This window comes from Erythrolamprus reginae, chromosome 2 (assembly GCF_031021105.1).
Source record: "Erythrolamprus reginae isolate rEryReg1 chromosome 2, rEryReg1.hap1, whole genome shotgun sequence".
NCBI lineage: Eukaryota > Metazoa > Chordata > Lepidosauria > Squamata > Dipsadidae > Erythrolamprus > Erythrolamprus reginae.
This window is the reverse complement of record NC_091951.1, coordinates 285,771,934-285,916,112: the sequence shown is the minus strand read 5'-3', so window position 1 is coordinate 285,916,112 and position 144,179 is coordinate 285,771,934. Positions and strand designations below refer to the sequence as shown.

At 42.0% G+C, this 144,179-nt stretch overlaps 1 long non-coding RNA gene across 4 annotated transcripts; it reads right to left on the bottom strand.

Moving 5' to 3' along the window:
• Window positions 1–48,839: 48,839 nt before the first annotated feature.
• LOC139158959 (uncharacterized) lies at window positions 48,840–125,206 on the bottom strand. 4 transcript variants are annotated; one of them, XR_011557776.1, is made up of 5 exons: window positions 98,408–98,468; window positions 83,376–83,431; window positions 65,625–65,730; window positions 62,630–62,735; window positions 48,840–49,075 (listed from the first exon to the last, which is right to left on the bottom strand). It is a non-coding gene; the product is annotated as an uncharacterized lncRNA (long non-coding RNA). The 4 variants fall into 4 exon arrangements; XR_011557778.1 differs by lacking the exons at window positions 83,376–83,431; window positions 98,408–98,468 and adding an exon at window positions 125,083–125,206; XR_011557777.1 differs by lacking the exons at window positions 83,376–83,431; window positions 98,408–98,468 and adding an exon at window positions 125,129–125,206.
• Window positions 125,207–144,179: the final 18,973 nt, after the last annotated feature.

The window sequence follows — 144,179 nt, the reverse complement described above, 5'->3', positions numbered from 1 at the left end:
AATAAAAATATTCTGTTTTCTTTCAAAAGCAGAAAATCCATCTTGAATCATAAGTATAAATGTTCGTTTAACTAAATCTCATGGCTGCAGACTTGTTTATTAATGGTTATTATTGTAGATGTGCAGAACAGAAAATAGAAATCAAATTGTACTTTACTGGCAGTGAGTGCCACTTATAAAATCCGTTTCAAACCTTGTTTTTCACACAAGCTTCACTAGGTAACCCAGTGGCACACCAGATGCCACTGTCTCCTCTCTGCCCTTCTGTGATTTGGTCAAAGCCAAGAAATTATATCTCTAACCTAACCAAATGGTAACTGTAAGGCTTCCTGGTTTGAATTGTTGTGTGCTTAGGTGACCATACAGATCATGTAGACTAGCACATACATCACTCTCCTCAAGGGTAAGATTAGCTCCTGGTCCTCCATATTCAATGTCTGAGAGAGTTTACTCATTGCCTCATGGAAAATAATTCATCACAACTGGTAAATCATTCTACTTCTCTCAATCTATATCTTCTGAATGGACATAAAGAATAATGTATTTTTAGAGTATAAGACACACCTTTTTTCTCCCTAAAAGAGGCTGAAAATTCAGGTGTGTCTTATACTCTGAATGTATCTTTTTCAAAAAAAAGAATTCAGCCCTAACTAGGTGCTAACTATCTTCCCAACTCCTACCTTGCAGGTTCTTCCATTGTTACTCTTTCCGAAGAATGTTTTCCAAGCCCCAAGTCTTTGCAGGGTTTTTTTTTTCATTTTTCTAACTTGCCCCAATTGTTTCTTTCCAGCCCTAACCAAGTGCTAAGGATGTTCCCACCTCTTACCAGCTTGCAAGCTCTTCCAATGTTACTCTTTGCAAAGAATGTTTCCAAACCCTTTCTTTGTAGGGTTTTTTATTGCTCTACTTGTTCTGAATGTTTCTTTTCCAGCTCTAACCAGGTGCTAATGATCTTCCAAGCTCTTACCTTGCAGGTTCTTCCGAAGAATGTTTTCCAAGCCCTAAGTCTTTGCAGGGTTTTTTCCATTGGTCTAACTTGCTCCAAATGTTTCTTTCCAGCCCTAAGCAGGTGCTAACAATGTTCCCAGCTGTTACCCGCTTGCAAGTTCTTTCATTGTTACTCTCTGCGAAGAATGTTTTCCAAGCCCTAAGTCTTTGTAGGGTTTTTTTTCATTGCTCCATTTGCTCCGAATGTTTCTTTCCAGTCCTAACCAGGCGCTAACAATGTTCCCAGCTCTTACCAGCTTGCAAACACTTTCATTGTTACTCTCATAGAAACATAGAAACATAGAAACATAGAAGTCTGACGGCAGAAAAAGACCTCATGGTCCATCTAGTCTGCCCTTATACTATTTTCTGTATTTTATCTTAGGATGGATTTATGTTTATCCCAGGCATGTTTAAATTCAGTTACTGTGGATTTATCTACCACGTCTGCTGGAAGTTTGTTCCAAGGATCTACTATTCTTTCAGTAAAATAATATTTTCTCATGTTGCTTTTGATCTTACCCCCAACTAACTTCAGATTGTGTCCCCTTGTTCTTGTGTTCACTTTCCTATTAAAAACACTTCCCTCCTGGACCTTATTTAACCCTTTAATATATTTAAATGTTTCGATCATGTCCCCCCCTTTTCCTTCTGTCCTCCAGACTATACAGATTGAGTTCATTAAGTCTTTCCTGATACGTTTTATGCTTAAGACCTTCCACCATTCTTGCAGCCCGTCTTTGGACCCGTTCAATTTTGTCAATATCTTTTTGTAGGTGAGGTCTCCAGAACTGAACACAGTATTCCAAATGTGGTCTCACCAGCATTCTATATAGCGGGATCATAATCTCCCTCTTCCTGCTTGTTATACCTCTAGCTATGCAGCCAAGCATCCTACTTGCTTTCCCTACTGCCTGACTGCACTGTTCACCCATTTTGAGACTGTCAGAAATCACTACCCCTAAATCCTTTTCTTTTGAAGTATTTGCTAACACAGAACTGGCAATACAATACTCAGATTGAGGATTCCTTTTCCCAAAGTGCATTATTTTACATTTGGAAACATTAAACTGCAGTTTCCATTGCTTTGACCATTTATCTAGTAACGCTAAATCATTTACCATATTACAGACCCCTCCAGGAATATCAACCCTATTGCACACTTTAGAGTCATCGGCAAATAGGCAAACCTTCCCTACCAAACCTTCCCCTGTGTCACTCACAAACATATTAAAAAGAATAGGACCCAGAACAGACCCTTGTGGCACACCGCTTGTAACCTGACTCTGTTCAGAATACTCGCCATTAACAATAACTCTCTGATGTCTACGCTTCAGCCAGCTGCAAGTCCATTGAACTATCCAGGGATTAAGTCCAATCTTCACTAATTTATCTATCAGCTCTTTATGTGGAACTGTATCAAAGGCTTTGCTGAAGTCCAGGTAGGCAATATCCACGGCACCACCTTCATCCAACACCTTTGTGACATAGTCAAAGAAATCAATGAGATTAGTCTGACATGATTTGCCTTCAGTAAAGCCATGCTGATTTGGGTCCAATAAGTTATTGTTTTTTAGGTGCTGATTTATCCTCTTTTTGAGTAGAGTCTCCAACATTTTAACTACAACTGATGTCAAACTAACTGGCCTGCAGTTACCAGCTTCTTCTCTACTGCCCTTCTTGTGGATAGGCACAACACTGGCCATTCTCCAATCCTCAGGAACATCTCCTGTTAACAAGGATTGGTTAAACAAATCAGTCAGGGGGGTAGCAATGACAGATCTGAGTTCTTTAAGAACTCTGGGGTGGATGCCATCTGGACCCATTGCCTTATTTATCTTTAATCGTTCAAGTTATTCTAAGACATCGGCTTCTAAGATCACTAGAGCTGAATCCGTACAGCTGGAAGCAATGCTATATCCCTCTATAGTATTATTTTGTATCTCTGTGTATAAGGTTTTTTTAAAGCCCCAACCAGGGGATAAAATAATGTGCTGAAGCTGACCAGAATAAGGATGCTATCCAGATGAATATCTGGTAAGCAGATTCTTTTCCCTATTTCCGTCCCCCAAAACTAAGGTGCATCTTATACTCCGGTGCGTCTTATACTCCGAAAAATACAGTAATTCATTTTCAAATAATTTGCAATGATTTTTTTTCCTCTTGGTTTAACAGTATTTTGACTTCCAATGTCTTTAATGTACTGCAATTACTTAGACACACACACACACACAAAGACTTGCCATATTGCTGTAAAATATAGAGAACAATATCCAAGCATAACATCTTACCTCTAAAAATGAGAATCTTCACCCTTTTGTGTCCCGTCCCCCCCGAAAATATAGTTGATAAATCTTACTTTATTTTCCACTATTTTTAAGTAACAGTGTCATTACTGCTAGGTCTGCCAAAGGGCAAGGAGATTCTTAATATTGTGTACTCAGCTCTTTCTACAGAATGATGAAGTCTCTAGTAGTATTGTGTGTTCTTGGTTGACTTTCCAAATGTTGCAACAGAAAGAATATCAACTAAACCAAGAATATATTAAATTTTTAGTAGCCGAAGCCCCAAGGTACAGACTGATGACTCTAAGTGAACTATGTTAACATCCCTTTTTTCCCCTCCAGGTTTTGGGAAAGACTTCTGGAGTCTTTCTTTATATTTAAAACCATGTTGAGACTGTTTTAATCTGTGCTAAGTCTTTGGTTCTCAGAAACTGAAACACAAATGTGGCTCCTGCTTGGAAAAAAAAACCATTTAATTTGGACTACTGTATATATTTAAATATAATTCACTTTTCCTGAAGTCAAATAAAATAATAAAATAAAATCATAGCAGCTAAATTAATGGACAATTGCTTGTATCATTTACTATTTAACTTAAGTACTAACTTTTCTCTCTTTTCCCATACTAGATTTTATCTCTGAGCTGGCATGTTACTGTTCTCTAGATATGTTTACCTGCAGTAATATTTTACTGAAAGAGTAGTAGATCCTTGGAACAAACGTCCAGCAGACGTGGTTGATAAATCCACAGTAACTGAATTTAAACATGCCTGGGATAAACATATATCCATCCTAAGATAAAATACAGAAAATAGTATAAGGGCAGACTAGATGGACCATGAGGTCTTTTTCTGCTGTCAATCTTCTTTGTTTCTTTGTTTCTAGTTTTCATTAACACCCATGTACTTTCAGTCATCTTAAATCTTGATGCTCTCTGTCTTCCTTGAATATATATTTGTATCTGGTGGGTTGGTTTTTCCTGTTGTTGTTTTGGTGATATTTTTTCCTATTGCCTGTTCTGTCTGGGTTCCCCCAGACCTCAACACCAACTGGAAAAAACAGCCAGACACTCTGGTAAAAGCCAAAAGTATTTTATAGCTGGAAAAAATAAGCACAGAGGAAAACCTGTTCTTCCCAACAGACAGGCTATAATACGTTACAGCAGGGTCCTGATGTCCAGACAATACAGCAAGCTTCTTGCTGGCACCCCCCCCCCCCAAGGTTTCAATAGTCAAAGGCACAAACCAGGATTCCAAGACGCCAAAGTACACAGCCAGGTCCCACGACTCTCAAAGATAAAACTCCACAAGCCAGGAAGGGTGGGTCTGCCTTTTAGCCTTTCCCAAGAGCACCACACCCAAACCCAGCTGTTGCCTCTTTAATGCTGAAAGTACTTAGCCAATTGATTTCTTCTCTGAGTAGCTCTTCTTTGTCGCAGATCAATTATGGCTTGTGCATTTTCCTCTAAGGAATCCAGGCTGCTTGCTGGGGAGAGCTCCCCCTGGTGGGACTCTGGCTGTCCTCCCTCTTCTTCAGCCTGGGATTCCTCCTCCTCGTCTGTCTGCACCTCCTGTTCCTCAGCCTCTCCCTCTGAGCTGGAAAGCGACAGAAGGTCAGCCGTTCCCTGAGGGGCCTCAGACGGAACCACAACATTGCCTCTGTGTTCTTATCCAACTATTCTTTTTAGTTTAAAAAAAAAATGTTTTCCAAATTGCTGCTTCCTTTGGATATACTGTAAATAAAAGAAGCCAACATGCATATTGTCAATATAACATTTTAAACATTTCTAGTGTGCATGTATCCATGGTTTATAACAGAGTTGGGCATCACATACTCTAACAAGCGGTTCGGCCAAAATCCAAAATGTAAACTCATGTGGCATTGAAAAAACAGTGATTATATAGGATGGGATAGCGCCAGTCACTGGTTAGAATTACCACTACTGGCCATATTGACCTTGATAGTTCACTATTATGTGGAAGGCCACAGGCATCCTAAAAATGACAATCTAAAAGCCAAGTGGATTCCATATAATTTCATGAGGCCGGTTCCCAAGCAATGCATATATGAAATGATTTCTAATCATAAACACAAAATACAGTAAGGTTATTCTTCAACACCAATAATATAATATTATATGTGTGTGTGTGTGTGTGTGTCACATGTTTTTTTGCTGAATTTGAAAATTAAGGGAGACTAGGATAGATCTATTTTGGCCTTATCAGCTAGCCATACCCACTGGGCCTTGAACCTGCAACCTTTGCCTTGCAAGGCAGAGAATTATCCTCTAGGCTACAGTATCCAATCCCTTCAGCTCTGCACCAGGGAAGGGTTACATATTTTTGTGTCGAATCACCCTGGTGTATTGAAGGAACATCACAGCTCCTTATTTGCCTCTCAGCCCAACCCAGGGCCATTTCCAACGCAGTTAATTTTATTGATAGCCGACAATTCTATCTGTATGTGTCACATGTTTTTTTGATGAATTTGAAAATTAAGGGAGACTAGGATAGATCTATTTTGGCCTTATTTTGGCCTCATCAGCTAGCCATACCCACTGGGACTTGAATATATATATAAATTCCAGATACATGAAAAGTCTATCCTTCTTTCTCAGTTTCAAACTTCAGAGAATGCTTGTTATATCAACTAAAGAGCATCACCATTCCGTAAGAACATTTAGATTCAAAGAATTATCTTGATTTCTTTTACATCATAGGGTTGGTTTTTAAAAAAATAAACAGAATGAAAATAAACCAGGGCATTCAATGGAATAATCATACTCATTCTTCCCTCTGTTGACTTCCTACTCCTTCCATTATGTTGCCGCATTAAAAAATTAATGTGTAACTCAAATCAAATATAGAATATTTAAAAGAGAGATATTTACCGGGCCATGAGCTCCTAAGCTGTACCACAAGGAGATATAAAATATGTCAGGCACTGAAGACAAGAGGAGCACAAGCAATTACATTTGCATGGCACGTGAACAGTTACAAAAACAGCATATTGTAAACTGAACGCACCTTGGAGATCACATATTTGTTCCTTCCTCAGAAAACTGTCTACAAGTTGGAATTATATTGTTACATAAAGAGGAGAGAAGAATGAATTCAAATGCGGCATTTTGCATTTTTCTTTTAAAAAAGAATGACAAATGTGATGTCATGCCTATTAATAATCTCAAAATATTTCCAGCAATACAATAATTATTATTATTAGTGTATGGCATTGTTATATTTGCCAGAAAACTACAATGCTATTGCAGAGTAGTGGTTTGGCTGCCAAGGTACATGCTCGCACCACAAGAGGGTGAGCTACCTTCACACCAGAAAGACAAGCTTTTCTCCTGCAGTCTCCATCCAAGGCCCCCTCCCTTCATTGAAGCGACCTGGCAAATGGGCATTGCAATCAGGAAGGTTCAGAGCCAGCAGGAATCTGACTCACTCCATGGAGCATCAACTCGTCTCCCCACCAAAGGGTTGCCTATTTATCTAGTCACATAGACATGCCTTTGATCTTCTAGGTGGACAGAAGCTGAGGCAATTGATGGGCACTCACCCTGCCATGCAGTGCTAGAACTTGAACTTCTGAAGCAGAAACTATCTCCAGCATCACTAAGCCCTTGAGTCACTTTGTCTCTCAGCCAGTAAAGGGCTGCAAATTATTACCACACTGTGGGTGTGGCTTGCTGACCATGTGACCAGGTGGGAGTGGCTTGATGATCATGTGACTGGCTTAAAAGTGGCCAACTTGACATCACTCACGTCAAGGGTTTGGGTTAGGGTTAGGGTGCCTGGCCTCTCCTCGCCTCAAAGAGATACAATTTCCCTAACTATTACTGAACATCCAAAATATACTATTTAATTCTATGTATATATGCCATATACTGTATGTACATACATATTACACACAGACACACAAAAATATACATTATCTACTGTATGTGTATGTACACACACACACGCACACACAGCTCTTTTAAAATTATACACATTCAACCTCATTTACTGTGATAGGAAAAACATAACCAGAGCCCAGAAGAGAAAAAAAGGGGAAAAAAATCAAAAATTTTCTACCGGTTCTGCATACCTGACCAAAATTTTCTATGGGTTCTGTGTACCTGACCATACCCGTAGGAGCCCATCACTGCTATCAGCCATAAAACTAATGAAGATAGCAAATACAATCAGTGTTGACTGAATTCAGATAGATTTGAAAAAGCAAACTGATTCAATCTATACTTTTAATGAGGCTGAAAAATTGATCCAATTTGGACTTTTCAATCATTTGCATAATCAAACCCAAACATTCAAATTAGTCTGCAAAAACTGCAAAAACACTGAATTGGGTCTATACCGATTTGGAGGCATCCAACTTAATGCTTCAAAACTTCAAAGACACACAAAGCCCTAGAATTAACTCACATAATTAACCTGGCTATTTCAACTCTATGATAATGTAGAATTCACATTTCCCATTCAAGGATTAGTCTCAGCATAAACATATTAAAGAATACTCTTTTAAATATGATATGCAAGCCAGTAATTAGGCTTTTAGTCAATTTTACAAAGGGTAGGCCTCTGCCTGAGACCTTTGGTTAGGAAAACAGTGGGAAAGTTGCATCTCCTACGTCATTTTTTTAAGGCCTCGGGGATCTTTCTGACTGCAAGAGTCAAAAAATGATGGTAAACTTCCCATAATTTTGAAATAGGATCCCCTCAAAATGGTGGCCCTTTAGGGCATATAAAAGTTTAATAACAAAAAATCCCCCTATATTTCCACTTGAAACTCACCCCTTCTTATACGTACGTTGCAATTCAGTAGTAGTGGGTTCCACTTACCTTTGCTACAGTTCAGGAACAAGAATTCACACACACGCAATGTTTCTGCACAGAGCGTTTTTTAAGACATCCGGGCAGTGGGCAGAACCTACCACCACTACCACCAGTTCACTGAACCGTTGAGAACTGGTAGCAACCCACCACTGTTACAGTTCCATGTGCTCTAAGACCCCTAGTTGACTCCCCAAAATGTGAATGTAGCAGTAATCTTTGGTATCAACTCCCTCCAGAGGTTCACACTGCCCCCACCCTCCTGGCCTTCCACAAGACCTTAAAAACTCATCTATATGGGCAGGCCAGGGGCTGTTGAGCACTGATACTTTGCTCCGGCCATACATACATGAGTGTAAATGGAATGAATGTGGATGATATTTTTAAAAAAATAATTGGGGGTTTAGATAAAGTTTAGATTAGTTTTAGTTAATTTGGGTTTCTTACCGAGAAGGGTGGCATAGAAATCCAAATGAATGAATGAATGAATGAATGAATGAATGAATGAATGAATCTCAGTTACCAAAGGACCACTCTTCCATAAATTAGCAGGATGCCTAGATAGCATCCATAAACTGATAAAACTGATGCAGATTTTGCAGATTAATCTTTCCCATTACAGGAAATGGGAAAGATTACATTTAATTTCCATTTGAAATTTAAATAATGGTAATTGTTTGCTAACTGTATTTATATAATGTGATGTGTAAATATTTATCCATTTTACATTCTTTGGGGGCATCATTTAAGTGTTGCTTCTTTTTGGTGATGTATAAATGGCCCCTCCAATTGAGATGAAGCTGCTCTCTGTACTTAAAGTACAAATACCTTTGGTTAGTCCTCTTTTCCACATTTTCTGTGTTGTACAAACCTTTCCAATAGTATATCACCCATACAGGGCTGGATTCCACTGTCAGTTCGTTTCCTCCCATGCTGTGTTTGCAGTACAGCCCCCCCCCCCCCATTTTTTAAAAAACAAATAGCTGAAAACAAAATGGTGACACACACGCAGTACCGAAAACTAAAAAAAAAATTAAAAATTGAATAAAATTCAAAAGAAAGATGGCAGCGGCCACAGATTGGCAGTAACCAATCCGGTTTGGTGATATCATCATGACATCACCAGCAGATCGCTACCGTGTTTCCCCGAAAGTAAGACAGTGTCTTACTTTCTTTTTACCCCCAAAAGCCCCACTACGTCTTACTTTCGGGGTATGTCTTACATTGGAAAAAAATTGAAAGGGTTGCGTTCCCGAAGGCATCTCCCCAGAGTCCAGAAGGGCAGCCGCGGGACAGGAGCCTCGTGAGCCCTTTTCCAAGTTCAACCTCAGGGCTCCAAGCGGCGTGCACGCATTGAGCCACAGACGCGTGTCGGGGAAGCGTGTGTCTGGAGGGGAGGAGCCGCTCTGCGCAGTTGGGCAGCCCCACCTGCCTGCCGGAAAGGAGGCGGGCGAAGGAGGGCGCAGCTCCGGCCGCTCGCCTCGGAGCTGGTCGGCCTCGCTGGCCGCTTGCAGCCGAGCCTCAGCAGGACTTGGTTGCTGGGACGATTGCCTTCGCTGCAAGCCGCGCCCGCTCGGCTCACTTCGGACCAGCGCCGTCCTTCGCTTTGCCAAGCCGGGGAAGAGGCGGTGGCGCCGCGGCGAGGCGAAGGCGAGGGGCGCGCGGGGAGCTTGGAAGCGACGTCATCGGGCTCCCCCCCGGCAATACCACCGTGTTTCCCTGAAAGTAAGACATATGTCTTACTTTCAGGGTACGGCTTATATTAGCCGACCCCCCTGAAACCCCCAATACGTCTTACAATCGGGGGTGTCTTACTATCGGGGAAACAGGGTACCAGTTCAGGCGAACCAGTCCGAATCGGGAGGAACCCACCTGTGTACCCTTACAGTTATATGAAGGAAGGTTAGGCTCACTTTTTGTAAAATCAAACTTGTAAATATTTTAGGACAATACAAGCAATGAACCATCCCCGGAAGCAAGGAAAACAGGATAAACAACAGCAATAACTGAATTGAGGCTTAGCTAGAAACTGGACGATTATGAATTCTAGTCCCTCCTTAAAGCTGAAAGCACCAGTCACTCTCTCTTAGTCCAACTCACTCACAGGATTATTGTTTGGAGGAAAATAGAAGGCGGGAGGAGATGTGTTCACTGCCTCGAGTAATTTATTAAAAAATAATAAACGTATGATCTTGAATAAATAAATAACATAGCCTTGTCCTAATGACTTTAATGTGCACAATTCTTTTCTCCTAGTTCCAGTACTGCAGAATTCAAAAACTCAATTCCAACATCCCAAACTTCTTTTTTGTAGTAACTCTGGTTTTATTTTATTTCATTATTTTATTTATTTTATTTATTGGATTTGTATGCCGCCCCTCTCCGGAGACTCGGGGCGGCTAACAGCAACAATAAAACAGTGTACAATAGTAATCTAATACTAAAAACGATTACAAACCCATTAATATAGAAACCAAACATACATACATACACACCATGCATAGAATTGTAAAGGCCTAGGGGGAAAGAGGATCTCAATTCCCCCATGCCTGATGGCAGAGGTGGGTTTTAAGTAGCTTACAAAAGGCAAGGAGGGTGGGGGCAATTCTAATCTCTGGGGGGAGTTGGTTCCAGAGGGCCGGGGCCACCACAGAGAAGGCTCTTCCCCTGGGTCCCGCCAAGCGACATTGTTTAGTTGATGGGACCCGGAGAAGATCCACTCTGTGGGACCTAACTGGTCGCTGGGATTTGTGCAGCAGAAGGCAGTCCCTGAGATGCAGGTTTGAGCCCCATTACAAATTCTCTTGAACAGAGTCACAAATGTTTTTTTTAAAAATCCATAAAGGATTGGTAGTGCATTATTAGGAACCCAAAAGGTAAGTGTTCTGATATGCTTTGGTTAATTTGCTTTTCTTCATGATTGTTAAGACATGCTTGCAGTGTTCCCTCTAATTTTTTGGGGGGGTGGGCGGAAAAGTATAGTGTCTGAGCGGCAGTCCCTTCGGGACTGGGCGGCACAGAAATAATAAATAAATAAATAAATAAATAAATAAATAAATAAATACTGTGTGTCTATAACAGTGAGATCATAATAGGGCAACTCTATCAATATCAAAATGCCACTTAAATAGTTGAGCTAGTTTCAAACTAGACTTTGATTTTCTTTCTCTCTTCCTTACTCCCATTCTTTCTCTTTCTCTTTTCCTTCCTCTCTTTTTTCTATCTGTTTCTCTCTCTTCCTCTCTTCCTCTCTCTCTCCTTCCCTCTCACTCTTTCCCTCTCGGATTCTGGGCAGGTTTGGAAAACTCTGAGTTGATGATGATTTTTAAGTGAGCAATTGCTCACTGCTCAGCTTAGAGGGAACTATGGCTAAAATGTGTCTCGTTGCCAATGCTTTAGGTCATTGTCCCTCAAATCACCAGATGGGGTGGTGCAGCCTCCTCACTTTCACCAGCCAAAGCCTCTTTCTCACTTCAGCCTGCTACATCCTTCAATTTGTTGCCAGTCAGTTGACAAAACCAGAGACACTCCCCACCCCAGACCTACTTCCCTACATTCATGCTTAGTCAGCAATCAGGTGCTTCTGCTGCCAGAGTTTCTGACTACTTTCATATGCCCCAAAGCTGGTTAGATCAGACACTTTGGCAACTCGGCTCATACCTTCCCACATTCCCTGCCAGCCAGGCAGCTGGGCAGAGGCTGCTCACTGTCTCAGCTCCTGCCTGGCTCCATTCTCTGGCAGTAGCTGAACTGCCAAGATGAATGGGCATTAAAAAAAAAATCTCACACAGAGGATAACAACTTGAAATCAAGTCATAACAAGAGAGCTAAGCCTCCAATTCGAAAGAAAGAACTGTTGGTATAGTTTGGGGGGCAGGGGGCAGATAATAAACATATGAACTTTGATTTTACTCTAAATAGCACTCTTTTTTTAAGGTTTTATTGGATTATTATTTTTAAATATATACTGCTCAAAAAAATAAAGGGACCACTCAAAAAACACATCCTAGATGTGAATGAATGAAATATCGTCATTGAATATTTCATTTGCACAACTATTCCATTTGCACAACAGCATGTGAAATTGACTGTCAATCAGTGTTGCTTCCTAAGTGGGCAGTTTTATTTCACAGAAGTTTGATTTACTTAAGGTTATACAGTGGTACGTCATCTTACGAACACCTCTTCTAACAAACTTTTCAAGATACGAACCCGGTGTTTAAGATTTTTTTGCCTCTTCTTCCGAACTATTTTCACCTTACGAACCCAAGCAGCTGCTGCTGGGATGAAGGGGTTTCTTTTTTCCCCCTTTTTTGAAGAAAGAAAAGGGAGGGGCTGCTTGGAGTAGGAAACATTTTGCAGAGAACAACGTGCTTGCAAAGGAACTGAAAGGGTGTCTTTTGAAGAAAGAAAAGGGAGGGGCGCCCCCCTTGCCTTTCTTCCTTCCCACTCACCCTTTAGCCTAGCCTTGCTTCTTCCACCCGCCCCCTTTAGCTGCTCCTCCCTGCCCTCTGTTCGCCTCCCTTCTAAAGTTTGGATTTTCCTGAAGGATTTGCACGCATTATTTGCTTTTACATTGATTCCTATGGGAAACATTGTTTCATCTTACAAACTTTTCACCTTACGAACCTCCTCCTGGAACCAATTAAGTTCGTATTATGAGGTACCACTGTATTCTGTTTTTTAAGTGTTCCCTTTACTGTTTTAAGCAGTGTACACCAATATCAATACACAAACAGTGTAGCCTCTGGGTATAATTCATTTTGATACAAACAATAACAATAGCCACAACAGCAACAACAACAACAACAATAATAATAATAATAATAATAATAATAATAATTGTGACATTAACCAATTTTATATCATCCCAGTACATAACAGATTAACAGAGTTGGAAGGGACCTAGCCAGTCCTCTATTCCAACCCTCTACCCAAGCAGGAGACCCAACATCTGCCACTCCCTAGGATTGACCTCACGACCTCCTGATTGTGAGAGAAGAGCTCCACCTCTATTGATATACATGTGTGTTTCAGAAGAGTTATTCAATATTTCAGTGTTCCATTTTAATGCCAATGATATTATTGAACGTACATACCATCTTTCAGCCTCTAATCTTTCCATCTAAATAGCATTCATTCTTGATACGCAGCAATTGCAGGAATTCCTTTGTCGTAACGCCTTAGTTCTACTACAAAAATGTATTGTTCTGAAGTTCCTGGCTTCTTATGTGTCCATTGTTTCAAGCCCAGCCTGCTTCTTGAGGGGGGGGAACTAGTTCATTGAACAGCATGAGTGATAATTATGAAAAGCAACATTACTAAAATTCAGAAAACTGACCATAGTGAACATGTCTTGAATGCAGTTACTGATGGCATTCCAAAAACGCTGTGAATAAGAGACCTCTGGTTTTGCACAAGCCATGTCAAAATTAAAGGCAAAAATGAATTTCAGCAATATACATTTAAGCATTGCAATTTTTTTAACTTAGGCTCAAAAATCACACACAAATACAGATACCCTTCGTATTCTGGGTATTATTCTGTGATTGTACTAAGAGTGATTGTGATTATGACATGGATTACATAAGAAAAACCAAGCGGTATAAAAAAATTAATTTTATCATTATTAACTACAAAATGAATGTTAAAAATGGAGGGAGTGCAGAGATGTATACAAATGCATCTACAGTGTTCCCTCAATTTTCAGGGGTTCGAACTTCGCAGAAAGTCTATACCACGGTTTTTCAAAAATATTAATTAAAAAATACTTTGCGGGTTTTTTCCCTATACCACATTTTTCCCCACTCGATGACGTCATATGTCATCACCAAACTTTCGTCTGCCTTTAATAAATATTTTTTTTAATAAACTTTAATAAATAAACATGATGAGTAATAATCTGAATGGTTGCTAAGGGAATGGAAAATTGCAATTTAGGGGTTTAAAGTGTTAAGGGAAGGTTTGTGACACTGTTCATAGCCAAAAATAGTGTATTTACTTCCGCATCTCTACTTCGCGGAAATTCGACTTTCGCAGGCGGTCTTGGAACGCATCTCCTGCGAAAAGCGAGGGAACACTGTATAACATTACTCTGTTAAACTATTTCCATTCTTAATGGGGTAGCACTTAATCACTCCTCCCATTTTCCAAAAGTGGTCCATGATTGCAGAAAGCTGGAGAAACACTGCTCCATGTAATCCTGATATATAGCAATTGAAATGAGCCAAACCTGCCTTTGTTAAAAGCCAGAACTAATATTTCTACATGACTTATTAACAGGGGCATTTCTATTTGCATTAACTAAGTGTGCTTAATCATGACCGTTAAATATCACTGGCTTCCATCTACAATCAACAAAACAGAGGTACACAGTATTCTTGCAGGGAAGTGCCAGCTGGACAATTATATAGCTGATGTCAAAGTGACAAAAAATTCCAGTTAGGACTCAGCATACCAAAATGTGACAAGATGTACGTATGTTCTGAAGGCATTTTGTTTTTCACCACGTATAGTCGCTGCCATTCAAATACTTCATTTTCTTTTCTTCAACCACAGCTTTGTTATCTGATCTGTTCTGTATGAAGTAGGGCCTCCCATCTAACAGCTTCTAAGGAGCAATGCCCTCCAATCTATAAAACAGATCTACACAAACTGGGATACCTCCTTATTTTTCATTGATAAACTGCCTGTGAGATGTGCTATCGGTTTTAATTCTAGGTTTCTCACCAATGCCCTCAAGAAATTTTAATCATTTCAGTTCCTGCTTGTGTTTCTGAGAGATGAACCATTCCAGCATTTATTTATTTATTTATTTTCAAGATCTATATGATTGCCTACCTTAAGCAACTCTTAAGTTGCTTAAACAACCAAAGAAACAATAAATAAACAATCATAAAAACAAACAAAAAACCTTTGCTATAATTTTCCCCCTGGGAATGCTCCTTTACCCCACCCCCTTTCCATGTCTTCCAGTCATAGAGTAACTGCAAGAGATAAAGATACGCAGAGGCAGAGTAAATAGTCTTAGTAATTAGTAAATAATAGGTAAATTAAATTTTGCTCTTTGTTGTTTTATCCATATCTTTAATGTTTTTGGCTTAACTCTTCTTACTCTTTTTCTATGCTTTGCATAACAGAGAAACCAATAATGTTTGTGACAAGACCCTTAAAATTATTCTTCAGTATTCAAATTGCAGGGGAAATAGATGATGCAAATAAAAAGTGATGTGCATTTTATGAGAAGCACATATACAGTACAAGTAGTAATAATAAGCTTTGCATATGATGTTGCTGTTCTTATAGGTTTTAATAGACATAGCATCCCGTTCCCTCAATGTATCTTCTGCCTTCAAAACAGCTTGAAAATTCAGTATTTTCCCTGAGCATTCAAGCTTTTATTAATTAATTGATTCTGTTTTAGATAATAAGCTGACTTATAAAGAATTGACACATACAGCCCCTTTGCTCCTTCTTTTGCTATAATTGGTGCTTACATTTCAGCATGTAATAAATAATTGCTTTTTATTATGTCTAAATAAGGAATATATGACTAGTCCTGAAGTGTTTACAATCCAGAAAGAATAAGTAACTAGAGTAAGACAGATCCATATAACCAGGCGTGGGTTGCTGGGGGTTTGCAGGAGTTCACAAGAACCTCTAGCTAAGATTCTGTGCATGTTGGAGAACCCCCAAATCCCACTCCTGGCTCACCCCATCCCTCCCTCTCCTCCCCAGAGTACCCACCCACTATGGGTGTGGCTTATTTTGTGGGTGTGGCTTAATGGTCATGTGACTGTGTAGGAGTGGCTTGCCGGCCATGTAACCAGGTGGTAGTGGCTTGGATGATCATCATTGTTCAAGTAAACTGTTAAGTCCTTGACTTACAACCTTACCAATGTCTCTCGCTGGGGTGACAATTTGCTTCGCGTTTCCCATGCTCTCCTTCCTGGGTGCCTCCCCCACCTCAGGCTGGGTAGCCAGGCGAATGGGTGCTGCCAGAAGCATTAATGCTGCCAGTGCCGCTTCCACCCACGCCTTCTGCTTGCACCCCAGATGAGAGGTGGCCGCGTGAGGCTGGAGGGGAGCCAGGCAGGAGAGAGGGAAGCTCGTCTGAGGCCAGGAAGGAGGAAAGAGGAAAAAAGCAAGGAGCGCAGATGTAGCAGCAGCAGCAGGGGAAAAAAAGGAGAGCTGACCTGAGACAAGTAATCTAGGAAGTGACAGCCACCGATCAGCTGGAGCTGCGCACACATCTTCATTTCCAACAGTGGAACTGCGTTCCACCCCATCCTGCCTGCTGTCCATCCCTGCCAGTGGCCCATTTTGAATGCAGGTAAGTGCAGGGCACGCACGGTGGCTCAGCGTGGGTGAAAAATGGGCCTACTGGAAGTTCAGGAAGGCCAAAAATGGGCTCATTTCTGGCCTCTGGGGGGCCTCTGGAGCCCAGGGAGGGCAAAAATGTTCCCCCGACCACCATGGTGCAGGAGGTCTAGGCCACACCCACCATTGCCCACCAGCAAGCAGGCAGAGAACCCCTAAAATTTTGAAGCCCACCCCTGCACGTAACTGTTCACTCTGGCAATTCACATACCTATCTTTTACTAATTATTTGAAATAAAATTAATCAGATCAGTATGTATGCATTATGTTCGTCCCTCACTTTCGATGAGGACCTTGACATCTTGGAGGGGATGAAGTAACTGGGGATACTAAAGAAGAAATTAAATGCAATTCCTTCCTCTTTCTTTTTCAAAGAAGGGTGAATGCCCTCTATTCTCAGAAAAATACCCGTAATCATGTCAGCCAGCACTTGTGCAGATATTTTTTTTTTAATGCTAATTTTATCTGAACTTGATTAGAAGCTCCCCGTTAAGCTATGGCTCATGAAGGGGGAATAATAATAATAATAATAATAATAATAATAATAATAATAATAATAATAATAATAATAATCTTCCACCACCACCCAGCAAAGCATGAGCAAATGAATGATGAAGATGCACTATCGTGACAATGAGTGCCTTATCCTCATTAGATGCAACTAGGCTGCTCAGAGAATAAGTGTAATGCAGTTTTGTCATTTCAGCATGCCCTGGAACCACACCTCCTACACCATCTGTCAACAGATATTTTGTTAGAGAATTCAGTATCTAAAATGCACAGCATTGTGTCATATTGTCCAACAGGTTCTTATTTCTTCTCGGCTCTGCCCACACTCTCGGAACACTATGTGATCTATTTTTTATATAACAAGAAAATGGCTCAGACCAATGCTTATCTAAGGAAGCCTCCGCTTCCTACTATGACCAAAGAGAGGTTTGATAGAAGCTCATAAAGATGCTAGGAAGGTATTCATAGCTAATCTACTTTCTGCATTTTTGGAAGTATTGATGCTGCTGTCATGATTTATCACCAGAGAGGGGCAGGGTTTTTTTTCGGGTGTGCGTGTATCTATGTTAAAAATTCAAGATGGCGGCCCCAATCATGTGCTCAATGCCCAACAGTGTCACTGGTTTTAAATCACATTCTGATGGTCACATGATTAATATTTGGATGGTTGACACTAGGCAGGCATTTATGATGTTTGCAGTGTTCCAGAATCATGTGATCAACTTTTGCAACCTTCTGACAGACAAAGTCAATGAGGAAACCAAATTTGCTTAGCAACCATGTTACTAACTTAGCAATGGCTATATTCATTTAACGACTGTGGCAAGAAAGTGCATAAAATGGGGAAAAAACAGCTGTCTTGCTTAGTAATGGAAATTTTGGGTTCAATTGTGCTTGTAAATGGAGGACTGCCTATATTATTCTCGTACGACTGTAACTCCTTCACTTACAACCATTCATTTAACAACTGTTTCAAATTACAACAACACTGAATAAAATGATTTATAATCAGTCCTCTTGTGCACAGCCCTCGAAACCTCTGCACAATCATGTGATCAAAAATCAGGTGTTTGGCCTGGCATGTTTTTACAATGATTAGAGCAGGGGTCTGTAATCTTGGCAGCTTTAAGACCTGTGGACTTCAACTCCCAGAATTCCTCAGCTAGCAAAGCTGAGTTGAAGTCCACAAGTCTTAAAGTTGCCAAGGTTGAAGACCCCTGGATTAGTGTGTCCTGGAGTCATGTGATCACCTTTTGCAACCCTCCCAGTTGGCTCCCAACAAGCAAAGTCAATAGGGAATCTGGATTCGCTTAATGACTTTGTGATTCGCTTAAGAACTACAATGATAGGCTTAACAACCATGGCCCACAAAAAATGGTTGTAAAATCAGGTGTGACTTGATTAACAATTGTTTTGCTCAGCAGTTGAAATTCTAGCCCCAATTGTGGTCATAATTCAAGGATTATCTTTATTGGGATTCAATGTGCCAGATCAAAGAATACTGGTCCATAGAGAAAAAGGGAGAGAGTGAGAGAGGAAGTATAGGGAAGGAAGAGAAAGATTTAGATGAGAGGTGGAGAATCAGAAAACTTTTAGGCTCACCGCAAGTGACCCTAAAAGGGGAAGACAACAGCAGCAATAACAAAAGGCATTAAAATTTTGAAACATCAGAAAGAAATACCTAGTGAGGAGCCTGGTGCACCAGTTGCGGCCCTATTTGGACCGGGAGTCACTGCTCACAGTCACTCATGCCCTCATCACCTCAAGGCTCGACTACTGTAATGCTCTCTACATGGGGCTACCTTTGAAAAGTGTTCAGAAACTTCAGGTCGTGCAGAATGCAGCTGCGAGAGCAATCATGGGCTTTTCCAAATATGCCCATGTTACACCAACACTCCGCAGTCTGCATTGGTTGCCGATCAGTTTCCGGTCACAATTCAAAGTTTTGGTTATGACCTATAAAGCCCTTCATGGCACCGGACCAGATTATCTCTGGGACAGCCTTCTGCCGCACGAATCCCAGCGACCAGTTAGGTCCCACAGAGTGGGTCTTCTCCTAGTCCCATCAACTAAACAATGTCGCTTAGCGGGACCCAGGGGAAGAGCCTTCTCTGTGGCAGCCCCGGCCCTCTGGAACCAACTCCCCCCAGGGATTAGAATTGCCCCCACCCTCCTTGCCTTTCGTAAGCTTCTTAAAACCCACCTCTGCCACCAGGTATGGGGGAACTGAGATACTCTTTCCCCCTAGGCCTTTATAATTTTATGCATGGTATGTCTGTATGTATGTTTGGTTTTATAATAAGGGTTTTTAACTGTTTTAATATTGGATTGTTATATGCTGTTTTTATTACTGTTGTTAGCCGCCCCGAGTCTACGGAGAGGGGCGGCATACAAATCAAATCAAATCAAATCAAATCAAATCAAATCAAAAACAAACAAACAAACAGAAGTTGGACATAGGATTTGTGATGGGTGTAAGAGGTAATCCAGTACCAGCCAGGGGTGAAATTCAGCAGGTTCGGGCAGGTTCTATAGAACCGACGGTGGCAATTATGCGCAGTTCAGACAACTGGTAAATCGCACCACTGACTGGCCCCTTCCCGCCCCTCCCACTCACTCCTGTCCTCCTTCTCAAGCTCATACACACAGAGCAAACATGAGAAGGAAGCAAGAAGCAGCCAGGTTGAAGGCCAGAAGACTTGGCCCAACTTTTTTGTCAGTTCTGCGGGTGTGGCTTCGGTGGGTGGTGCCACCCTACTTGCCATTAATGATGTCAACTTCAAGTTCAATTCAATTCATTAGATTTGTATGCCGCCCCTCTCCAAAGACTCGGGGAATGGCCACGCCCATTCAATCACATGACACGCCCCCCCCAGCCACGCCCACCAAGCCACATCCACAGCCTAAGCTACATCAGAGTCATGTAAAATTAACTCTGGTGATTTAAATTCAGGAAATTAAATCAGATGACTATCTCTCCCATCAAAGGAAAAACCAAGTTAAGAGACATGGAACAATCACCTGCAAATTAAGAGAAATGGAACTATCACCTGACCAGCACTTGCAAGCAATATTGAAATTTACCTTTTTCCTTCTTCCACTAAATCAGATGTATAACATGTTGCTCGAGCAGGAAATGTTGAATCTGAGAATATGTGATCGTAAATATGTATGGATGCATGGGATGAACCTGCTTTAAGGAGACCTAAAGACAGAATATGGGCAGACACAATGCTAGGTAAACTTAACATTTTGCAAGGTGAGATCTCTTCAGATTTTAAAACAATTGGTGTTTATTTATTCAGCCATCTCAAACAGTCACTTCCTGACGTCACATCTTTATTTAAGCTTTCTTCTTGTTCTGATATGGAACAGGAAAAGAAACAGACCTGAACCAATCCTGTACTCTCATTTCTTTCATTGGCTTTCATCTTGTTATTAATAGAATGGTTTCTCACGCTAGCTATATAAAAGCAAAATCGTAACACTGAACAGCTTGGTTTGTTTTAGCTCTGAAAATAACATAAAAACAATTAAAGTACTTTCTCTGTTAATTCTGGATCCATTTTAAACTACACATTTTTTAAAAAGTAACACCCTCGCCATTTCTTCTCCTTCCATTTTATATGAAGCAAATATATTCAGCTTACATTGTGTACATTTTAAAACAAATATCTGAATGTAAGCTATTATTCCATAAACATTCAAAAACAAAATAAAAAAAAATCTTTAAAAAAGGTTGCAGCATCCACAAAATGGCACCGGCAAACTGGTTCCATGATATCATTGTGATGTCACCAGTGAGTTGCTACTGGTTTGGGAGGACTGGTCCGAACCGGGAGGAACCCACCTCTGCCCATCATCCAGAGTTTCAGCATCCTGTTGTTTAGAACAGTGTTTCCCAACCTTGGCAACTTGAAGATATCTGGACTTCAACTCCCAGAATTCCCCAGCCAGCGAATGCTGCCTGGGGAATTCTGGGAATTGAAGTCCAAATATCTTCAAGTTGCCAAGGTTGGGAAACACTGGTTTAGAAGGTGTCTCACCCTCCTCTCTTACCTTCTTCAGCAAGACCGCCGGCGACCTTACCAGCCGGCGCGGAGTTGCGGCGTGGTCGGGGGAAGGAGGCCGCCATGTTGGAGGCGGAGCCGGCGGCCCCACGTCATCCCCGGGGGCCGCTGTGACGTCATTTGGCCGGGCGAGAGTGAGGCAGCCCTATAAAAGGGGCTGCCTTGTGGCGTCGTTCTCTTGCCCGGCATTGTGTGACACCCGCCCACCCTCCCTCTGTTACAGGGTGCATATGATGGGTCGCCCAAGGTGGGTCCGAGTAGGAATTTTTTGCAGCCACAGTAAATTGGCCGAGCTGTGGCTGTTTTTTCGCCTGCTCCACTCTGTGCGTGGGAGTTGTGGTTAGGGGGTGGTCTCACCGACTAGTGCCCCCCCTCAAGGTCACTGGGGGGGGGATGGCCGATAGGGGGCGGAAATGGGCGTAAGCAACTGTGTGATCTCCTTTAGGGGCACCTCTACTGAGGTGTGGGGGGATCTCCTTCTCGGATTACAGGGCTCGACCGGCCTGGGTTCGGTGAGGGAGGTCCCTCCTGTGGCTCGCTGCATGGAGATTATCAGAGACCAGTGGCGAGCCATCCCACACGCCGTGGGGGCGTGGCAAGGGGCAGGGGGCAGTTGTAATTTTACCATGACCCTGCACCCAGGTTTGGAGCTTTCGCCCTAGAAGTTGCTCAGTTGAGTTTGGTTGGAAAGTTAACTCCGCCCCCATTTGATTTATGCACCACTGCAGGTCACGTGGGCTTATTTGGTTAAATAGTTAATTCAAGTTGGTTTTAATAAAAGTGACCCTATTTATACCCATTCCTTGTGTCCGACTGTTACTCCGACTGCGCCGCAACATGCAGCCATGGTTAGTGTTGTTAAGAAAAATTCTGGTGCAAAGATGCCAACTTGCGATGTCCTTTCTGCATCATAGCTCACCATGGCTGATAAACATAATGGAGGAACTGTGGTCTGAAGTTTTGTATATCTCCATATTAACCAGTTTGTTTGTTTATTTAGCGTATGGCCAGACAAATGCATAGAACTTGAACTGAAAGCACAGCTGTAGTTGGGTGTATGGAAAAAGCATGTTTTCTTCCCATTTTGCGTAGGGTGAAGATCACAATCAAATGTGTGAGTTTGGTTCCCATGATGTGTCATGTGATTGCAGTCAAACCATACCCTTTGTATTCTGCCCTTAGATAAATGTTGGGGAATTGGGAAATGAAAATGATGACAGTATGAAAGCAAGAAAATGGAAGAAAAAAACAAACGTTTTATTTATAGAAGAGGGACTAAAATATCTTTCAAGAAATCAGAGGCCAAATTTAGACGGAAACATTTGTCATGACCAACTTGCTGCACTCCATGACTTATTCAATTCTTATTCATCCTGGTATCATACCAGAATTATCTCCGGGACCGCCTTCTGCCACATGAATCCCAGCGACCGGTAAGGTCCCACAGAGTTGGCCTTCTCCGGGTACCGTTGAAGAAACAGTCGTCTGGCGGGACCCAGGGGAAGAGCCTTCTCTGTGGTGGCCCCGACCCTCTGGAATCAAATCCCCTGGAGATTAGGATTGCCCCCACCCTCCTTGCCTTTTGCAAACGCCTTAAAACCCACCTCTGTCGCCAGGCATGGGGGAATCGATTCCCCTGGACCGTTTCCATTTTATGTATGGTTTGTATGAGATGTACAATTGTTTTTATATTAAGGGTTTTAAATTGTTTTAATAATTGGATTTGTACTGTTTTGTTGTTGTGAGCCGCTCTGAGTCTGCGGAGAGGTGCGGCATACAAATCTAATGAATAATAATAATAGTAATAATAATAATAATAATAATAATAATAATAATAATAATAATAATAATAATTCCTGCTTGTACATTTTGAGACTTGATTTTTTTTAATCCATACCTTCATTAACGATTTTCTAGATCAGTGTTTCCCAACCTTGGTCACTTGAAGATATCTGGACTTCAACTCCCAGAATTCCCTAGCCAGCGCTGGCTGGGGAATTCTGGGAGTTGAAGTCCAAATATCTTCAAGTGGCCAAGGTTGGGAAACACTGCTCTAAATCAGTGATGGTGAACCATTTTTTCCTTGGGTGCTGAAAGTGTGCATACACAAGCAATAACACAGAGATGCATGCCCATGCCCAATTCAATGCCCCCATGTGCCCGCCCCTGCCCCGTGCATGCACTTGTAACTTCCCGTCCTGCTTTGCTCCCATGCATGCACGCACCCCATGCTCCCTGCGCATGTTTGCACAAACCCCCCCCAGACACACACACAAGCTCTGTTTTGGGCCTAGCAGGCCTCCTGGAATCCTTCAGAGGCTGGAAATGGACTGTTTCCAGACTTCCGGTAGGCTATTATTATTATTATTATTATTATTATTATTATTATTATTATTATTATTATTAATTAGATTTGTATGCCGCCCCTCTCCGCAGACTCAGGGCGGCTAACAACAATAAAACAGCATATGACAAATCTAATATTTAAAATAATTAAAAAACCCTTATTAAAAACCAAACATACACACAAACATACCATGCATAAATTGTATAGGCCTAGGGGGAAAGGAATATCTCAATTCCCCCATGCCTGATGGCAGAGGTGGGTTTTAAGGAGCTTACGAAAGGCGAGGAGGGTGGGGGCAATTCTGATCTCTGGGGGGAGCTGGTTCCAGAGGGTCGGGGCCACCACAGAGAAGGCTCTTCCCCTGGGTCCTGCCAAACGACATTGTTTAGTTGACGGGACCCGGAGAAGGCCAAGTCTGTGGAACCTAACTGGTCGCTGGGATTCGTGCGGCAGAAGGCGGTCCCGGTCCAAATAATAATAATAATAATAATAATAATAATAATAATAATAATAATAATAATTTATTGGATTTGTATGCCTCCCCTCTCCATAGACTCGGGGCGGCTAACAACAATAATAAACACAACATGTACAATCCAATAATAAAAACAACTACAAACCCCTATTATAAAACCAAACATACACACAAACATACCATGCATAACTTGTAATGGCCTAGGGGGAAGAGCTATCTCAACTCCTCCATGCCTGGTGGTATAAATGAGTCTTGAGTAGTTTACGAAAGACAGGGAGGGTGGGGGCAGTTCTAATCTCTGGTGGGAGTTGGTTCCAGAGGGCCGGGGCCACCACAGAGAAGGCTCTTCCCCTGGGCCCCGCCAAACTACATTGTTTAGTCGATGGGACCCGGAGAAGGCCAACTCTGTGGGACCTTATTGGTCGCTGGGATTCGTGCAGTAGCAGGCGGTTCCGGAGGTAATCTGGTCCAAAGCCATGTAGGGCTTTAAAGGTCATGACCAACACTTTGAATTGATCGGCAGCCAATGCAAGCCACGGAGTGTTGAAGAAACATGGGCGAATCTTGGAAGCCCCACGATGGCTCTCGCGGCTGTGGAGGATGAAAATGGCCTCCTCAGCCCACCCTGGAGAGAAGAAAACAGCCTCCCAGAGCCTCCACACAAGCCTTGTACTTATCTGGCATCCAAAATGGGCCTCATGGAGACTCCTGGGAGAAGAGAAGAGGGGCCAGTCGAAAATCAGCTGATTGGGGCTCAAGCGTGCTGGACCTGAGCTAAGACAACTGCTCACATGCCCGCAGATATGGCCCCATGTGCAACATGAATCAAAAACATTTGAACTGACATCTTTTCATTCTAAATATGGAATCATCCCAGCATTTGCTAACTTTCCAATTCTCTTGCAAATAGGCAACTTTATCCATTGTCCATATGCCAGACATCAGTTTACAGCAGCTGCTAGAAAAGGGTTTAATCTCCTTCAAAAGCTTTACACTTCAGAGCGTCAGAATATATGAAGGCGAAGCCTTGAAAGATGTCACAAAATATTATAAAAGATGTCAGGCCAAGTGGGATATCAGATGTCTCGAAAAAGGACTCGGGTTTCCCGTCAGCCTTAAAGAAAGATCACGCTTTGCCTGATGCTCCTTGGAGCCCAGAGGTTTATTGGCAACTAAGGTGATATTTGAAATATGAGCCGTTTCCAGTGTTTTTCTTTCAAGTAGCAGCAAAACCGCTCTCCTGCCAGAGATGATCTGTGGGCCATAAATCATGCCTTATATTTAAAACAAATCAATTATGTCTGTGGGAATAGAGCTCTTAGCCGAAAGAACACACACTTAGCAATGGCCTATTCGGCCTGATTAACTTATCATGTTTCCCACCTGTTTCGATACTACAAACCCCAGTTGGGAGCCACAATTTCCATTGCTAAGCAAGATGGTTCTTAAATGAGGCGGGCCCACTTTTATGACCTATTTTACCATGGCTGTTAAGTGAATCACTGCAGTTCCATGATGTTTGGATACAGTATATATGCAGAGTAATGCAGGAGGACAAGATAAGATACCAGAACATATTGTGGCAATTAAGGAACCAGATAAATGACACAGACTCGTTTGTAGAAAACAATAGTTTTACTCTTCAGTGCAAAGTATCTCCTGCTTCAGTCTTCAGTCTGGTGACACCTGATGAAGTGGACAAGGCCATTGGAGCTGTGAGTTCCGCCACCTGTTTACTGGATCCGTGTCCCTCCTGGCTGGTCTCAGCCAGCAGGGAGATGACACAGAGCTGGGTCCAGGAGATTGTCAATGCTTCTTTGGGGAGGGGGTCCTTTCTAGCTCCGTACAAGGAGGCACTTGTGCGCCCCCTCCTCAAGAAGCCTTCCCTGGACCCAGCAGTACTTAATAACTATTGTCCAGTCTCCAACCTTCCCTTTATGGGGAAGGTTGTTGAAAAGGTGGTGGCGCTCCAACTCCAGCGGTCCTTGGAAGAAGCCGATTATCTAGGCCCTCAATAGTCGGGTTTCAGGCCCGGTTACAGCACGGAAACTGCTTTGGTCGCGTTGATGGATGATCTCTGGCAGGCCCGGGACAGGGGTTTATCCTCTGTCCTGGTGCTTCTTGACCTCTCAGCGGCTTTCGATACCATCAACCATGGTATCCTTCTGTGCCGGCTGGAGAGGTTTGGAGTGGGAGGCACTGTTCTTCAGTGGTTCTCCTCCTACCTCTCCGGTCGGTCGCAGTCAGTGTTAGTGGGGGGTCAGAGGTCGACCTCTAGGTCTCTCCCTTGTGGGGTGCCTCAGGGGTTGGTCCTCTCCCCGCTGCTATTTAATATCTACATGAAACCACTGGGTGAGATCATCCAAGGGCATGGGGTGAGGTATCATCAGTATGCCGATGATACCCAGCTGTACATCTCCACCCCATGTCCAGTCAACGAAGCAGTGGAAATGATGTGCCGGTGTCTGGAGGCTGTTGGGGTCTGGATGGGTGTCAAACTCAACCCTGATAAGACGGAGTGGCTGTAGGTTTTGCCTCCCAAGGACAATTCTACCTGTCCATCCATCACCCTGGGAGGGGAATTACTGACCCCCTCAGAGAGGGCCGCAACTTGGGCATCCTCCTCGATCCACAGCTCACATTAGAGAAACATCTTTCAGCTGTGGCGAGGGGGGCATTTGCCCAGGTTTGCCTGGTGCACCAGTTGCGGCTTATCTGGACCAGGAGTCACTGCTCACAGTCACTCATGCCCTCATCACCTCGAGGTTCGATTACTGTAATGGGGCTACCTTTGAAGAGTGTTCGGAAACTTCAGATCGTGCAGAATGCAGCTGCGAGAGCAATCATGGGCTTCCCTAGGTATGCCCATGTTGCTCCAACACTCCACAGTCTGCATTGGTTGCCGATCAGTTTCCAGTTACAATTCAAAGTGTTGGTTATGACCTATAGAGCCCTTCACGGCACCGGACCAGGATATCTGCAAGACCACCTTCTGCCGCACAAATCCCAGCGGCTGGTTAGGTCCCACAGAGTTGACCTTCTCCGGGTCCCGTCGACTAAACAATGACATCTGGCAGGACCCAGGGGAAGAGCCTTCTCTGTGGTGGCTCCGACCCTCTGGAACCAGCTCCCCCCAGAGATCAGGACTGCCCCCACCCTCCTTGCCTTTCGTAAACTTCTTAAAACCCACTTCTGCCATCAGGCATGGCGGAACTGAGACCCCCCCCCCCCTCTTGCCTATGTAGCAGTATGTATGATATGTTTGTGCGTATGCTTTTTTATATACTGGGGTTTTTAGACTTTTTAATGTAAAATTGTTATTTTAAACTAATATTAGAGTCTGCGGAGAGGGGCGGCATACAAATCTAATTAATAATAATAATAATTATTATTATTATTATTATTATTATTATTATTATTATTTAGATATCATTATATCTAGATATTTAGATATCTTGTCAATAATATGGAAATAGCTTGCTGCTGCCTTTTTCAGGATTGCTTTTTTTTTTCCCCAGGCCTGCTGGCAAAGCCATGTTTTTAAGGCTTTCCGGAAGGCCAGGAAGGTGGGGCAGTGCGGATCTCCGGGGCAGTTGGTTCCAGAGTGATGGGGCTGCCACATAGAAGGTCCTCCCCTGCGGTCCCGCCAGTTGGCACTGTTTGGCTAACGGGACCTGGAGAAGGCCAACCCTGTGAGCTCTAATTGGCCTCTGGGAAGTATGAGGCAGAAGACGGTCCCGTAAATAATCTAATCCTAAGCCATGTAGGTCTTTATAAGAGCAGAGCAGAGCAGAATCAGAGCAGAGCAGAATAGAATAGAATTATTTTATTGGCCAAGTGTGATTGGACACACAAGGAATTTGTCTTTGGTGCATATGCTCTCAGTGTACATTAAAAAATATATAGATTTGTCAAGAATCATGAAGTACAACACAATGATTGTCATAGGAGTCAAATAAGCAATAAAGAAATAATCAATATTAATTTTAAAAACTTAAGGATATAAGCAACAAGTTACAGTCATATGTATCTCAGCTTAGTAGAGAAAGTTGACACTGTGAACTTATGCATTTGCTAATGCCCATGTTCAGGTGGGAAGTCTTGATGGTGACCAATTTATTAAATGGGAATTAATTATGATTGCTCATTACGTGGTTCACATCTTGCAACAGAGGGCACCCTCTCCCCTGGCCCTTCCAATCGTGAATTCTACTCAAAAAAGAACTCATAGTGCTAGTTCCCCTTGTACTGCCAAAGGCATTTATTACTGAAAAATTACATATAGGTATAGCCGTCTTGACCTTTATCCCAAATAGAGAAGATTGGTGATAAACACAGTTCAACTTACTTGCATGATTACCTGGGGTTCAAATGAGTTCTTGGAGAAGGATAAACTTTAATAGTTTCCCAGAGGAAATCTCTTGCTGGTTTAATTAATTCTTTCTCAATCTGCCACAGATTTAATTAGAACAATGACAGAGGAATAATAAACCTCAGAGATAATAAGCATCAGATAGAGGAAGCCGAGGAAGGCATTATTGCAGATGGATTGTCATGGTCTAAACCACTAGCAAAGAAGGTGGCAAGACAAACAAAGGAATAATTTTGAGTCTTTCTTTAGATCCATTCAATGATTCTTTGGTGCAGAAAATATACTATACAGTGTTCCCTCGATTTTCGCGGGTTCGAACTTCGCGGAAAGTCTATACCACGGTTTTTCAAAAATATTAATTAAAAAATACTTTGCGGGTTTTTTCCCTATACCACGTTTTTCCCCACCCGATGACGTCATATGTCATCGCCAAACTTTCGTCTGCCTTTAATAAATATTTTTTTAAATAAACTTTAATAAATAAACATGGTGAGTAATAATCTGAATGGTTGCTAAGGGAATGGGAAATTGCAATTTAGGGGTTTAAAGTGTTAAGGGAAGGCTTGTGATACTGTTCATAGCCAAAAATAGTGTATTTACTTCCGCATCTCTACTTCGTGGAAATTCAAATTTCGCGGGCGGTCTCGGAACCCATCCCCCGTGAAAAGCGAGGGAACACTGTATTTCATCCCGTGCCAGATTTACATTGCAGAAATCTTCCTTTTCAGAGAATTTTTATCAGACCACTCCTAGGTAAACAAATATTCCTCAATGTACCAGCAGCCGATCCAAAATCTATTTGCCTTTCTCATGTGATTAGCACAAGAAAAATACAAATACACACGGTCACACACCTGATTAACATGAAGAAATATGCTCACAAAATCTTCTCAAATAAGTAATTATATCTCTGTATCTCTTCAAACTAAATATTTGCACTGCTGCCCGAGTCAAACAAAGTCTATACGATTACATAACAGCCACTAATTGAATTACACGTTCAAGGTATAATACAAAATTTTGAACATAACGAACCGAGGAGGAATATAATTTGCTCTCCTATACAGACATTGCTGATATAACAAAGTGTCAGGTGCTACTGGGGAATTCTATGATGTCACATATGATGTAACTAGAATTATATCAGTATCATGAGACTGACATCTGACTGTACTCTTAACCTCAGAGTCAATCGAGAGGGAATATTAACAGCTCAAAAAGACTGAGATTTAATTCAGTGCCTATAGTCAATGTAAGTTATATAAAAATGTATAAAACTAATAAATAAATAAGGTCATGGCTGGAAATTTCTTTTCTGTAACCCACTACATGGCTACTTGGATCAGGAGGCTCTTTCCATGGTCACTCATGCCCTTATCATCTCACAGTTAGATTACTGCAACATGGTCTACATGGGGCCACCCCTGAAGAGCGTCCAGACACTACAGCTGGTACAGAATGCATCACGCGAGGTGTTGTGGGTACACCTAGGTACACCCACATTATACCAACCCTCCACGAGCTGCACTGGCTCCCAATTGGTTTCCAAACACAATTCAAGATGTTGGTCATTACCTATAAAGCCCTAAAGGGCTTAGTACCAGACTATCTTTGAGACCGCCTTCTACCACATAGCTCCCAGAGACTGATAAGAGCCCACAGAGTTGGTCTTCTCTGGGTCCCGTCAGCTAAAAAGTGTCAGCTAGCAGGGCCATGGGGGAGAGCCTTCTCTGTGGTGGCTCCGACTCTCTGGAACCAGCTGCCTCCTGATATCCAGAGTGCCCCCACCCTACTGGCCTTTTGGAAATCTGTATAGACCTGACTTTTCCGGCAGGCCTGGGGCCGTTGATTGGATGGGGTACCATCGAGATCCAGCCATAAATGGCATGTATGGCTTTCTTTGCTGTTGCTTTTAAATTGCTTTTAAATTGCTTTTTTAGATGCCTTAATATTATACTGTATGTTTTATTTTTTGGTTGGGAGTCCCTAGGGAGTTGGGAAGCATACAAATTGAATTAAATAAATAAATAAATTGAATGAAATGGAATTAAATAAATTAATGTAATTTCTTCATTTTGAAGAGGCAAACTCTGGGTACTCTGTGGAGATAGCAAAATCACGCATGGAGCCACAGGTGCGCCCAGGTTTTGGCATGTGCGGAAGCAAAACAACTTCACCGAAACATGGGCACACCTGTGGCTGTGCGCAATTTTACTATCTCCACAGGTGCAGAAGCAAAATCATGCTAGCGCTCACGCGCCGCAGCGGCAAGCCCAATTTAATGTTCAGGCTAGCAGCCCACCCCTACTCATGGCTGATGGTTAAGATAAAAGGTTTCCTCTGCTAACAAGGACTTTTTAAAATTACAGATGGATAGGGGAAATAATTTTTCAGCAAATCAGGGCTACAAAGGCTCAACGCTTCCCTCCCAGTGTTCAACAATCTTGATGAAAATCGCTTCCCACACCTGTTTATGGCTTCTGGTATGTTCTCTCATGTCATGTGTCATCTTGACCTTTCCAAACCATTTCCCATGTGTTTGCTGATATAAACTATTGCATTCACTCACCTATCTCCTTTTCATTCCCAGTAAACATATAATTCAAGATACAAACAAATATCATCAGCAAAAATGTCAGAGAAAGAGAGGGAAAAAAATAAGAAAACAACAGCAATACGTTACAAAGGAATTAAGTCATATCCTGTTTTTCATTAAGTACCTGCCTACCAAAATAACAAGCTTCATTCAGCCACTCATAAATCACAACTGGAATAGTAGGTTCCAGCGCCTAATTTACTAAAGCTTTGTAACGCCATACTGCTTGTGAATTAGATTATGTCAATAGCATTGCTTACAATGCAGGCATAAAAGTGCATGAGTACATTTAAAGATGGCTTTCATTTTCCATCATGCAAAATGCTGGTCCAGAATTGAACCCTACAAAGCAACTCCATTTGTTGTCAATTTCAAATTCTTCCCCAAATGTTTTCAGCATCCACCAATCTGTTGAAATGGCAGGAAAGGAACTATGGCTGCCAATTGCCTTAAAATTATCCTAGAAGCTAGCTAGCTAGGTAGCTAGCTAGCTAGCTTGCTTGCTTGCTTGCTTGCTTGCTTGCTTGCTTGCTTGCCTGCCTGCCTGCCTGCCTGCCTGCCTGCCTGCCTGCCTGCCTGCCTGCCTGCCTGCCTGCCTGCCTGCCTTCTTTCTTTCTTTCTTTCTTTCTTTCTTTCTTTCTTTCTTTCTTTCTTTCTTTCTTTCTTATTGCATTGCATTGCATTTGTAGATTTGTAGATTTCCCCTAGGTGGAAAGTTCTGATTGAACAATGGCATTAACCACAGTTTTTTAGGACATTTGGATCAAATAACCCCGTTCTGGTCTAATCTTTTAGTCCAGCATCTTCAGTAGAATTTTGAAAATTCTATATTTCATATATGAGGTAATCAGGTTTCAGAGATATAATGAAGGTACAGTATATTAGCATCTGGAATGGTGGTATTTTCAAAAGAACATGTCCTTTCCTCTCTGATTACTAAAAATAGAAAATTGTCAGCAGATAGTCTACAAGGCTCCAAGCAGTTTAAGATAATCAGATAATTTAGAAAAACAGTTTCTTTTACACACTTTCTTCTATCTTATCTTTACTTTCAATAGGGAAGTCCTGCTGGATATATCAAATCTTACTCACTCAACTGTGATGAGAAGAAAGCAGATATCCACTCTACTGACACTCACATTGTAGAATAAGCTTCCAGGGGAGTGCTTAAAACAGCCTTACCATCACTTTATCTGTGGCCCCAGCAGTGGGTTGCACTTACCTGCAAACTGGTGCTGGTGTGTGCATCCCTTAATGCAATTTTGCATATGCAGAAGCAAAACATCACCAAGAGAGCCCCCTCGCAAGATTTTGCTTCTACGCATATGCAGGAAGTAAAAAAAGGCAAAAAAATCCAGGAAAAAAAGATGGCACTGCCCGACAGACTGGCACCGGAGTGGTTGTGTGTGAATTGCACAATTTGACAACTGCTACCGGAATGGAGTCACCTACCGCACCGGTAGGAACCCACCACTGAGCTTCCCTAAACATTATTCATGTACAGTAGTCCTTGACTTAATGTCCACAATTAAGCCTAAATTTTCTGTTACTAAGCAAGACAGTTGTTAATTGAATTTTGCCCTGTTTTATGATCTTTCTTGAAACTATTGTTAAGTGAACCACTGCAGTTGTTAAGTTAGTAACACGGTTGTTAAGTGACTCTGGCCTCCCCATTGATTTTGCTTGTCAAAGGGGTGCAAAAGGTGATCACATGATCCTGGGACACTGCAATTGTCATGAGTCAGTTGCCAAGCATCTGAATTTTGATCATCTATATTCCTTTCCTGACCATTAGTTTATTTGTAGCTACTATAAAAAAGATTGGAAGTCGCTTCTTTCAATATCGCTTACTTTCAGCTATTTTCTTCTCTGCATTTTTTCTTCTCTCTTTCTCTTTTTAAAATTCCCTTTTCATTTATTTATTTCATGTTTATCATTTATTTATGTAAAACGCACACAGCACAGAGCACAGAACTGGCACTGTACTTCTATGTTCCCATCATGATACTGGTCTTTACTGCTGGTTTAACTGGTGCTACGGACTCCATAACTATTTTTCTGGTATTCCGGAATTATGAAGACAATTTCTGATTGATTAGAACTAGTGATGGGCGAACCGAACCCGCACAATTCGGATCCGTACCGAATTTTGCGGTGTTCGGTATGCCGAACACGAATTTTTTTCAAACTTCGGGCAAAGTTCGGGGTCGTGTTCGGTGTTTGGAGATTTGACGTCACCGGCAGGTTGCTAAGGACGCCACGGTGATCACTTCCTGGATTCCATGGAATCCAGGAAGTGATCACCTTGGCGGCCTTAGAAACCTGCCGGTGATGTCAAAGCTCCGCCCCCGGAATCTCTTTGTGGGAGGGATTCCCCATTCGGGTTCGAGTTCGGTTCAGGTTCGTCCGAATTTTGCGTAAAGTTCGTCTGAACTTGCCGAACCTGAACACCATTGGGTTCACCCATCACTAATTAGAACCTCATCCATCCAATCCATACTCTGTGTTACCAGGGTGAATGTCCTCCCTGCAGTCATGGTATGACAGTTTTAGGGTTCCAAGTAACACCCCCGATGAAAGAAAACTCTGAGGCTTGAGTTTCTCCAAAGTTCCATTTATTACAGATGTCATATCGGCACATCTGGGAAAATCCAAATCCGAAACCTTCCAGTCTCCACACCCAAAATAACCATCACACCCACATGTCCATCACATTGTCCAATCAAAGCACCATCCCAACTGGAGATGCCTCCCAGACACACTCATCCAGGTGCAGGATAGAATGATCTTGACTCTCGGAGAAAGGAATGTTATTTTGACTACATATTTTGACCTCCCAGTTTCCCACAGCACTAAATATGCCAGGCCTGAAGATCCATGATGGCACAGTAGTTACAGTGTAGTATTGCAAGCTGCTTCTGCTCACTGTAGTTCACCAGTTCAAATCTCACCAGGCTCAAAGTTGACTCAACCTTCCATCCTTCCGAGGTGGGAACCCAGAATAAACAGTATACAATCATCACTCATTCATACTACTGGCTGGGGTGCAAAACTATCGCTCAAGGGCTCCCAGGCCTGCCGGCATAAGTGCGTTTTCAAAGCATTTCAGGACATCCTGCAACGAGATGTCAAAAATGTCAAAAGATATGCTGTAGATGAGGGGTCCCCAACCCCTGGTCTGTAGATTGGCACGGGTGTCCGCGTAATACTAGAAATTGGACCATGTAAACAAGTGAAGCCCCATTCATGAAATGCAGGCAGCACATGAAACCATATTCCCTCTCCCCACAGAACCGGTGCCTGGTGCCCAAAAGCTCCTAGGGGCCACTACTTGTTTCTTGTTTTAGACAGCCAAAAACTAAATCTCGGAAACCATGTTAATATTGTACGTCTAATCTGGGTACCCTCAAAATAGATGGGCAGCAATCCTTATAATTCCGTAGCTGGCATGCCGTTGTTGCAAGAGCCCACAGATTTGGAAGGTATTAATAGCAAAAAGGCTTCTGCCCAGCTTTAAGAACAGGCTGCTGCTTTCCACTACCTGCTATTGCGCCTTTGGCCATTATAGCCTGTTTGTTTTTGCTAAGGCGTTTTCTCTGCTCTGCAGCCAACTAGGTGAGGCTAATCCTGAATCATGTCGGTGTGACCCACTCTTATGTTTGTTTGTTTGTTTATTAAGTAGTTTAATGGATAGTGCCCATCAATTTCAAATTAATTCGGTGAGGATTAATTGATCTCCCGCTCAGCTTAGATTGTTTCCAACACTCCGGAGTTATCAATTAGAAATATGGGCAGTGTGTTTGTGTATCCCTCTTGTGCTGAGCTTTTTAGCAGTTTGGCACCAGATGGAAAACTGAAATGGGGGGGGAGAGAAGGAGCATTTCTTGAGGCCTGTACCTGAACATATTTGCAGGTATCATCTTGCCTGCTATTTCAAGGCCTCTTTCTCACTTCCACTTTTCTCAGCACCTCAAAGACTTCTATTTTATGTTTCACAAGTTCACTTTGACAGAGCAGGTGAATTTACCTGAAGCTTTCCCTTCATCATATTTTCATTTTTTGGGTCTCCTCTCGATCAATGACTTGCTGTCTTCCTTTCCTCCTTCCTACACCACCCTGAAGAGTGAGTTTCCTAGTTATAAGCCTTTTTCACTTTCTGTCTTACTAAACACACTCTGTACCCTTTAAAACAGCAACCTGGTGCCACATACTGTATTGGTTAATGACTGGTCACATCAAGACAGCAACAGGAGTCCCTGGGTTCGTGCTGAGACTTTTACAGCATGGAAGCAGGGAAGGTTTTAATTTGCCTCCTATTTAACATGACCTTCTTCCTTGCTAGAATCAATATCAGAAGGAAGTCACTTTCCGCACTGTGGAAAAATGCATTCATTCATCCCCTGAGCAAAACCAAGCTCTAAAGCCCATTCTGTACGTTTGTTTGTTTGTTTGTTTGTTTGTTTGTTTGTTTGTTTGTTTAGTTAGTTAGTTAGTTAGTTAGTTAGTTAGTTAGTTAGTTAGTTAGTTAGTCCAATACACAATGAGGGTTTTAGTGTACAGTGTTCCCTCGATTTCTGCAGGGGATGCGTTCCGAGACCGCCCGCGAAAGTCGAATTTCCGTGAAGTAGAGATGCGGAAGTAAATACACTATTTTTGGCTATGAAAAGTATCCCAAGCCTTCCCTTAACACTTTAAACCCCTAAATTACAATTTCCCATTCCCCTAGCAACCATTTAGATGATTACTCACCATGTTTATTTATTAAAGTTTATTTGAAAAAATGTTTTTTAAAGACAGACGAAAGTTTGGCAATGACATATGACGTCATAGGGCGGGAAAAACCGTGGTATAGGGGGGAAAACCACAAAGTATTTTTTAATTAATATTTTTGAAAAACCGTGGTATAGACATTCCGCGAAGTTTGAACCCGCGAAAATCGAGGGAACACTGTATAGTATATATATATATATACACCCTCTGGAACCCTCTGGAACCAACTCCCCCCAGAGATTAGAATAGCCCCCACCCTCCTTGCCTTTCGTAAGCTCCTCAAAACCCACCTCTGCCATCAGGCATGGGGGAACTAAGATAATCTTTCCCCCTAGGCTTCTACAATTTATGCATGGTATGTTTGTATGTATGATTGGTTTTATAACAAGGGTTTTTAGCTGTTTTAGTATTGGATTTTTACATTCTGTTTTTGTCACTGTTGTTAGCCGCCCCGAGTCCACGGAGAGGGGCGGCATACAAATCCAATAAATAAATAAATAAAATAAATAAATAGTAAAATACATGATGAAGGTTATAGAGGAGATACTCATAGTAAAATATATCCAAGAAAGAATAGAAAAGAAGATATAGTAATAGAAGAAAGGTATAGGAGATATAGGAAAGCAATAGGACAGGGGATGGAAGGCACTCTAGTGCACTTGTACTTGCCCTTTACTGACCTCTTAGGAATCTGGATAGGTCAACCGCAGATAATCTAAGGGTAAAGTGTTGGGGGTTTGGGGATGACACTACGGAGTCCGGTAATGAGTTCCACGCTTCGACAACTCGGTTATTGAAGTCATATTTTTTACAGTCAAGTTTGGAGCAGTTAATATTAAGTTTAAATCTGTTGTGTGCTCTTGTGTTGTTGTGGTTGAAGCTGAAGTAGTCGCCGACAGGCAGGACGTTGCAGCACATGATCTTGTGGGCAATACTTAGATCTTGTTTAAGGCGTCTTAGTTCTAAGTTTTCTAGGCCCAGGATTGTAAGTCTAGTCTTGTAGGGTATTCTATTTCGAGTGGAGGAGTGAAGGGCTCTTCTGGTGAAGTATCTTTGGACATTTTCAAGGGTGTTAATATCTGAGATGCGATATGGGTTCCAAACAGATGAGCTGTATTCGAGGATGGGTCTGGCAAAAGTTTTGTAAACTCTGGTAAGTACTGTGAGATTGCCAGAGCAGAAGCTACATAGGATTAGGTTTACAACTCTTGAAGCCTTCTTGGCTATGTTGTTGCAGTGGGCTTTGGCACTTAAATCTTTTGTTATTTCATTTGGAAACAAACTAAATGACCTGTTTAGTTTTCCAATTTGGGGGCAAGCAGAAACAAACTATTCTACTTCATATAGAAAATAATATGGACAATAGCCTGTGCTTCTGGCTTGGCTTCAGCTTCATAGGTTCTTTAAACATCTGTTGACAGTACAATCAAAACCACAAATTTAGAATGCCAAACAGTTGAACTGACCTCTTGTATGACTTCTCCATCAAGAGTCCCACTTATTCTTCTCATTAATCCAAAACCAAAAAATACTGCTTTTCAGATGCAGAATTATTTGTCTTTCTGGTTCTATATTTTTCAGTACCATGCTTACACAATAGAATTATTCAGTTTACCCAAAAATAAATGTTTACACCACCCAAAATGTCAAATAATAAGTCAGCCCATATATCTACCTAGCCCAGTGTTATTGATTCTTCCTAAAAAGGACTGATCAGAACTTCAAAAATAAATTTATTACCATTCCACACATAGAGCATATGTTCTATCAGTGAGCCATGACCACCATATAATCATATTTCCAAACACTTGTTTTATGTTGTACAACCTTTGTATATTTAGTACTCTGAAGGAAAACATAATTTCACTCTAAAATATCTACTTGAGTAACAGTTTCTATTCCAACTGTATTTTTAACATACATTCATTCTCATTTCATTCTAGAACAATAGCACATAATCCAATTTGGACATCACAAAGGAAAAGACTCACCAATGATTGGCCAGTTATAGATAAGTGTATATTCCTAAACTTAAAAACAAATTGATTGTATTTAAGGAAAATTTAAATTGGATATATTCAATAATTTTCCATAACTCCTGAGGTATTAAGGAGAGATGGATAGCATTATAATATCTAAAAGATTACTGATTTGTACTGAATGACTTAGCAAAAGATATCATCCAGTTTGAACATTAGCCTGTGATACTATACTATACTGGGTTCTGTAGCAGTCTCAACTCTGATGGGGGTTTATGGGTAGCTGGATGTTTTAGGCAGAAAGAGGCTTATTTTAGGGGATCGTAACATGGACAGTTACCTTTAGTCTTGGAAATAATTCTAAGAAAGATGTTCCTGCTGCCTTATCATGGTTTGGGGAAAAAAGCAGGCAAGGGCATAATTTCAGTAACAATGATATACAACTAGAGGATCTGTTAGCACACTAGTGGTTTATGGCCTTATCTAGCCATTAATGTAGGATATAAAACTGTATTCAATAGTAACGTATTGGCACAACATTGTAAGGGCAGTGCTTTTATTTATTCATTCATTCATTCATTCATTCATTCAATTTTTATGCCACCCTTCTCCTTAGACTCAGGGCAGCTTACAACATGTTAGCAATAGCACTATTTTTAACAGAGCTAGGCTATTGCCCCCACAATCCGAGTCCTCATTTTACCCACCTCGGAAGGATGGAAGGCTGAATCAACCTTGAGCCGGTGATGAGATTTGAACCGCTGACCTTCAGATCTACAAGTCAGCTTCAGTGGCCTGCAGTACAGCACTCTACCTGCTGCGCCATCCCGGCTCGTTAATTACTTTTAATTACTTTTGAGGAGAAATATCCACAGGCAGGTTAAAAAGGGCCAGGACTGTACACCAAGAGTGCACAATTAAAGGCACTATCTTAAATATTTTGACATCTACTCCTCTCCCACCCATAGATGCCGGATTATGAAAATGCCAAAACAATATTTTTGAAGCCTGCAACTTCTGTAGAATTGCCTGGCTTCAGACAGACCTGACACACACACAAGATGGACCACTATGACCAAACTTGAAGTCAGTCCTAATGAGGTAGGGATGGTCTGTTTTAGCAGGTGGATAAGACAAAAACATAGTGGTGATGGGGAAGAGATGTGTCCTTTTTATGGGGGTAGATAATCATAAGAAATTGGAATGATATTTGAGAAGGAGAAATGAAAAACTGAATGCATTTTTAGTGTAGAGTAGGCTGTTAGGCTCCATATCAAACAGACCATAAAGTCTCAAGCCACCGTACATTTAATCCCTTATATATGAGACAGGTACAGGTAGTCCCTGACTTACAACAGTTTGTTTAGTGACTATTTGAATTTACAATGGCACTGAAAAAGTGACTTATGACCATTTTTTACACTTACAACTGTTGTAGCATCCTCATGGACACATGACCAAAATTCAGATGCTTAGCAAATAACTCATATTTATGATGGTTGCAGTGTCTCCCAGGTCATCTGACCACCTTTTGTAACTTTTTCAGAAGCAAAATCAATGGGGAAGCCAGATTCACTTAATAACTGGGTCACTAGCTTGACAAATAGAATAGAATAGAATTTTTTATTAGCCAAGTGTGATTGGACACACACAGAATTTGTCTTGGTGCACATGCTCTCAGTGTACATAAAAGAAAAGATACATTCGTCAAGAATCATAAGGTACAACACTTAATGATCGTCCGGGTACATATAAGCAATCAAATCATATTAGGAACCAGTCAATATAAATTGTAAGGCTACAAGCCACAAAGTTACAGTCATACAGTCATTAGTGGGAGGAGATGGGTGATCGGAACAATGAGAAGATTAATAGTAGAGCAGACTTAGGAAATAGTTTGACATTGTCGAGGGAATTATTTGTTTAGCAGAGTGATGACGTTTGGGAAAAAACTGTTCTTGTGTCCAGTTGTTCTGGTGTGCAGTGCTCTATAGCATCGTTTTTAGGGCAGGAGTTGAAACAGTTTGTGTCCCAGATGTGAGGGGTCTGTAAATATCTTCACAGCCCTCTTTTTGACTCAGGCAGTATACAGGTCCTCAATAGAAGGCAGGTTGGCAGCAATTGCTTTTTCTGCAGTTCTGATTATCCTCTGAAGTCTTTTGGGTTACAGCACCAAACCAGACAGTTATAGAAGGGCAGATGACAGACTCAATGATTCCTCTGTAGAACTGTATCAGCAGCTCTTAGGGCAGTTGGAGCTTCCTGAGTTGGTGCAGAAAGAACATTCTGCAGTGATATTGAATCACAACTGTAGTGATCCACTTAACTGTGGCAAAATTCACTTAACAAATGTCTCATTTAGCAACAGAAATTTTGGGCTCAATTGTGGTGGTAAGTCAAGGACCACCTCCTGTATACAACACAATATTGCAAGCACATTACATGGATATGTTAGCTGCTTTGCTGCAGTCAGGACTCTCAGAAGATCTGACTACTATAGTTCATCTATGGTAGTGATGGCAAACCTATGGCACGGGTGCCACAGGTGGCATGCAGAGCCATATCTTCTAGCATGCAAGCTGTTGCCCTAGCTCAGTTCCAATGTGCGTGCCAACCAGCTGATTTTCAGCTTGCTTGGAGGCTCCGGGAGGGCATTTTTGCAGGGGGATGGGGGAGGGCATATTTGCCCTCCCTGGACTCCAGAAAAGCCTCTGGAGCCTGGGGAGGGCAAAAAACAGACCTACTAGGCCCACCAGAGGTTGGGAAATGGACTGTTTCAGGCATCCAGAGGGCTTCCAGGGGGGAGGCCATTTTCGCTATCTCCAGGCATTGAATTATGAGTGATAGCATACGCACATGGGCTTTCAGCACCCAAGGAAAAAAAGGTTCGCCATCACTGATCTATGGAGTCCACTAGCACTTAATACTAAGCCTTTTCCTCCTGACATTGTAAGTCAACAGCTGTCTAGCCATCCTCATCAGAGTTTTGAGGTTTGAAGGCATTTGCTCAGTGATGATATAGCTGTTTCTGCCAGTCTGTCTAACCTGCCAATAAAGAAAAAAATTGTAGCTCAGGGTTGAAATGAGAGGTCCTTGGTGTTCTCTGAACTTGCTTTCTTGCAAGAAAACAGCCACGTCCATAGAGCATCAAGCACCCTTTATTCCTTACCTGCTTCGTTTTTTTTATAAGGCTTACAATTCGCCCCATAGACAAATTGCAACCACTTTCATCCTGATCCCACTCATTTTAAAGTATGCAGTTTGCTCATTGAATCCTTGGCACGGATGTTCAGTTTAGTGTTTGATCTATCCTTGGCTAAATAGTTTAATATTCCGGTTTTGTTAGTTATAATACCAGAGGTTGTTCTATATAAAAGTTGGGAAATTATATGCCTGGAGAGAAAGACATGCAGTCAGGGGATGTAAAATATTTTACAGTTCTCACGGATTTTATCTACAAATGCTTTAAGAAGAAAAACTACAACACATTCCTCAGTGTGAATTCTTTTAATGTGGTTTGCAAGGGCAATTCGTTCAGTAGAAGTCCCCAAATTGTGCTTAAAAGATTAAGTGTAATCCCCTATTGCTGAAGTCTTAAAGCCTTAATTTCTACTTCAGCAAGGTATGGACAGTGGCGTCAACCAAAAGGGAAGGAGGAAAACAGCAAGGGAATACCAAAGAACTATTTCCTGATTCAGAGTTTCTGTGAATGAACTGGGGGTGAGCTGCGATGTTCGTCCATCGTGTTCGAAGAGGACCTTGACATCTAATGGATTGTGGGCTGTACATGATGTGTACATGATGTGTACATGTTTTGCCACATGTGTTGCAGCATTTGCAGCTCTGGCTTTGCGAAATGCTTGCTTCTCTTCTGCTATGGCCTCAGATGCCTGGCAGCCTCAATGGATCAGCACACGCCATGTTGGTCAATCTTGTGCCAGAGTTTCCCAAGAGGTGGTGTCAATATCGAGGGATTGAAGAAGGCTTTCAACGTGTCTTTGTATCACTTCCTTTGTCCCCCGTGCAATCACTTTCCTTTGGACAGATCACCATAGAGGACCTGTTTAGGGATGTGACGGTCTGGAATCATTTATTTATTTATATTTTATTTTATTTTATTTTATTTATTATTTTATTTTATTTATTATTTTATTTATTATTTTATTTTATTTTATTTTATTTATTTTATTTTATTTATTTATTTATTTAATTTTATTTAATTTTATTATTTTATTTTATTTTTTATTTTATTTTATTTTTTATTTTATTTTATTTTATATTTTTATTTACTTACTTACTTACTTACTTACTTACTTACTTACTTACTTACTTACTTACTTACTTACTTATTAGATTTGTATGCCACCCCTCTCTGTAGTCGCGGGGCGGCTAACAACAGTAAAAAGACAATATGATCAAATCTAATATTTAAAAAAACCCAATTTAAGAAACCAATACAGACATACCATGCATAAATTTTATAAGCCTAGGGGGAAGGGAATATCTCAATTCCCCCATGCCTGACGACAGAGGTGGGTTTTAAGGAGCTTACGAAAGGCTAGGAGGGTGGGGGCAACTCTGATATCTGGCGGGAGTTGGTTCCAGACGGTCGGGGCCGCCACAGAGAAGGCTCTTCCCTTGGGTCCCGCCAAACGACATCATAGCAACATGGCCTGCCCAGCCTGTCTGGGCTTTCATTATCAGAATGAGAATTGATGGCAGGCCTGCTCTGGAGAGGACCTCAGTGTCAGGCACCTTATCCTGCCACCGGATCAGTAGCGGGTTGCTACTGATATGATAAAGGACAGCGCAGCAGTTGAGATTGCTGTTTTTGCGCAGCTTCAGTTACCTTGTGTGTGTGTGTCCCAGTGTGTTTTTGCTACTGTGCATGCACAGGAAACAAAATTGTGCGAGGGGACCCGGCACGAGAGATTTCAGAGACTTTTTGCTTCTGCGCATGCACGAAAGAAAAAAAAATCACCAAAATCATATGTCCGCACATGTCCCCTTATGAGATTTTGCTTCCTGTGCATGCATGTGCATACAAGCTAACAAGCTGCGCATGCAGCGCACCAGTAGTGGTGGTAATAGGAATCTTCCCCTGCAATGGATCCTCAGAATTCTACGGAAGCAAGTTATGTGGAAGTGGTTCAATTGCCTAGCATGTCTCCTGTATACAGTCCAAGTCTCACTGGCAGGCAACAGGGTTTTACCACTACTGCTCGGTAGACTTTTGTAGCAAGACTTATTTCATGCTGGTTCCACATGTTGGTCATTAGTCTGCCAAATGCAGAGCTTGCCTTGGTGATTCTGCAGTTGACCTCAATGCAGTGATAATAATAATAATAATAAATAATTATTAATAAATAAATAATTATTAATAAATATTAATAATAAATAATAATAATAATAATAATAATTATTATTATTATTATTATTATTATTATTTATTGGATTTGTATGCCGCCCCTCTCCGAAGACCCGGGGCGTCTCACAACAACGATAAAAACAATATTATAATGGCACAAATCTAATATTAAAAAACTAAAAAACCCATCATAATTAAAAACCAAACAGCACATACATACCAAACATAAATTATAATAAGCCTGGGGGAAAGATGTCTCAAATCCCCCATGCCTTGTGGTATAGGTGGGTCTTAAGTAGTTTACGGAAGACAAGGAGGGTGGGAGCAGTTCTACTCTCCGGGGGGAGTTGATTCCAGAGGGCTGGGGCCGCCACAGAGAAGGCTCTTCCCCTGGGCCCCGCCAGACGACATTGTTTAGTTGATGGGACCCGGAGAAGGCCAACTCTGTGGGACCTTATCGGCTGCTGGGATTCGTGCGGTAGCAGGCGGTTCCGGAGGTTGGAGTGATGGGCTCCAACGGATATGGTCAGGTACACAGTACTGGTAGCAAAAGTTTGGTCAGGTACACGGTACCGGTAGCAAAAGTTTGAGGGTTTCTTTTCCTTTTTTGGGGAAAAGGGGAAAAGGAATCTTGGGGAAAAGGAATCCTCAATCTGAGTATTGTATTGGCAGTTCTGTGTTAGCAAAAACTTTAAAAGAGAAGGATTTAGGGGAAGTGATTTCTGACAGTCTCAAAATGGGTGAGCAGTGTGGTCGGGTGGTAGGAAAAGCAAGTAGGATGCTTGGCTGCATAGCTAGAGGTATAACAAGCAAGAAGAGGGAGATTGTGATCCCGCTATATAGAGCGCTGGTGAGACCACATTTAGAATACTGTGTTCAGTTCTGGAGACCTCACCTACAAAAAGATATGGACAAAATTGAACGGGTCCAAAGACGGGCTACAAGAATGGTGGAAGGTCTTAAGCATAAAACGTATCAGGAAAGACTTAATGAACCCAATCTGTATAGTCTGGAAGACAGAAGGAAAAGGGGGGACATGATTGAAACATTTAAATATGTTAAAGGATTAAATAAGGTTCAGGAGGGAAGTGTTTTTAATAGGAAAGTGAACATAAGAATAAAGGGACACAATCTGAAGTTAGTTGGGGGAAAGATCAAAAGCAACATGAGAAAATATTATTTTACTGAAAGAGTAGTAGATCCTTGGAAGAAACTTCCAGCAGACGTGGTTGGTAAATCCACAGTAACTGAATTTAAACACGCCTGGGATAAACATATATCCATCCTAAGATAAAATACAGGAAATAGTATAAGGGCAGACTAGAAGGACCATGAGATCTTTTTCTGCCGTCAGTCTTCTATGTTTCTATTTTTTTCTTGCTGGGCTCTGGTTATGTTTTTCCTATTACAGTAAATGAGGTTGAATGTGTATAATTTAAGAAGAGCTGTGCGTATGTGTGTGTGTGTATACATACACATAGAGTTTATACAGTAGATAATGTATATTTTTGAGTGCCTGTGTGTAATATGTATTTACATATATGGCATATATACATAGAATTAAATAGTATATTTTGGATGTTCAGTAATAGTAAATAGATAGGGAAATTGTATCTCTTTGGAGAGGGAAGGCACCCTAACCCAAACCCTTGACGTGAGTGACGTCAAATTGGCCATCTTTAAGCTAGTCACATGACCTTTAAGTCACCCCCCTAGTCACATGATTGTCAAGCCACTCCCACCTGGTCACATGGCCGGCGAGCCACACCCTCAAAATAAGCCACACCCACAGTGTGGTAGTAAGAAATTTTGTAGTCCTTCACTGCCTCAATGTCAATGGTCACTGGCTGGAAGAGGGGGCTGCCAAGGTATATAAATTGATCCACTGCTTGTAGCTTTTGTTCCTTTACTGTAATGGTGGGCTCTTGGTATTTGGCTTTTGGAGCTGGCTAATGCATCACTTTGGTCCTGTTTATGTTGATAAGGAGACCAAAGTTGTCACATATTGCTGCAAAATTATCCACACTGGTTTGCATTTCCTGCTCTGATCCAGCATTCAGGGCACAGTTGTCAGCAAAGAGGAGGTCACGGCGAGCTGTAAAGGAAAAACACTAAGAGCTGTCTGACAGTTTACTGCCTATTCAGAGCTAATGAATTTGCTGGCACCTGGGAAGCTGCCAATTGCTTATTAAAACAGGGCCAAAGAAATTTCAGCCTCTTGCAAAATCAAGTACTGTAACTGGATAAAGGTAGGGAGGTGGAAAAAGACATGTGATACCATTTAATGTGATGCATCCATTTCTTTAGCAAAATAAGGTTCAGAAATGCCAATCAAAGTCAAGGCAGATATTCTCTAATTGTCTTCATTTACTTAATGATAAATAATAAAATATATGATAATTTAAGCGCTTGAGAAATGTTATTGCATAAATTGACTTTACTTCACTTCACTTCTCTTCTCTCCATACACTAATGACTGCATCTCAAACGATCCATCTGTTAAACTACTGAAGTTTGCAGATGATACAACAGTGATTGGACTCATTCAAGACAATGATGAATCCACATACAGACGGGAAGTTGAACAACTATTCTTGTGGAGTGACCAGAACAATCTAGAACTGAACACACTCAAAACCGTAGAAATGGTGGTAGACTTTAAGAGAAACCCTTCCACCCTTCCACCTCTCACAATACTAGACAACACAGTATCAACAGTAGAGACCTTCAAATTTCTAGCTTCTATCATATCACAAGACCTAAAATGGTCACCTAACATCAAAAACATCATCAAAAAAGCACAACAAAGAATGTTCTTACTGCACCAGCTCAGGAAACTCAAAATGCCCAAGGAGCTGCTGATACAGTTCTACAGAGGAATCATTGAGTCTGTCATCTGCACCTCTATAACTGTCTGGTTTGGTGCTGCAACTCAACAGGACCGACACAGACTTCAGAGGATAATCAGAACTGCAGAAAAAAAATTGCTGCCAACCTGCCTTCCATTGAGGACCTGTATACTACACAAGTCAAAAAGAGGGCGTGGAAAATATTTACTGACCCCTCACATCCTGGACACAAACTGTTTCAACTCCGATCCTCAAAACGTCGCTACAGAGCACTGTACATAAGACAACTAGACACAATAACAGTTTTTTCCCGAACGCCATCACTCTACTAAACAAATAATTCCCTCAACACTGTCAGACTTTTTACTAAATCTGCACTTCTATTCTACTAGTTTTTCTCATCATTCCTATCATCTTTTTCCTCCCACTTTGGACTGTATGACTGTAACTTGTTGCTTGTAATCTAAGATTTTTTATTAATATTGATTGTTTCTTCATTGCTTATTTGACCCCTATGACAATCATTAAGTGTTGTATCACATGATTCTTGACAAATGTATCTTTTTCTTTTATGTATGTTGAGAGCATATGCACCAAGACAAATTCCTTGTGTGTCCAATCACACTTGGCCAATAAAAACTCTATTCTTTTAAAAAATAGATCCTCATCTATTTGGGTGATTTTGGCCCATTGTGCATTTCCTCTCTAAACTAAGTCCAGCAAGCTAGAACTGAAGATAAATTTCCTAACGGAGAGAGCAATCAATTAATAGCTTAGCTTGCCTTCAGAGATTGTAGGTGCTCCGTCATTGAAGGCTTTCAAAAAGAGATTGGACAGCGCATCAGATTTTGTTAGAATTTGAGTTCTCTCTGTCCCAATAAGCACAACTGAATACAGTGAATGTTTAATATAAATTTAGGTATAAATTCTGTATCTTTCTTCAGTCAATCTGTGCTAAGCAGAAGGAATGGTCTTGAGGGAATGTGAGAAAGAACTGTTATACCAAAAGAATAGTCAGATAAGGAAAATAAGACATCAAGGCAGAGTGTAATTTGAGAAAATGTTTTAAGTAAGATCTCAAAATGTACCGTGTTCTGCAGAGTGGTTCTAGGAGCTGGGGAAAGGCAAAAATGCTAGTTTTGGCAAAAAAAACCACCCCATTTTGTAAAAAATAGAGGGTTGGGCAGAGGGCCTGGGAGGCCTGCAGAGTGCTTCTGGGAAAGGCAAATTTTTGCAAAAAAAAAATGCTCCCCTTTTTCCTGTTTTTTACAAAAACTGGGTAGGTGGTGAGTTTCAAAGGCCTGCAGAATGCTTCTGGGGGCTGGAGGAAGGCAAGAACACCCCCATTTTGAGAAAAACAACTCATTTTTTGCAAAAACAGGGGTGCTTTTACCTGCCCTGACTGCCGTGCTCGCCTTGTGCCATGGGGGAGGGGGTGCGTGCAAGCCCCTTGCCTCCACTGTCTCCTCTTCCACCGCCCTGCTGCCTGAGCCCGTTTACAAGGGGCTGGTGGAAGATCCAATGTTGCTTTTGCTAAAGGTAGGGGGGGGAAAGAGTAAAAGCGACATCGGATCTTCCACCAACCCCTTGTAAACGGGACAGGGCATTGGGGCCGGAGGCAGCAGGGCGGTGGAAGAGGAGGCGGTGAAGGCAAGGGGCTTGCACGTGCCCCCCCCCCCCGTGGCACAGGGGCCCGCTGACGTCAAGGCCGCCCGGGGAAGTGGTACGCAGCAACAGAGCCGGAGAAGCCGGGCAGGGCTAAGAGCCCACGGGGCACTGGCTCCATCGCACTGGCATGGAAAACTCTGGGCTGAGCTTGGTTTTTCCCTGGGCCCCAGCACGCTGCGCACGTTATTGGAAACATTGGCTGGGATTCCCCTGCTGGGATTCCCCTGCAGCATCGCAAAAACACAGCAGTCCGGAGGTGGGGTTTCCCATGGAGGGGAACCTCAGGGGAATCCCAGCAGGGCAAAAACAAGCACTTCGCCTGGCAAAAGGGGTGAATTTTGGGCTTGCACGCATTAATCGATTTTCCATTGATTCCTTGTTCAACATTGTTTCGTCTTATGAACTTTTCACCTTATGAACCTCATTCTGGAACCAATTAAGTTCGTAAGACAAGGGATCACTGTATATTTTTCCAAGCATCAATGTTCTGTTCCATTTCTGAATTTGGCTTCTGCCATCTTGATTTCTGATACAGGATCTATGCAAAACCCTAACAGATATACTTTTTTCAGAAATTAATCTTCAATTCAATTCAATCTGAATGAAAATATTTATAACATTTAATAGAAAGCACATGAAATTAAATCTTTAAAGTCATTGATTGATCGATAACCCATCCTCCCAACTCAAAATGATTGCCATTTTCTCCTTTTCAGAGCAAACACTTTCTCAATGAACAAAACTCATACTGAGACAGTGAAATCTGTTTTCCGGATTTGATAAATTGAATCAGTGATGTGTTTTGTCACATCTAAACAAACTGACTCAGAAGCATGATACCTACAGACAAAAAAGAGAACTCCAAATGAAAATAAAAACTAAACATATTAAAGTAGGCAATGGAAATGCAGCAATTATTTAGTACTGATTCACTTGGAATTGTATTTTTTAAACATACTTGATTTTTTTTTTAAAGCAAAGTTAAAATTGAACACAGAGCCTCCTGGGTTCATTGACACACGAATATGGTTTCCCTGGCAGCAGTAAAGAAGTGTTTGGCCAATGCTTTTATGTTTCAGTTATAGGTTATTTTTATCTGTACATCTTATTGTTCATTACTTTGATCACCATGTTTGGCAGACAGCAAGGACACAGTTAAATAACTGAATAAGTATATAAGATCTTTGCAGTGGTTCATGAGAGCAACTTAGATTTGATGCAAATATTCTAATATAAAGCTATAGGTGGCCATTTATTTTAGACCATAATAAAGAATAATCTCTTCCTTAACCAAAAAAAAAATTACAATGATAGATCATGTTTATTTTTTAGTTTACTTGTTATGGAATATCCAGTCACGTCTTCTGTTAACATTTACAGTGATATAAGACTGAGGTGCCAATTCATTATTTTTTTTATAATGCAAAATGATCAGCTACTTTCAAGGTCTCCATATAAATCTCAGTTCCTCCTCACAATCATACAACTTATTTTGCAACAATAAAGTCATTTACTACTGACCTCTTACAGATATTTTTTAATCTTCAGGTGTTATATAACATCATGCAGATCAATTGGGGGGTGCCTGAAAAGTAGCAAGAATACCAATGAAACTGTGTTGTTGTTGTTGTTGTTGTTGTTGTTTACAATATTTATCTCCTAAAGTGTTAGTTCTGCCAAATCATTTATATATTTGTGTTATGTCCTGACGTATGGAGCATATGGAGCACGAATCTTAAATTCTTAAAATTTATTATTACAGCCATAGACCAAAACAAATAAAAACACTCAGGGAATACACAATCAAAAGTTGTAGGATAAAATGATAAATAACAGATTAAATCCATATTAAAATCCAGTCTACCAATTAGGCATTGTCAATACTACTAAAATTACAATTATTAGGGAAAGGAATAAACAAGGTTGCCACATTTGCGTATAAATTAGCTAAGGTGCATTAGGCACATAAAAGCTGGCCACAAATGGTATACATACATACATACATACATACATACATACATACATACATACATGCGCAGTATACATAGAAACATAAACATAGAAGACTGACGGCAGAAAAAGACCTCATGATCCATCTAGTCTGCCCTTATACTATTTTCTGTATTTTATCTTAGGATGGATATATGTTTATCCCAGGCATGTTTAAATTCAGTTACTGTGGATTTATCAACCACGTCTGCTGGAAGTTTGTTCCAAGGATCTACTACTCTTTCAGTAAAATAATATTTTCTCATGTTGCTTTTGATCTTTCCCCCAACTAACTTCAGATTGTGTCCCCTTGTTCTTGTGTTCACTTTCCTATTAAAAACACTTCCCTCCTGGACCTTATTTAACCCTTTAACATATTTAAATGTTTCGATCATATTCCCCTTTTTCCTTCTGTCCTCCACACTATACAGATTGAGTTCATTAAGTCTTTCCTGATACGTTTTATGCTAAAGACCTTCCACCATTCTTGTAGCCCATCTTTGGACCCGTTCAATTTTATCAATATCTTTTTGTAGGTGAAGTCTCCAGAACTGAACACAGTATTCCAAATGTGGTCTCACCAGCACTCTATATAGAAAGATCATAATCTCCCTCTTCCTGCTTGTTATACCTCTAGCTATGCAGCCAAGCATCCCATTTGCTTTCCCTACCGCCTGACTGCACTGTTCACCCATTTTGAGACTGTCAGAAATCACTACCCCTAAATCCTTCTCTTCTGAAGTTTTTGCTAACACAGAACTGCCAATACAATACTCAGATTGAGGATTCCTTTTCCCCAAGTGCATTATTTTACATTTGGAAACATTAAACTGCAGTTTCCATTGCTTTGACCATTTATCTAGTAAAGCTAAATCATTTACCATATTACAGACGCCTCCAGGAATATCAACCCTATTGCACACTTTAGAGTCATCGGCAAATATACACATACATATACACACATATACACATACATACATACATATATATATACATACATACATACATGTATACACACATATACACACATGTTCATAACCTGTATATTTGCTGTCAGGAACGGATTCCCATTACCGCCCATACTGGTGTGCTGCACATGTAGCTTCTGTTCTCCTGCGTGCGCCTGCACATGTCCCAGCATGTTTTTGCTTCTACACATGTGCAGGAATGCAAAATCTTGCTAGGGGACATATGCACACATAAGATTTCAGCAATTTCTTTTTGCTTCCGTGTATGCGCAGAAGCAGAAAATCACCAAAATCTCACATATGTGCAGAAGCAAAACCACACTGGGACGTGTATGTGTGCAGACAGGAGAACAGAAGCTGTGTGCGCAGCGCAACTTTCATTACTGATGCGCCCTCGTCAGTACTTGTCGCTGCTGATTGGCTAATCCAGTGGTGGGAGAAATAAACTACTGTCCGTGTCCAACAGGTTTCAGGGAAGCCCTTAAAAGCAGCTTCCCTGCGATCTGCCGGCAGTCCGTATTAGTTCTATCTAGCTGAGAATAAAGATGCTCAACGATTCCTGTCACTCGCTCCTTCATTTACGCCCCAATCCAACAATTTTGTCCTCTGCAGCCTGCAGCTTCTTTTTCCAAAGTCAAATTTCATATTTTATCTCCTTTTTTAAAAAAAAGCATAACCACTTATCTCTGTATTAAAAAAAAACAGGTTGTTGTTTTTCATTCATTCTTTAACTGAGCAAAGGCAAAACAGTTTGCCCCACTTAAACATTTCTTCCTTATTCCCAGTGATTTAAAATGATTTGCATTTATTTTCCACAAAGGATGGATGATACTTGGAAACTATCAGAACTCCAGCCCTGCATCTCAGATATTTTTAATTGTGACCAATTTTAGGTAATATACTATTTGCCTGCCATCGCTGAGTTTCACAGAATTCTAAGCTACCTCATTAAATGTGATACAAAGAAAAGGTTTTCTCTGAAATGCCTAGTTGATGAATGTATTGGAGGTTAGAGGGATACTGATTGCTTATATGCTGTATAATTAGTATAAGCAAAATAGTGCCATTTTCTTCAGTATTGTTACTCTGTCGTCTAGATTTTCACAACAACAAGCACTTCCAGCTGATAGTCTCCAAGTGACAGTAATCAAAAAGATGTGCCACTATTTTAGCTTTTCCTCTTTCTGGTATTTGTTCTGTAATAAAAATAGATGGAGGAAATAGAAGGAAGAAACTGGGAGGTTCACGCAGAGGGCAATATCAAATGGACCATTTATAAAATTAGATAACGAGCGATTGCCCAATAAAAAGCTTATTCTGAAACACTAGACCTTCCACTTGGGTACTACTTGTTATAATGATGGAAACAAAGCATTCACCCTATTGTCAGCCAAATTTTACATTAATCTCAATGACTTCCTTATAGTATACACAAGTACTATAACTTGGATTTAATTGGACAGGGATTAAAAATATAAATAAATAAATAAATAAATAAATAAATAAATAAACAAACAAACAAACAAATAAATAAATAGAAAATCAACGTAGTGTGTCATAGTGGTTAATATATTGAAGTAAGATTAGAGATCCTGTTGTGGTTAACTCTGGCCCAGCTCCTGCCCCAAGGACTGTGGATGTGGGGGAGACATCCACATGCTGCAGGCCTGTTTTGCCCCCGGTGGAATCTGCTGATGAAGGCTCCTCTGACCAAGAAGACATGAGTGACAGGGAGGAGGAGAGTGTGGCAGACAGCTCAGAAGGAGATCAATTATCTCTCTCCTCCTTGGATTCAGAACTCGAGTTAATGATACAGCCATGCATGAGGAGAGCGATGTATAGGCAACAACAACTGAGAGATTATTATCAAAGAAAATGAGGCCACCTGTAGTTGGGTGGGGCTGTGGTAATTAGTGAGGCTGCTATAAAGAGCAGCCTGTGGGTTTGGCCATTGTGGAGGATTATCTGATCGTTGTGTTTCGTGACTGCTTTACTGACTTGGACCATTTGTGTGCTGATTTTTCCCTGCTTTGAAACTAAACCAGAACAAAGTGTGTTTCACTTTGTGAAAGAAGAAGGACTGTGAATTGCCTCACAGCTGCAAGCTAAGTATCACAGAACTGATAAGGGACTTGTACAAATTACCAGTTTGTTTGGAGACGAGTGCTCTTTGCTATACCAAAAGATAGCTTAGTTTAAGTGAGTTTTCATTATAAAGAACATTGTTTTGAATTTTCAAACGTGTGTGTGTCTGAAATTTGTACCTGTGAAATTGTGAGAGGAGTATACCAGAGAGCCCGACAGAACAGATCCAATTTCAGATCCAATCCTGTTTCAAAGGCTTTGATCTCATGCAGCCTTTAAAATCTCTCCAACCACCTCCTTCATACAAAAAAACAGGACACAAACCTTTGAGCCTACCCATCCATGTCTAAGGAGACATACACAAAGTTTTTATAGGTTGCATGTGGCATGCACATTTTTTCACTTCAAACATGTGACAGTAGGTTTTTCAAACAGGACAGGAAATGTTGAATTGCTGTCTATCAGGCATGTCTCCTCCATAGCCTGTGGCACAATCTTCTTTTTTATACTGAAGCAGAAAGGACAGTGGGTCTATCCATCCTTTCATTGTGGTGCAAATTACCTGGTGTACCACCCGTTGTGCACAGCAAAGGATGTGGGTCATGTGCTTGGAGCTACACACTGATACCTCTCCAAATGTTCATAGGATTAGTCAAATTGATCAGCAGCCAACTACAGTCTCTTATGAAAGGCAATATGTAAGATGTTCTGCAGTAGTAAAAACCCTTCTGTGAGTCATCATTTCAAGTAGGCTAACAATATTTATTTATTTTTATAAATAAAAGAAGAAGAGAAAAGACAAAGTCCCCGTGTGGCAGATTTAGAATAAACCCTAGACAATGGCTTCATTACAGTAGAGCTAAGGATGCTGGCAGTGTTGCTAATTAGTGAAGAGGATTGAAAATGCTTCTGATAAGCTTGTATAATAACAAGGGTACATCACTCTATCTAACACAGTACAGGACACTAGACCCGGCTTGATGTAACGTTGGTAAGCCTGGCTGTCACATGTCCAGTCATTATCTCCAAGCGGAGTATTTCCTTCAATCTATTAGAAAATATTGTGTGTGCATTTGTCCCTTTGTCTTTCATAGCCTAACACTGAGGAGCAATTGATTAAAAATTCAGTGCTAATTTAACTCTCTGAGATTGTTGTAACACTAATGTTATGTACTTTTTGGTCTTAACAACAATACCTTTTATTTTCTAATAGTGTTTGTTGCTTCTGAAATGCAATCCCCCCCCCCTCCTTTTGTGTCTCTTGCACTGACAAGTTCCAGGAATCTGTCACTAAAGCTCTAATTGAATTATGTTTGTTTGTGGGGTATTTGGGTTTGTTTTTTTTTACAAAATGTCTCCAACTGAGTCATTTGAACTTCTTGTGATAACCAACTTATGAAAATCTATTGTGAAGGTGTGTTGAAGGACAGGAAAAGGATCAGAAAGCATTCAAAGCTAAAACAGGCTTAATAACATGAGGAAATGTAATATATAGTAAAGAAAGATATAGCAGGTCATGCTTACATGTAAATGAGTTTTAATTGTGTGGCCAAAATTATGGAAATCTTTTGGGAAAAGTGTATTTTTGAGGTTTAACTGCTAATAACACCACTTTATTTGGAGTAGCACCATAAAATTATATATCAATGGAAAGATAATTTAATCAAGAATGTAATGCAATAAGGTTTGTTCCATTATATGTATTCCATGACAGGTTATAGCCAAATAACCAGAAAAAGGAAGCACAATGAGGTGTCATCTCGTTTTGGCAATGAGCCAATCAGATCACAGAAGGATTCAGTTATTGTCATCATCTATTAAAGCTGAGAGGAGGACATTTGTCAGTGTGTTATCGCTATCAAGTTGGTTGAGGGGGTTTTGTGGGTTTTTTCATTTAGTGAGCTTGGGAAAAGTAATAAAATTAAAGTAATGGTGAAGAGTTGTTGCTCAGAAAGTGATGTGAAATAGTATTATTAAGTGAACAAGGCTACAGTTATAAAGAAATTAGAAGAAAAAATGGTGGAAACTTAATCAAAGGTGGCATTTCTAATTTTTTGAAGAGCTATAAGGAGACTCGGTCACTACAAATCTACACTGGTAAAGGAAGGCAGGAAAAGGTGCACAACAGCAAGTAATAGTAGAAGAATTAAGAAACTGTGCCTAGGTGACAGAAGAAAATCATCTGGGTGTATACAAGATGAAATGGCGCAATGCAATGGGAAGTTGAGAGCAAGGACTGCTTGGCGCAGACTGCAGGAATTTGGCCTAAAAGAATTCCTCAAAATTTTCAAAATTAAGTAAAAATATTGAAAAATACTCGGAGAGTTAACTGGTAAAATTAGCAGTTGTTTATTCGGCTAGAGCTGACAGGGTTAACGCAAACGGTTTACAGTTAAAATCACTCTAAAGAAAGTACCCCCGCTTTTATATTTATAGGGTTTACAATGTAACAAACTCTATCTGACATGGTAACAAGTCTCCCGCCAAACGAAGCAACCAATCAGGATGGCTCAGGAGGCTCCATGCAGATTCTGAACTCTGGAACCTTCTTCATGAATATTTAACAAATATATTTTCAAGAAATGTTTGGATCTCACCTTAACTTCTTTTTATCTCTAAAAATATTAGAATGAAAATGTTTTTTAAATTACACAAATAATTGAGTATTATTAACGCAATAATGTGAAGTCATAGTTCTTTAGCTGATGTTAGCCTTCACACACATCAAGTTCTTCCCAAGAAACTAGGATATACTGATTTCACTTATTTATTATTTAGTAAATTTATATGTTGCCCAACTCCAAAGGACTCCAGGCGGATCTTTTTGGAACTTGATATATTTTATCTTCTCCAACTGTTTGTTTTCTGTTCTATAATCTCCTGATATTATCACTTTATTTATCCATGTTTTCATCTTTTTAACCACACTGAATATGATGTGTAATGACCTAAGACTTTATCAGTTTGTATTCAGAATGTCAAAGTATCATAACCTGCTCATTTTAACTACTTTTTCAGCTATATGTTTCCATCATTTTTAAAATACTGGCACATGACATTTTGGAAGTTCTAGTGAATCATTTTGGTGATTATGTTATGTTGTTTATAATTAATTTGTGCAATCTTCTTGCACGAGCTGAGTATATGATTTATTGCTTCTTCTGTCTCTTTGCACAATGTGCTTTGAATCATTTGACATTTTTTACATTCTGATCTTGATAACATTCGTTCAAATAGCTTCTCATGAGCAACCAAAATCAAGCCTTCAGTTTCTTTTTTAAATGTTCCAGTTTTAAGTCATTGCCAGTTTTTTATTTCATACTCTTTCTTCAATCTTTTGTAGAAATTTACCATGATTTTCCTTGCCTGTATTCTGTTTGTTTTTATTACATTATTTTGATAGTCATCAAAGTACTATATGTTGTTTCCTGTACACTAATTTATAATTTTTAACTTGCATAATACTTGTTCTTGGCTGCCTTGCACATATCAGTAGTGCTATAGGAATGTAATATATAGTGAATAATCATGAGCTTTTTAAAAAAATCCAAATTGTCCAGTTCAGCTTGTGTCCAGTTAATCATTTCAATTTTGTTTTATTTTGTTTGGTTTTTTATTTTCAGAATTTCTATTGCCATTTCTACTTTGATAGAATCAGTCTCTGGCCTGATTAAAATAGTTGATTTTGCTTAAAATGGATGTTGTGTGTCTCATAGTATTCCATTTTTCCTCCAATTGCTGTTATTTGTTGCTTTATGATGTCCAAAGCTTCTTCGGTTTTTCTGGTGCTAAGCCAATTATTTTTTTTATTAGGCTTGTCTTGATCCTTATATTCTTCAAGTTTTGCTGTTTCGTGTTCTTTAAATTACTCACATGTGGTTTTTAATTTCTTTATCTTGGCCTCCAGTCTGATCTTGGGATTTTAAATGATTTTGCTTTTGGCTTTCTAATTTCAATATCCAGTTGTTTTATAACCACCGTTCTGTTCTGTAGGCAAGCAGTATACCATTTGTTTTTCTAATCATTCAAATATTTTGCTTCACATACACATGTACTGTAGAGTATCTGATTTGCATGTAATTTATACAAATTGCTCCACATGCAGTTTTTGTTTCTCTTGAAAATATATTTCAAGGTTGCATAAACAGGCTGCACAAACAGAGGGATGGAATCAAGATTAGTGAAGTGTTAATACCACTTTATAATGTCTTGGTAAGTAGTGATGGGTGAACCCAACGGTGTTCGGGTTCGGCAAGTTCGGACGAACTTTACGCAAAATTCGGCCGAACCCGAACCCAAAGGGGGAATCCCACCAAGAGATTCCGGGGGCGGAGCTTTGACGTCACATATACCGGCTGTTTATTTTTACGTGAAAGGACTGCCCTTTGCTTGCAGCGCTGCTGCGGTGTCCTTTTTCGTAAAAATAACAATGTTTATTTTTACGTGAAGACCTCCCTTTGAAGGAGCTGGGGAATCCCTCCCACGAAAAGATTCCGGGGGCGGAGCCTTGACGTCATCGGCAGATTGCTAAGGACGCCAAGGTGATCACTTCCTGGATTCTATGGAATCCAGGAAGTGATCACCTTGGCGTCCTTAGCAACCTGCCAGTGACGTCAAAGCTCCGAACGCCGAACGTGACCCCGAACTTTGCCCGAAGTTTCAAAAAATGTCGGGTTCATGTTTGGCATACCGAACACCGCAAAATTCGGTACAGACCCGAATTGTGCGGGTTCGGTTCACCCATCACTATTGGTAAGGCCACAATTTTAATACTGAACCCAGTTTTGGTCACCACAATATAAAAAAGATGTGGACATTCTAGAAATAGTACAGAAAAGAGGAAAAAAGAGGATTAGGGGACTGGAGGCTAAAACATATAAAGAACAGTTGTTGGAATTGGGTATGTCTAGTTTAAAGAAAAGAAGGAATAGGAGGTGATATAGGGCTGGGTTCTGGTTTTCTTTGCTGCTGGTTTGCTCAGTGGGGTGCATATGTTGCACCTCGTATGCATGCACAGTACTGGGTGACAAGATAACAGTGTTCCAATATCTCAGGGACTGCCACAAGAAAGAGGGAGTTACGCTACTCTTCAAAGCACCTGAAGGCAGGACAAGAAGCAATGGGTGGAAACTAATCAAGCAGAGACGAACCTAGAACAATGATGGCAAACCTTTTTTCCCTCGGGTGCTGAAAGCGCCTGCACTGTTTCTGGCCTCTAGAGGGGCAGGGGAGGCAACTAGTCTACACCCATAATTCAATCCCTTGGAAGAGCAAAAATTGCCTCCCCTTCCCCTCTAGAGGCCAGAAATAGCCCGTTTCCCATGTTCTGGTGGTCCCAGTAGGTCCATTGTTCACCCTCCCTAGGCTCCAGAGGTTTCTCTGGAGCCCGGGGAGGGCAAAAACACCCTCCCCCATCCCCCCAGAGGCCCTCTAGAAGCCAAAAATGCCCTCCCAGAGCCTCCTTCCAAGCCGAAAATCAACTGGCCATTGCGCACATGCGTGCTGGAGCTGACCCAGGGCAATGGCTCACGTGCTGGCAGATAAAGCTCCACGTGCCACCTGTGGCCCCCATGCCATAGGTTTGCCATCACTGACCTAGAACAAAGGAGAAATTTCCTGACAGAACATTTCATCAGTTTAACAACTTACCTCCAGAAGTTGTGAATGCTTCAACACAGGAAGTTTTTAAGAAGAGATTGGACAACCATTTGTCTGAAACGATATAGGGTTGCCTGCCTAAGCAGGGTGTCACATCTATCAGGAACATGTGACCCTGGAGATGCCTGCTGATTGGGTTAATGCCGCACTCCTTGAAAGCGGGAGATTTGCCGGGCAGGGATTGGTTAAGGCATGACAGCTGGAAGTATAAAAGAGCTGTCACCCCAAAAGTTGTTTGCTCACTCTCTTGGATGTTAGCCAGGAGTGAATCATTCTGTTAGCTGGAGCTGAAGCCTCAAAATAAACTGTTCCCGAGCCTCGTGTCACTTGTTGGCACACGTATCACAGGGGATTGGACTAGAAGACCTCAAGGTCCCTTCCAGCTACCTTATTCTATATTCTATTTTCAAAAGGAGCCCCATAGTTGTCATGTGTTCATACTCTGTGCCTACATCAGAAGTGTCTCTCCCACTTATTTTGAAGCAATAAAACTGCATGTGTGTGCTTTATTTACAAAGTATAATATTAAAAAAAACAAAAGACGCAAAACATCCCCGAAAACCAATAGATGTGTACATGATGTTTTCAAACATAAACAAGACTAGATTAAATTTGCCCACAGGCTTTTCAACCAAGGACATCATCAACATGTTTCACCATGATGTTGTTATCAGGTCAAACATACATTTGAACCAGAGGTTTCACCCACTGTTGTGCTTGAAGTAAAGAGTGATTCACTGTGAGTAAGAGTGATACAACCAGGCCATTCTGTAAGGACAATAAACATTTAACCTATGCATTTCAGTCTCCTTCTTTACATTTTGAGGATAAGGAACCAGCTCTGTTTTTTGTAAACATTCTAACACAGGGCTCGACGGCATTGATTTCATACCAGATATTCATAAAAGGACCAAAGAGAGAGAAAGTTAACCCAGACCATCTGAACTGAGTTCATGGTTGCATCTGCAAACACATATTGCCCTTAGGCAGCTGCCTTTAAGTCACGCTTCGTTTCTTTTTTTTCAGTACAGCGAAACTGGTTTTTCTTTTTGTTTTTTTTTTTAAAAAGCTGGTTACAGACCAAGCCATTTTTAGTGATGTGTAAAACCTCCAAATTCCACTATGTTTCCCCCTTGAAGAGCGAATCCAAGTAGCCGAGTTGAATTGGTTGTCTCTGGAAGGGTGCCAGAATGCCATTTAAGGTCTGCCAGATTATGGAGCTGCTGGACAGGAATGTTGAAAAAAATGCCTTTTCCACAAAGTAGCTGGAAAATGACATTCTTCTAATATTTGAACACTTTCCAGCATCTACTTTGCCCGGCAGCTACTTTCCACTCTAGGCATGGTATTGTGTGTTTCCCAGCAGCTCCCTGATCAAACTTAACATCCAGGAAAGCCATCCCCCCCCCCCCCCGCTGGCTTGTTTTTCCCCTTATAAGTAAGCATGATGCATAGCTTCCTGTTTAAGATCTGCACTGAGAGATCACAGAATGGTATCACTCTCAATGTGAAGGAGACACACCTATTTTTGCAATTCAAATACATGTAATAAAACTGCTTAGGGGAGGAGTTTGGGGGAGGAGAGCACAGCTGCTAAATATAGCAACTGAAAAGAGTATAAAGCAGAGCCAAAGCAGTGTCAGCAGGCAATGACGAAACTTCATGTTCATCCCAGGCTTTAAATAACCCTATTGTGTATAGCCCTGCAGTGTGCAATTCTGTTGGACAAGCCTCTCCCGCACAGCAGCTTTCTGTGAATGATGGATGCAAATCAATATTACTATAAATCAATATTACTAGGACAGAAGGGAAAGGGGGGACATGATCGAAACATTTAAATATGTTAAAGGGTTAAATAAGGTTCAGGAGGGAAGTGTTTTTAATAGGAAAATGAACACAAGAACAAGAGGGCACAATCTGAGGTTAATTGGGGAAAAGATCAGAAGCAACATGAGAAAATATTATTTTACTGAAACTTCCAGCAGACGTAGTTGGTAAATTATTTTATTTATTTATTTATTTATTTATTTATTTATTTAGATTTGTATGCCGCCCCTCTCCGCGGACTCGGGGCGGCTCACAGCAAAATATAACAAATCGTAACAAATCCAAATAAATTTAAAATATTTTAAAAAGTTTAAAAAGAACCTCATTTACTAACAAGCATACACACAAACATACCATGCATAAATTGTACATGCCCGGGGCAGGTGTTTCAGTTCCCCCATGCCTGACGGCAAAGGTGGGTTTTAAGGAGTTTACGGAAGGCAAGGAGAGTAGGGGCAGTTCTAATCTCTGGGGGGAGTTGGTTCCAGAGAGTCGGGGCCGCCACAGAGAAGGCTCTTCCCCTGGGGCCCGCCAACCGACATTGTTTAGTTGACGGGACCCGGAGAAGGCCCACTCTGTGGGACCTAATCGGTTGCTGGGATTCGTGCGGCAGAAGGCGGTCTCGGAGATATTCTGGTCCAGTGCCATGAAGGGCTTTAAAGGTCATAACCAACACTTTGAATTGTGACCGGAAATTGATCGGCAGCCAATGCAGACTGCGGAGTGATGGCAAAACATGGGCATACCTAGGTAAGCCCATGACTGCTCTCGCAGCTGCATTCTGCACGATCTGAAGTAACTGAATTTAAACATGCCTGGGATAAACATATATCCCTGCTAAGATAAAATACAGGAAATAGTATAAGGGCAGACTAGATGGACCATGAAGTCTTTTTCTGCCATCAATCTTCTACTTCATCCATTCTTTTGAGATATTGTGCATGTTTTAATTTGAACTTTGTCTCTGCAGGATACAATATAATCCAAGGCAGGGGCAAATAGCTCCTACCACCTTTACCGTGTGCGCAGCTTTGGGTTTCTTGCATGCACGCATGCACATCCCAGTGTGTTTTGCTTCTGCGCATGTTCAGGAATCAAAATCTTGCAAGTGGATGCGAGAAAGAGAGATTTTGGCAATTTTTTTGCTTTTGCATATGTAGAAAAGCAAAAAATCGCCAATATCTCATGCGCACGTGAGACAAGATTTTGCCTCCTGCGCATGTGCAGAGGCAAAAACATGCTGGGATGAGTGCACGCACATGCCTGCAAGACACCTGAAGCTATGCATGCAGCTTTTGCTACCGGTGCAGCGCCCTTTACTGTTCCAGTAGGAACCCACTACTGATCCTAGAGCAGTGTTTCTCAACCTTCTCAAGCTGGCTGGGGAATTCTGGGAGTTGAAGTCCACACATCTTCCAGCGGCCAAGGTTGAGAAACACTGTCCTAGAGTCCTAAACCCTCAGGCCACAAAAATAAGCCAAGCCCTATTCGCGGGATGAAGGCAGCAGGCAAAACCACACTGCCTCCGAGCACAGAAAAACCTTAGTATATGGAACCAGTCCCTGTTGCCCAAAAGATTGGGGGGCGTTAACATAGTCTATTCTTCCATAGGACAAAAAGCAATGGATGGAAAGTAATTAAGGAGAGAACCAATCTAGAATTAAGGAGACATTTCCTGACAGTTACAACGATTAATCAGTGGGATGACTTATCTCTAGAAATTGTGGGTGCTTTAGCACTAGACGTTTTTAAGAAGAAATTGAAGAACCTTTTGCCTGAAATGGTATAGAGCCGTGATGATAAACCTATGGCATGTGGGCCACAGGTGGTACACGGAGCCATATTTACTGGCATGGGAGCTATTTCCCCAGCTCAGCTCCAGCACAGATATGCGTGGTAGCCAGCTGGTTTTTATTACAATTAAAATCCCAATACAAAAACATTCATCCCATTCTAGGCCTGAGCAGAATATTATAGCTCAATGGCCTCAGGCCTATCGGCAAAACCATGTTTTTAAGGCCTTCCGGAAGGCTAGGAGGATGGGGGCAGTGCGGATCTCCACAGAGCCAGAGCTACCACAGAGAAGACCCTCACCCACGGTCCTGCCAGTCGACACTGTTTGGTCAGTGCGACCTGGAGACGGACAACCCTGTGGGCTCTGATTGGTCACTAGGAAGTGTAATTTTGCAGAACCTTCTCCTGGAGTGGGAAGGGAATGGAGATTTTACAGTATCCTTCCCCTCCCCATACCACACCCACAGAACCGGTAGTAAAAAAATTTGAATCCCACCACTCTCCCTCTCCCCACCCCACTCCATCCCTTCATCCCAAAATCACAGGATCCAGGCAAGGATTAAAGGCCCTACCATAATTAACAAGCACATTTCTTCGCTGGGCCATTTTATCAAATGGATTTTTTACTGGCTAATGACAGCAGCAAAGACACTGCATAGAGAGAGGTCAGAGGGCCAAAGAGAAGGAAAAGCAGATGCTTCCTTCAAGTGCACAAAGGCTTTCACAGAGGCCCCAGGGACATCCCCACATCTGGCACTACTTCCAGTGACAGATCTTTCGAAAAAGAGTTAATCTCCGCTCACGTTCTGGCTTCATACCTTAAGAGGGAATCAGAGAAACTGGAACAAGGCTACACATGCAAAGTTGGGAAACTATCCAAGCTCAGTCTCACTTTGCTTCCTCTTTTGCCTGGACTTGTTAAATCTGCGGCAAAGAGGGGAACAAATCTTAGGCTGACTTTTGACAGCAGAAAAAGAGAAACGACATTCAAAGAAACACACACACATAGACACACACCCTCTGTGTGAAAGAGGGGAGAGCAAAGCCCCAGCAAGTTTTGACAGATGGCTAAATATATATGCCTAGCCATCTGTCAAAACTATCAGCCAACCATAAAACTGTCATTGATGGTCAATTATGCATTAGTTTTATGCATGTCAGAGATGTCACAGACATTATTTTATCACTTTCGTGGATTATGATATCAGAAAACCTGATAAGACCTGGGTAACATTCTTAGCCAAAAATCCAGGAAAATGCAAACATTTCAGGATCGCAAAATTATGGCTCTTACCTAAAATTAGGCAGCTTCCCCCAAATGCTGAGAATTTACTTTATCAATTAAAAAAAAGAATAAATTATGGTCCTCTATCCCAGTGTTTCCCAACCTTGGCAACTTGAAGATATGTGGACTTCAACTCCCAGAATTCCCCAGCCAGCATTCGCTGGCTGGGGAATTCTGGGAGTTGAAGTCCACATATCTTCAAGTTGCCAAGGTTGGGAAACACTGCTCTATCCTACAGAAGCAAACTTGAATGTGACTGGAATGACTAGCATACAAAACAGATATATTCACTCTGGTCCCTTTTTAAATGTTTTTCTTTTCATCCATACCCACCCACATATACACACCTCCCCTGTGTTAACTCATTCAATATAGGGTGTTTTAAAGAAAAAATGAAAGCAATAAAAATGCAATTAAGTCCCAAAATTTATGCTGCAAAATGTGACATTTGTTAAGTGAAGTTTTGCCCCATTTTACAACTTTTCTTGCCACAGGTGAATCACTGCAGTTGTTAAGTTAATAATATAGTTGTTAAGCCACTCCAGCTTTTACATTGACTTTGCTTCTCAGATAATCCCAAAAGGTGATCACATGACCCTGGGAGATAAATATGAGTCAGTTGACAAGCATGGGCGGGGGTGCTATAAGGGTTATAAGCAGGGGTGAAATGCTCCCAGTTTGCTTGTGCCTATCAGTTGTCGGAGAGCCGGTGACAAACGAAGCATGAGGCTCCACCCACCCACCCACCCAGACACCGGCATTTGGGTTCTTTTATGAGGGTTGCCCAGAAAGTAATGCACCACATTTTTTTTCTCAGCCTACAGTAATGGTATGAATGCGAAATTTTAGATATACACTATTTGAATTGTCAGGAGTGCGTGTCTAAATTTTGTGTTTCTTCAGACAGAGAGCATAGCTGCAGCAGTGTCTGTGAGTGATATAGATTATCTTAGATTATCTACGGTTGACCTTTCCAGATTCCTAAGAGGTCAGTAAGGGGCGAGTACAAGTGCACCTTCCGTCCCCTATCCTATTGCTCTCCTCTATCTCCTATACCTTTCTTCTATTCCTATATCTCTTCTTCTATTCTTTCAATGATATGTTCTATTACTATATCTTCTTTTCTATTCTTTCTTAGATATATTTTACTATGAGTATCTCCTCTATAACCTTCATCATGTATTTTACTATGTGTATATAGATGTATACCCACTAAAACCCTCATTGTGTATTGGACAAAATAAATAAATGAATAAATAAAAATAAATAAATAAATATACCAGCTCCCCCCAGGGATCAGGATTGCCACCACCCTCCTTGCCTTTCGTAAACTTCTTAAAACCCACCTCTGCCGTTAGGCATGGGTGAACTGAGACATCCCCCCCTTGCCTATGTAGCTGTATGTATGATATGTTTGTGTGTATGCTTTTTTATATACTGGAGTTTTTAGGCTTTTTAATGTAAAATTGTTATTTTAAACCTTAATATTAGATTTGTTAATGTATATTGTTTTTATCATTGCTGCGAGCCGCCCTGAGTCTGTGGAGAGAGGCAGCATACAAATCCAATAAATAATAATAATAATAATAATAATAATAATAATAATAATAATATGTTACAAGCAGCCTGTCATTATTGAATTTCTCAGTGGAGAAAGAAACTGTTGGGAACATTCACAAACGTTTGTGTACAGTTTATGGCGAATCTGCAGTCAACAGAAGTACGGTTAGTTGCGGAAGACCTTTGGAGGATGACGAAGAGGTGATTCACACAGCGCAGAAATGGCTTTGTGGCCAGAATAAGGAGTGATACCGACAGGGCATATATGCCCTTGTGTCTCGCTGGAGGAAGGCCATAGAATGGGATGGAGATTACATGGAAAAATAGGGAGTGTAGAAGAAACATCATTCTTTCTTGTGTGTGAGTTTCATTGTGTTCAATAAATAATTGTTGAAGAAAAAAATGTGGTGTATTACTTTCTGGGCGATCCTCATACCTTCTGCACGTGCACAGAATGCTTTGCGCATGTTCAGAGGGTAAAAGAACCCAAATGGCAGCATCTGGGCGGGTAGGCATAACCTCTCGCTCCCATTGCAACTGGCTCTCCAACAACCGATAGGCATTAGCAAACTGGGAGCATTTCACCCCTGGTTATAAATGTGTAAAATGGTCATGTTACTTTTTTCAGTGTCATCGTAACTTCGAACGGTCACTAAATGAACTGTTGTAGGTCGAGCAGTAGCTGTAAGTCTACAGTTAAAATTAGTTAATGCAACAATTAACAGGGTGGTAATAAATAGGAAAGTAATAGAATAGATACCATATCTCCCTACAACTTTATCAAAAATTGCAAAAGTGAAATATTCATGTTGGTTATAATGTAGAAATGAAAGTTTAGAAATTAGTGTAATTTAAAGTGAAATGAAACCACGTTCAGCATAACAAGGGAAACCCTAAGCAGGGATTCTAGTACACATTTACTCAATTGCTACCGATGAGTAATTTCAAATGGAATGTAGAGACTGTACCTCCTGCATCTGAAGATCTTCCTGAAAAATTGCTGCATGCTTCACGAGAACATCACTTCTTTCTTCCATTAAAACAGTTCTTCTTTTCTCCTGCTTTCAAACCAGCCTGGAACAACATGTGAAAGTTTAGGGAGCCAGTTCAAAGTTAATATATATTTTAAATTTTATTTATTTATTGGCCACTTATGTAAATACATAACCCTGACTGGCTAACAATAATTAGATACAAGATTTTTAAAAAACCATTCTAAACAAACCAATAAATGACATAAACAACAGCTGAAACCAAAGACCAAGTGATACAATCACCATAAGGCTGTGATGGCGAACCTAGGGCACGCATGCCAGAGGTGGCATGTAGAGGCCTCTCGGTGTGCACATGCGCCATCCCCAGCTGCTCTTCTGATTTCCAGCACGCACATACAGGCTGGTCAGCTCGTCTTTTTCGGACCATTTTAAGAGCATTTTTGGGCTGTTTTTGATCCCAAAACAGCCTGAAAATGGCTCAAAAATGACCTGAAAATAGCCCAGAAAACAGGTTGCATGCACCATCCAGCTGGTTTGGGGGTTTCTAGCACTCCGGCGCATGCACACACACACACTTTTCATTGGTGCAACACTTCCTTAAAAAACCCATCTTTTCCAGGAGTGGGCCATGTAGAATGGTAAAAAGTGGATTCCCAATTAAGTAACTAACTTCAAAGAGATTACAGCAGATACTTTAATTGTTAGCTTATGGTGGTGAGTTTTTAGCTAATAGCACTGGAAAGAACATGTTACAAAGCTTTGCATCAAATCAATTCAAAGACAGAGAAGGAATTCTGCCTTGAGTGGATTACAAATGGGAAAATATATTGGTGGGAGAATCTTTGCCTTGATTCAGTCAAGGACAGAAAGATACCAATGGAATTTTTTTCCTTTGGGACCAGTGTTTTTAGTCTGGTTAGAGAAGGAATGAAATGAGAAAAAGAATGGTTTATTAACATTTTTATTATCCTCTGCAGCCAAAATCTCTACATTATTTGTACTTGGATTAATATGTGGCTCGGAACACCCTCATGGCTCAGTCAGTAGGCGACCTTATCAAAAGTTTGTGTTGACAATTTTCAGGTTGAACAACTGTGAACAAATCTTTCTTAAGAAAAAAGGCACACAACATGTATAGTTTGGAATGCATAGGAATTTGTGTGCATTTTTAAAGGGCAGAGAGAGATGGACAACTCCTGAAAAGAAATACCATTCGCCCTTACCGAAACCAAGAAGAGATTAACCCTACTTTGTTTTTAAGTACTGTCATGATTCAACTTATGCTGCCTGACTCAGGCCACATAACAATTATGGGCGTGTCTATGTAAGATATACCCATTATCCACAAGCTTTCTATTATGGGAGAATCTCTTTTCTGTGCCCTTTGGGAGAAACTCCAACCAGCCTCTGACATCTCCAGTATTAAAAAGGAAAATGAAACCCGAGAGAAGGGAGCACTAAAGGGCAGCCATTTGCAGCCCTATTGTACGCATGCTTAGAGTTATGGGCTGAAGCCGTCATGCCCCGGAGCCACCAGTGGGAAGAAATCCTGCAGGAAGGAAAGGATTTCTTCCTGCTGGCAGCTCCCGGCTGGGATGGACCGCCACCGTCGTGCAGGACCCACCAATCCTGTGGCTGCCGACTGGCTGCATCAGCAGAGGCACCCAGTTAGTCCCATATTCCTTCCTTTTGGTGGCCCGGTAGTGGGACTAACCAGGGCACCTCTGCCGATGCAGCAAGCCAGCAGCCAAGGGGCTGGGTCCTGCGTGGCTGTGGCAGTGGTAGTTCATCCCACCTGGGAGCCACCAGAAGGAAGAAATTCTGCAGGAAGGAAAGGATTTCTTCCTGCTGGCAGCTCCCGGCTGGGATGGACCGCCACCGTCGTGCAGGACCCAGTCCCGTGGCTGCCAGCTGGCTGCATCGGCAGAGGCACCACAGTTAGTCCCATATTTCTTCCTGTTGGTGACCCAGTAGTGGGACTACCCGGGCCACCTCTGCTGATGCAGCCAGCCGGCAGCCACAGAGCTGGGTCCTGCACAGTGGCGGCAGTAACTAGGGTGCCTCTGCTGATGCAGCCAGCCAGCAGCCATAGGGCTGGGTCCTGCGTGGCGGCGGTGGTCCTTCCCAGCCGGAAGGTGCAAGTGGGAAGAAATCCTTTCCTTCCTGCAGGATTTCTTCCTTCTGGTGGCTCCCGGGTGGGATGAACCACCACTGTTGCAGCCACGCAGGACCCAGCCCCGTGGCTGTTGGCTGGCTGCATCGGCAGAGGTGCCCTGGTTAGTCCCACTACCAGGCCACCAAAAGGAAGGAATATGGGACTAACTGGGGTGCCTCTGCCGATGCAGCCAGCCGGCAGCCACGGGACTGGGTCCTGTGTGGCGGTGGCGGTCCAACCTGGCCGGGAGCTGCCAGCAGGAAGAAATCCTTTCCTGGTTCTTGCGCAGTGGAGACAGTTCAGCCCGCTCGGGATCCACCAGAAGGAAGAAATCCTGCAAGAAGGAAAGGATTTCTTCCCATTGGCAGCTTCCGGCTGGGATGGACCACCGCCGCCATGCAGGACCCAGCCCCGTGGCTGCTGGCTGGCTGCATCGGCAGAGGCAGCCCAGTTAGTACCAGATTTCTTCCTTTTGGTCACCCGGTAGTGGGACTAACTGGGGCACCTCTGCCGATGCAGCTAGCCGGCAGCCACAGAGCTGGGTCCTGTGCAGTGGCGGCAGTTCAGCTCGCTCAGGATCCACCAGAAGGAAGAAATCCTGCAGGAAGGAAAGGATTTCTTCCTGCTGGCTGCTCCCGGCCAGGATGGACCGCCGCACAGGACCCAGCCCCGTGGCTGCTGGCTGGCTGCATTGGCAGAGGTGCCCCAGTTAGTCCCCCCCCCAGGAACCACCAGAAGGAAGAAATCCTGCAGGAAAGAGAGCAGCTTGTTGGGGAGACAACATGGTTTCCACTTCGCCCGCTTGCCAGGAATGACAGCAGCTCATTGGGGAGACTCTGGCAAGCAGGCGAAGGGGAGCCATGTCGTCTCCCCAACAAGCTGCTCTCCTTCCTGGGTGGGGCAGTGAGATTCAGCTGCTGCACATGCTCAGAAGCCGAATCTCACGTGCAAACACATCAGTGATGGGCTCCTACGGGAACGGTCAGGAACCCAGGTCTGGTAGCAAAATTTGGAGCTCCACCCCAGAGCACCCAATTTGCACTGAAAGATGTCGAAACAAAATGCATAAGCCACGCCCACAGTGGGGTAGTAAAAATTTTGGTAGCCCATCACTGATGCGCATGCACACGTGTGCACCACCGGTGGTGACAAACCTGTGCATGCAGCTTCATTTCCGCCGGTAGAACGGCGTTCTATGCTATCCCCCTTGCTGCCCAACCCTGGAGGGGGGTATTACCTCATGACAGTGCTTTGCCCCGACCTCTAGTTCAGGGGTCTCCAACCTTGACAACTTTATGGCTTGTGGACTTCAATTCCCAGAATTCCTCAGCCAGCATGCGCTACTGTGAAATGTAGCATGTAAATATTGCCCAAGAGAAATATTATTTTCAGAAGAAAGCAAGCACCACTTGGAATTTCCAAAGGGAAGACAAATGACCAGTTATGAAAGCAGCCTTTAATTACGTTTTTTCCAACCAAACCAGGTTTCTATTTCTTGAAGTTTTTTTTCTTTATTTTTCTAAAAACAGGTTATTGAAAAAGTTCCTAGCTTTCTTTTTATCATTGATAGTGGGGGGGGGGGGGAGAGTTAAAAGTGAAGTGTTACATTTTCGAAACCACCTGTGAGCTCACAAAAAACCCATCACACTTTAAAGAAATGCGCACGCAGTAGTACTTAGCCAAAAGAGTCAGACTGTTTCCTGAATCACCACAAGAATAATTTCCCTTCAGTGTTGGGGAGATTACTCAACAGAAATTGGCAGCTATGCAAATAAATCTTCACAAAGTTTGATGGTTTAAAAAAAAAACCATTTCAAAGAAGGTGTTTGCTTTCGGGAGGAAAAAGTTCAACATGATTCAAAAGTGTAAAATTGCAGGATGTTTTTTTATTTATAAAGCTTCCTTCTGCACATAATGCGTGGTCGAATGAAAGATCTGAATGTGGATCTATTACAATTTTGTGGTGGGGTAAGGATGTGTATTTTGTTGCATCTTAACCTCTAAACATATTGAAAGCTGAAGGATTGCAGAAATTTATTATTTATTTATTCATTCATTCATTCATTTATTAGATTTGTATGCCACCCCTCTCCATAGACTCGGGGCGGCTCACAGCATACAATAAGACAATTCATAACAAATCTAATAAATTTAAAAAACATTTTAAAAAACCATTATTAAACCAGACATACACACAGACACACCATACATAAATTATATAGGCCCGGGGGGAGAGAGGGAGAATGCCTCAATTCTCCCATGCCTGACGGCAGAGGTGAGTTTTAAGGAGTTTACGGAAGGTAAGGAGGGTGGGGGCAGTTCTAATCTCCGGGGGGAGCTGGTTCCAGAGAGTCGGGGCAGCCAGAGAGATCAGCAACCAAGACAGATTGCGGAGTGTTGAAGTGACATGGGCATACCTGGAGCAGTTTGGTCCATCTCATTCTTTCCCATTACACATTTCGTTTTCATTTATTTAGTAAACACTAGCCTATAATTCAGGGATATTAATTGTTCCATTTAAAAGTTGAAAGTTGTTCTCTACTTGCCTGCTGACCTGAGTAGTATTTGTCTTGATGTAATGTAAGCATTTTAAACCAAAATCTTGCAGTTTCTAGATGACAGCTAGACTGCTTGGTTTTGAACCCTTTGCAATTTTTGGGTTGTCTTAAAAACTCTTATGTAAAACACATTACAGTAGTCCAACTTAAAAAAGATAAGACATTGGTCATTGTTCCTAGGTCCTCCTGTGTCAGGTAGGATTACAAACTGGCACACCAGCCAAAGCTGATAAGGGCTACCAAGCCACAGCCTCCCTTGACTTTCTAGCAGTAGCCATGAGCATAGAATGACCTAAATCACAGACTTGTTCCTCTATGGGAAGTCTTACTCATTCAGAATAAAAACTGGAGACTGAAAGTTCTCCCCAAATACCGATAATACTTCCTATTCTTCAACTTTTTTCTTTCCAATCCAATTCTTCACAGCAACCAAGCCCAATGTCAGGACTTCAGTAATATCTCCAGCCCAACCCAGGTGTGGCTCCGTATGGCAAAGTATCATTAACTTGTCAATACCTAACCCAAATCAGATCTTTTTTGGGGGGTTTAAATCGATATTAAAAAGCAGGAGTAATATTAATAATAACAATTGTCAGCCAAGGATCTACTACTCTTTCAGTGAAATAATATTTTCTCACGTTGCTTTTGATCTTTCCCCCAACTAACTTCAGATTGTGTCCCCTTGTTCTTGTGTTCACTTTCCTATTAAAAACACTTCCCTCCTGAACCTTATTTAACCCTTTAACATATTTAAATGTTTCGATCATGTCCCCCCTTTTCCTTCTGTCCTCCAGACTATACAGATTGAGTTCATGAAGTCTTTCCTGATACGCTTTATGCTTAAGACCTTCCACCATTCTTGTAGCCCGTCTTTGGACCCGTTCAATTTTGTTAATATCTTTTTGCTTTTCCCTCCCAATTTGCTTGCCTGGAAAAATCTGCACAAAATATCAGAATCAAATAAAAAATGAAGGAGGAAAATAAAAGCTTCCCCCCTGCCATGGTTTCACATCCCAGAGAACCAGGAACTCAAACCTATCAAATTCCACTTTTCAGGTTGATCTATTAACAGTCCTTTTTCTCTGCCCTTCTCATTTTCCATTGTGCAACCACACAGCTTTCCCACAATGCATTCATTACACACTATGCCTACTGAATTTGCCCCATAAGCTTATGATTATAATTGGATGGCACATAAAGTTCCAGATCAAAACATCTGGCTATAGCCAGCTAGTAACACCCACCAAATGAAACCCACCATTAAATCAGAAAGTGGAGAGGGGACTTTAAACTATATAGTGCAAATGTTTATGTTATGATTTGTTCTTTTTGAATAATTATTAGCATTGCAGACAGCCCATGAAATGCAAGTTTGATACGCCTGGTGTAATTAAATATTTTAAATAGTCTATTTTCTATGTGACGATTTCTTAGTAATAAGAAAATGATATAGCTTACAATCTGAAATATGCTGATTGGTTTACCAGAGTTAAGATTTAAAAAGAATCTTTTAAATAAGGTTTATTTTAAATTGTGGTGCTTCTTTGTACTTTCAATATAGTTTCTTCCATTACATAGTTTCTTAATATATCAGCAAGCACAAGGACTAAAATGATTTCTTTCTCTGGAAAAAAAATGATGAAAATTACAGAATGCCTTGGGAACCACATAAACTTTAAAGTCTGTGCATAATCAGTCCTTAAAATAAAATGCCAGTGTTTAAACAAAACTGCATAGGCAATGTGTTAAAAATGTGTTAAAAATCTAAAATTCCAATTTTCAGTTTGCATCAAACTCAACCTTGACAAGACGGAGTGGCTGTGGGTTTTGCCTCCCAAGGAAAATGCCATCTGTCCATCCATTACCCTAGTGGGGGAATTATTGACCTCCTCAGAGAGGGTTCACCACTTGGGTGTCCTCCTCGATCCATAGCTAACATTAGAGCACCATCTTTCAGCTGTGGCAAGGAGGGCGTTTGCCCAGGTTCGCCTGGTGCACCAGTTGCAGCCCTATTTGGACAGGGAGTCACTGCTTACAGTCACTCATGCCTTCATCACCTCGAGGTTTGACTACTGCAATGCTCTCTACATGGGGCTACTTTTGAAAAGTGTTCGAAAACTTCAGATTGTGCAGAATGCGGCCGCGAGAGCAATCATGGGCTTTCCCAGATATGCCCATGTCTCATCAACACTCCGCAGCCTGCACTGGCTGCCAATCAGTTTCCGGTCTCAATTCAAAGTGTTGGTTATGACCTATAAAGCCCTAAATGGCATCAGAGCAGAATACCTCCGGGACCGCCTTCTGCCGCACGAATCCCAGCGACCGATTAGGTCCCACAGAGTTGGCCTTCTCTGGGTCCCGTCGACTAAACAATGCCATTTGGCGGGACCCAGGGGAAGAGCCTTCTCTGTGGTGGCCCCGGCCCTCTGGAATCAACTCCCCCGGAGATCAGGACTGCCCCCACTCTCCTTGCCTTTCGTAAACTTTTGAAAACCCACCTATGTTGCCAGGCATGGGGAAATTAGCTATTGAGGTTTAGGTATGGTTTGTTTGGTTTGTATGATTGTTTTTTTATAAGGGTTTTTAAACTGTTTTTAAGTATTGGATTTGTATTCATTGTAGTTTTCCTTGTTGTGAGCCGCTCCGTGTCCTCGGAGAGGGGTGGCATACAAAATAATAATAATAATAATAATAATAATAATAATAATAATAATAATAATAGCATTTGTTCATGTATAACTTATTTCTGCTGGATATCTGCAAGCTACAGTTTGTCTTGTACGTTGGTACTCATTCTTGCATACCTTGGTAGTAAATCCTAAGAGTCAATATGGACAGATATTTCTTGGATTTGATATAATATGGGGTGTGATGGGATTTAAAATATTAAAATGGAGCAAATCATTAGGACAAAATGAATTCTGGACTGGAAAAATAAGAAATGAAAGTCAGACAGGATTCACCAGATTTGATCATGCCTACATTGGCTCCAGATAACTTCTATTTCCAATTGGCTCCAGATCACTTCTATTTCAACCCATACAACCCTTCTTGGTTGGGAACCTTAATATCTATATGAAAGGTTTTTCCCATGCATTCCAACCTATCTTAAGTTCATACCTGCAGGACCTGCCATGAATGCCCTCCCATGCTAAAATAAGGTGAGTGGCAATCCAGGAGCAAGTGAATGCTATATTTCCCTCTTTATAATCCGTTTCCACATCTTAAGTCTTCTAGATTTCTTAATTACAGCAGTCTTTGTTCAGCAACCTCAATTGGGACTGGCAATTCGTTTGGTGACTGTACTTATGATCTTACTTCAGCTTTCCTTTGCTTTACAAATCTGTGAAGGTCATAAAATTACTTTTTTTTATCACATCTTAACTATGAAAGGTCACTAAAAACAGTCCCTGTTCAGGGATGCTGGATAGCATTTTATAATGTTCATGCCTTTTTACTCTACTATTGTTTTGTCTGTTTTATTGTTTGCGTTGCTTTGTACATTTCTCCCTAAGTTTTAACACATATTTTTAATCAATTGTTTTAATTTAATTGTGGCCTAAGATAAACCACTTTGCAATTTGACATGAGCAGCAAATGCTTTAAAAAACAATACATAGATATAAACCTTTAGGTTGATAGACCAGATTTTTGTTTTTTTATTTCTTTTGTACTTTTTTGTGTGGTACATTTCTACCACTCTTCTGATGCATTAGGATAGCGGAGTTTTTTGAACTTGCTAATTTTAAAATGTGTGGACTTCACCTCTCAGAATTCCCCAGCCAGCATGCATCTTGAAGTTGTTAAGTTAACTTACCAGACCTTACAAAACTTTCGCCAGACCCATCCTCGAATAGAGCTCATCTATTTGGAACCCATATCGCATCTCAGACATCAACACCCTTGAAGATGTCCAAAGATATTTCACCAGAAGAGCCCTTCACTCCTCCACTCGAAACAGAATACCCTACGAGACTAGACTTTCAATCCTGGGCCTAGAAAGCTTAGAACTAAGACGCCTTAAACAAGATCTAAGTATTGCCCACAAGATCAGATGCTGCAACATCCTGCCTGTCGGCGACTACTTCAGCTTCAACCACAACAACACAAGAGCACACAGCAGATTTAAACTTAATATTAACCGCTCCAAACTTGACTGTAAAAAATATGACTTCAGTAACCGAGTTGTCGAAGCATGAAACTCATTAGCAGACTCCATAGTGTCATCCCCAAACCCCCAACACTTTACCCTTAGATTATCCATGGTTGAGCTATTCAGATTCCTAAGAGGTCAGTAAGGGGCGAGTACAAGTGCACTAGAGTGCCTTCCGTCCCCTATCCTATTGCTCTCCTATATCTCCTATGCCTTTCTTCTATTCCTATATCTCTTCTTCTATTCTTTCATTGATATGTTCATTGATATGTTCCTATATATTCTCTTCTATTCTTTCTTAGATATATTTTACTATGAGTATATCCTCTATAACCTTCATCATGTATTTTACTATGTGTATACCCACCAAAACCCTCATTGTGTATTGGACAAAATCAATAAATAAAATAAATAATGCATGTTCCTGAATCCTTTCCTGAATTTCTATCATTCTTACCGTTACTCTCCTGTACTCTGAAATTTAAATTTTAAAGCTCTGTGTGGTTTAAATCCCCAGCAGTTATCTCCAATAACTTTGAATGCTTTTGTTTTGTCTGCAATTATTTTTAATAGAAAATGGACTTCAAAACTGATAGCGGTAAATGTGTTGCGCTTTATCCCTTTTTCTGAGTTGAAATGGAGCAACTGTTAAAAATAAAGTCATAGAGGAGTCAATATTAACCAATCTTAAGGTCATCCGGAAATGCTTCCTCTTATTTAAGAAATGGCCAATTGCCATGCTGAATCTTGGAAAAAGCCACAGGAACCACCTGGCTACTTAAAAGAAGAGAAGTTGCTGAAAAGAAAAAAAAGGAGAGAGGATGTGGTTTCTACTTTTGGTAGGGGGACGGAGACCAGAAAGCAGGCAGCTTATTTATGGGGAGGGGGCAAGGCATGCTCTTCAAAGACTTTTGGCATCTACAATATATATTTTAAGTGGGTTGCACGCACAGCAGTTTGTTATTACTGGAAGTTACTGCTTATCCTGAAGTTACTTTTGAAATGTTTTATTTTCTTCTCAATGTGTGTGGGGTTGGTTGGGGTTTGGGTTTTTGTTTTGTTTTTTGCAACCTACTTTTAAACTACTTCCTTTCATCTCCTTTGCCGGACTTCCAAAATTCTGCTTCTTAAAAGGACTTTTTCTGTCTCCCTTTGCTGTTGCTCATTTCAGGTACTCCGCCTGAAAAGCACATTGTGCAAGAAAAGTAGCCCAAAGGCCTGATATCTGAAGTACACCTGGAAATATAGATCACGCATTGGAAAATGGCCAAGAATTTCATTGGTTGTTCTTCTCACTAGATACTCCCTGACAGAAGCAGTTTTAAGTAGGCAAATGGGGCCGCATGTTAAAAATAACATACTGGAATACAACAGCAGTACGCAGCTGCTTAAATATTTAGCTGGTGAGAGATAGCGCGAGCATGCTTCAAATGTTTGGAAGTCTTCAGAAAGAGGGTGGCATTTTGCAGCAGCAGCAAGGCTGGATGTCTTTAATGCTTTCTTGGGGAGCATTGGTGCTCTCCGGTTAAGAAGAAAACCACCAGAACATTTTTCAAACCCCACAGTTGTTCTTGAATCAGCTGCATTGCAAGCAGTGTCATCATAGCTGCATTCCAGGAAAGCTAAGGGGTGTGTTTTCTTTTCCCTGAAACCAGATTGACAAGTCCTTGGAAGCCTGTAATTATGCTGCAATCCTGCGCTAGGAAGCAAACAAGAGGATCGCTGCAGGTTTTTTTTTCTAGGAGGGGTTAGTGTTTTCCGGTGATTTATGGCAAAGTTAGTTTCACCAAGTTGGAGGCGCTCCACTTTGCCGTCCATGCATTACACAAGTCCCTGTCCATGCATTACACTAGTCAAAAGTAAAAGGGTAGCTGTGTGAAAGAATGATGTCCTCAATGTAACTACTGATGAATAAATAGAAGTGGCTCCTTCTTACTGTCTGCCGAAATTCAGACACCCAGAATGCACTTCACGACCCAAGCATGGCTTTATAGAAGAGGTAACTGCTACTACCCTTCGGCAAATTCAATACACATGAACTGTAGAGGGCTAAATAGAAAAGTTGTAAACAAGTTTTCCTCTCTTTTTTTTTACACTAGTAAAAAACTTGTCCATGTTTCTTTTGGGACAACCTTTACAATGTCATTTCTGTTCCACCCCGCAGGACAGAAGGTACAATTCAAACAAGCAATTTCTTCCCTCTTTTTTCACCCTAGCAAGGCATCCACTAGTAAAGAAAGCTAGATCTCATTCAGGTGCTTTCTAAGGTTGCAACCAGTGCAATATCATTTAAGATTAAAATAAGAACGTCCCGCTGTGGCAACTTTAAGACCTGTGGACTTCAACTCCCAGAATTCCCCAGCCAGCCATGCTTAGCTAGAAATATGTTGACAGCAAATCAAAATGCCTACTGTAAAAGGGAGGGCTTCCTCATAAAGCCATGGGAGTGTTATCTGAGTACAAATTCAATTCAATTCAATTTATTAGATTTGTATGCCACCGCTCTCCAAAGACTCGGGGCAGCTCACAATAATAAAAACAGTATAATAATGGAACAAATCTATTAATAAAATTATATTAAAAAACCCCAACAATTTAAAAACCATACCACACATACATACGAAACATAAAATATAAGAAAGCCTGGGGGAGATGTCTTAATTCCCCCATGCCTGGCGATATAGGTGGGTCTTGAGTAACTTGCGAAAGACAAGGAGGGTGGGGGCCGTCCTAATCTCCGAGGGGAGTTGATTCCAGCAGGGGAAGGATACTGCAAAATCTCCATACCCACCCCACTCCTGGGGGAAGGATACTGCAAAATCTCCATACCCACCCCACTCCTGGGGGAAGGATATTGCAAAATCTCCATACCCACCCCACTCCTGGGGGAAGGATACTGCAAAATCTCCATACCCACCCCACTCCTGGGGGAAGGATATTGCAAAATCTCTATACCCACCCCACTCCTGGGGGAAGGATACTGCAAAATCTCCATACCCACCCCACTCCTGGGGGAAGGATACTGCAAAATCTCCATACCCACCCCACTCCTGGGGGAAGGATATTGCAAAATCTCCATACCCACCACACTCCTGGGGGAAGGATACTGCAAAATCTCCATACCCACACCACTCCTGGGGGAAGGATATTGCAAAATTTCCATACCCCCCCCCCACTCCTGGGGGAAGGATACTGCAAAATCTCCATACCCACCCCACTCCTGGGGGAAGGATACTGCAAAATATCCATACCCACCCCACTCCTGGGGGAAGGATACTGCAAAATATCCATACCCACCCCACTCCTGGGGGAAGGATACTGCAAAATATCCATACCCACCCCACTCCTGGGGGAAGGATATTGCAAAATCTCCATACCCACCCCACTCCTGGGGGAAGGATACTGCAAAATCTCCATACCCACCCCACTCCTGGGGGAAGGATATTGCAAAATCTCCATACCCACCCCACTCCTGGGGGAAGGATACTGCAAAATCTCCATACCCACCCCACTCCTGGGGGAAGGATATTGCAAAATCTCCATACCCACCCCACTCCTGGGGGAAGGATACTGCAAAATCTCCATACCCACCCCACTCCTGGGGGAAGGATACTGCAAAATCTCCATACCCCCCCACTCCTGGGGGAAGGATATTGCAAAATCTCCATACCCACCCCACTCCTGGGGGAAGGATACTGCAAAATCTCCATACCCACCCCACTCCTGGGGGAAGGATATTGCAAAATATCCATACCCCCCCCCCACTCCTGGGGGAAGGATATTGCAAAATCTCCATACCCACCCCACTCCTGGGGGAAGGATACTGCAAAATCTCCATACCCACCCCACTCCTGGGGGAAGGATACTGCAAAATATCCATACCCACCCCACTCCTGGGGGAAGGATACTGCAAAATATCCATACCCACCCCACTCCTGGGGGAAGGATATTGCAAAATCTCCATACCCACCCCACTCCTGGGGGAAGGATACTGCAAAATCTCCATACCCACCCCACTCCTGGGGGAAGGATATTGCAAAATCTCCATACCCACCCCACTCCTGGGGGAAGGATACTGCAAAATCTCCATACCCACCCCACTCCTGGGGGAAGGATATTGCAAAATCTCCATACCCACCCCACTCCTGGGGGAAGGATACTGCAAAATCTCCATACCCACCCCACTCCTGGGGGAAGGATACTGCAAAATATCCATACCCCCCCACTCCTGGGGGAAGGATACTGCAAAATCTCCATACCCACCCCACTCCTGGGGGAAGGATACTGCAAAATCTCCATACCCACCCCACTCCTGGGGGAAGGATACTGCAAAATATCCATACCCCCCCCCCCACTCCTGGGGGAAGGATATTGCAAAATCTCCATACCCACCCCACTCCTGGGGGAAGGATACTGCAAAATATCCATACCCACCCCACTCCTGGGGGAAGGATATTGCAAAATCTCCATACCCACCTCACTGTGAGGTGAGACAGAGGTGGCATTTGCTAGTTTTCCAAACTACTCAAAATTTTCCCTACTGGTTCTCCAGAACCTGCTGGATTTCACCCCCCGGGCACTGATCTATAACCATTCATCATCTATATTTTTGAGAAAGCTTTTGGAATCCAGGGTCAATTTTGAAAATGTAGAAGAGGCCACAGGCTGGAAATTAGTTTTATGATATACTGGTTTCTCTGCTTTGTAAAAGAAATTGTTTCTCAATGCAAAACGTTATCATGAACAGTTTGATGAGAAGAGTCCAGAAATGCAGTAATATTCCTAGACAGACCCTTTGGAGATCTTGAATGGGTTTTTTTTCTATGTAAGATATTCTGCTATGTTCACTTTCGGCAAAGCTGTCTAAATTCCCTTGACTTGATGTTGCACCAAATGCAGCATGACTGACATTGGGCAAATGCCCAAAATGAACTGAGCTTTTGGGTTAGGAAAAAAAATGTTAGAATTTTTAAGGGAATACAACAGATGCCTGATACACTTAAGCTACCCATCTTGTTCCTTAACATCCATCCCATAATGCAAAAAGAGGCTCAAATACCGTCCCTGTCCTACTGTCCAATTGTCTTCTTTTATCTGTTATCTAATGCCCGCTTGATGAAATAAATAAATATAAATAAATAAATACATTTATTTATTTATTTTTATGTATTTATTTATTTCATCAAGCATGTATTAGATAATAGATAAAAGAAGACAATTGGAAGTAGGACAGGGATGGTAGGCACAATGGTATGCTTATGCACACCCCTTACAAACCTCTTAGAAAAGGGGAGAGGTCAAGTGTAGACAATCTAAGGTTAAAGATTTTGGGGTTTGGGAAAGAAACTACAGAGGCAGGTAGTGCAATCCAGATGTTGATCACTCTATTGCTGAAGTTGTATTTTCTACAGTCTAGTTTGGAGCAGTTTACATTTAGTTTGTATCTATTACGTGCTCGTGTGTTGTGGTTGAAGGTGATGTAGTCACTACCAGGAGGGACGTTTTGGTATATGATTTTATGAACTACATTTAGATCAGATTGGAGGCGACGTAGTTGTAAATTATCTAATCACAGCATTTCAAATCTGGTTTCTCTGCTTTGTAAAAGAAATTGTTTCTCAATGCAAAACGTTATCATGAACAGTTTGACGAGAAGAGTCCAGAAATGCAGTAATTTTGTTGTGAGAGGAGGAATGAAGGACTCTTCTAGTGAAATATTTCTAGACACTCTCAATTGTATTAATGTCCGGGTTCCATACAGGTGAGCTGTATTCCAGAATTGGTCTGACAAATGTTTTCTATGCTCTGGTTAACAATTCAGTGTTTCCAGAAAATAAGCTAGATTAGATTAATAACTCTTAATGCTTTTTTGGCAATGTTGTTACAGTGGGCTCTAGCTTTTAGGTCATTGGATATGAGTACTCCAAGGTCTTTGATAGAGAGAGCGTCATCTACAAGTTCATTCCCACCAAGTTCATATTTAGCACTCTGAGTCTTTTTACCAATGTGTAAGACAGAGCATTTGTTGGTTGAGATTTGAAGTTGCCAGTTGTTAGACTATTCAGCTACATGATCAAGGTCCTTCTAGGCAACCTCTGCAGGACCCAGAAAGGACAATAACAGAACACTCTTCTTGCACCCATAAGCCTAAATGGTGCAAAGCACACGGGGTATGGGAATGGACAATGGTCCCAATTCACAGCTGAAGCTTCTTGATGAGGAAGAAGAAAAGTAGGATTGTACTTTTGTTTTTAAGAGTGCACTGATTCAACATCAGCTGAACATTTGGGGGAGAGGAATAGCCCAGAAATGTTTTCAGAACATACCAAAGTAGAAAATATTGTGCTTCTTTTCAGTACTGAAGACATCCTGCTGGAAAAAAAGGCCTTGGCTGGAACATTCCATTCTTGAAAACTGTACTATGTAGGGACTGCATGCCTGGGTAGCTGGACAGCAAAACATCTCTCTGTATCTAACAGCTTCCTGTGCAACGTCACATGCCTTTTGTCACATAGCAGGTTACCGTGACAATGAGTGAATATGAAATAGGCACCGACAGGGCAAGAAAACTCTGACTTGCTAATCGCTCCTGCACATGATAGGTTTCCAAATGTGCTGAGAAATTTAATTTCCCTAATTGCCAGTTAATGAGAAGGAGAGAGAGCACACCGAGAAGGTGCACAACACAGTCACTCTCACATAAAGGAAAACACATTCAGAAGGAGAACTGAATAACATCTGTACGTCTCTTTTTCCTAAATGTTGTAATGCTGCATTTCCTTCTTTTTTTTTCTGAAGCCTTTATAAAAATTACTCTTTTGTGATCTTGGCCAGTGATGGCAAATCTTTTTTTCCTGAAAGAGTTTGGGCGTGCATGAGTGGCCATACCCATAATTCAATGCCTGGGGAGGACGAAAACAGCTTCTCCCACTCCTCTCTGGAGGCCAGAAACGGCCTGTTTCCCAACTTCTGGGGGGCCCAGTAGACTCGTGTTTCATCCTTCCCAGGCTCCAAAGGCTTCTCTGGAGCTGGGAGAGAGTAAAATGCCCTCCCCATCCCCCGGAGACTCCTTGGAAGCCAAAAATGCCCTCCCAGAGCCTCTGTGTGAGCCAAAAATCAGCTGGCCAGCACACACTTGCATATTGGAGCTGAGCTAGGACAACAGCTCGTGTGCCAGCAGATATGGCTCTGTGTGGCACCTGTGCCATAGGTTCACCATCACTGATCTTGGCTCTGGGACTACCATTGCTCCCTAAAACAGACGACATAATCCATGTTACAAATATATTAGCAAAAGCATTAATTGATTGTCCCTTTTGCCTGCAACCAGGAATTAAATCCTCTGTTCCAAGCTGGAATCCTCCCGATCAAAAGAAACCAGCAAAGGGGCATTCCTTGTCCCCACTCATGACAGATCTGATGTGTGTGGGAGGCTGGGAGCAAATTTTCTCCTGCACCTTTGGAACGGATTGCCCTTGAAAGCAAGAATGGCCTGTCCCTACCCTACCTCTAGAAAATGGTTAAAAATTGCATCTTCTGCAGGGGCTGAGCAGTAACAGAGGGTGCTGGCTGATGAACGTTGACTCCAGGTATGAAATGTAGGACATCAGTTGAGTGTTATTGTAATTGGAGTTTTGTTTGTAGTGTTTTTCATTTAATTACAATATGGGAAATCTTAGGAACTGCCTAGAGTTGGGAAGCTGAAACAGTCTGTAAGACCAAGCAATAAACAAGGGACATGAAAGGAAATCTGATAATGACTCACAATTTATGAAAACAGGGACTGTTGGGTGTGATGATCATCCAAAGCCCCATCCAGATGAACTCTTATTTCCAGTAGCAATGAATCACTGTTCCACTTCTCCTGGAATGTTTGGAAATTAGACAACACCCTAAACCTCGGTCATGTCCTCAACTTCACATAATGAACGACCTGAAGCTGTTAATGTATGGTTATTTTTCTCCCGTCAAAAACCATTACATACAGTAAATAGGAAGGCCAATCTATTGTCCACAATCTGATATAATTCACAGTTCATACATGCTGTAATTGATAAATACCCAGGATAAATTATCCCTGCTTACATCTCTGTAGTGTAGATGAAGGTTTTAAAAAGGCTACATCCCGCTGTCATGGGCATTTGTTTATTTATTATTTATTTATTTGTTTGTTTGTTTATTATTGGATTTGTATGCTGCCCCTCTCCGGAGGCCCGGATGGATGGAGCCTGGGTGGATTCCCGATTCTGCCGCAACCAGTGTGCTGCGCATGCAGCTGTTTTTGCTGCAGGTGTGCAGGCTCATCCCAGCAAGATTTTGCTTCTGCACATGCACAGGAAGAAAAATCTTGCAAGGGGACAAGCCCGTGCATGATATTTCAGCATTTTCTTTTGCCTCTGTGCATGCGCAGAAGCAAAAAATTGCAGAAATCTTGCACACAGGAAGAGGAGTGTTTTAGTTAGAATTGGCTGAAGTGAACCACTTACAGCAGTGGTTACAGATACTTACATAATGAGCCAGGGTGGCGCAGCAGGTAGAGTGCTGTACCGCAGGCCACTGAAGCTGACTATAGATCTGAAGGTCAGCGGTTCGAATCTCATCACCGGCTCAAGGTTGACTCAGCCTTCCATCCTTCCGAGGTGGGTAAAATGAGGACCCAGATTGTGGGGGCAATAGCCTAGCTCTGTTAAAAAGTGCTATTGCTAACTTGTTGTAAGCCGCCCTGAGTCTAAGGAAAAGGGCGGCATCAAAATCGAATGAATGAATGAATGAACGAACGAACGAACGAACAAACAAACAAACGAACGAACGAACGAACGAACGAACGAACGAATAAATAAATAAATAAATAAACTTACAGATTTCTGGCGGAATCCTGGTTGAAAAACACTGCATTAAGCTGTACACCCTGAAACTGAAATAGAATTCTTTATTGGCCAAGTGTGATTGGACACACAAGGAATTTGTCTTTGGTGCATATGCTCTCAGTGTACATAAAAAAAGATACATTTGTCAAAAATCATGTGGTGCAACACTTAATGATTGTCATAGGGGTCAAATAAGCAATCAAGAAACAATCAACATAAATCAAAAGGATGCAAGCAACAAGTTACAGTCATAGTCATAAGTGGGAGATCGGTGATAGAAATGATGAGAAGACTAATAGTAATAGTAATGCAACCTTAGAGGATGGAGGCAGAATCAGCAAGTGCTGCTACCGCATGGGGGTCCGTGGCTGCGGAGTAGCAGAGAGAGGGAGAGAGAGAGAGAGGCTACACCACATACCCTCGCCGGGAGTGCCGGGCCTTAGTGGGGCAATAAGTGGAGGCCGTTCGCATTATTCCACCCACTTTCCCTCCCCATTTTTTGGCAGCTATGGAGGCCGGTGTGAGAGTTGGAATGAAGGCAAAGCCGGAGTGGACACCTTCCGCTCCACCTCCTGCTCTCTCAGGTCCTGAGCATGAGGGGAGTAGTAGGGCACGCTCTCTTACAGTGCCCTGCGCAGGGAAAAGGGAGAGAACAGTTGGCCGCTTGACCGAGCACTGCGGCATGTACGCAGGTGTGGGAAGGAGGCGTGAGGAGGAGTGGGAGAGAACCTTGAGTCGCCTGCTGTGCCTCAGCCCTGGACTGGGAAGCTCCACATCAGAAGTGCTGGAGAGGCAACTGCTCCCGCCTCCTCCTCTTCCTCCTCCTGCCACTGTAGTCTGTGCTTTGGCCCCGCTGCTGCAGCAAGGGGCTAGAGGGTCGCTGCTGCTGCTGTCAGCGCCAATGCCAGCGCCACTCCTTCTCCTGTTTGCCGGCTGCTGCTAAGCATGATTGATCTGCCGGATACAAGACGGAGGAAGAGGCTGCCCCGCTGCAGAAGTGGGCGGGATTGAAGGGGGGATCTGCCTTGCCTTGCCTTTTTATTAAGTTGTAGAACCCTTGGCTGGCCCTTGCGGGACCCTTGGGTTCCACAGAACCCTGGTGGAAAAACACTGACTCACAATATTAAACATGCTTTGGAGGAAATCAGTTTCAGGATCCTTTTTTAGCATTCTACTTCCAAAATATTTAATTAATTAATTAATTAATTTTATTTCATTTATTCATTTGTCCAATACACAAAGACATAGGAAGAAAAATAGACATGTAGTAATATATATAGGGGTAAAGTGAACTTAGAGGAGAGGATATATGAAAGAAAGAGAATAAGTGAGAGAAAGGAAAGACAATTGGACAGGGGACGAAAGGCACACCAGTGCACTTATGTACGCCCCTTACTGGCCTCTTAAGAACCTGGAGAGGTCAATCGTGGAGAGTCTAAGGGAGAAATGTTGGAGGTTAGGGGTTGACACAATTGAGTCTGGCAATGAGTTCCACGCTGCGATAACTCGATTGTTGAAATCATATTTTTTACAGTCAAGTTTGGAGCGGTTCGTATTAAGTTTGTGGACAAATAATAGATGTTACAAAGAAGCAATATATCATCTCCCAGGAAACTGAATAGCATCAAGGTAAAGATGCTTCTAGATTCCTCAGTGCTCATAAAAAAGGTGAAAAGAGGATATAAATATAATCTGATCTCATCTAATAGTTCTTGAAAATATTCTGCCTTCAAGCCAATGAAGAGAGGCAGATGAGAATAGGCTGGAGGGCAAATACCTTCTTTTACTTAATACAGACCAAGGAGAATATTAATTTGTTGGTTGCTCCATGTGGAAACTCCACCCTGGAGTTACTGTTGCCGTGTTTTTTCCTGTAAAGAACTTCCTGTAGCTATTGTGTATGAATTTCAAACCACCTGCTGAAAAAGAGGCCAATGCTGGAATAACAAGTGAACACTCTGTAGTTTTCAAAGACATATGGCATTAAATTTAAGACGCTTTCAAATGTTCCTCAATGAAAGAAAATTTTTGATTGATTGATTGATTTTGTGCTAACTACTTGGTGTCTGTCAACACTTAGCATCCACATAGATAGAAATTCACCGTGGCAATGTCCCTTATCTTTAGGTGAAAGGATGATACATTTCTTTCACTGGAAGGGTTTTTTTGAATCAACATTCTTTATGAAGTTGGCCTAATATTATTTTTAATACATCAGGTTTTAGATCATGATGATTTGAGGAAAATAAAGGAGAGAAAATCTATAACTAACCAGGAAGCTACAAATAGATATGCAAATTTTGCTCATCTGTTAAGACTGAACTGGCTTTTTCCTGGCTCATAAACCATGTTGCTCAATCCATGATTTGGTGAAAAGCATGGCTGCAGCCACTGCAGAAATGTTTTCAAATAGCAAGCTATTTTTTTTTTTAAAAGTATCTTTGAATTGATTTTTCCTGATCTTCATAAAATGTAAATTTTCTTTAAAACTTAATTGATTTTTTCCACTTTTTTTTTTTTTTTTTTGCTGTATGAAACTGAACGTCAAAACTCGTATCTCTAATGAAAAAATTGAACAAAATTGAGCGGGTCCAAAGACGGGCTACAAGAATGGTGGAAGGTCTTAAGCATAAAACGTATCAGGAAAGACTTAATGAACTCAATCTGTATAGTCTGGAGGACAGAAGGAAAAGGGGGGACATGATCGAAACATTTAAATATGTTAAAGGGTTAAATAAGGTTCAGGAGGGAAGTGTTTTTAATAGGAAAGTGAACAGAAGAACAAGGGGACACAATCTGAAGTTAGTTGGTGGAAAGATCAAAAGCAACGTGAGAAAATATTATTTCACTGAAAGAGTAGTAGATCCTTGGAACAAACTTCCAGCAGACCTGGTTGGTAAATCCACAGTAACTGAATTTAAACATGCCTGGGATAAACATATATCCATTGTAAGATAAAATACAGGAAATAGTATAAGGGCAGACTAGATGGACCACGAGGTCTTTTTCTGCCGTCAGTCTTCTATGTTTCTATGTTTCTAAAAGTCTGAGTTCAAATAATCACATCTTGGCTTGGTTCTTAAGTGCTTGAGCATGATTTCTAGTATTTACCTACTTGTACAGATTTAATTTCTCCTGTACTCCTTTTCTCCTTGTACTTCAATAAGTGCCAAGAAGTTGAAGGAAAGCTAATGTACAGTTGTTGGACTTTAAAACCAAGAAATATAATATCTGCACATTCCAGTCACTGGCATTGCTATAATTAGATGACATGACAGAAACCTAGTGCAGAGTTGCATTAAAAAAATGAATAAGGCAATTTCCTATTTAAGTGTAAGACAATATTTGTAGCTCAAGATTGAACTTCGGATCCTTGGTGCCCTCTGAACTTTGTGGTTTTCTTGTATGCATTTCGTTGCAAAACTAAGTAAAGGGCATCAGTGCTAGAAGTGAATAGGGTTAATATACAGTAGAAGACTGACGGCAGAAAAAGACCTCATGGTCCATCTAGTCTGCCCTTATACCTGTATTTTATCTTAGGGTGGATACTGTGGATTTACCAACCATGTCTGCTGGAGGTTTGTTCCAAGCATCTACTACTCTTTCAATACTATAATATTTTCTCATGTTGCTTCTGATCTTTCCACCAATTAACCTAAGGAAGAGTCAGATGCCTTCATTAATTGGGGTGATCCGAAGAGACAAATACTTTCAGAGTCCACCACATATGAAAAGTCGGCAAAGGCTATTTTAGAAGAATGAGGTAATAAGAAATCTGCAGTACTGCTCATATAATTACAAGTTCTTTTGTTTTAAACCTGTACATCTGAAGATTAAACTAGATCCTAACTTGCCCAAGCATAGCGTCCTTTGTGCACAATGACACACATATTGTGTTGCAGTTAGGTTCCCTTTTCTATCTATTCGCATCGCGACAAAAGTGCACATTTGGCACATTTTGTGTGCATATGTGCAGAGGGTTCTTTGCACCGCTGCAGCGACTGGAGAACTGGTTCGGGGGCGTGGACAGCGGCCATCGCTGCCGGTTCGGTGAGCGGGGGCAAATTCCCGCCACCGGTAGGGGCAATTGGTTCAAACCGGCAGCAATCCACCACTGTTGTTCTTGCTATAGCATACCAGTGAGAAAGAAATAGTTGGACGTGCTACTATGGTGTATTGCAGTAGATAGAACTGTAGAGTGTGCCAAACACAATTAACTTCTATGAAATAGCTAGAAAAGATTGCTGATGAAACTCCAAGTAACTATACAGTTCTTTCAAACTACATGACTCAACAGATATTAATATCTCAATCTCTCTCTCTCCCTCTCTTCCCTCCCTCCCTCTTTACACACACACACTCATTTTGCCTGAGGCCTTCCATATACTATTGATCACTATTGGCCAGTGTGGTGATCCAGCTTTATAAATCTGTTTTGCTTTGCTGACCCACATTGGATCTCCCCCATCCAATAAGTCTTATTGCGTTGCTTCTAAGATCCAGTGTATCTTAAAACAGTGTGTCTGATCCCAAATCCTAGTTTGTTTTCCAGTCCCAGTTTATTCTTAGTTCCTGACTGGGTTGGGCTTTTTTTAAGTTCTTGCTCATAGTTCCTTAGTCCTGATTTTCCAGTCTGCTGCCATTGTCAGGTCAAAGGGAACAGTTTCAATGTTTTAATTCTAAACAATGAGACCATCCGACCAGGACATTAACTGTTTTATTATTGTGCATGATCCCTCATGGCATTTTTGGGGTCAAAAATATTCTTACTAAATACTAAATAACAGTTCTGCTAGATTAGCAGGTGATTTGCTCCAACCAGCAAATATTTATAGTCTGAACAGGCTAGCAATACTGTACAAACTGACTGTAAAATGCAAAGTTATAACCTACTTTCATGTCAGTTTTGAAAAGTTCAAAACAATAAGGTTGAAAAAAGATATGTCATCCTGCTAATCAATTGACCCAAGAACTTTTTGTACATACAAGAGAACTCCAGGTCATAAAAGTACTGTATTGTGCATTTAAGTCATAACGTTCTTTAGTTGCCACAAACTAACAAAATCAATATGTAAAAAGGAAAACATACAAAGAATAGCACTAGCTTTCCAAATAGCAAACAAACAAGCAGAAACTGTTACACAACATCACATCAGCATACAGAATTTGAGTACTAGAAAAACTAGCTGTCAAACTCTTAAAACACTACATATTTGCTGAATGAAATGAATATCACAATATGATTTCAATTGAGATAGTCTGAAATCAGGACCTGAAGATCTTATTAAATGAAACCATAGCAGCAATATCCAGTATCTACAGACTACTGTATTAAAAATATGACATGGGATGATCAAAAGCCAACAGTCTAAGGTCTGAACGATTATTCCAATTGAATTTAAGCATTCATTTCAGCTTTGCAACACTAATTAACCGCCCTCTCCCCATTCCAATCCAGACTTCTCCCAATTTGTCATTTTCTCCCAGATTCTTGTGGTTACTTTGCTTGTTTTTAAGAAAGGCTGGGTTTGATGCTGGCTTGTACGATAAACTAGGATTAAAACCAATGCAAGTGTGATGCGGCTGTACGTATACGAGAGCGACAGAGGGAAGGAGTAAAAAAATAGTTATTTAGAAAACAGGGCAAAATAGTTTGTCTATATTAAGTGTTGTGTATCTCTATAGACATGTATTTCAGTTTCTACAGTAACTAGATTATTTACTTTTTTCAGTTTAAAAACAAAGTGCTGCGGTGGTACAGTTGCTGGGCAAGCCTCTCCTGGCTCTTGCATTGGACTGTCTACCTTACTCACTGCCTGAGGGCGGTGGGGCAGGGAGGCAACATAGCTGCTCCACTTTGTGCTTCTTTCTGTTTCCCAAGTCAGCTGCTAGGGCTGTCATTGCCCAAATGGAAGAATGGAGTGATCTAGCCAGAACAGAGGGAAAGAATTCAGACAGCCACCAAGAAGAAACCTCAGCCAGACAGCCACCAAGAAGAAGCTGTTATTTATTGTCTGCTGCTGCACATAACTGCAGCTTTCATATTCAGTAGCAATGTTTGAGGGCATTCGGAGAGGGGGGGGGTTGCATCCAAGGGTGGGGACACAGAGTCTGGACTCTGGGTTATATGCTTCTCTTTAGCCAACGCTTTACTTAGGACTGGCACCTCACCTAATTGCATTTAAAGACTCCAGTGGCTGGCCAGACTCTCTAACAAACATAGTGCTAAGCAAATTAATGCCAAAGGCTTCATCACATTTTCCACAAATAGTACATTACCACAATTTATTGAAGAATTCTGAACTAAATAAAGCTTTGGCATGGGATTGATAAACCCTGGGATTTATGGCAAATGCTTCCTCTGTGTCTAAGGAAAAACAAACAGCTCCACATTTGCCATTCTAGATTCAAACACAAGAGACGAATCTACTGCAGGCTTAGTCAGAGCTCTTTATGAAATTATTATTTCAGTCAATGTGGTGCAAATAGAAGTTTAAATGAATAGTTGGGCACATAATTTAATCTTATCGTCAATGATGAAAATGTTCCAGGGCTAAATGTGTTGTTCTTAGAATGCTTTGTCTAAAGAAAACACATGGACCCAGGATGGAAGCTAAACTTTTTTCCATGAATAACAAAAAGAATAAAGAACAGATTACTCTTCTTTTATTGTAGACCAAGTGATAAAGTATGTGGCCCTTGAAAATCTCAAGTGTGGGCCTCAGAGATAGAAGGGGGTGGGGTTTGCTCTTATTTTTATATACTAATAGATTACCCTGTCAACATAATGGGACTATTCTTGATGGCTCCCCTACTGAATCATTAAGAACACTCCCACCAACACTGATCTGAATGTTGAATCCTCAATCTGAGAATTGTATTGATAGTTCTGTGTTAGCAAAAACTTCAGAAGAGAAGGATTTAGGGGAAGTGATTTCTGACAGTCTCAAAATGGGTGAACAGTGCGGTCAGGCGGTAGGGAAAGCAAGTAGGATGCTTGGCTGCATAGCTAGAGGCATAACAAGCAGGAAGAGGGAGGTTGTGATCCCGCTATATAGAGCGCTGGTGAGACCACATTTGGAATACTGTATTCAGTTCTGGAGACCTCACCTACAACAGATATTGATAAAATTGAACGGGTCCAAAGAGAGGCTACAAAAATGGTGGAAGGTCTTAAGCATAAAACTTATCAGGAAAGACTAGTGTTGGGCGAACCGAACTTGCAGAGTTCGGGCTCGTGACGAACTTTGCAGTGTTTGGCATGCCGAACCTGAACTTTTAAAAAATTTCAGATTCGGCATTCAGTGTTCGCTCGAACACCGCGAAGCCCCACCGCCCAGGAGGAGAGTGGGGAATCCCACGATGGGATTCCAGGGGCGGAGCTTTGACATCACGGAGACTCCTTCCTGGCCGGCCGAAACGGGGAGTTGAGGAGGAAATAAAGCCACGGGCCAGGAAGAAGTCTCCGTGACATCAAAGCCCCGCCCCAGAATCCCATCGTGGGATTCCCCACCTCCTTTTTCTTCCTTTTATTTTTACGGAAAAGGATGCAGCAGCAGCGCTGCTGTTATTCAGGTTCAGGTTCGGCGAACTTATCCAAACTCTGCCGCCAAGTTCAGGTAAGTTTGCCGAACCCAAACTTTGTTGGGTTTGCCCAACACTATTAATGAACTCAGTGTGTATAGTCTGGAGGACAGAAGGGAACATTTAAATATGTTAAAGGGTTAAATAAGGTTCAGGAGGGAAGTGTTTTTAATAAGAAAGTGAACACAAGAACAAGAGGGCACAATATCTGAGGTTAGTTGGGGGAAGATCAGAAGCAATGTGAGAAAATTATTTTACTGAAAGAGTATAGATGCATGGAACAAACTTCCAGCAGACATGGTTGGTAAATCCACAGTAACTGAATTTAAACATGCCTGGGATAAACATATATCCACCCTAAGATAAAATACAGGAAATAGTATAAGGGCAGACTAGATCAAACTTCTATGTTTCTATGGTCAAGTGATGATGGGGAAATGTTATAACGGCAGGAAGTGTGAAAAAATGGTCCTAAGTCACTTTTGTTGGGTGCTGTAACTTTGAAAGATCACTAAACAAAGCATTACAAGTCAAGAACTACCTGTACTAGCAACATTATGCAATAGGAAAGCCATTGTCTCTGCTTTAAAAAGGTGAGAGAGATAAGAATATCATAGGGAGCCTTTTGGCTCAGTTGTTGGCTTTTTTTTTTTAAGATTGTTGCTGTGAAAATTAGCAACCCAGCTCATCTGAAGAACCGGTAGATCTTGTTTGGACTTGATGTTGAAAGCACTCTTCATTACAGTATATCCCTTGCTGTAACAAGTAATGCCAGTATTGCTATTTTGAGCAGACTTTCCCAAGATACGTTTTAGTATTACAATTCTCAAAAGCGCTTCTTCCCCAATGTGGTTGTTAGTCAGACCCTTGGTCTGAAAGCCTGATTTTAAAATTTGCATTTGAAACTTTACTCTTGGGTCAACCCGTGAGGATGGCGATAAGGACAAACAGGGGCGGATTCCAGGGGTGGATTCCCATTATCGCTACCACTGTTGCGCTGTGCACGCAGCTTATGTGTGCGCCTGCGTGCATACCAGCATGTTTTTGTTTCTGCGCATGCACAGGAAGCAACATCATGTGAGGGGACACTCGTGCGAGAGATATTTCATGGATTTTTTTTGCTTCCACGCCAGAAGCAAAATATTACCAAAATCTTTCTCTCGTGCACGTCTGAACCAGGAGAAACCCACCCCTGTGGACAAGTACAAAGCAGCCTTTTCAGCTGTCGCTTAGTGTTTGAACTAAACAAATCCATCTCTTTGCCTGTGTGGTCCAGGCATGGGAGCTGGCTAAAAAAAAATATATTAACACAGGAAGCTATGTTTGATTTGCAGCAATCAATTTGTTACATATGTTATTAGTCAACTCATTTTTTCCTAATGACAAAAGTGCAAGGGAAGCAGTGCATGACAATTTGGAATTATTTATGACATAATTTTCCAGGCCTATTGTCTTTGTTGCTATTAGTTTTGAGTGATGTTGTTTAATTAATAATGTTTTATGCATTGTGTTTTCTTTTGTTAATTAGTTTAGCACGATAATATTAGTTTTAGGAAGGAGCAATTTCAGAAGGAAATTCCAATTTGCACATTGTTAATTTTAGAATATTGTTAAATACATTCTGCAGCTAACATTATTTTAGTAAAGAATGCATTGAATTTTAAGGACTTATCATCATGTCCATCAAAGTTGCAGCTGCCATTTGCACTGTGAAAAATGGTAAAGTGACTGGACGAGATGACATCCCAGACAAAATCTGGAAGAAGATGGGACTTCAGGGAGTGATATTCCTGGCAAGACTTTTTTTTAAAAAAAAATGGCATAGACCAATGTCACAGTACCCATCAGGAAAGGCAAAGGTGATGTTACTGCCTGCGCTAATTACTGACCAATCTGCCACACAATTAAAATCTTTGAATGTAGGATTGATACCCACCTCTGAAGCATCATCACCATCTCGTCAAACCAGTGCCTTTGTGTAAAAGGTCATGGAGCGATGGATGAGATCCATGCTTCTTGACTGCTGACAGAGAGGCACAAGGAAAAGAGGAGAATGGTCTTTCTTGCTACAGAGAAGGCATTTGATCAGATCCCACACAAACCCATCTGTACCCTCACGGAGTCCTGGTGGCCTATGCCCATGGCTGCGGCTACTCTACAACAGTGCCACCAGCTCTATTGACTGTTTCACTGATGTCACTGAACTGTTTTCCATCTGAAAGATCTGCCCTGTCACCACTCCTATTCATCCTGTGCATGGAAACAGTGACTGCGGACCTGCAAATGCTGCACCCATGGACCTTGCTCTATGCCGACAGTGTTATGCTGGCTTGCAAGATCTGGGACAGAACTGAGTGACTGGTCAATCAATGGAAGACACATCCCTATGAATTTTGACTGTGGTTTAATTCTGTGGCAAACTCAACACCTGGAATGCGGCATCCAGATAGTATAATCATAATTGATGGCACCCCACTTGTAAAGTCTCTGGTTTTCATTACCTTGGATTCTTGTATAACAACTGATGGTGACACATTTCTGTCTGCCTGGACATAAATCAACGTTGCCTAGTTGAAGTGGCACCAGGTCACTGCCATTGCCTCTGAACAAAAAATATATACACTGTGTCTTAAATCAAAGATCTACCACATAGTTGTCCAGCCAGTGGCACTCTATCGGGTGGGAGGATGGCCAATGATGAAGAGACACAAACAGATACTGTTTGTCACTCAGGTCACTCAGTTGGATCTTATTATGAACAGAGACATCCGGAAGGCTTTCAAAGTCACCCCAATTCCAGATAAAATGAGAGAAGCAAGGCTGCGATGGTATGGGCATGTGGTCCCAGCTGATGTTGAAACAATTGTGAGGTGGCCACTTGCTCTCAACCCTGACAGACGGCATCCCCAAGGATGACCAAAAAAACAATGAATGGACTTCTTACTGAATGAAGACATGCAACTCATAGGCATATGCCTCATTGATGTTGCAGACCAGAAGTGGTGAGTGAAATATAAAACTGCAGACCCCACGAATCAGGGGTGAAATACAGCAGGTTCTAACAGGTTGTGGAGAATCAGTAGCTGAAATTTTGAGTAGTTTGGAGAACTGGCAAATACTACTTTTGGCTTCCCCCAGATTGGGGTGGGAATGGAGATTTTGCAGTATCCTTCCCCCAGCAGTAGGGAGGAAATGGAGATTTTCCAATACCCTTTCCCTGGAATGGGGTGGGAATGGAGATTTTGCAATATTCTTCCCCCAGGAGTGGGGTGGAATGGAGATTTTGCAGTACCCTTCCTCTGTCACGCCCACCAAGCCACGCCTATCAAGCAACACCATGCCCACAGAACTAGTAGTAAAAATGTTTGGATGTTATCCACTGTCACGAATAACACAAAGATGGGAATAACAAAAAGAATAAGAATAACAAAAAGAATAATAATTAGCCTTTCCTGGCTTCATCTATACCCTGTAGAGAAGGAGTTCCTGGCTTCATTTATACGTCATAGAGAAAGGATCTGGGCATGATGCCTTTACTATTGAAAACGGACCATGGTGGGGGGCATGTCCAGTCCCCTCCCAGCCTGCTTTCAGCCTGGATGGCCTCCTGCAGCACCCTACAGGCTAAAATGGGTCATGTGGTGGCCACCTGTGCCCTGTTTTGGCTAGCAGGGTGCTGCAGAAGGCCATCCAGGTCGAAAATGGGCAACAGGGGGGCCACAGGCAATGCCACACACCCCTTTTGTTCAGCAGGGTGCTCCCAGAGTGAATCCAGACCAAACATGGAGCACATTGGGGCTGCCCTCACCCTACCAGCCCCTATTTTTATCAGCAGATGGTTTCCCATATCTCCCCCCTCCCCCCAAGCTGGCCCAGGGAGGACAACTACAAAGCTGATTCGGCCCTTCCAAGAAATTCAGTGACACACTGCAGAGCCATGTTGTCAGACTCTCTTCCAGAATTGGTCTCCTTTTCTTATAAGATCCAAACAACTACGACTTCCCAAACTTAGTGCTATGTTTCCTGTCACTAATTGGTAGTGCTTTCAGTCCACCACTGTGCCATTCTTTTTACAGATTGGCGTTGCCTGTAAGAACGGCCACTCTATAACAACATAGCAGGGAAACTCCACATAACCAGGCAAGCTTCTAATTGACACAGACACATTTCAAAATAAACACATTGATTACCAAAGCTGAACCTTTAGACACAACCTGTTGTGAGTCAACAAAAGCTTATGTTCATGCAATTGCTTGTCATACCAAAGATGATAGAGGGTACATTTACTATACAATTTCCTGTCCGTGACTTTTAGCATTTTATTGGGGGAAAGTTCCAGACAATGATGAAATCTATCTGTAAGTTTCCTCCCTTTTATTTCTGTAGGCTTGTTTGAGTTTGAAGAGGATGACTGATAACCTGCCTAATATCTTATAATTGGAAGCTCTAAAAGCCATCTGTCTGGAAGAAAGCACACTACAAAGAAATGAATCAAAATAATGTTGTGGATTACAGCCGTTGAAGGGAGGGAAGGAAGGAGAGAATTACATTCAGCAAGTCCTATTTCCAACTATAGGAGAATTGAGGCTGCTTACAGACTTGTTTGTGAAGGCACTTTACACATGGCCAGAGGGATTTTCTTTTTCAGTATTATACCATCCAAGATGAACATCAGGAAGAGGATTCTGGACTCAGGTAGAGCAAGCCTAGTGAACCCACAGCCGTTTTTATGCTGCAGCATGGAATCCAAGTCCACAGAAATCCTCTTCTGTGGCCCAGCAAGGATTTGGATAGCTTTTGTTAACAGCTGCAGTTCTTCGAGGAAGCACCTGATGAATCTCTCTCCGAAAATACAGAGGCATTCTGTGGAAGTGCAAAGCCCTGTAGTGAGTATTGCCCACAAGATCATATGCTGCAACGTCCTACCAGTCAATGACTACTTCAGCTTCAACCGCAACAACACAAGAGCACGCAACAGATTCAAACTTAATACCAACCACTCCAAACTTGAATGTAAAAAATATGATTTCAACAATTGAGTTATCGACGGGTGGAACTCATTACCGGACTCAATTGTGTCAACCCCTAACCCCCAACATTTCTCCCTTAGACTCTCCACGATTGACCTCTCCAGGTTCCTAAGAGGCCAGTAAGGGGCGTACATAAGTGCACTGGTGTGCCTTTCGTCCCCTGTCCAATTGTCTTTCCTTTCTCTCACTTATCATATATATTTTCTTTCTTTCATATATCCTCTCCTCTAAGTTCACTTTACCCTTATATATATTACTACATGTCTATTTTTCTTCCTATGTATTTGTGTATTGGACAAATAAATAAATAAATAAAAAGTTAGAACTCACCCATCTCCTAGAAAAATGAAATAACCTAGGACAGTGATGGCAGACCTATGGCCTTCGGAGAGGGGCGGCATACAAATCTAATCAACTAAACTAAACTATGGCACAGGTGCCACAGGTGGCACACGGAGCCATATCTGGGTGCACCCAAGCCATTGCCCTAGCTCAGCCCCAATGTGCATGTGTGCAGGCCAGCTGATTTTTGGCTCACACAGAGGCTCTGGGAGGGCGTTTTTGGCTTCCAGAGAGCCTCCAGGGGGATGGGGGAGGGCATTTTGCCTGGGGAGGGCCAAGCACAAGCCTACTGGACCCACCAAAAGTTGAGAAACAGGCCATTTCCAGCCTCCAGAGGACCTCCGGAGGGCAAGGGAATCTGTTTTCGCCCTACCCAGGCATTGAATTATGGCTGTGGGCACTTGTGCGATAGCGCATGCCCATGTTATTTCGGCACCCGAGGAAAAAAAGGTTCACCATCACTGTCCTAGGAAATATTAAAAAGGCAGAATATTATATAAAATATCCCCCGAAACATGTTTTTAGGCAGAAAAAGGACTCACTCTTAAGAGCCCCCACCTTTGTCAAGGTGCCGTCAAGGAATAGCCCAACTCACTCATCCCTCCCCACCTTTGTTAATAACCTGGACCAGTCTATTCTAAATAATAATAATAATAATAATTATTATTATTATTATTAATTATTATTATTATTATTATTATTATTATTATGTCAGTACAACACAGCAAATGAGATCACTATGCTGGATTTCGTATTTCATCACCAGTGGCGCGCTTCCCAAGCACCTAGGACTGCGTGATGTAGCAGCGAATTAGGTTTGCCGATCCCAGTAAAGCGGCCTTTTGCAATTGACAGATGGAGATTTTGTCAATTCCAATGGTTTTCAAATGTCCGCTGAGATCCTTTGGTACTGTGCCCAGCGTGCCAAGTACCACTGGGACCACTTTCACTGGCTTATGCCAGAGTTGTTGCAGCTCGATTTTTAGATTATTATTATTATTATTATTATTATTATTATTATTATTATTATTATTAATTAGATTTGTATGCCGCCCCTCTCCGCAGACTCGGGGCGGCTAATAACAAAGATCTACCTCCTTCAGACAGCCATATTAGGAATTGCCCAAAGCGCTTTCATTACACCATCACCCAGTAAGGCTCAGCCAAACTTGAACTCAAAACACAGCCTTACAGAGTTGCCCCTACATAGCCCCATGGAAGTCTGACAGCCAATCAGAGTACATTTCTTGCACCGGAGCAGATGGTCCTTGGGGTGGGGTCCTTTTTTTTCTCTTCACCCAATATCTGGAAGCATGTGATCCACCTTTTCTGTTCAGGAGCTCGTGCCATGTGCTCCCGTCCCCCATTAAACCTTCTTTCCAAGCAACGTCCATGAATCCAATAGATTTTTCCTACTTGGAACTGAACCCAGAAGAATATTCCTTACAACAGCCCCATTGAAGCTTTTGGTTTCTGCGCTCTTTTGGGGTGGCAAGGCCTGCATTGTTTAGTTCTTTGAGTTGTGCCTCTCAAGGGACCAGGCACAGAGGGCCAAGTGGATTCAGACAGCTGGCAGTCACCTGCTCCACCAGCAAGGAAGACCGCGAGAGCAGGGACTCTCCCCCCCACCCCATGCCCTCTGATGTTAGCATCAGGCAGCTGTGACTTTTGTGCATGGTGGAGATAACATCACAGCTTTAGCCAACTGTCAATCAGTTATGGCTGCAACCAGCCCTCACTAGGCTTCTGTCGAAACTGCTCAGTGCCTTGACAGAAGATTGTTGGCAGGGGAAAGGTAAAGCTCCTTTAAGTCAAACTTCATTTCTGCTAACTTCAAAGAAGTGTGCATTCAATTTTCTTGGCAGCAATACGGATGTGGTTAGCCATTGTCTTTGGGGATAGTCTCAACTTTCCAGTCTAAGATTCCCTGCTACCCTCCTCTCCCTCCCTCCCCTTCTCCCTCTCCCAATCTCCTAGCCAAGCAACAATCAGGCTGCTTAACATCTGAGGTTGGGTGTATTTTTTTTGCACAAATGCCCAGGTAGTCATTAAATCATGGGTTCTTACCTACATTCCACAGGCTGTGATTTTTTTTCCTTCTATGTTCAGTTATAGAGTGTCTTTTTCTGTGGGGGAGTGGAGACGACAGAAGATCTCTGCATAATGAAGTGGGAGAAATGGGGGAGGGGGGTGAGCTGATTCAGTTCACTCCTTCGGATTTAGGGACACGAATCCGTTCTAGAACATGTGGGCGACTGAGAATTCCGTTTCTCGAATTGCGCAGTTTATTATCCTTATTTGGCAATGAATGTTTTAGTTGAAGGATAAGCTATGACACAGCAATTTAGAATTACAATATGCATTCTCTTTCTTTGTTTGATTTAGCATCCTGTGTGAAAGAGATTGGCAAACATGGAGAACAACTCAGGATAAACTGTCCGAGGTTTATGCAATGGCTTGTTCTGGGACTACACATAATACAGACACACAGACCGGGGGGGGGGTCAGGGAGGCACAATGGCATTGTAACACAAACTCCACCCCTGACATATTTGTGTGCACTGTTGTCACGCAAGTAGAAAAGGGCAAAACTTGCACTGTGATGTCACAATGCACGTTTCATCATTTTTGGCACGAATGAGGTTAGAACAGAGGCCCTTGTGAAGAAAACGTCTATGCAAACCAACGTTGCAAGTGTGAATGAGTTGATTTGACTTCTACTTTCATGTATTAGCCAAAAGAAATCCATATATATATGTGTGTGTGTTTTCTGTTGGATCACCCCGGAACGTCACAGCTTCTTTTTGCCTCTAGGCCCAACCCAGAGCCATTTCAAGGCAGTTAATTTATTCATAGCCAACAAACTATGTTCTGTATGCATCACATGTTTTTGCTGAATTTTTTTTTATTGAATTTTTTTTTTAAAAAAAATTAAATCTCCCTTAATTTTAAAAATTCAGCCAAAACATGTGATATATACATACATATACATATACACATATACATATATATATATCACATGTTTTTGCTGAATTTTTAAAATTAAGGGAGACTAGGATAGCGCTATTTCGGCCTAGTCTCCCTTAATTTTAAAAATTCAGCAAAAGCATGTGATACATACAGAATATAGTTTGTTGGCTATGAATAACATCATAGCCTTTCTTCAAAGTAATCTATATGCCCAGAGGCTTCCAAAGTGATCTTAGGCAGTTTTATGACTAGAGCAGCATTTTTAACCTCAGCAGATTTAAGGTAGCTGGAGAATTCTGAGAATTGAGGTCCACACATCTTAAATCTGCTAAGGTTGAGAAATACTGGATTGGACACTTAATATAAAATGCGCTGCTGACTTTAATCCTTGTTTATAAGTGGTTGGACATTGCATTGAAGTATACTGCTAAAAAAAATAAAGGGAACACTCATAACACATCCTAAATCTGAATGAATGAAATATTCATTCTGATCACAACTATTCCATTTGCACAACAGCATGTGAAGTTGATTGTCAATCAGCGGTGCTTCCTAAGTGGACAGTTTGATTTCACAAAAGTTTGATTTACTTGGAGTTATATTCTGTTGTTTAAGTGTTCCCTTTATTTAAGTGAACAGTGTACTGTATATACTACAGACCTTAACAAAAGTCAGAAGTCTAGTTGTAGCCTTTTTTTCTTTAAAAATATGAGGAAAGTTACACAGGTCATTCACCCAGGTAGACCAACAGCTGTTTCAGCTTAAGTATTTAGTACATATTTTTGTGACACAGGTAGTTCTCAACTTACAACTATTTTGTTTAGAGGCAGTTTGAGGTTATGACAGCACTGAACAAAGGGATTTATAACCTGCCTTTACACTTAGAATGGTTGCAGCATTCCCAGGGTCACATGATCAAAATTTGGCTACATGTATTTATGACAGTTGGGGCATTCCCGGGGTCACATGATCTCCATGTGCCGTCCAAATTATGATCACACGTTAAAGATGACCTGTAAGAATGTGATGACTAAAGCAATAATGCTCTCTCTGTAACCAACTACCTTTGTGAATTATCTATTTCATTTAACTCAACCTTCTTTGTTCAGGAACCCAAGGTGGCACACAAATGCTCCTTCTATTTTTCCCAATAACAATAATCTTATGCGGTAAATTCAACTGAGAGTTGCTGGCTGAAAGTTACCTGGTGAGTGCCAGTATATGGAGGACGGTCTAGTTTAGAACCTGGGTCCCCCTATTCCTTGTTCCATCACTTTAACCATTGCACCATATGATGTATTTATTTACTCCTAAACCTTTTATGCTACTTCAGTCAAAAAGACTGGCTGACTTAATCTTCTAACACTGCTAAACATTCACAAAACAATAAAAAGTTCATAATCAACCATATTTCAACAACATCGCTAATGTCCCTAAGTACCATTCTTTCATCCCAGAATGATCACCTCATTTAGAGCCGGGGTGGTGCAGCAGGTAGAGTGCTGTACTGCAGGCCACTGAAACTGACTGTAGATCTGAAGGTCAGCGGTTCAAATCTCATCACCGGCTCAAGATTGACTCAGCCTTCCATCCTTCTGAGGTGGGTAAAATGAGGATGTGGGGGCAATATGCTGGCTCTGTTAAAAAGTGCTATTGCTAACATGTTGTAAACCGCCCTGAGTCTAAGGAGAAGGGCGGCATAAAAATTGAATGAATGAATGAATGAATGAATGAATGAATGAATGAATGAATGATAGATAAATAAATAAATAAATAAATAAATATTTATTCTCCAGTGCTGTTTCTTCAACACTTGTGTGGAATAGCAAGATCTTCCCTGAAAGCTTAAAGGCAGAGGTCTTCAAACTTGGCAACTTTAAGACTTGTGGACATCAACTCTGGACCTGGAGCATTCTGAGAGTTGAAGTTCACCAGTCTTAAAGTTGACAAGTTTGAAGACCTCTGCTTTAAGGGAGTTTATCTCCTTAGGGAGGGAAGGGAAAAACTGTTGTCCTGGAAGAAAGCAACCCCACAGGATGTGTTCATTCCACATGGTCTCCTGTTGTATCACATGTAGCTGGGGATGCTTAGCCTGCATTCTCTGTATTGGGTGGGCAGATCCTAGCAAGGAAGGGATGCTTCTAGTTTTAATTCATCTATGTCTGGTTGCAATTGGGTCAATCCTGGGCTCTTTTTTGGCATCACGATGCCCAAGGGACCAGCCATTTAGGTCAGGCAGAACCAGTTTGCTGACAATCCCCTGCTCTCTCAGAGAAATAACCAAGAGGCAGAGTGAAACAATGAGATCTCCACATGCATGAGTTGATGCTATTCGTAGGCAGCTGCCTGTGGACTTCAAGAGGAGAATACCACAATTTGCATATGTTTGGGATGGGATATTTGTGTCTTTCTCCCTCATTGTCGGGACTCTCTGCCCTTAATTACCAGTGTAGATTTTGGTGTATTTAAAAGCAGTAGTACAAAAATGGTAGGTTCTGCCAAATATTTATATAGAAGGATAATGAATCCACAATTACAGAGCACTTGTGCACAGCAATGATCTGCTTGTTAACGTCTCGTCTATTATTACTGGCAATGGTAGAACCAATAACACAACTTTGCCATTATGATTTCCAAAGTCACATTCTAGCCCTTTCTTTACTGCACATATGAAATATAAATGCCAGCTTTGGTTCAGCCCTGGGTGAAAACAGAGACAGTTGTTTGAGCAGTGTTTCTCAATCTGAGCAATTTTAAAAGGAGTGGATTTCAATTCCCAGATTTCCCCAGCTGGCTGGGAAATCTTGAGAACTGGAATCCACTCGTCTTGCAGTTGCTAAGATTGGGAAACGCTGCTTTAGAGCATTGGCCAGGGATTTTATCTGGCATCACACTAGATTACCTGCTGCATCCCAGAGCCACATCTGAGAGGGAAAGCAAAGCCCATCTGATCCTGCATTTAGGGTGTCCAAATTGTTCCTGAGCTCAGTACATATCAACTCTATCTGTACTATCTGTCCTCTACACAAACTGCAGGAAAGTCTGTGCAGACTTAATGGCTGCAAATTACTGAAGCTGAGCAAGGCAAACTGACAGACTTTTAAGTGAAGAGCTCTCTTGTCTTTGAACAATATGCCTTGTCCCAAAGGTGCTTTTTTTCAAGAGGCAACCAACCGGGCTTTCTGGTTTTTCTTTGAAGGCATTTTGCTTCTTATTCAAGAAGCTTCTTCATCTCTGGGGGAAAAAAGTACCTTTGGGGCAACCATGACCTAGATGACTGAGAATCTCCATAGACAATTTGCCTTGTACTTGATGGTGGGAGTAGTAATGCTCTACCCTGGTGCAAACCAGTTACCGTATTTTTCAGACTATAAGACAGACTGGAGTATAAGATGCACCTTAGTTTTGGGGGAGAAAAATAAGAAAAAAAGCAGATTGGGCTGGTGGATGGCCTCCCTGAATACCATCAGTCAGCTGTTCCGAGAGGTGAACATTGGCAACAGGTTCATTGGTCCAGCCATAGGGTGCAACAACGAAGAACCAGCCTGCTGCCAGCAAAAACAGAGCTTGGGAGGGCTGTGGGTGACAGGAGGCTCGGGAGCTTGTTTTCGCTGGCAGAACGCTCAGGCCACCACAGGCGCCCCAATAGGAGTGACATCAAGCTGGCCCCGCCCACCGCAGCTCCCTGAAGTCAAACACAACACACATGCACCCCACAATGAAATCGAGTTGGATACCCCTGTTCTAGCACATTGTTTTTATTGTGATAAATGGGAGGAAGATGGGAGAAATGGTCAGCATTGTTCCCCTAGCCCAGTGATGGCAAACCTTTTGTCCTCAGATGCCGAAAGGGTGTGGGCGGGCGCTATTGCACATGCGTGAGTACCTATACCCATGATTCAATGCCTGAGGAGGACGAAAACAGCTTCTCCCACCCCCAGGAGGCTCTCTGGAGGATGGAAATGGCCCGTTTCCTAACTTCTGGTGTGCCCAGTAGGCTCACGTTTCTCCCTCTCCAGGCTCCAAAGGCTTTCCTGAAGTCAGCGGAGGGTAAAAACGCCCTCCCCATATCCCTGAGACTCTCTGGAAGCCAAAAACGTCCTCCCAGCCTCTGTGTGAGCCAAAAATCAGCTGCCCGGCACACACATTGGACCTGAGCTAGAGCAACAGCTCATATGCCAGCAGATATGGTTCCATATGCCATCTGTGGCACCCGTGCCATAGGTTCACCATCACTGCCCTAGCCTGTACAGGTAGTCCTCAACTTACAAGATGTTTGTCTAGTGAGTATTCAAAGTTACGACACATTAAAAAGTGACGATTGTTTTTCACACTCCAAACCATTGCAATGTCCCCATGGTCATGTTACCAAAATTCAGGCACTTGGCAATTGACTCATAATAAAGACCAGTGAAGGGTTGCTGGCTCCTGCCGCTACTGGTGCACTCCATGTGCCGCTCTGTGTCTCTGGTGGGTGCGCACACATGCCCGAGTGATATTTTGCTTCTGCGCATATGCAGGGAGCAAAATCATGCGAGGGGGCGCACACACTTGTGAGATTTCAGCAGGGTTTTTTGCTTCTGTGCATGCACGGAAGCAAAAAATAGCTGAAAATTGCCAAAATCTGACACGCCCACACATCCTCTCGCAAGATTTTGCTTCCTGTGCATGCGCTGGTGCCAAATCTTGCTCCGATGCGCACACATGCATGCCGGTCACCCAGGGCTGCACGCACATCACCATTTTTCCTACTGCAACGCCCGCCCGCCCCCCGTCCAGATAAGAATCCAATACTGCTTATGATGGCCCCAGTAAATAGGGGAAGCCAGATTTGCTTATCAACTATGAACAACTGCAATGATTCAATGGTAGCGAGAAAGATTGTAAAGTGAAATAAAATTCACTTAACAACTGTCTTACTTAGTAACAGAAATTGTGGGCTCAATTGTGACTGTAAGTCAGTGACTACCTGTATTTTGCTTAATCTCTCAAGGCAATTGCAGAGTTTGTGTAAGGTTGCTTGTTTATTGATGAATCTCAAATCAAGTTTCAAGCATATATACTCAAGAATTGATTTTAATAATAAAAGAAAAAGATTGGACTTCTCAGACTGCATCCCTCCATCCCCACAAGCAATGGCCTGAGAAATAATAGCTCCTTCTTGGACTTTTCTTTTTCCACATCCCCCCCCCCCCCAGCTGAAGTTTGAACTATGCTAGTGGCAAATGTGAAGTGCAGAAACCATTTAATAGTGTAACAGCTTGGGTCCATAAAATTTATGTTCTACAAACAGGAGGAAAGGAAGTTGCTGTATTAATTTTTTCATGTCCACATTAAGGAACCTACACAATTGTGTTTTTGTTCATTTGGAACAAGCATTTCAAACCCTTGCCATCCTTTGAGCTTTTCCAATAAACCTTCTCATATTTGGCTAAACGATAGTTTTCAAAACCATTTGATCTGCTGAACAAATTATCTCAGGGTTCTTCTGTACTTAATCATTTATGATTTTGCAGCTAGAAGTCAAGCAGGAATATACAATTAGTCTAGCATACCAGATGCTTCCTAAATCAACATTTCTTGAATTGGTGCATTTCAGATGGTCTTAGACTACAACTCCCATCTTTCTCTACCTAGCACAAGCCATGCTTCCTGAGAAGGATAGTAGCTGTAGTTCAACATATTAGAACATTAGAAGATCTGAGACAAGCTCATGTATATTACTAGTCTTCTTCTGCACTCAATATCTCCATTTATTCAAATGGTTCTGACCATAGGCCAAATTTTTACGAAGGTTAAAATAACCTGACATTTTCATCCTGCGTTCTGGAAGTCAGAAGCAGTGTGTTTTGAAAGACCTTGAAAACATGTTTATACTCTAGTCTAGTATCTTATCACAAGTCAAAACAAACACATTATCCCAGCTGCAGTGCTCAATTATTTTTTTGCCATTAATTTATTATTGCAACCAGAATTCTCATATAATTTCATATGTCCTGAATGGATTTTAACTGAACTTTTCTACCTCATCCAATAATAATAAGAGCAGCTGTATCCTATAGATTATTTCTATAAAGCAGTGTTTCCATACCTCAGGAACTTTAGGATGTGGAGACTTCAACTCCCAGAATTCCCCAGTCAATGGGTTGCAAGTATTTGGAACTTGCATAACCAACATATAAATCCAATTAATAAATAAATAGTAAATAAATAAAAGTCACTCAAGTTGAAAAACCACAGTTTTAAATGATTACCTATCTAGGGCATACAAATAAAATGGATCGGCAGTTTTGATTAAAAAATTAAAGTCGGATTCATTGTGAAAAAAGTGGTTGGATAGAGGAGGGACGGAGCCAGTTACAAGTGGAACCTGTGTTGCCCCCCTCAAGGTCCATGAAAGCAGGTTGCATAAATGCTTCATCCAAAAGGACTCCAAGAATAAAGACATAAACAAGGTATATCTTTGCTGATTCCAGTATTTTTTATGTGAAAGCTTTCGAGTTTCAGAGATCTACCCATAATAAATGTTATAGCCTCGTGTATACTATCTCCTTTGATGTACAAATACCCGCAAACACATTTCAACTTAGGAAAGGAGACTCACTCCCTTTTGTGTGGTCTGCTGTGGCACACTTTTCTGCTTCCTTGGGCCTTGCATTTAGCCAATAATCCTCCTCCTCCTCCCCCCCTCCCCCACCCCATCTCTGCCTAGAAGGTGCAATCTGGAAAGACTGCTGGAAGCTCCCTTTGCTTCAGCTGCCAACAATGGCACCATTGCAAAGCGTGGCCTCTCTGCCTCTTTTGCTCCGACGGGCCTCTTGTGTTCGTGAAATGAGACTCTCAAATTTCTGGTTGCAGGAGCAGCTGTTGCGAGAGCCGAAGCGTTCTTTTCAGAGGTTTTCCCCTCCTCCCCCTTCCCGTCTTTTGTCTCTGGTAAAGCGTGCTCTCTCTCTGCCCCCCCCCCTTTTTGACCCCACGGCGAGTGCAAAATCCAGCCCTTTTGTCAGTCGCTGCAGACAAGTTCCACCCTAAATCAAGCCTTGTCTTGGCCCCCAGAAGCCAGCACGTGCCCACAGCCCCCTAATCTTTTAATTTCACCCCAGGAAAAAAAAAAGCAGCTGTTCCTGAGCCGCCCAGGGCACAGCTGTCAGCTGCAGGCTTGTGGCCTCTTTAAGCGACGCACAAGGGGGAAAGGAAGGGGGGAGTGGGCAAATAGAAAGATACACATGGCTGTAAATTTTCAACAGTTGGCAGCACGAGCTCCCAAAGGCCACTTTTTGGCCAGCCACAGTCAACACGTTCAAACTTAAGCTTTGTTTGGTGGGGAACAAAAAGTTCATCTCGAAAGGGCAGGGCACCCCGTCTGGTTGTATTTTAACTTTGCCACACCGAAATGATCAACTGTGAAATTACAGGGTAAGAGGGGAAAGAAGAAGCTAGCGCTTAAGGTGTGTTCCTTTTAGACCTACTGCACACTCCTTAAATAATGCTTGGCTGCCCCGATACAAGTGGGAGTAGCAGAGTATGCAGTCGATATGTAAAGCGGGGAAGAGCAATTATCAATGATCTGCCCTCTTTGCTTGTCTGAGTAACAAAAATAAGGGCCCAGTTCTGAATATTAAGTAGTTTGTCTTTCTTATTTGGCAGGCGTCGGGATCCTTGAGCATGATTCATTTCCTGCGCAGAAAGCATTTCTGCAGCTGAAAAAAAGGTCAGTGCTCATGTATAAGTTGTCAAACCTGAAAACTGCATAGATTAAAAACAAACACACTGTGCAAGTATTCCATGGGACCTTCTACTCTTATGATTTCCACACCTTTTCCACAGCAGAACTACTATAACAAATGTACGCAGACAAAAGTTAAAAGCGATAAAGCAAATCCAGGGACTCTTCTGTTTGAGAACTTCTCATTCACAGGATTATCAGGCACCTATAAGAGTACCATACGAGAAGCACCCTCTGCATGGTCTTAAAAATCATTTACATATGTTTACCTTGCATATAAAAATTCTGCTTTTGCAAAACCGAAGGCTGCAGGAGTGCCTGCACTGTTTTAGAGCAGTAAAGGAAAATGCATGCAAGTGAAACCTTCTAAACAATTTAAGTAGCTGAAAATTACAACCAACAAGAATGAAAACCTAAAGATTCAAATTAGGTTTCAACTGTACTTTGCTTAGATGTAAGTAGAGCAAAATTCAGCAGCAGCAGCCTTGGAGGTAAGAAAGGAGTTGAAGAAGAGGTAAGAAAGGAGTTGAACTTAAGTGTGCAGTTTTGCCCTCTTTTTTTGTAGGCTGTCTTCTTTTTTTTCTTTTCTGAAGCCTGTCTCGTCTGAGCTCTGGGTTGGCAGCAACAAGACAGCAGCTGCACAAAGATCAAAGGAGGCTCCCCTGAGCATTCGAAACAATTCAGGTTTTGGGGTGGAGAAAGCATGTAAAAACCAACTGCATTTGCTTTGGTGTTTTTCAGCAGAGTTGAAATGTGTGCCGCAAAAAAATCTATGGACAAACTGTCTACTGCCGATTAAGCCAAATCTTAAAGACTATAAGTCCTGAAGAATGACAATGCCATCTGATAACGTGTCTCCTGGATAAACCAAGCGGCACAAAAAGAATCCTTTTCATGAATACTTCTGGGGAGTCATGTTTATTTCAAGATAAGCACCGAAGAAACGGTATTAAATCACTGCCTATAGTGATCGACCTTTATTAGCATATTGAACATGCGTCTAGCTCTGCTTTTTTAAGCACATGCCTGGTTTTGCTCCGTTGCTCTCACCTGGCTTGCAATTTACAGAACTTTAAGGAAACACTATACTAAGTGCAACATATGGCCAATGGCACACCTGCCCTCTACTTAGCACCTGCTGAATAGCTCTGCGGGAGCCAGGCTTCTGCCTGGAGCTTTGAGGGCCAGGGGGCAAAAGCATTCCAGCTCATTTGCATGCCGGACTAAGGCCACGTGCCTGGACTTTGGACACGGCTAACTCAGCAGCGTGGCACAGCTTTCTGTATTATTAGCAAATCTGAAGAGAGTGACAGCAAAAACCATCCGCATACAGACAACTATACAGAGACCAAAATCAGGCATTGGGTAGCAGTTCTATTGAAATGGAAATCAGGAACCAAAAATACCATTTAAATTAGTTTGTATGAGCATTGTTATCTCATTAAGAGCATTCGTGTATTGGTCATACGGCTGATCATACCAAGAAAGCAGACACAGTCGACAATGAAGAAATCAAGAGAATAAAAAGATCTTCACAGCCATAGCAAGTTGTGGTCAAGATAAATGCAATTAATCCAAGTAGAACTCTCATGGAGTTTGTTATCACTGTTTAAAACCTGGTTAAAACAGTAATTCTAGCCATCTTTAGAAAGAAGTCCAACTTAATTAAATAGGTTAGATCAGTCAATTCTTGAAATTAAAAAAAAACTTTTCCATTCAAAGAAGCTCTAAATTTGAAACTAATCAAAAACACTGAAATGTTCAGTTATTATTGTATAACAAAGCCTGCCTTTTCTTTCCCTTCAGTTGGTAACATAAGCCCTATACGCAAGCAACAAAACAAATATCTAACGCGTCTTAAGGAGTCCATATATCCAGTGGGATATTGAAATAGGACTTCATATCTGGGCTACAAAATCTGGCTGTCCATTAGCAAATTCCAAATCATTTAACTTCATTAAAATAGACATATTGGGGATAAAATAATACTTTCACCTAAAGAAGAGACCACTGACTCTGATTAATTGTACATTCTGTCACTACTGTATTCATTTACCTGGAAGTAAACCCCAATTAAATCAATGGATTTTATTTTTGGATAAACTTGATACAAAAGTCATATTTACCTGTGAATAAAAATAAGCTCAAAACTAAAACGATACACTACTTAAGCCGACAAATGGTAATAAAAATATGTATATTTCTCATCTGAAAATTTACATTTAATGAATTTAAAAATTAAACAATAAAATCATTGTATGCAGGGTAATTGAAACCCATGCAATATTTTTGCAAATTGCTTGCTTTTAATCCACCTAGTGTAGATTTACACGAAAAATTTCTATTTACTTTTATGCACACTTGATCCAGTGGCAGCACATAGATGAAGATAATTGGATGCAGAATTGAAATAATCATCTCCTCCTTGCTGTTTTAATATAAACGTAGAGTAAATACGTCCTACGATATATGATCTAAGTCAGCATTTTTCAAACTTGGCAACTTTAAGTATGCTGTTTGGAGAATTCTGGGAGCTGAAATCCAAACATCTTAAATTGCCGAGTATGAAAAACACTGGTCTAAATGGTATTTTTCCTTTTTCAAATAAACAAAAAAATCAGTATGTCCAAACATTGTATCGGGAATAAGGCATAAATGGGCTTGACACTTCAGCAAGTACCGGAACACATATGTATGATGAAACTGAAATCACATGACTAGAGCTAGATGAGCAATAGATGTTTACAAGACTTAAAAACGTGTTGCAAACTATTAAGGAAAATATACTTGCAATAGATTTTAATATAATAAGTAACAAATGTGTCCTCAGAGCAGCAGCATCCACAGGCTTTTGTTGCCTTTTCAGATTGACAATTGCAACCATGCTACTCAAATTCTGTTCCTATCAGGTAACATGTGCAACAACACAACACAGAGAGAGAAAAGGAATGAATCTTACACCATAATACTATAGCACTGCCAGCAATATCCCTCCCCAGATATTGCTGTATGCATATTATATGCATATCAGGGGTGGGTTCTAACTTACCTTGCTGCCAGTTCACTTTCTCCTGTGCATATAAAAATAAAATAAAGCTGAAAACAAGATGGCGGCTGCATGCACAGTGCCAGAAACTCGGCTTCTGTGCATGCTCAGAAGAAAAAAATAAATTCAAAAAAATTCCCAAAAAAGATGGCCACTCCCCATTGACTGAACCGAGTCACCATGACGTCACCAGCAGATCGCTACCATTTCGGTAAGTTAATCTGAACAGGGAGGAACCCACCCGATGCATATGCATAAATATTTATAAGCATGTTCTAGATCAGGGGTGTTAAACTATTTCATTAAGGGTCACATCAGGGTTGTGTTTGACCTTGGGGAGGGCAAGGGTGGCATGGCCAGTTTGATGGGGTGGCCTGAGGGCTCTGCCAGTGAAAACAGACTCCCAAACTCCATTTTCAGCCGTGAAGTCTTACTACAACTCTGCCAGTGAAAACAGAGCTCAGGAGGGCCACCTGCAGCCTCTGCAAGCTCCATTTTCAGTGCGGGGGCATCCTGCAACCCTTAGCCAGCAAAAATGGTGGCGGTCCTCCCGAGTTGCACTGCCAGAGGCAATGCGGGCCAGTCCTTTGCTGTTTCCAGGAGGCCCCACGGGCCAGATCTAAGCACCCTGTGGGCAGAATCCAGCCCCTAGGCCTTGTTCAAGATGCTGCACAGAAATTTTCAAAAGGTCCTCTACCTTAATTCTTTGTTTGAATCAACATTTTTTGTATTAGTATTGACCCAAGGGGGAAACATTCACCAATGATTCTTCTTCTAAAGCCTTGCCATTAGGCAGACTGAGAGATTTACCTTAGATATCAGGTGATGGGTAAAATGGAGGTTGCTGCTAATCCGAGGCACCTATCTTGTTTTTGGGCTATCTTTGGGGTGCAAAAATCCAAATGACCACTAGATGGGAGTGGATGGCTTGTTTGCCGTCTACTGGATGCCTAGATGTGGTATCCTATCCCATGCCCTCTCACCTACTTTTGCTGCCCTATCACCCATAGGTCCAAAAGTAAGATTTAATTAGCAGACCAGCTGTCTTCTGCTCATCTTGTTTTGAACAAATAAAATCACTTCTATCGACTCTGACCCCCCTAAAGCAAAGTAAGCATATTTCCTTGTTGTTGTAACATTTGCTTCTCCCACTTCCTCCAAATTAACTGCACATACCAGTTTGGGGTTTATCTACAACTTATGGTGAAAGAGCCTTTCTCTTTTTGGGTGTTCTCTGGAGACAGAAGAAAAGAACTGCAAACACAGGTGATTTCTCTGATGCACAATCGGTCAGATTGAAATGGAAGCTCCCTTAAGTGTCTCTTCTCACCCCCCCCCCCTTCTCTTGTTCATTGGTCTGGAGTTGAGCTATCAGCACACGATCTCAGGCTTCAGTCTAGCCTTACTGCTGTAACCTAGCCCCATCTGTCACCCTATCAGAGCCATCTTTGCACAAGGCAGGCTTGGAAAAAAAATGATCCCAGATAGCCTTGTGGCAACTACGGGGGGGGGGGTTACAGATGGCAGGGGGTGAGTGGCTTTGGGTGGAATGTTGGGACAGGAGGAGGACTTGAAGGCCCAACTCATTGCAGCAGCTGATGGCTGGAGAATGCTGCTGTGTGGTTGAACACCCTCTTGCTGCAGGCAGCAGACATTTCTGGCAGCCTCTTCCCATTTGCATCATTCATTTAGAGAAGCCCCCTTTAAATTCAAAGGGGGATTAGGCTCTTTTTTTCTCCCCGCCCCCAACGTGGCCTCCAGATAACTCCAAAGGCAACTGGGAGAGACCCACTGTAAGGCCATTAGCAAAGAACAATGGGAAACTGAAAGGGTAAATCAGAGTGAATAGGAGAATGAAAGTTGGCTTGTGCCAGAGATCCTGTCTTATCACATTATGTGCCGCAGCAGATGGGAGAGAGGCCTGGTTGCCAAGCAGAATTCGAGAGTCATAGAGCGTTCACGTCTAATATTCTGAAAAAAGTACTCCAATAATAAATGACCCAAGTCTCGTAAGCTTTTAACTCAGTGAGAGCTGCAATAAAAAAAAACCCGTTTATTGATACAATTCACATTTCTATAAGACGAAACAAAATGTGGATTTTATTGGATTTTTTTCCTAGAGTGTTATTCATTCAAGGAAAAACAGAGCAATGCTTCATTTTAGCCTGTTGTTTGCAATATAATTCACTGAGCGCGCACACACAAAATGCATCTTAACATATTTCTTGAAACACAAAAATAAAGCAATGGTGCAGTCCCTGCATTCTGAAATAACCTTTGTTGCAGGAATTCTCATTTAAATCTCTATTCAGATAACTTCTTTATAGAAAAATGTAAGAAAGAATTTTCAATGTACATCAGACATTTGCTGTCTTTATCCAGTGCTATGCCACAGTCTATAAGGATAACGCTAAACTCTAATGGGCTTTCAATTACTTTTTTTCTCAAGACTCATTATATAGACTTAGCCACAATAACAAACGCAGCAGATATGCTCACACTACACCAGGAATGACAAGAGAGAGGTGGCCTCACCATGAAGCTGAATGGACTGTCGTGTCCCATATTTCTCAACCTAAAAAAAAAAAATCCACAACCAGAACATCCCCCAAATCATTCAAAGAGCAGATGTCCACAGCATGAAACTTTGCTCTACATCAGGACTGTCAAACTCAAGGCCCAGGAGCCAGATCAGGCCCGTGGAGTGCTTAGATATGGCTGGCCATGCCACCTTGGAAATAGGGAAGGAGCTGCCCACGGTGCCTCTGCCAGTGAAAACAGAGCTCACGAGGGTCAAACGAGGAGGCGGGGGGGGGCTAAGCTCTATTTTTGCTGGCAGAGGGCTCCAGGAGGTTGTTGCAGCCATTTTTGCTGGCAGAGCCACCTCAGGTGCCCCCTAACCAGTGATGGGCTCCTACAGGAACGGTCAGAAATGCAGTTCCGGTAGCAAACTTTGGAGCTCCACCCCAGAGCACCCAATTTGCACTGAAAGATGTTGAAACAAAATACATAAGCCACGCCCAGAGTGTGGTAGTAAAACTTTTGGTAGCCCATCACTGCCCCTAACACAAGAGACACCATACTGGCCATGCCCACTCCACCCCCGAGTTCAAAAACAACCCTGATGCCCCTTAATTTAAATGAAATCAAGGTTGACACGCAGGGGTGGGCTCTAGCCAGAACGCTAAATTGGTCTCACCACCGCGACTCATGAATGCTTGCAGGGCCAGCGCGATTTTGCTTCTGCATCTGTGGAGATAGCAAAATCACACATGTAGCCACAGGTGTGCCTGTGTTTTGGTGAGATTTTTTTGCTTCCACGCATGCCGAAACACAGGCACACCTGCGGCTCCATGCGTGATTTTGCTATCTCCACAGGTGCAGAAGCAAAATTGCGCTGCCCCGCAAGCACTCACGAGTCGCGGTGGTGAGGCCAATTTAGCGTTCCGGCTAGAGCCCATTCCTGCATCCATTGAACAATCCAAGATGTGTCAGAAACATCAGTATGCCACCCACAATAAAGGGAAACAATGAACTCACCATGATAGGAAAGTATTCCCATTAGAACCTTCCACCAACATTACACTAAACCACAATACGGCAGAGTCTCTTGCGGAAGCCTGGAACAAGGCTGCAGCGGAGGCTCTTGATCGGATTGCGCCTTTGCGACCTCTCCATGGCGCTAGACCCCATAGAGCTCCATGGTTCAACGAGGAGCTCCGGGAGTTGAAACGCCAGAAGAGACGTCTAGAGAAGCGATGGAGGAAAAGTAAGTCTGAATCTGATCAAACACTTGTAAGAGCGTTTATTAAGACTTACAAAGTGGCGCTCAAGGCGGCAAGATGCGCGTACCATGCCGCCTTGATTGCATCAGCGGAATCCCGCCCGGCCGCTCTGTTTAGGGTGACCCGCTCCCTTCTTAATCAGGGGGGAGTTGGGGAGCCCTTGCAGAGTAGTGCCGAGGATTTTAACACGTTTTTCGCTGATAAAATCGCTCAGATCCGGGCGGACCTCGACTCCAATTGGAAAACAGAGTCGGCTGACAACGAGTCAGTTGAGGTGACTGGGGCCCGTACTTGTCCACCTGTCTGGGAAGAGTTTGATCTGGTGACACCTGATGAAGTGGACAAGGCCATTGGAGCTGTGAGTTCTGCCACCTGTCTACTGGATCCGTGTCCCTCCTGGCTGGTTTCGGCCAGCAGAGAGGTGACACGGAGCTGGGTCCAGGAGATTATCAAAGCTTCCTTGGGGAGGGGATCCCTTCCATCATCCTATAAAGAGGCGCTCATGCGCCCCCTCCTCAAGAAGCCTTCCCTGGACCCAGCCGTACTTAATAACTACCGGCCAGTCTCCAACCTTCCCTTTATGGGGAAGGTTGTCGAGAAGGTGGTGGCACTCCAGCTCCAGCGATCCTTGGAAGAAGCCGATTATCTAGGTTCCCAGCAGTCGGGTTTCAGGCCCGGTTACAGCACAGAAACTGCTTTGGTCGCGTTGATGGATGATCTCTGGCGGGCCCGGGACAGGGGTTTATCCTCTGTCCTGGTGCTTCTTGACCTCTCAGCGGCTTTCGATACCATCGACCATGGTATCCTTCTGCACCGGCTGGAGGGGTTGGGGGTGGGAGGCACTGTTCTTCAGTGGTTCTCCTCCTACCTCTCCGGTCGGTCGCAGTCGGTGTTAGTGGGGGGTCAGAGGTCGACTCCGAGGTCTCTCCCTTGTGGGGTGCCTCAGGGGTCGGTCCTCTCCCCCCTGCTATTCAATATCTATATGAAACCGCTGGGTGAGATCATCCAAGGGCATGGGGTGAGGTATCATCAGTACGCTGATGATACCCAGCTTTACATCTCCACCCCATGTCCAGTCAACGAAGCAGTGGAGGTGATGTGCCGGTGCCTGGAGGCTGTTGGGGCCTGGATGGGTGCCAACAGACTCAAACTCAACCCGGATAAGACGGAGTGGCTGTGGGTTTTGCCTCCCAAGGACAATTCCATCTGTCCTTCCATTACCCTGGGGGGGGAATTATTGACCCCCTAGGAGAGGGTCCGCAACTTGGGCGTCCTCCTCGATCCACAGCTCACATTAGAGAACCATCTTTCAGCTGTGGCGAGGGGGGCGTTTGCCCAGGTTCGCCTGGTGCACCAGTTGCGACCCTATCTGGACCGGGACTCACTGCTCACAGTCACTCATGCCCTCATCACCTCGAGGTTCGACTACTGTAATGCTCTCTACATGGGGCTACCTTTGAAAAGTGTTCGGAAACTTCAGATCGTGCAGAATGCAGCTGCGAGAGCAGTCATGGGCCTACCTAGGTATGCCCATGTTTCACCAACACTCCGCAGTCTGCATTGGTTGCCGATCAACTTCCGGTCACAATTCAAAGTGTTGGTTATGACCTTTAAAGCCCTTCATGGCACTGGACCAGAATATCTCCGAGACCGCCTGCTGCCGCACGAATCCCAGCGACCGATTAGGTCCCACAGAGTGGGCCTTCTCCGGGTCCCGTCAACTAAACAATGTCGGTTGGCGGGCCCCAGGGGAAGAGTCTTCTCTGTGGCGGCCCCGACCCTCTGGAACCAACTCCCCCTGGAGATTAGAACTGCCCCTACTCTCCTTGCCTTTCGTAAGCTCCTTAAGACCCACCTGTGTCGTCAGGCATGGGGGAACTGAGACATCTCCCCCGGGCATATACAATTTATGAATGGTATGTGTGTATGTATGTGTGTTTAGAAAATGGGGTTTTTAAAATGTTTTTAGTAGAAATTTAGATTTGTTATAAATTGTTTTTCACTTTGTTGTGAGCCGCCCCGAGTCTGCGGAGAGGGGCGGCATACAAATCTAAATAAATAAATAAAATAAATAAAATAAATAAATACAAAGCATTTTCTATCAGTCCAGTCCCAAGGCAAGCAGCACTCTTGCAGTTTGCCCATCTCCAGTCATTCCAAGAACTGTTTCAGACCCAAGACATAAAGACAGAGGAGCATCAAAGTTTGAAAATATGTTGTAGGCCCCTGTGTAAAGGTGGTTATATGTAATCCCTTAGGAAAGCTGAATATGAAAACCATGTAACTCCATTAGATCAATGTTTAAAAACTACCAGGGAGGAGGGGGAAACATATTTTGCAAAGCAGCAAAGAGGACTATTGCAGGATGAGGAATAGAAAAACAAATACAGTATCAACAAGGAGAAATGCTTGAGTTGCTTTGCTCAAAAAGTTTGTGTATTTTTCTTGCACATTTTGCTTTTAATGCTTAGATTCAGGCTCCATCTTTCCTCTAGAATTTAAAACAAACTTACATGGAAATCCTACTTCTATCTTCACAACCACCCTTTGAGGCAAGATAGATTAAGCCAGTGTTTCTGACAGACAGCTTTATCAAGGTGTTTTTCATGTTTATCATTTATGATGTTCTTTCCTAGGTAAGCCTTTCTTTCTCCAAGTAAACTTTTTTTTTTTAATTAACAAGGCTTATCACAAAGGATGAATACCTCTAGCAGTGCACTCAGTTTGCAAAGAAGAAAGCTGGAGGAGTAAATTAGGGAGCTGAAGTTGTTGTCATTTGAACAGCACCTTACACTCTTTTCCTTGGCAAATTAGCAGTAATAGCTAGCCAGTTGAATTGGCAGGCATCCAGTGCCATTCAATCCAGGCTCTTTTCGAGAATCCAGGAAGTGTGCTCCCAGTTACGATAATCCCCAACTACACTCACCAAGAGAAGCCTATTCAAAATAAAAACAAAAAAACAGGCCACCTGTTAAAACTACCATCCCCTCTTTTCCCCCCTCCCTCCTACCGTATCAAGTAAATTCAGATTTCCAGGAAAGGCTTGACTTGCCAATGAATTAGCAGCAGTCAGGGCACAAATGAACTCTCCAACTGGGTTTTTGTTTTTGAAACTTCCTGCCCCTGAGTTTCTGAATCAGTGACATGAAAGTATTGCTCTGAAACCTAATTTTGGAAATCGCAATTGCATTTCAAATATTGAAGTATGCCAATAATGGGATGAAGATGTCAAGTTGCAAACATATGGGTGGTTGTTTTCTTTGTCACATGTCAGTTGGAAGGCTTTGGAAAGGAGGCTGGAGAGAGAGGGGGAGAGAGGTGCTTGTCTGAATTCACATTTTAATCCACTGGACAAGCAATTTAATGGCATTTCTTTGTAGCTAGGTTTATATAAAACAGCCCATTGGGAGCACCATAGGATCATTCGGTCTCCAATTCCTACTGTGCAAAAAGCCACAGAATATAAGGGCTAGGAAATATCATTGATATCAGAAAGTCCAAACCTAGCGATGGGCTACTAGCCAGAACGCTAAATTGTGCTCATTGCTGCGGCTCATAAGTGCTGGTGGGGCCAGCGCAATTTTGCTTCTGCACCTGCGGAGGTAGCAAAATCGTGCACAGAGCCACAGGTGCGCCCGTGTTTCAGCATGCCGCAAGCAAACCTCACCGAAACATGGGCACACCTCCGGCTCTGTGCGCTATCTCCACAGGTGCAGAAGCAAAATTGCACTGGCCCAGCAAGCACTTACCAGCCGCCGCGGCAAGCACAATTTAGCGTTCCGACTAGTAGCCCACCGCTGTCCAAACCCCAGGTGTAGTGCAGGAATCCATTCTAACAAACATCCAGCAAAAAGAGGACACCCGTTTTGTCCTCATTTCCTCCTCCTAGGAGGCATAGGTTTAAAACCAAGTATTCAGCTTTTTGAGTGTCTCTTCCTGAGCAGCTTTTCTCTATGGCCCAGCGCTTCCCTAATAAGTGCTAATCACAAGTTAATAAGCTCAACTCTGTTAACTTAATTAGTTGATTAGTACCCTTCAGCCAGCTTGCCTGCTGCCTGAAATTGACCAGACCTTAATCAGTTACATCCTGAAAGCTTTTGTCTCTTTAACAGGTTCTAGCACATTCCTGAAATTGAAAAACCAGTCTTTCTGAGGTTGGAAAAAGTAATTTCATACTCCTGTAGGCTTAAGTACAGGGTTTTTGTTTTGTTTTGCAGGTTTTCACTGTAATTTTTGTCATGGGTGCCAAGAAAGGTAAATGGTTAGTGTGTCCTCCTTTCCCCTTATTTTCCCTCCTTTCCAATTGCACAAGTCCTCCTCTGCCTGTTCAGATGTTTAGTAACCTTATTCCTACAGCCCGATGCCAGCAGAGCAGTTTTCTGGCACAAGCATTGCGGAAAGTTTTGAAGTGGTTAGTTAGTTAGTTAGTTAGTTAGTTAGTTAGTTAGTTAGTTAGTTAGTTAGTTAGTTAGTTAGTTAGTTGTTAGTTGTTTGTTTGTTTGTTTGTTTGTTTGTCAAAATGTGTACAAGATAATAGGTATGGTATAAAGTAGGACAGAGCAAAAAACAGCACAATGGGCAAACCAGAAGTGCGTTTTCCCGAACTTCCGGTTTGCCCGCTGTGCTGTTTTACCCACTCTGGAGTTTCAGGAAGCTTCCCTGAATCCTCTGGAGTGCAAATAACAGCACAACATCAAAATGGAAGTGCATTTCCCCAAACCTCTGGTTCACCATCACTGGCATAGGTCTTCAAACTTGGCAACTTTAAGACTTGTGGATTTCAATTCCCAGAATTCTCCAGCCAGCTATGCTGGCTGGAGAATTCTGGGAGTTGGAGTCCACAAGTCTTAAAGTTGCCAAGTTTGGGGACCCCTGGCGTAGGGAGTAGATAGACTGGCACCTGAGCTCTCTTACCATTGGGGAGGCCCACTTTGCTTTGCAGCCAGAGTGCTCGATTTATGTTCTGAATCAACTCAGTTGGATTATATCTGAATGTACTAAATGAGCACATGTTGTTCTATAAAAAGAGGGTCCTGCAACTGATGTGACAGCTGCAGAACTTCACAGACAACTTTCATCTTACATAGTGAAAGTGGGGGGAATCAGTTTGACTCCTCCCAAAGTTCAACCTTTTTCCCACTCCATTTGATTCGGAGCCAGGATTTTATTCTTCAATGGAATAAAAGCACCCGCCCTTACGCTAATGGAAAGAAATTGCTTTATTTGTTTTTCCAAATGAGAGGTCATGTTCAGTAAAATCCTGGTGGATGGGTATGGGATTCTTTACACTTACCTTTAGTTATGAAATAACAGGCCAAAGGGAGGGGAATAAATAACCTGCCTTTCACTATAATATTATCTCTCCGCCAGATTGCAGCTTCCCTGGCTTCCTACGCAGCAATGAAGTTTTAAGTTAAAAAAATCAGATGATAGTTAAATATCATGGGAGAAGCCAATGAAGTTTCTTTAGTTCAGAACTAAAGAAGTTGGCACACCATTTGCCTGAAGTAGTGCAGGGTTTCCCACCTAAGCAGGGGGTTGGACTAGAAGACCTCCAAGGTCCCTTCCAACTGTTGTTGTTGTTGTTGTTGTTGTTGTTGTTATTATTATTATTATTATTATTATTACTTGGGCCTCCACTGAGAGAACAAAGCAAGGAATTCATTTACTATTGTTGTTAGTTGCGAAGTCATGTCCGACCTCATGGACGTTTCTTCAGGCCTTCCTGTCCTCTACCATCTTCTGGAGTCCATTTAAACTCACGCCTACTGTTTCAGTGACTCCATCCAGCATTCTCTGTCATCCCATTCTTCTTTTGCCCTTTATCTTTCCCAGCATTAGGCCGTTCTCCAGTGAGTACTTCTGTCACATTAGGTGGCCAAATTATTTGAGTTTCATCTTCAGGATCTGGTCTTCTAAAGAGCGGTCAGGTTTGATCTCCTCTAGGACTGATCATTTTGCTCGCCTTGCAGTCCAAGGGATTCGCAGGATTCTTCTCCAGCACCATAGTTTCAAGGCCTCAATTCTTTGGCACACAGCCTTCCTTATGGTGCAATTTTCACAGCCATACATTGCAACTGGGAAAATCATAGCCTTGACTATATGCACTTTTGTTGCCAAGATAATGTCTCTGCTTTTTAGTATGCTATCTAGGTTTGCCATAGCTTTACTCCCCAGATCAAGCATCTTTTAATTTCTTGGCTGCAGTCCCCATCTGCGGTGATCTTGGAGCCCAAGAAAATAAAATATGTCACTACCTCCATTTCTTCTCCATCTATTTGCCAGCAATTGAGAGGGCCGTATGCCATGATCTTCGTTTTCTTGATGTTGAGTTTCAAGCCAACTTTTGAGGTCTCCTTCTTCACTCACATCGAGAGGCTCTTTAGTTCCTCTTCACTTCCTGCCATTAGAGTGGTATCATCTGCATATCTGATATTTCTCCCAGCAATCTTATTTCCAACTTTTGATTCATTCAGTTCCACCTTTCTCATGATGATATATACTATAGAAATCATTGATTAAGTTTTTTTGCTACCTCACAATAGAATATTTTCAGAAACACCACCACCCAAAAAATCTAAAATGTTTCAATGATGTAAAAAAATGAGTTCTCATGTCATGTCTCATGTAGTTTGGAACTTTGGACTAAATTAAATGGATTTGAGATCTGTGGATTTTGTTTGGCTTTTTTAAATATTAAAATTGCTAGATCTGATTTGTTGAGGAATCACTGTGGAGATTTGGTTCTTCCCCACCCTTATTTCTGATTTATACTGGTGTGGTTTAGATCTGGATTTTAGTACTGTATCCCCTCCCTGTGCTGAAAAGTTAGCGCTTTTTAAGAAGCAGAAAAGAATGAGGGTATTTAATCTTGGGGGGAAAGAGCAAAGGTGAGTAGGTTTTGCAGATAGTATAAATACACGGAAGTTAAATAATCATACTCACTGTTTTTGTATTTAGACAGACCAAGAGGCGATCAGTATTTGGAAGTTCATAAACACTGAATTCATTTCCTAGAAGTTAGCAACTAATTCCCTAGAGGAAAGTACCATGAGCAATCAGAAAGACTGTCCGAATCTGATACAGTTTCAAGAAGACACCCACCTGGTATGTTCCCAAACAAGATCACATGAGCATTCATGAACTCGCTCTTGCTTTTCTCTAATAAGACACATGGTGTGTTTTTTTCTAATAGCTAGCATGGAAAACATTAAAAATGCAATTTCCAAGGCTATGGAAATGAAGCAAAGCAAAATACAGTAATTACATTTTCAAAAATGCATACAAAACAAATACTATTCTACCTATGACCAGGGGGATTTAACTAATGTCAGCAATGGACCCTGGTGCTGACCTGAACACATGAAAGAGGAAATAAGCCTGGGAGCAAATTTGGACTAGAAATATTGAATTGACTAAAGAGCTTTTCGTAAAGCTCTTAAGACCCACCTCTACTAGGGGGCATGGGGGCCATGAGTGATGAGATTGTCTCCAGCCGATATTATGTATGGTTGAATTGGATGAATGCCTATGACTGTATGGCGTTTTTTAATATACTGCTCAAAATAATAAAGGGAACACTCAAATAACACATCCTAGATCTGAATGAATGAAATATTCTCATTGAATACGGTGTTCTGTACAAAGTTGAATGTGCACAACAGCATGTGAAATTGATTGTCAATCAGTGTTGCTTCCCAAGTGGACAGTTTGATTTCACAGAAGTTTGGTTTACTTGGAGTTATATTCTGTTGTTTAAGTTTTCCCTTTATGTTATTGAGCAGTGTACTTTTTATTAATTTGTATAATTCTTGTATAGTAATTTAGATTTCTTTACATATTGTTGCATTTATAATGTTGTAGGCTGCCCTGAGTCCCCTCAAGAAGGGCAGCATAGAAATCAAGTAAGTACCGTTTCCCCAAAAATAAGACACCCCTGAAAATAAGACACAGGAGAGGTTTCATAGAATTGCCTAATATAAGGCATCCCCCAAAAGTAAGACATTGGGGACATTTACCGTAGTTTTAAATATGGTAGGGGACAGTGTTCCCTCTAATATAGTGATCCCCCGGTTATTGCGTCCCCGACCATTGCGAACAGGGTAATTCGCGATTTTTCAACCCGGAAGTCAAAATACCATCTACGCATGCGTGCCGGGCACGCATGCGTAGATGGCAGCGGCTTCCCTGGGTCTTCCCCCTCTTGCTGGCGTCAGCGAGGAGTTTCCCCACCGCCCACGCAAACTCCTCGCTGCCGCTCGCCCGCCCTTCGCCTGCCCACGCCGTTCGCTCCCCCCTCTTGCTGTCGGGAGGGCGAGAAGCCCTCCCCAGCACCCGCTCGCCCGCCCTTCGCCGCTCGCCCGCCCTTCGCCCTGGCGGAGAAATTCCAGCCCCCACCTGGTCCCGCCCGATCCTCCTCCCTGAGGCAGCTCGCCCTCCCATGGCCGCTTCCTCCACCCTCTATTGCAAGCCCTCGCCACCGCAGCCAACGCGCGCTGCGATCTTCAAGCCCGGCTCCTTTCGGCCCAGCATCCCGGGCCAAGCAGCTGCCTTCCGTGACTGAGCCTGGCTGGCCCGGAAGATCGTAGCGCGCGTTGGCTGCAGCGGCGAGCGAAGCCAAGCCGGCAGCAATGTCGCCGCCGGTGCAGCCAACGCGCGCTACGATCTTCCGGGCGAGCCAGGCTCAGTGACGGAAGGCAGCCGCTTGGGCCGAGAGGAGCCGGCCTTGATCCGCCAACGCGCGCTACGATCTTCCGGGCCAGCCAGGCTCAGCGGATCAAGGCCGGCTCCTCTCGGCCCAAGCGGCTGCCTTCCGTCACTGAGCCTGGCTCGCCCGGAAGATCGTAGCGCGCGTTGGCTGCAGCGGCGAGCGATTTCGCCGCCGGTGCAGCCAACGCGCGCTACGATCTTCCGGGCCAGCCAGGCTCAGCGGATCAAGGCCGGCTCCTCTCGGCCCAAGCGGCTGCCTTGATCCGCTGAGCCTGGCTCGCCCGGAAGATCGTAGCGCGCGTTGGCTGCAGCGGCGAGCGATTTCGCCGCCGGTGCAGCCAACGCGCGCTACGATCTTCTGGGCCAGCCAGGCTCAGCGGATCAAGGCCGGCTCCTCTCGGCCCAAGCGGCTGCCTTCCGTCACTGAGCCTGGCTCGCCCGGAAGATCGTAGCGCGCGTTGGCTGCAGCGGCGAGCGATTTCGCCGCCGGTGCAGCCAACGCGCGCTATGATCTTCCGGGCCAGCCAGGCTCAGCGGATCAAGGCCGGCTCCTCTCGGCCCAAGCGGCTGCCTTCCGTCACTGAGCCTGGCTGGCCCGGAAGATCGTAGCGCGCGTTGGCTGCAGCGGCGAGCGATTTCGCCGCCGGTGCAGCCAACGCGCGCTACGATCTTCCGGGCCAGCCAGGCTCAGCGGATCAAGGCCGGCTCCTCTCGGCCCAAACGGCTGCCTTGATCCGCTGAGCCTGGCTCGCCCGGAAGATCGTAGCGCGCGTTGGAGACAGGCTTTGAGTTTTGGCTGCGGGGCGAGGGAGTTAGGAAAGTCCTACTTCTCCCCCCGCAGCCAAAACTCAAAGCCTGTCTCCTGCTGCCCGGTTTAGCCAGGACACGAGCGGCGAAATGACTTGGAGGAATGTGAAGCTGAAACCGGCCGGTTTCAGCTTCACATTCCTCCAAGTCATTTCGCCGCTCGTGTCCTGGCTAAACCGGGCAGCAGGAGACAGGCGGTGGGCTGGGAGCCGCAGGCGAAAGGAGCTCGGGCATTGTTCTCCGGACCCCGCCCGCAGCCTGGAGAGGGAAAGGGCCGCCGCGGGGCTGAGCGGGCGGGGTCCGGAGAACAATGCCTGGCGCCGCGCTCCGATGCCCGAGCTCCTTTCGCCTGCGGCTCCCAGCAGCACTTTGAATCCAGCAGCTTCTGCTGGATACGGGCGGTGGGTGGGACGAGCGGCGCGGAAGCCAGGGGCTGTGGCAGCTCGCCCCCCCATCGCCCGTATCCAGCAGAAGCGGCGGGATTCAAAGGGATTCAAGGCTAACTTCTGCGCTTGGCTTGAGGACTCAGCTCGGAAGCTGCACGGGTGTTTTAAAAGGTCTCCGCCGGCATGGGGGGCTTCCTACCACCTCCCGAACCCCCAACTCGGGTTTGGGGGGGTGCTAAGAAGCCCCCCATGCCGGCGGAGACCTTTTAAAACACCCGTGCAGCTTCCGAGCTGAGTCCTCAATCTTCGGCTCCTCGCTAGCGCTGCGGAAGTAAAAATACCATCTGCACATGCGCAGATGGTGTTTGTACTTCCGCAGCGCTACTTCGCGAAAACCCGCTCGTTGCGGGGGTTCCTGGAACGGAACCCTCGCAACGAGCGGGGGATCACTGTATCCTGTTCCAAATAACCATAGGCATAGGAATGTATATAATCTGTCAGAATAATTTTACTATGTATATTTTATAATGTAATAATTATAAGCTAAACTAATAATTGGCGGCATTGATAGTGCTTGATATATATTGCTTCTATTTATTAAAATTTTGCTTGATAGACATAAGAGTTCCAATGTACCATATTTAAAGCTTATTATAAATTAATTGTTTAGTGGAAGACTTAATTCTTCTTCATTGAAAAAAAAATTAGTCATCCCCTGAAAATAAGAGGTAGCACATCTTTGGGAGCAAATATTAATATAAGACAATGTCTTATTTTTGGGGAAACAGGGTAAGTAAGTAAGTAAGAAAGAAAGAAGTAAGAAGTAAGTAAGTAAGTAAGTAAGTAAGTAAGTAAGTAAGTAAGTAAGTAAGTAAGTAAGTAAGGTTGCTATTAAGGAGGTGGGGCTCCTGCAGCAACTTGCATTTGCTGAAAAAGTCCCATTTCAACACAACTCCCTGTGGAAAAGTCAGTGTCTCCAACAACACAGTTTCAGGAAAGCAGGCTTGATGTTCTCCCAGATAAAAGAAAATGCTCTCTGCTGGGCTAAACAGGTGACGAAGAAGCCTTCTCTGCACGCCATGTTGTTGTCCTTACCTTGCAGCAGAATTTAAGTCTACAACTGAGAACTAAACATCACGTGCCAGAGCCCGATAACTGTTGTGGAGCAGCGAAGTGTAGCAAGCATTTGGGGGGATTAGCTGCAAAAGTTCCTATTTACAAATAACTCTCAGCCACGAGATAATCATACCCCTTACATAATGTCATCCTCGTGAGGTAAACAACCCCGGAGCACTGGCCCGGCAAATAGTTACCGAAAGAAAAACAGGATTCCAGCTCCTTAAAGTCCCCCCAGCCCACCTCAGATCCTTTTGCAAGCTTCTGGGCCTGTTGTTTGGCCAGTGCGTGTGTGCGATTTATCGAGCGGCATTCGGTGTAGTAACAACAACCGCCGCTGCCGTCCAAACTGGGAGTTGCACGCAAGCAAAGAGGGGCCGAGTCCTGTTAGCAATTACGGGAGGCCGTTGGAAAAGCCGGGGTTGTTGCAAAACAGGCCTTGGGCTTCAAAAGACGCCGAGGAAAAACTCCAGAGCGTCGCAAAACCTTTTTTTTTTTTTTTGGCTCTCGCGGTTTCTCTCGAAACCCAGGGCTGTTGTTTTTTTTTCTCACAGGAATTCGCATAGCAAGGATGGGCAGAGTTGGACGTTTCAAAATGTTCCGGCTGGCAAGCTTAATTTTATTTTTTTTTACTCCGGGTGTTTTTCACCGCTTCGTTCTCTCTGTGCGGTCTGTGGAGGAAAAGAGAGCGAAAATAAAACGAGAGGCAGAGATCCCCTCTCTCCCCCCTTTCCCCTAAGTTACGTGTTTGTTTACTTCTCCATTTGCACCGAGGGGGAAAAAAACCAGCTGAAGCAATCTTCGGAGCCCTGAGTATTCTTTGGGAGAGTTTCCCCGTCTTAGATTTCCCTGATACAGCCTATTGCAAAATTTGGATGCAAATTTGTTGGGGGTTTTGGGGGGGGGCTTGGCAAAGGTGCAAAGAGAGAAGATCTCTTGAAGATCCCCCCCCCCAAAAAATTCCCATTCTTCTGTGGGAGTTTCCCATCCTGGATTTCCCTGATACAGCCTATTGCATTCTTGCAAAATTTGGATGCAAATTTGTTGGGGGGGGGGGGTTGGGGGGGGACTTGGCAAAGGTGCAAAGAGAGATCTCTTGAAGATCCCCCCCCCGAAAAAAAATTCCCATTCTTCTGTGGGAGAGTTTCCCCTCTTAGATTTCTCTAATACGGCCTATTGCATTCTGCAAATTTTGGATGCAAATTTGTTGGGGGGGGGGGGCTTGGCAAAGGTGCAAAGAGAGAAGATTTTTTAAAAATGCATTACTTGTTGAAATGCAGGAGCTTTGCTTTGCTTGGGAGCCCCCCCCCCCCAAAAAAAATTAGTTGGGATTTTTAATAAGGGTGAAAATGACCCTCTGGAATCAACTCCCCCCAGAGATTAAGACTGCCCCCACCCTCCTTGCCTTTTGCAAACTTCTCAAAACCCACCTCTGTCCTCAGGCATGAGGAAATTGATTCCCCTTTATGTATGGTATGTATGGTCTGTATGATTGTTTTTATATTAAGAGTTTTAATTTGTTTTAAGTATTGGATTTGTACTTGTTCTTCTTGTTGTGAGCCGCTCCGAGTCCTCGGAGAGGGGCGGCATACAAATCTAATAAATAAATAAATAAATTTGTGTCCAATTCTTAGAACACCAAGCAAACTATCATTCAGCATTGATAGAACTGGCTAATCTTGACATAAATTGTGAGCTGTGCAAGAAATCAAGTGTTCTTCCCCAAAGTTAATGTTTTATAAGTTTACAATGGAGCAGCTGCTCAGCTAATACTACAACAAGGAAAGAATTTGCATTTAAATCTACACAGTCATGCTTTTACTACATGATTCAGCTAAAATGGTTATTGCTAGCTTTTGCTTACATTGCAAACTGTTCTAAACTGTTTAAAGGCAGAAGACATTACAAAGCTGTATATCCAAGTTATTTTGGGAGAGTTTTTGCATTTTAAGGGCTGTGGAATAGGCAAATATTTTACTTGATCATAAATCAAGATGCTTTTGTTTTATCTCATGGCCATAAGCAAGCAAATACAGTACTGTATGTTAGACACTTGTATGTAATAAGTGCAAAACAGGATTAAGTTGTAACTCATCTTCCATCAAGCCACATGTTGCATATTTAATCCTAATGAGCTAGAGTACTATATTACTGAGCAATGAGAACTGGTTCCTATCTCATAAGTGAAAATACAGTACTTCAATGGTCTGGAGGAGCCCTGATGGTGCAGTGATTAGAATGAAGTAATGCAGGCAGCAGGCTAACTCTGCCCACACACTGGAGTTCAATCCTGACTGTTTCAAGGTTGACTCAGCCTTCCATACTTCTGAGGTGGGTAAAATGAGGGCCCAGATTGTTGGGAGCACTATGCTGACTCTGTAAACTATTCAGAAAGTGTTGTAAAGCACTAGGGAGTTAGTTATTTAGATTTATAAATCTAAATGCTATTGCTAAAGGAACATGTCACTGGCTCATACATTCTTTCAGCCACATGATCACTTCTCCCTTTGCATATTCTAAATATTTTCCATTCTGCCCTTTTGAGCAAATCCTAATAGGCTACTATTTTCCAATCCACGACAACCACAGGTTGCTTCAAGAGTAGAGTCAGTGGAATCAATAGAAATATAAACTGTAAGGATATAAGCAACAAGTTACAATCATACAGTCATAAGTGGGAGGAGATGGGTGATAGGGACTATGAGAAGACTAATAGTAATAGTAATGAAAAACCGCAGCAGAAATTTTCTCAAGCACCTGTTTGCGTCTCCTGCCTATTTCAATAATCCTTATTTGCCAGATTGCCCTTGTAGGAATTGCTTCATCTCTTGCTTGTGGTCCCTCTATATGTACATTACATTTTTTAAAATGGGTAGATTTGCACATTAAAAATTAAGTCTCTAGCCCTTGAGATTTCATCAATTGTTATTCTATATTGCATTCATTTGATTTTTTCTGGTCGTGAATGCCCTTCATAGGAAAAAATTCCTCAGCCCTAATTTAAACCATAATATGCCTTCAAACAAAGAACAGAGTTTTATGTTAATTTCAGTCAAAGCAACAGGTATACTGTAGGGCAGTGTTTCCCAACCTTGGCAACTTGAAGATATTTGGACTTCAACTCCCAGAATTCCACAGCAAGCGAATGCTGGCTGGGGAATTCTGGGAGTTGAAGTCCAGATATCTTCAAGTTGCCAAGGTTGGGAAACACTGCTGTAGGGCTCCAAATCATATACTGTATTCGGAATCATGACTACCCAAAATATTGACTCATGCAGAGCAGAGGTGGGTTCCTCCTGGTTTGCATCAGTACTATAGAATATCTCTTTTTTGAAATTTTTTTAGGGGAATTTTTTTGCTAATTTTTTTTCTTCTGCACATTTAATTCAGTGTTGATTTCCAAATACAAACCTCAGTTCCCCATCTTCTAATGTCTTCGGAGCCTTCGGAGAGGAGTGGCATACAAATCTAATGAATTGAATTGAATTGAATATAAGCAACATTTTGTCAGTAACATTTTCATTCTGTTTCCAATCATACATCCAGCTGGAATTCTGCTAAGTATCCATGGCCGTTTATTCGGCAAAGTTAATATCACGGTTAACTATGATATCAAATTCCACCATCCACAGTTCTGGTAGATGTGTCTGAAAGGCTGAAGCACAATCCCAGAAGTTATTACCTGTTTTAAAAGCACTTGTCTCTTTCCTTTTCAGGCCTTGAAATTTTCTTTTTTATAATAAATACTAAACAATCTTCTGCCAGTTGAATTAATTTTAGTGTCCTTTGCGATGGATGACTCCTTCAGCAGTTTTATCAAAATAAAAAGGAATGTTTCAATGGATTTTATTGGGTGGAGGGGGAAATCTGATATAGATGAAGTCCCTATTCTGCTTCAAACTGATCCTCTGGAACAAGTTCAAGTACATGCAGTTGTCGGAATACTGGCAGGACAAGACCATGTGTGCAGAATATCTTTTCTAAAGTCACTGCACTAACTACCTGTAGATTTCTGAGCCCAATTCAAAATGCTGGACGTTACCTTTCAAAATTTGCATGGCACAGTGCCAGGATACCTAAAGTGGCACTTTGGATCGGAATATCCATTCTGAACATTAAGGGAAGGCCCTGCAAAGTAGATTGGGTCTGAAAATCACACCAGGCTTTCTTGCCAGTAACTCCCAGTTTGCAGAATTCTCTTCCCACAAAGCTATATGCAGCTCTAACCCTCCGTGCATTTCAGAACCAAATGAAAAGAGTCCTATTTCATATCGTGCATTTGCCCCAAAGTGAAAGCAGGCATCCTAATTGAGTTTATTATTTACTTTTATGTTCTGCCGGGCTCTATGGTATGAGTCTCCTGAAAATTCAAGGGTACAAATTTCAGACACACACACACTTGAAAGTTCAAAAACAATGTTCTTTATCACAAAAATTCAAAAGAAACAAAGCACCCTTTTTGTATTGCAAAGAGCACTCGTCCCAAAACAACCTGGTAGTCTGTACAATCCCCTTAATCAGTCCTTAAGTACTTAGTTAGCAGCTGTGAAGGAATGTCACAGCCCTCCTTCTTCCACGAAGTGAAACACACACACTTTGCTCTGCTTTGGTTTCAAAGTCATGAAAAATCAACAAACAAAGTCTGGAAACAGCAAGACACGGTCCTGAAGAACAACGATCAGATAATCTTCCACAACGGCCAAGCCAGCATGCTGCTATTTATATCAGCAGCTCTAATTATTGGAGCCCCACCCAAACACAGGTGGCCTCTCTTATCTCCTGTAATATTTCTTCAATTGGTCTCTTCGATGCATAATTCTTCGCATGCATGGGTCTAACACTTCCTCATCCAAATCGACCAAAGATAATGGAGATTGGCTTCCTGGGCTGTGTGCCAAGCCTTCCTCTTCCAAGTCACCCCCACCTTCTTCTTCGTCCGAGGAAACTGCACTACCTGACTCTGTCAGCAATAAAACAGGCCTATGACATGTTGATGTTTCCCCTGCATCCACCTCCACATTCTTTGGGGCAGTAGCTGGGCCAGAGCCAACCACAACACTTTTATAAATTTTTTAATCTATATTGTTTGAATACTTTGGAATATTGCAAAAAAAAAATTGAATTAATATTGAATTAAAAATAGTTCCATGCTCATCAAGATTATTAATCAGGAGAGAGATTCCAGGACCAATGCAATTCATGATGTAGGTTTGTGTAAAAAGCAAAGCATTACATGTTTGCCCCAAAACGTAAACAATTTTGTGATAATTTTCTCAATGTTAAAAATGAGCACAACTAAGTCTCATTAGAGAAAAACAGTACCCCCTTCCCTCCCCACTTTTGTTTTGAAGAAGGCAGTAAGGATACACCTACTTAAACTAATTGATGGGAGTGCAGGAAGAGTTTTATAGCATGTAAGCCCTGAGCTCCAATTTGCTTTCTTTGCCTTGGAAGAATTTGCTGTTGACTCTTCCTGTTACTTATCAGACTCGCTTATGAAGTCAGCAAGTCCAGTACAGAATGTATGTCTTCCTTTGCTTCATCAGCATGCCATTCCTGTTCAGCAGACCTGGTATCAAATAGTACGTTAGTAAAAAAAAAGTTGCATGCGATTTGGAGGCACTCACTGAGGAGCAAAGAGCATATCTAGGATTAAGTTGCACAATTCAGCTGAAAGTCAACAAAATTCACTAAAGAACTGCCTGTACTTTGGCTAGCCACAATTCCATGGTGCTATCAGTCATGGGGTCTCTTGTCCCAAGGTCCCTGGCAAACAAAATCTGCGGGATTAAGCGATAAAAGCATTCATGATGCTGTTCTAACCCAATACGTTGTTTTCCATAACTATATTTCTCCAAATGAGTGGACAGGGCAGGCAAATACTCTGCACAGGGAAGGGGGAGTGTTAGCTGCCTTTGCTGTGATCACAGCTGCTGCTGATATACTAACAGAGAACTTATTTTCCAATTGTGGAACTTTAAGAAAGCCAACTGGCACCATCCCAGCACTGGTCTGCGCAAGCAGTGGAGGAAGAAAGTAGAGTTAGCAGAAGTTTTTAAAAAAATAAGCATTTAGGAGAGGAAATTATGGGAAGAATAGCTGGATGAGACTCAACATTCTAATTGGCCGCAATTTAAACACACTGAAGCAAAGAATTGTGTTGACATAACCCTTGCTTTCACAACAGTCTTAAAATTGTCACCAACTTTTACCGTACCAATAATCATATTTATTATGCACACACATAAAGTATACAATTATTTCCTCAAATAATTCCAAGCATTGACATGGGTTTTTCTTTTTATGTAATTTGTGGATAATTAGACTACAAATTTGACAACTGGTTAGAGGTAAATTTACACAGATTTCTACTGTTGGAATAGGTTAATTCTGTGCACATACAAATCTTGTATGTGCACATACAAATCTTACTTGCAGGGAGGTGTCTGTTCAGCTGCGTGTCCTTTTGCATACTACAGCATAGCTAATCAGAATTCTATAACAAGCACCTTTATATACAACTGGATCTGTTATACTGTTGGTTTAGCACTAATATTTGCTAGGATATTAAAATCCAGCAAAATACACCAGAGAATGCTAGTGACTGCAAAACTTATAAAGTGCTGAGTACTTCCTAAAGTAATTTTCCCACACTATTTGAAGTCATTTGTTTATATTTTCAAACAGAATAATGCAGTTTATTAAAATCTCAAAATCCAATGTCTCAGAATCAAATTGCTACGTTCTATGTTTATAGAAGGAGCAGTTATATTTGACATCACAAATATATTTTTGTTTAACTGCTATGAGAAGGTAAAGTCTCATTTATAGATCAACCCATGTACAGTTTTGATGGAAATTATCCAGTGGCTTGTTTGATTGATTGCTGCATGGGGTGAAAGGTTATTATTTTTATTGTTCTGTGTTGGGGTTTTATTTCTTTGGTAATCTGTCCAGAGTCACTGAGAATGAGTGGGTGGCCATATCTATTTTCTAAATAAATATTTTCCCAATTTAGTGCAAGTCAATTGCTCCCTATTCCAGTCTGATACTTTCCAGTCATTCCACAAATATTTCAAATGATTGCTTATTTGCACCCTATGACAATCATTAAGTGTTGTACCTCATGATTCTTGACAAATGTATATTTTCTTTTTTGTACACTGAGACCATATGCACCAAAGACAAATTCCTTGTGTGTACAATCCTACTTGGCCAATAAATAATTCTGTTCTGTTCTCATCCCTCAAATATAAAGGAGATAATGAAAAGTATAAGGCAATTAATTTAACTATGTTTAGATCTGAACTCTCTTGATCCAGAGGGTTGGGCAACATTATTATTGACCTTAACATCTAAAGCTAATCCCCAATTGCTACGCCTCTGCAATAATTTGGGAAATGGATCATAACTTACATTTCCAAGAAGGTTTGCAATGCCCTTTCTGTGAAACTCTGGACATTCCTTGATGCTCTACACATGTGTTAGCTGTCCTATTTGCAAAACTGTTCATGAGGTCCCAATAATTTCTCAACTATTCATTAAATATTTGAAGAGTTCATATGTAAGGAAGCTTCCGATCAATCTAAATGCTTCACGCAATTCATGATTTTGGTTGGCTTGCCACTACCAAAAGGGCCTGATCAAATGGATCTGGGTAGATTTGCATGGCTCACCAAGCCAACTGTATTGGCTCAAGATATTTGCTGTCCATGCCACCTACGTAGACTAGACCCTAGACTGGTAATTGAATCAGGTAATTACCGTAAATGCTTCAGTAAAAAGGATAAGAAATGGTTCACCACAGAGCATCTCAGTAGTACAAGACAGTATGTGTAGTACCCAGAGTTCTGACCGAACCGGCATTTGACAAATTTAGCTGCTCCTAATTTTACTTAATGATACACGGTGTTCATCAGCATTGTGGACCAAGCATGCCCAACCTGTGTCATCCTGGACTGCTAGTAATGAGTCCTGTCAATATTGAAAGCCTTTAACATTATTTTATGATTTAATATACATTAACTACTGTATCTATTTTATAAGCGACCCAAGAAAATTCCTCTTCACTCAATATGGCACAGACAATCCAAAATGTTGGACATACATGATTTTGCCAGTACAGTGGTACCTCTACTTAAAAATGCCTCTACTTACAAACTTTTCTAGATAAGAACCGGGTGTTCAAGATTTTATTGCCTCTTCTCAAGAAGCATTTTCCACTTACAAACCCAAGCCTCCAAAACTGTAACTGGAAAAGGTGGGGAGAAGCCCCCATGGGGTCTCTCTAGGAATCTCCTGGGAGGAAACAGGGCCGGAAAAGGCGGGGAGAAGTCTCCATGGGGCCTCTCTAGGAATCTCCTGAGAGGAAACAGGGCCTCCACCTTCCCTGTGGTTTCCCCAATCACATGCATTATTTGCTTTTACATTGATTCCTGTGGGAAAAATTGCTTCTTCTTACAAACTTTTCTACTTAAGAACCTGGTCACGGAACGAATTAAGTTAATAAGTAGAGGTACCACTGTAGATCTAAACTAAATAATTTGAAAGCTTGGGCATGTAGGTGTAAGAGCTGCCACAAAATAATGCAGCGTAGAATCCTTCTGTTCAGTCATCCGTGTCCTCTTTCAGGATGTGTGCCATTCTATCTCCCTCCTCCCTTTTTTCTTTCTTTCTTAATTCTATAGCACTAAACAAACCTAGATTAATTGTGTTATTTTCAGAGTTTTCTTAAGGCTTTCCCCTCAGATTTTTTTTGCTGTATTTCTCTTGCACGATCATTAATTCCGCTTGCCTCTGCACCGGCAGTGTGTTTTGACTACAGAAAGTTGCTTGCGTGCACACAACACCTCTGAATATTTGCTATGGGAGGAATTATGCTCACCAAATATCCCAGTTTTAATGATATATTTGTGCACATCAGTAGCTGGAGCAATATGATTCATGCAATTGCCGTGAAGCTACAGTAGATATAATCTATTTTATTTTATTTATTTATTTTGTCCAATACACAATGAGGATTTTAGTGGGTATATATATATATATATATGTATGTATATATATATATATATATATATTTGTTTTCGTAGATTTTCACGGGTACAGGTATGACGGTCTTGGTATATTCGGGTTTCTTCCCGTGTAGGATTTGGAAATTTCTGGCGACGTTTCGATGAGGTCTCACTCATCATCTTCAGGCTGGTGTTTCTGTCCTTTTTCTCAGGCGAAGACTGCGAGACCTGAGCTGCATTCCTTCTATAAATACTGGTGGCTGGGTGTGGTTTGATGGCTCAGTAATTGCCTGCTGTGTAGAAACTTCCTGGTGAGTCAGAGGGGTAACAATTGGGGTCGTTGATGTAGCTGAGGTATGCTGGTTAGTTAATGGTTGTAGATTAGGCGTGATGTCCTGTGTAGTTAGAACTTGTAGGCTGCTTGATTGCTTTACAATGTGTGTCCTGAGTCTGGTTTCTGTGGCTGGGATATGTTTGAGGGCTGGTTTCCAGATGTCTGGTAAGCGAGAGGTATCATCCCGCTTGTTCATATTTTGGGGATGATCGAGATAGAAAAACATCCCCAAAATATGAACAAGCGGGATGATACCTCTCGCTTACCAGACATCTGGAAACCAGCCCTCAAACATATCCCAGCCACAGAAACCAGACTCAGGACACACATTGTAAAGCAATCAAGCAGCCTACAAGTTCTAACTACACAGGACATCACGCCTAATCTACAACCATTAACTAACCAGCATACCTCAGCTACATCAACGACCCCAATTGTTACCCCTCTGACTCACCAGGAAGTTTCTACACAGCAGGCAATTACTGAGCCATCAAACCACACCCAGCCACCAGTATTTATAGAAGGAATGCAGCTCAGGTCTCGCAGTCTTCGCCTGAGAAAAAGGACAGAAACACCAGCCTGAAGATGATGAGTGAGACCTCATCGAAACGTCGCCAGAAATTTCCAAATCCTACACGGGAAGAAACCCGAATATACCAAGACCGTCATATATATATATATATATATATATATATATATATATATACACACACACACACACACATACACATAGTAAAATACATGATGAAGGTTATAGAGGAGATACACATAGTAAAATATATCTAAGAAAGAATAGAAAAGAAGATATAGTAATAGAACATATCATTGAATGAATAGAAGAAGAGATATAGGAATAGAAGAAAGGAATAGGAGATATAGGAGAGCAATAGGACAGGGGACGGAAGGCACTCTAGTGCACTTGTACTCGCCCCTTATTTTATTTACATAAAAAAAAGTTGTAGAAAGGTACAGTAGGAATTACAATGCCACAACTAGAGCAGTGGAATCAAAAGTCAAATGCATCCAGTTCTGTCTTGATACCAAGGGAATTTATTTTTTCCTGCAACAAGATAGACAACACCCAGCAGTGCGCTACTAGCGGGAACGCTAAATTGTGCTCGCCGCCGCGGCTCATAAGTGCTTGCGGGGCCAGTGCAATTTTGCTTCTCCACCTGTGGAGATAGCAAAATCGTGCACAGAGCCGCAGTTGCACCCGTGTTTCAGCATGCACAGAAGCAAAAAAAAACCTTCCCAAGACACGGGCGCACCTGCCGCTCCGCGCGTGATTTTGCTACCTCTACAGGTGCACTTACGAGCCACAGCGGCGAGCACATTTTAGCGTTCCACCAATGCAGTATTGTAATTTATTTTATTTATTTATTTATTCAATTTTTATGCCGCCCTTCTCCTTAGACTCAGGACGGCTTACAATATGTTAGCAATAGCACTTTTTAACAGAGCCAGCATATTGCCCCCACAATCCGGGTCCTCATTTTACCCACTTCGGAAGGATGGAAAGCTGAGTCAACCTTGAATGCTGCATGCAAGCAGTATTATGGACAACCCTAGCTTTATTCGAAATCACCCCAAAGAACAGTGGGAAACAAACAGATAGTAAACTTGTTTTACACATCGTTTTCCTTCTCAGTCTAACATCAGGTTACTTTTGGATATTCCTTTGTGGTTTGGAAGTACAGTACTACCTATTCATATGAAACCACAGAATGCTTTTGTTACTGGTTCCTAGGTAATTGAAAAAACAAAACAGAGATAATGTGAGCTGTTTGTCCTCCACAATGGTGAATCTGAATCTCATGAAAGAGGGGGGAGAGGAAAGAAAGGCCATGCCTACATTTTTAATGAAGTCTCAAAGTAACTGTGACAAATATTGACCCATAGCTATATCCCAAAGTGCACACTAACAGCTGTGGGATAGCATGCATTGTATTGGGTAAGCATACAAAGGAGTAAATATGGTGTGACGCGACTGCCGGCTTCCATCTGAGGGAAGTTTCCTGCTAAGGGAGGACAGCCTGAGCTAAAATAACAAGTATGAGGAGAAGAGATTGGCCAATGTCCACAAAACCAGTTTTATTTCGCCTCTTGTTCCAAGAATTCTGCCTGACGGCTGGCTGACGATGAGAATAGCAAAACACTGGAGAAGGTGCTTTGCATCCTGCACACAACAGCCCAGCCCCTTATAATAAAGAGATGGGGGGGGGGACAAATCTGAGAGAAATAACTATTAGTGTTTCCCCAGGAACAGCACATTTCCTTCCTTGAGTTTGCTGCCATTATAAGATTAGGGTGACTTTCTGTCTTTCTGCTGGGCTAATTATATCAAATAAGACTTTGCTGCTTTAAAACAAAAACAAAACTTGGCTTATAGAAACATAGAAGACTGACGGCAGAAAAAGACTTCATGGTCCATCTAGTCTGCCCTTATACTATTTCCTGTATTTTATCTTAGGATGGATATATGTTTATCCCAGGCAGGTTTAAATTCAGTGACTGTGGATTTACCAACCACGTCTGCTGGAAGTTTGTTCCAGGGATCTACTACTCTTTCAGTGAAATAACATTTCCTCACGTTGCTTTTGATCTTTCCCCCAACTAACTTCAGATTGTGTCCCCTTGTTCTTGTGTTCACTTTCCTATTAAAAACACTTCCCTCCTGAACCTTATTTAACCCTTTAACATATTTAAATGTTTCGATCATGTCCCCCCCTTTTCCTTCTGTCCTCCAGACTATACAGATTGAGTTCATTAAGTCTTTCCCGATACGTTTTATGCTTATATACAGTAAGCACAGCCCTAGGGAATGTGCATAGGAGAAGGGTCTCTTTTCTCTCAGCTTCAAGCATATCCTTGCATAGACCAGACTTAAGAGTGTTTTGATCAGCCAAGCTTTTCAATCAGTGCAAGAGTAAGTCAGCTACATCTGACACACAAACCTACTGTATGTAATGATTAAATATTCCCAAGAGCAGGCCACAGGAACTCAGCAGTAAACCATCATACATATCCCAAAGCCATGACTTCCTGTTCCTTTTACATACATAAAATAGTTTCAAAGCACAATGTCCAAATCTTATTTGTCTGCATGATCATATCCCTACATCCTTCTTCTTTAAAAATAATAATTCCTCAGCCACCACAAACTTTCCATCTCTAAAACGGATGGATGTTTGTATGTAAAGTTGTTCCAGTATAGAAAATGCAGCAATACAAAAAGCACAAGGAAAAATACTGTAACATATTTACTAGTGTACTAAAGAGTAGTTACAGAAAGCCACAAGATACTCCAAGGCAGTTTCTGTAGGGATTATCTAGGCCAGCCTTACTATTAGGCTGTTAGCTAGGTAGTTGCAGGTAGCTGTTTTTAGGCGCAAAGGAAAATATTTTAGGTGCAATCACAGTACAGTATTTTACTATTAGACAAATATGATATTTGTGAGATTTTCTGCTGGAAAATAATTTGACCTTGAGGAATAAGTGCACATCTGAAATAACTTTCCTCTGGAAATCTCATTTAGCATAGTGAGGGTTCTCCAAGGATAACATCAATTACAGAGAAGTTTGTGAAAAGGGACATTTTTTGTGCACAAAATTGATAAAGCAAATTCAGGGGGCTGAGAAATGGGACAAAAAGATTTGTATCTGTGTTATATTACAAACTACAGAATCTCCAGATTGTGGGTTTTATTATAATAGATGTCTATCTATTGAATAATTGTTGTGAAATATTAAGGAACTGTTAAAGTTTCCATCTCATGCTTGTTTACTATTCAGTTCTTTGACTCATTGTTGGTGCTGTTCTTATAGACTACAATATAAGAATGAGGGCTCATTTTTAAGGCAACTACCTTAAATTAAATCTGATTAAGAACCAATACTTCTTTTCTATGTTCTGTGTAATGAAATGAAGCAGTAAAGCCTTCCCCAATATTTTGTCATATTTTATTTGTACATGCCAGAGGATGACTAAACGTCTATGGTATGCATAATAAAAAGTTGACAATCCAAATATCCATCTTCCTCTTTATTGACTTGTCATTTCCTGATTTCTGCAGAAAGCTAGCAAGATAAAAGCTTTTCCAAAGAATTTGTTTGGCTCAATTGCTACTGTTTCCCAAACTCCATGACAACTTTCATATTTTAACATTTTCTTTTGAATGACCTCTGTTCTTGTTAAATATTAGGTCATTTTCTTTAAATATGTACTGTACATTTACATTCATTTTTTTTCCTGTTATAATACTTCTCTTCTCTGACTTTCCTCACATCAAATTTCAGAGCAAGGTCATATTCTTTTATACTTTAAATATGCTATATGCATCTGCGGTGGGTTCTTACCGGTGTGGTCCAGTGCAAAGTTCCGGAAGTGGCCTGCCAATTGCACAATTTAGGTGTAATGGCCCCAGTGCTGTTTTTGCTGGTCCATGTGCACTGCTATCCTTTTTCTTCTAATTTTCAGTGATTTTTTTGGCTCTCTGAGCATGCGTAGAAGTGAAACCGTCCCTAGAAGTGCATAGAAGTGAAGCAAAATGTGTAGAAGTGAAGCCAAATTGTGTGAGCGGATGGGCAACGGTGGGAAATGGTAAGAGGAACCATTCCCTGATATGCATACTAAGGAAATTATATATAGCATCTGCATTCATATTATTAAAATAAAATTAGCAAACTTTGAAAGAAGGCCGGACTTAAATATCTAAGGTCATATTTGACATGGTGGAGAGTTAAGTCAAGGCTACCTTTAAATCCACTCCTCTTCTATATCTGGTATAAGAAGAGTCAAGTGAAACTAGGTCCAGCCATGCTGACTTTATCCTACAAAAGTTAGGACTTTCTAATCCAAGACCTCAAGTGTGCATGCCTAAAGACGATATTTCACCTCTAAATCTGTGATCTTCATTGGTGCAGGAACCTTCAGCCCTATAACCAGGGATGGGCAGCAGGCAGGATGGGGTGGAACACAGTTCCACCGGCTGAAATAAAGATGCGTGTGCAGCTCCAGCTGATCGGCAGTTGTCACTTCCTGGATTACTGGTCTCAGCTTGGTTCTCCTTTTTTTCCCTGCTGCTGCTGCTGCGCTCCTTGCTTTTTTACTCTTTCCTCCTTCCTGGCCTCAGACGAGCTTCCCTGTCTCCTGCCTGGCTCACCTCCAGCATCACAGGGCCACCTCCCACCTGAGGTGCAAGCAGAAGGCATGGGTGGAAGCGACAGTGGCAGCGTTTATGCTTCTGGCAGCAGCCGTTTGCCTAGCTACCCAGCCTGAGGTGGGGGGGGTAACCCAGGAAGGAGAGTGTGGGAAATATGAAGCAAATTGTCACCCCAGCGAGTGACACTAGTAAGGTTGTAAGTTGGGGAGTTAACAGTTCACTTGAACGATGATGATCGTTCAAGCCACTCCTACCTGGTCACATGGCTAGCAAGCAACTCCTACCCAATCACATGGCCATTAAGCCACACCCACAAAATAAGCCACACCCACATTGTGTCAGTAAAAGTTTTGGTTGCTCATTACTTCCTATAACCGATGTCTAATGTTCACCCAACCTTCCTATCCTTTTGCCTTTGAATCCATTACATTGAGGGGTGATGGAAAAAGTCAGCAAGAATGTACCTAAAGGAAGCCTTTCTCAGGGATCTGGCAACAGCTGGGGAAGTTCAAAAGAGAAAATGGTAAGACTTTGCTCTTTAGTCATAGGGTTCGTGCTATCATTAAATGATGTTATGAAAACATAAATTTTAAAAAGTCAAATAAGCACCAAGGCTTATGGAGAGGAAAACAATGATTGCTCCTATGAAGCTCTCCTGTTTTCTGATTAAAGGAAGCCCATTGGTTTGTTGTAAATAACATATGTTACAAATTTAGCTTTTTATCTTGTTCATGAATTAAATGCTGTCCATAAAGAGCTTCACCTTTGTAGCAAAGCATTATTTTGTTCAATAGACTCGTGAACGAACAAAACATGAGCTTAAAGATGGGGCTGGGATGTATTCACTCCAGCTGCTTGTTATTTTCTGCTGTAATTGTTGACACAGGCCATAAGCTCTGACAGTCATTTTAGCTCTTCCATTGGCTATTAGCTTTTAAACAAGAGCATTGAAAATAAATGCCACAAATAATGACAGTGTGTCAAGTGTGAACAACCAGATGGTCATTAAAGAGCCCACAAAAGTAGAGGGTGGGGGTTGAAGGCTTTAAAAACATTTTTAGGGAAACACAACAAACATCCAAGTATGGTCTAGATTTTCACACCATTGTAGCATTGATTCCATTGAAGTACCTCAATAGCATAATAATGAGTCTTCGGAGAGGGGCCGCATACAAATCTATAATAATAATAATAATAATAATAATAATAATAATAATAATAATAATAATAATAATAATAATACTGGTGGCACAAGAACAGCCCATTAGAACAAATGCTATCAAAGCCAGAATTGAAAAATCAACAGACGATCCAAAGTGCAGACTCTGTAAAGAAACAGATGAAACAATCAATCACATACTCAAAAAGATTGCACAGACTGACTACAAGCATAGACATGATGCTGTGGCACAGATGATCCACTGGAACTTGTGCCGGAACTACCATTTCCCAGTGTCAAAGAACTGGTGGGATCATAAGCCCGAAAAAGTGGTCGAAAATGAGCAAGCAAAACTACTGTGGGACTTCCGACTTCCGACTGACCGAATTCTGAAGCATAACACACCAGACATTGTTATCATGGAGAAAAAGAAAGTATGGATCATCGACATCGCAATTCCAGGAGACAGCAGAATTGAGGAGAAGCAGCTAGAGAAATTAGTGAAATACGAAGATCTAAAAATCGAGCTGCAACAACTCTGGCATAAGCCCGTGAAAGTGGTCCCAGTGATACTTGGAGCAGTGCCAAAGGATATCAGCGGACATTTGAAAACCATTGGAATTGACAAAATCTCCATTTGTCATTTGCAAAAGGCCGCTTTACTGGGATCGGCAAACATAATTCGCCGCTACATCACGCAGTCCTAGGTGCTTGGGAAGCGCCTGACTGGTGATGAAATACGAAATCCAGTATAGTGATCTCGTTTTCTGTGTTGTACTGACATAATAATAATAATATTATTATACAGTATTTGGTTAATGTAAAGGTAAGTCCCAGAAAACTCAATGAAATTTTCCTTAAGAGCCACAGGATTGGGTTCTCCTTCTTTGAAACAGAAATAAACAAGGTAAAAGCTCAGTCCTATTCATTACCTTACATGATGAAGACACTTGTACATTTCAATGATATTATGATCTATTCTCAGCGCCACCTGAGTCAGCGGTGGGCTACGAGCCGGAACGCTAAATTGTGTTCGCCATGGTGGCTCGTATGTTCTTGCAGGACCAGCGCGATTTTGCTGCTGCACCTGTGGAGGTAGCAAAATTGCGCCCATGATTCAGCAAGGTTTTACCTGCGGTTCCGTGCACAATTTTGCTATCTTCACAGGTACAGCAGCAAGATCGCATGGTCCCGCAAGAACTTACAAGCCATGGCGGCGAGCGCAATTTAGTGTTCCGGCTCGTAGCCCACTACTGTCTATTCTATACTATCTTATTTATTTATTTAATATTAGAGTTGGAAGGGACCTTGCAGGTCATCCAGTCCAACCCCCTGCTCAAGCAGGAGACTCTACACCACCCCAAACAAATGGCAGTCCATTTAATATATAGAAACATGGAAACATAGAAGATTGACGGCAGAAAAAGACCTCATGGTCCATCTAGTCTGCCCTTATACTATTTCCTGTATTTTATCTTAGGATGGATATATGTTTATCCCAGGCATGTTTAAATTCAGTGACTGTGGATTTACCAACCATGTCTGCTGGAAGTTTGTTCCCAGCATCTATTACTCTTTCAGTAAAATAATATTTTCTCATGTTGCTTCTGATCTTTCCCCCAACTAACTTCAGATTGTGCCCCCTTGTTCTTGTGTTCACTTTCCCATTAAAAACATTTCCCTCCTGAACCTTATTTAACCCTTTAACATATTTAAATGTTTTGATCATGTCTCCCCTTTTCCTTCTGTCCTCCAGACTATACTGATTTAGTTCATTAAGTCTTTCCTGATAAGTTTAATGCTTAAGACCTTCCACGATTTTTGTAACCTGTCTTTGGACCTGTTCAATTTTAACAATATCTTTTTGTAGGTATAGAATCTCACCTACAAATGTCAAGAAAAACATTAAGTTTAGAGAGAGAGACTCAGAGTCCCTTTACTGCGACTGAGTTTTTTAGACTGGAGGGCTAAGGGGGCGGTGCCTGCCTAATATTTAAATATATATATTTAAAATGTATACTCTCAGAAGATCCACAATGGTCAGATTGTAAATAAAAGATTAGATTGGATACAATCATTGAAAAAAGAAATGATAATACTCCAAGTCTTTGCCAAGAATTCTAAATACCATTTGCAACTAAGAGAGGACAGCATTATATTAAAAGATGATCTTTCAGGGTCAAAAGGTTTCCAACAAGTTATTGGAGAACAGCAGAGAAGCAGTATATATAAAACTAGTGCATGTGATATGGCTATGTTATAGAAAGACAAACAACCAGATGCTGGCATGCCAAGAAACAAAAAGAGAATTCAGTACTGCAAAGATAGGTATACAACTGATATACAGAATGCCAGATTTGTGAACCAAGGAAAATATAAAGGTGCGTCAGAATAAAAATGTCAAAACTGTCAAAATATTGATATTCTGGGAATCAGTAAACTGAAATAAATTGGAATAGATTACTGGTATTTTATATCAGAAGCGCATGGATATAGATTAAAAAAATAGAAGTAGAAAATCATTGTTAAATTGGCATTAAATCTAAGTTCCAGTATAACAAAAAACGTCTTTGAATCCAAAATGAGCCAATCAAAATTATATTTCTACAAGTGTGTTCTCCATAACAGATGAATAGGTTGGACATTTCCAGGACAACTAGCAATATTTTGTCATCAGAACTTCAAAACCAAAAAATCATGCTAATTATAGGAATTTTAAAGTTGGAAATCAAATAATAGCTGGAATAGCTGGACATGTTATGTAATAGCCATGGTGTATAAAATGGAACAGGAGCCAAACCAACCAAGTTCTGTCAAAATGATTTAGTGTTTACAGCAAATATTTTCTCCCAAAACTATGGACAACTATGGACAACATAGTTGTCAATCAATAAAACCAAGAATTGGTGCTGAGTGTGCTTTAGGCCTTTTTCGATTTTTTTTAAAGAACTGTAACTCAAACTAAATTAAAAAAAATAACCAGGTCACCATGATCTAACCTCAACATTCTAAAGTTTATACAGTGAAAGTAAAGAATAACTTTAATGGATGTGATGTGATAAATCAAGTGCCTGAAGAACTCCAGACTGAAATTCATGACATCATTAGGAGGAAGAACAAAACTACAGTGGTACCTCATGATACGAACCCCTGGTGATACGAACCCGGGGTTCAGAAATTTTTTGCCTCTTCTTATGAACTTTTTTCGGCTTACGAACCCATCGCAGATTGCAAAATGGCGCTCTGCTGGGTGCCGCCGCCCGTCTGTCACCTTTTAAAACAGCCGGGGGGCTTCTCGGTGTTCTCCCAAACCCGAACCCGAACTTTTCGGGTTCGGGAGGCCGCCGAGAAGCGCCACCGCCCAGCTGTCACCTTCTGAAACAGCCGGGGGGGCTTCTCGGCATTCTCCCGAACACCAAACCCGGAAGTTCGGGTTCGGGTTCCAGAGGCCGCCGAGAAGTGCCCAGCTGTTTCAGAAGGTGACAATTGGGCGGCGGCGGCCAGCAGAGCACCATTTTTGCAATCAGTAGTGGCGTTTTCGGCCGATCTGGAGGCCGGAAAGGAGGTGGGGAATCCCAATAGGGAATTCCATGGGCGGAGCTCTGATGTCACGAAGACGTCCTTCCTG